Source organism: Rhipicephalus sanguineus, chromosome 1 (genome assembly GCF_013339695.2).
Source record: "Rhipicephalus sanguineus isolate Rsan-2018 chromosome 1, BIME_Rsan_1.4, whole genome shotgun sequence".
NCBI classification, from domain to species: Eukaryota; Metazoa; Arthropoda; class Arachnida; order Ixodida; family Ixodidae; genus Rhipicephalus; species Rhipicephalus sanguineus.
Genome location: NC_051176.1, coordinates 131,657,685 through 131,801,863, shown reverse-complemented (window position 1 = coordinate 131,801,863; position 144,179 = coordinate 131,657,685). Strand labels below are relative to the sequence as shown.

General features: G+C 46.2%; 2 protein-coding genes across 2 annotated transcripts; one reads left to right on the top strand and one right to left on the bottom strand.

The window, feature by feature from the left end:
• Nucleotides 1-24,468: 24,468 nt before the first annotated feature.
• On the top strand, nt 24,469-27,432 carry LOC119379235 (uncharacterized). The gene is made up of 6 exons (XM_049412092.1): nt 24,469-24,659; nt 25,180-25,275; nt 25,457-25,519; nt 25,685-25,735; nt 25,967-26,017; nt 26,417-27,432. The coding sequence occupies exons 1-6, from the start codon at nt 24,599-24,601 to the stop codon at nt 27,430-27,432; spliced, it is 1,338 nt and encodes a 445-aa protein (XP_049268049.1). The 5' UTR covers nt 24,469-24,598.
• A 37,284-nt stretch (nt 27,433-64,716) lies between these two features.
• Nucleotides 64,717-121,533, bottom strand: LOC119386792 (alanine aminotransferase 2). Its single transcript, XM_037654068.1, has 13 exons — nt 121,291-121,533; nt 113,335-113,424; nt 104,451-104,559; nt 101,550-101,677; nt 100,611-100,724; nt 99,550-99,679; nt 98,568-98,647; nt 90,975-91,108; nt 90,174-90,279; nt 89,054-89,119; nt 84,258-84,413; nt 77,222-77,334; nt 64,717-64,871 (listed from the first exon to the last, which is right to left on the bottom strand). The coding sequence occupies exons 1-13, from the start codon at nt 121,411-121,413 to the stop codon at nt 64,781-64,783; spliced, it is 1,440 nt and encodes a 479-aa protein (XP_037509996.1). The 5' UTR covers nt 121,414-121,533; the 3' UTR covers nt 64,717-64,780.
• Between the last annotated feature and the right edge of the window lie 22,646 nt (nt 121,534-144,179).

The window sequence follows — 144,179 nt, the reverse complement described above, 5'->3', positions numbered from 1 at the left end:
AAAGAAATGAAATCGTTTTACTGAGAATGGCTCTTAACTTACTGAAAAACCGTGAAGCACTTCACTTGTAATCTATACATTCTCTGTTCTGGCCTCAACAAAGTCTCTCCGGCTTATGTAATCGGCGATATGTTGGCGAATCGCCGGATGACCTCGGAAAATAGCTGAGCCTACAAGGATGCAATGGGGAACGGGTGTGTATTGACTGCTAAAGCATAGCAGTGTTTACAAGCACGCCACTAGTATGTATAACACTCAATGCTAATTGCGTTATGCGTGTTGCCGTATCCCGTGAAGGTGTGCGAATGAGTCAGCATAATTATCGCTGCACACTGTTAGGAAAAAGAAGCTTGTCATGGTCACTAAACATATTTTACTATATACTGCTTGTCAAATACTTTACAATAGCGTAACTGCAATTAGTAACGGCAGAGTCAGTAAAAATTACTAACTATAGCGGGTAGCAATCGTTACTGATATTGCTCTTTCGCGGGGTCAAAACCTTGTAAGCGTTCCGAAGGTCGCTACATTGTCATTACCAAAGTAAGTATGCATCAGCCTCTGTGGCGCAATTAAGCCGTTTCAATCCGAAAGCATGTGAAGACAAAAACAAAGGGGGTGGGGGTTGGCATGTGTTCATATTTTCATTTTATCTATAACTTATTACACGTAAAGGCTGCACAAACAACATCAAGATGGCTGTAACTGGTTATACGGCAAGCAAATACACACATGAAACAGTGCAGTTCCAATTATACCACGTAATAAACATGCAACTGTGCGACACATCCCTAGAACTCTCAATACCATATTTCATTTTTACCGAGTTTCGGGGACTATATAAAGCTTGTGCTGGAGTGCACTAGCATACCTTAAAAAATTGAAGACGTGGTCGTAAATCTATGTAGTACAAGAAAACAATAATTACTGCGCACATGTTTCGAAGATCATTCTCGCCGAGGTAATCGTAAACGCTTGCGGCGTTACAATAAGCCACACTGTAGTGGGGGACTCCGGATTACTTTGACCATCTGGAGTTCTTTAACGTTCACCTAAATTTAAGCCCGCAGGTGTGTGTGCACTTCGTGTGCATTGAATTGCGGTCGCAGTGGCGCAGAATCGAGCCCCTTCGTCCGCAAGCTTAGTCGCATAACGCCATAGTAGTTATGCTGTACCACGACAGGTATTAAGATTGTTGTTGAGCTAAGTAACGAAGAGTTGCGCTTCGCCGCTCCGGGTGCGTTAACGCGTTTGTTAATTTCTGCATTCCATGTTTCGACTGGTTTCGACTTGTTCTTGAATAAGCAATTGTTAAGTATACCGTATAGCACGTAGCTTCACTGATTCCACAATATACTCAAACGAATGGGCAATGGAGCTCAACTGCATCATTGGATGACTTGTAATAATTGTTCGTTGTCGTAGTATCGCATCGACAGGAAGTGAGGGAAATGTGTCCGGCTTTCTATGAAACCACGCACGATCACTGCGGAATCACATGTGGCAGTTGTTGCCGCAGCGATTGTTTTAGTTTGTTTTGGCACCAGCTGCGGGCACAGCAACTGACACGTCAGGAATGTCGATGATAGAAGAGCGCATATATATTTCTTTACGTGCTCGTACAAAGTATTTTGATGTGACGCATGCAAAAAAAAAGACAATGTCGGACGTACTAGCAGAAAACAAAACCAACAGATATTAATAATCAATGGGGTTTACGCCGGCATGTAGTGGGACCCAGAATTAATGTTTTTCTAGATTACCCTCTTCCTCTAGGCCGGAGCGAACTTCGGGAAGAGGAGGGTTGCCTCGGCGGAGGTGGGATGGCGGAAGCTGTCAGCCCCTCTCGTCGTGTGTGTGTGTGTGCGAGTTTTTCGTCGCGATGACCGCTGCCACCGCTGAGTACAATAAAATGTACCGTACCTCTAACACAAATTCTGTGACACATCAGTGTCGCGTGCTACACAACTTGGCTGGTCGTCCACACCTTCACACAGCGGAACGGCTGAATTTTTGCCTCTTGCATAAACTCAAAATAAAATTTGGCAGATCCCACGCACTGTGGGAATCGATGTAATGCGAAGCAGCCAGCAAAGAGCTGCATACATCGCCTTGTTTGTCTTTGAGCCAAATGAAATCATTCATGCCATGGCATCTAGTCCACCATATATCGCATGTTTGCCATGCACACATGCATGCACAATCTAGTGTACACCATGCCAGTGAAACGCACATTCTGGTATATAAATGCGTGACCTGTCGTTTATGTTCATCACGCACTCGTGTCATGCCATACCAATTTTGATATGTATCACGTTAACAAAACGGCCGGAAGCGCACTATGACAGTGGTATGTAAATCATACCGTACATGACATGCATAACATGATTCGCATGTTAAGACCTCTCATTTATGTTCGTCATACAGTCACATCACGCAATACCAATTTTGGTGTATATCAAAGGAGCGAAATCATGCCATACATGACAAGCATATTATGGTTTTTCATGTTACCACCTGTCACTAATGTTCATCATACAGTCACGTCGCGCAATACGAGTTTTGGTGTATATCAAGCTATCGAAACGGCCGCAAATGCACCATGAGCGTGGCATGTGTGTCGTGACATACATGGCATGCATGTCATAGTTTTCATGTTACCACCTGTTATTCATGTTCTTCATACTGTCACATCGCGCAATACCAATTTTGGTGCATATCAACCTAGCGAAACGGCCACGAGTGCGCCATGAGCATGGTATGTAAATCATGTCTTACATTTCATGCATCTCATGATTATCATGTTACCACCTCTCATTTACGTTCGTCATGCAGTCGCGTCGCGCAATACCAATTTTGGTGTATGTCAAGCAAGCGAAACGGCACGAGTGCGTCATGAGCATGACATGTAAATCATGTCGTGCATGTCATGCATGTCATGATTTTCATGTTACCACGTCTCATTTACGTTCGTAATACAGTCGCTTCGCGCAATACCGATTTTGGTGTACGTCAACCTAGCGAAGCGGCCGCGAATGCATCATGAGCGTGGCAATTAAATCATGACATACATGACATGCATGTCATGGTTTTCATCTTACAAACTGTTATTCATGTTCTTCATATAGTCACATCACGCAATATCAATTTTGCTGTATGTCAATCTACTAAAACGGCCGCTAGCGCATCATGAGCGTGGCATGTAAATCAGGTCATCACTTGCATGTCATGATTTTCATTTACCACGTTTCACTTACGTTCGTCATACAGTCGTGTCGCGCAATACCAATTTTGGTGTGGTGTATATCAATCTAGCGAAACGGCCGCGAGTGCGCCATGAGCGTGGCATGTAAATCATGTCATACATGACATGCATATCATGATTTTCATGTTACCGCGTGTCAGTTATGCTCGTCATACAGAAATGTCACGTTATACCAGTTTTCGTATATACCCCTTCATTTAAACGGCCGCGAGCCCCCCAAGACCATGTCATGTAAATCATGCTGCACATGACATGCGCGTCATTATTTGCATGTTAGGACCTGTCATTATGTTCGTCATGAACTCTTGTCACGCCGTACCAATTTTGGTATATATGAAATTAACGGAGCGGCCGCAAGAGCCCTAAGGCCGTGGAATGTAAATCATGCTGTTTATGACATGGGTGTCATGATTTTCATGATATGACCTGTCGTTTATGTTCGTGATAAGGCCATGTTATGACATACCAATTTTGGTATACGTCCGATTAACGAAACGGCCAGGGAGCCCAAAGGCCGTGGAATGTAAATCATGCTGTTCATGACATGCGTGTCATGATTTTCATGATATGACCTGTTATTTATGTTCGTAATAAGGCTATGTTATGACACACCAATTTTGGTATACACCCGATTAACGAAACGGCCAGGAGAACACAAAGTCGTAGGCGGCTAGATAGATAGATAGATAGATAGATAGATAGATAGATAGATAGATAGATAGATAGATAGATAGATAGATAGATAGATAGATAGATAGATAGATAGATAGATAGATAGATAGATAGATAGATAGATACGCTCAAAGTCGCAGAAGTTCGCTAAGAAATGCTTCGCATTTAAAAAGCACAACGAATATGGCTCTTGATTTATTTACTTATTTATTCATCTACCATTTCAGGCATAATAACAGAAATGTATATGCCAAACTTCTTTGATTTCTTCCTTTGTTAAACATTTTCGGCGCAAAAGGGCTATTTCAAAGCATACGGCGTTGCGCAATTATTGTGCTGTCCTTACGTTTGCAGAAAAATACTTTTGAGGAGCGCTTGTAGAGTTGTAACTATTCAATAGCACAAGACGATCGAGCCCTCCGTAGTATACAGCTTAATGACTAACGTGTAGCGGCGATAAGCTCGAGGAACAGCCACGGCGGTGCGGTTTCGATATGGTCAAAATGAAAACACAGCCGGTACTTCGCTTAGGTGCATGTCAAAGAACCCCAGGTGGGCGAAAATTATCGGGAATGCTGCACTACATGGCATGCCTCATGGTCATATTGTTGTTTTGGCACAATTTTTTTCACAAGTCAATCGAACACATCATGTTATATCAACGAGGTTGTAAGCAAGCTGGGCGGTAAAAGCCTAACTGTAGGCCTAGCAATCGTCTTTGGCATCCCCAATGTGAAAAATTTGTATCTTTCCTCCATAAACTTTGCGGTTGCTGGCGCCTGGCTCTTATCTTCTGCATGGTACTTTCATTTTGAATCGACAACTAGGACAAAGGATGTTTGTCACTGCATGTGTCCCCAGATAGGCATGAAGAGCAACAGGCGGAAAGTAGAGGCAGCGACAGAAATTTGAAGGATTCGGCTAAAGCAAGACTGAGACGGGAGGAAAAAACAGGCGAGTTTGGGGATAAAAGTTAACGGACAAAAATGGGTCAAGCGAGGATCGTTGCCTTGTTGCGGAGGGAAAATTCACGACAGCACTAGATGGAAGTAGGAGGCTAGAGAAACTGCTTAGCGTAGAGAAAGAGTTAAACAAAACGGTTGCGAATTATACAACTTGGGTGACATCGAAACGCCTTCATATTTCCGTAAATATCAAAGCAAGCTACTGTTATATATACCCCAATACTACATTTACGTGAAGCGCTTTTCTTCTACTCAAAGCAAGTTACTGTTATGTATACCCCAGTGCTATTTACGTGAAGTGCTTTTCTTCTACTCAACATTCTGAGATACCGTTATATCGTCTTCAACTATGCACGTATCGTCCAGTGAGTCCCCAAACCATCGGTTTTCAATAGTCTGTTGGTCAGTGCTTGTCCAAGCTCATTTTATTTCTCTGTTGCCTCATGTCCGTGTTTAGTTGCCAGCAAATTTAATGTCGCACGTGTCTCTCGGATCTTGTTACTCTCATTTAACTTTTTCCCTCCAGCTCAGCAGAGGGGCAACGCATAAACCTCGTGGTGGATCTTTTCGCATCTATTGCTATAGGGAATTTCGCTTCTACGCTGCAGAACCGGGAAACATGGAAGTTTGGATTATTTGGTGGGTCGTCCTTTACTGTATTCCTACAGCGCGAATCCTTCATGCGAACGAAGGAAAGGAGACACGTGTAGCGTTCAATTCCAGCTCTGTCTTTTTAATCACCGAAAAACACTCATGTGCTTTTTGCCACAAAGTCGCAAGCATAGGGGCATTGCTGACATAGACGCATCGCTGACAATTGCACAGAAGTTAGTAGACGGGTGTCGTTCGGGTAGTGTAGCTTTTCAATCGTCAGGGATACCGACGACACGTGTATTCACACGTTTTCACGTGCTTCTTTCCATATAAGTGTGCTCAATTACTTAAGTGGTTGTTTGTGAGCCATTTATATCTACAACTAAGGAGTCTCAAGAACTTGATACTTGCGTTACATAGCTAAGTCACCTTCTGTGTCCTGCCTATGCCAATATATAGGGGTTCGATCACACCATCGGTCACGCATTTGTGGTGGACTACACGCACTTCGGATGCATGAAACAGAAAACTTGAGACGCGCGCAAAATACACTATACCGTAAATGCGCATCAAATGGCGAGAACGCCACTTTGATTAAATGAGAGTGTGCGACGTTGCCCTTGGCGCATGTACACGCAGCTGGCGAAACGTCACAGAATGATTACGCAACTGCATACGTGGAAATTTGTGGATGCGATGTACTGGCTTAGGTTTTTTCGCTCGGCAAGTGGACAAATAATAATAATAATAATAATATCTGGAGTTTAACGTCCCAAAACCACGATATGATTATGAGGGACGCAGGTTGACAAATAGGTGTGCGCTGCCTATTTCTCGTCGCGCCTGGAAGCACGATCTTTTCAAAAAAAAAAAAAAAAGACGATTTTTTTTCATATTAGTAAAGTACTCTCTCACGATACCAAAAACACCACGCTTGCTGCGAGAACACGCTTGGTAAGTGAGAAAACCCGCAAAAGAAATATGGGTGGCGACACCACCTTCAAGTTTCCGCACCATTCGCCGTGACGTCACATGTTTTGACGGCGCCTTCTAGGAACTGCGTAGTTACTAGTTCCTAATCGGTAAAAAATGAAGTACATTGTCCTCTGAGGAAGCCATAGACTTAACATACGAAGCTTGGGGTAATTATGTTGAACCAATGGCGCCAAAATACGATAAATACACTTTGAAATCGGTGACGTCACGCGGGAAGATTTCAGCGCAAAATTTATAAGTGATACTTCGAACTTGATTTTCTCCTCTATTAATAAACCCATGATGGCGAAATTAACGGCATTAGAGTTCTCAGAGCCCAATTTATCGATCGAAACCGATTCATGGTTTCTCTTTAGTGTCCCTTTAACGCGCCTTTGCTATGGAGCATAGAAACACTAAACCCTCCAAGGAAGGACGAACGCACACATACGCACACGTCCTAGGAATAGATAGATAGATAGATAGATAGATAGATAGATAGATAGATAGATAGATAGATAGATAGATAGATAGATAGATAGATAGATAGATAGATAGATAGATAGATAGATAGATAGATAGATAGATAGATAGATAGATAGATAGATAGATAGACGGTTTAACCTCCATACTGCGTTCGATCCCTCTTTCATAGCCCTTGCAGTAAAAGAGGGATGCACGCGAAACGCTCCATTAACCATCATTACTGACTAACAAAATGCCTGCAGAAACTATCTAAAGGGCAAATTGGGGCATATGTGCTCCGAATATTGCTTGGGACAGGATGGGACCTCAATGTGAAATACGTCCAGACTGTGACCTGGGCACCGGGGCACGAGGGCGTGACTGGGAACCTGCATACGGACGAGGCGGCTCGCGGCTTTACACGTCACCAAGCCACCCCATACTCTGCAATAGAGGACGCTACCCTCCTAGACCCTTGCTACGCAACGATTCTAAGATACTATAGAGGAAATAGACAGATCTATCCACCCCCACATGGCAAACTCAGCGCTGCGGGGGCGACCGTGCTACGAAGACTACAGACGAACACTTACATAAATCTGCACACTCTCCACCTGATTTGCCCCCCCCCCCCCCCCCCGGCGTATAGAGACATATGTCCGTGGTGTGGAGCGACATCAAGACTTTTTCACATCACGTGGGAGTGTGCGGAGCATGGAGAAGAGCACGACACAAATGGCACATGGGACGAATGGGAGGCGCTGCTGTCTAGCCCGGCCTTGAAAGATCAGCTACAACTGATCCAAAGAGCTGAACAGATGGCTCGTGCCAGTGGGGCCTGGAATAGGTGCACCACCCTGCCGGACAGACGACGCTTTTCCCCCCATATTCCCTGCGGGGCACTGGGGTTCTAGCCTGTCTGGTTTCTGTACAAACTAGCTTTACCACTACTACTACTACTACTACTACTACTACTACTACTACTACTACTACTACTACTACTACTACTACTACTACTACTACTACTACTACTACTACTACTACTGCTACTACTACTACTACTATTTGCCTGCTGGCGTTACGTATCACGTGATCTTTTAACGAGCTGGCAGCTGACTGATAATCCCTGGCATACTACCTGGAGCCATGAAGCCGGCCAGAACGAGAACCTCCCTATCAATGAACGAAAGGAGGGGAATTTAAGGGTTAGAATAACAGAGAGCTGAGCTAGTTGGCGTTTGTGGTGTCCTTACTTCCTTCTTGTGTCCGTGTTTGCACGCCCTGTCTTTTTAGAATGAATTTAAGGGCTCGTTTTTCTTTGTTAGACACAACCTTAATGAGAAGTAACAGATAATCAAGCCAAGGAAAGTATGGGGACGTTTTTGTTGTAATTACAATATAAATGTGAAGAAGTGGACGAAAAGACAACTTCTTCTTTCGTTCCTCTTCTTTCGTTCATTCACAGCGAGGGTCTAGTTTTGACAGTCTTGATGCTTTCAGGTAGTGTGCGAGGGATTATTGGTCAGCTGCCAGTTTGTAACAAGGTCACGTGCCACGTGACGCCAGCAGGCAAAAAGAACAGTGTTCGATTGTCGCCGTCATGGATACGAGCGGCGCTGACTAACACTCCCAGGTTTAAACGCAGAGATATACTCGATAAAGTGTACGGAAGGATGACCGATGCCGTAGCTCAATTGGTGGAGCATCGGACGTATTATTCGGAGGCTACAGGATCGGTCCCTGCCAGCGGCAAGACGTCTTTTCATCCACTATAATTTCTTCATGTTTATGTCACAATTACTACAAATAACGTTCCCTATACTTTCCTTGGCTTGATTATCTATTGGTTCTCATTAAGGTTACGTGCAACAAAGAAAAACGAGCCCTTAAATTCCTCTTCCTTCGTTCCTCCCTACTCCAAAACGCTCGAAGCAACTTTGGTTAATTCGTAAACAAACACAATAAACGCAAAAAATCGGCGCCATACATGTACGCACCCCCAGTCCTACTACGTTTGCAATTTCGGTAAACATCTTTAAAGTGGCATTGTCTCGATACGAGGAAGAAAAAAGGCCACTGCATCCATGGGCAACAACACAACTTCACAGGTAATTCATAGCGTGACAAGCACGCAATTCTTAGTGGGAAAAAAAAGTTGGATGGTTTTAGTGGTGGCCCAGAAGTAAGTTTTTACTTTTACCTGGCGAAGGAACGTGATGGGTTTTAGGCCAAGCCTATGACCATCGCTGATTCCACCTCGGATAAGGTAAGGAAAGTGAAACCTTTCGCCCTGCATATAAAATAATAAATGTCATTCAAGGTAGCTTTGCGAAAGGGACGCCTAATTTGTCTCTAAGGTCAGCAATAAGCTATCATCTCTCAGCGTGGTAGCTAACGATACGCATCCTAATAATGGAGAAAAAATAAGCAGGAATATATTGGCGAGGTACAACGTTTACAATGTGTGCTTTGGGCCTTGATTTGACCCATAACTAATAGCTGGGTCATTCCACGCCAACTGTCCCAGACGGAACGCTCGAAAAAAATCAACTTCTCTGAAAAAATCTGAGAAAATTACGCACATATATACATTACTCCTACAGCATTCTCCCAAAATATTTTGAGCGGCAAAAATTTTTCGGGTACGTGAGCGCCATTTGAACTTCTCGATATGGTGGAAAACCAGGTACAAAACAAAAATTCGCTATAAATGGACCGTTTCAAGCATTCATTGGAAACTTGCTTCTTTGTGTTTTTAGAGCATCGCTCTTTTATTATAGGACAGTTGTTTAGAGTAGCTTTATATTTTTCACTCCTTAAAGGGACACTAAAGGCAAATATTAAGTCGACGTTGATTGTTGAAATAGCGGTCCAGAAACCTCGTAGCGCTGCTTTTGTGCCAAGGAAGTGCTTATTTTGAAATAAAATCACGTTTTTAGTAGTCCGCATCGCGTTAGCGCGCTTCAAATCTCCCGCCTGAAAATACGACTCTCATACGTCACTGCTGCCATGCCCAACGTTGCCCGCTTTTACTGCGCGGCCGCTGACACTAGTAACAGCCGAGCGGAAGTACCGGGACCCACAGCAGCAACAAGGGAAGACTTGCTCGGATGGGCACATTCAAAGCCGTCACCAAGTTGCGGTTGGTCTCGTAATCCTCAGTACGAAAGTGCAGCGAGCACACACGCAGAGGTTTTGACTGTTTAGCACACTGGCGCAATGGCATGACACTAAGCCACTTCGAGCGTAAGGGTTCATTCCGCGGCACCCAGTGAAAAGACACACCGGTTTCCTTGCTGCAGCACTGGCGTTGTGCACCATTCGGGCATCCGGCAATATCACACGCATGCGGCATTTTGTCGAACTTTCTGTCAGAGCGACCTTCACGAGCGCGCAAAACACGCACGGCAGTACGCGATCCCGAAACTACCACTGAGACGGGCGAGGCACAGCTCGGCGAAAACGGAACCTTTGAACCACGCGCGCCGTTCCCCATGGCAACGCCACGGAGGTTTTGTTTTCCATGAATCAAGCGGAAACGAACAAACAGCATTTTATTACGTCTTTTCATGCTCAGAATGTTCTTTTTTTACTGCTGCTAGTTTGATTACTAGTGATTCATTGTAGGCCGACTTCCCTACGTCATCGGGATCACTTCGAAAATGTCCCACTCGTGGCGCTCGTCATGTGATACATTTAGCTTAATTTCTCGGTAAGTAGGGCACTGCTGTTGATAATATTGCCGTTTTAGAAGTTGTCATACATTGGGCTTTCACTCTAACATAAATTGTTATTTGCCTTTAGTGTCCCTTTAACGCGTAGCTAAAATTGAGTAAATTGCAGCGTATTCGGGAATTTTTTTACAAAAGACGATTGTAGACCGAATACATCAATTACTTTTATATAACTCTCCATGAAACGTACTATGTCCTAAAGTTTTTGTTTTGCCTGTGTGCGGCGCAGAGGCTGTAAAATAAAATCCTGAACTTGGAAAAAATGTTACATTGGCCTATGTTCAGACGTCTGTAGCACCCTAAGGTGGTCCAAGAAAAATAAGCAGAAAAGCGCATACGATTGAGAATCATAACATCTTCGTCCAAAGAAAGTTTAATCGAAGTAGTTTTTGTTTTAGTCAAGAAAAAATGTTTTAAACTTTAGTCCCAACATTGCATTATTTTGCTATGGGGGCAATACAAACCTACTGATATTACTGCATAAAAAAAGAGGTAGTGTATTCGCAGCACGTGATTTTCAGCTCCTTTTGTTAGTACTTATAATGTGTAATACATATGAAGGAGATGATAAACAGAGGTAAAATATAACAATAACAGAAGCAATATAAGTATATAATATAACAGAAGCAATTACACAAATAAAACGCAAATTACACAATCAAACACAACTGCCACTAGTCACTTCACAGTGATCTTAAATGATTAAAAAAAACATGAACCGCGTAACGATTTAAGAAAGGGCGAAAATGCAACCTTGAAACACAGATACAGGGAAGGATTAAAAAAACATTTAACTGCACACATACATACATGGGCATCAGACCAACATAGAAGGCGTACTTGAAACACGGAAAGGAATATAGAAAACAAGAACCCGCCGTGGTTTTAGTTATGGTGCTCGACTGGTGACCCAAAGGCTGCGGAATGAAATCCCGGCCGCAGCGGCCCCATTTCGATGGAGGTGGAATGACAGAGGCCGTGTACTTAGATTTAGGTGTACGTTACAGAACAACAGATGGTCAAAATTTCGGGAGCCTTCCACTATATACAACGCCTCTCATAATCATATCGTGGTTTTTGGGACGTAAATTCTCACTAATAATTATTATTAGGAAAAAACAAGGATCTGATCTGCAAACAAACACGCATAATATATTCCATTATACATTTCACATCACAAAAATAGCGAAAGCAAAAATCGAAGACACATACAGGAACAACCAAGCGCAGTAAAGGATGTTTGCGAAGTAAAATGCAGGATTCATGCGCACGTGAACCTGTTCTGTTCTGTTCTAACTGTTTTGCTGTGGAGAGGTTGAGGTCCATATTGCCTCGGCTACTCCATATCACGAAGTTATGCAGCGAAGAAAAAAAAAAGAATAATACTGAACGGTACCTAAACATGAACAATCCGAAAAAAAAATCATACCAATACACAGTTTGCTTGCAGCAGTTCACACTGTCATAAACTGTTCACCCGCACACCTTCCTTTTCTACTAACAGTATATGCACTAACACATTTCATATAAATCAATCCCTGGCTGTTTATACAGGCGCTTATCCAGTCCGGTCTCCACTAAAAAATCTGTCAGGAAGATGTTCGCCTTTTTCTGAAGATGCATCTCGGGCCATGGTCCAAGTAATTTCTTTAATGTGAGGGGCCGTCTGTCCAAAATTGCTAATTTTTTCTGTAATTTTTCTCTTTCATTCGCGTATTTAACGCACTCCAAAAGAATATGACGAACATTTTGTTCTGCTTGACCACAATGGCATTCCGGGGAGTTGGATCGATGTATCTTGTGCAGGAAGCTGTTTGTGCAGGCTACTTCCAATCGAAGTCTGTGGATTAAAGTCTCCAAGTGTCGTGGGAGATCTGTCGCTGTGAAAAATTTTCTGTGTGGATCAACTTCATAAAGTACTGATTCCTTTGATTTAGGGCTATCAAACCACTTCTCCATCGAACAATGGTTAGCTCCTTGCGTTATAAAATGTCGAATATCCGCCCCAGACACAGGGATTGCGCAATCCCGTCCTTCGTTCAATGCTTTCTTCGCGAGGCTGTCAGCCTCTTCATTTCCCTTTATTCCAGTGTGACTGGGTATCCATTGGAATACGATGTTGTGACCCTGCGCTGAGGCATATTCCACCGTTTCTGCAATACATTGTGCTATTTCACCATTTTTGTAAAGTGATCTCGCATTTCTGATTAGCTGAAGGGCAGGTTTGCTATCCGTGCATATCACCCACTTTCGTGGCTCAGAATTCTCGCAGATAAGCTTAACTGCTTCAAAGATAGCCACCAATTCTGCTGTCGTCGATGAAGATTTGTGCGATAATTTGTACATTCTCTTTTCCTGTATTTCGGGTATAAGAACCGCACAGGCTGACGCTTCTTCAGTGCATGATCCATCTGTATATATCTTCGTTTTGTCATTATGCGTTATATGAAAATGATGAAGTACCATCTGTGCGGCTACTAGAGGCGCCATGTCTGCTTTCTTCCGTATGCCATCTATTTCATAGATAACGTTGAGAAGCGGCAGCGTCCAAGGTGGTTTTGAAGGTTTCCATCTTTTAAATCCTGGTACTACTGCTTGAAATGATGATACACTATCCTGTAGTCTCGTTGCCGTCCTTTGTGTTAGTGCACCAGATAAAGGATGACTTTCATGTTGCGTGAAAATTCTAAATAAATTTCGACATGTTTCTTTAGCTCGGAGTACTGCCAAAGGTGGTTGTCGAGCCTCTGCATACACTAAAGCACTGGAAGTTGACCGTGGCAGCCCCAGACACACCCTCAAGCTCCTTGCCAATAACAAGTGGAGTCTCCTTTCGGTGGAGGCTGGAAGTCCGTGCAGCAGCGGCAGTGAATAACTTACGATGGGGCGTATCCACGCAACATGTAGGGCTAATAACGACTCTGTAGTACCTCCCCATTTTGCCCCGCAGAGATGCCGGAGGATTCGAATGGCCTGATTCACTTTTGTTCAAGGGACTGGACATGAGGCGACCATGTTAGTCTCCGGTCTAAAATCACTCCCAAGAATCTATGAGTTTTTACCATTTGAATAGGCTGGTTTTGCAGACTAATCTGGAAATCTCCAGGTCTTTTCAATGTAAACGGTAGTATGGCTGTTTTAGCCAGACTCAGTGCCATACCTCTTTTTCTTAGAAAACGGTCTACATAATCCAATCCTTCTTGTAAAGTTTGTTGGACATCCAAAAACGATGGACCAGACGTCCATATACTTATATCATCAGCATATACTGAACATCTGATGTTAGGTGGAAGATTATAGGGGAGCTGCACCATGACTGCATTGAAGAGAGTAGGGCTTAGCACGCTGCCCTGTAGCACTCCTTGGTTGACGACGTGTTCTGACGTCGGGCCCTCCTGTGTAACTACAAAAATTTGCCGGTGCCTCAGGAAGTCAGCGATCCAACGCAGTATCTTGCCCTTGAATCCCTGCAGGGCCAGGCCTTCCAGAACGTGAACGTGACTCACTGTGTCGCATGCTCGTTGGACATCAAGGAATACAGCGACAGTGATGTTTCCAAGCTTCCGTACGTTGGTTTTCCACATCTGTGACCAAGTCCAAAATGCAGTCCATTGTGCATCTACCTCTTCTGAAGCCGGCTATGCTTTCTGGTAGTAGTTTCTTCATGTCTTGCCACCATAAAATTCGTTCATTGATCATTTTCTCGATCACTTTCGAAATACAACTTGTCAAACTAACCGGCCTAAACGAATCCAACTGCATAGGGCTCTTCCCTGGCTTTAGCAACGGTACTACTTTCGATATCTTCCAACTTTCCGGAACCTTTTCTTCTTGCCAACTTTTCTTGTAAATGTCCAACAGGTGCAATTTTCCTTTCTCGCACAAATTAGCCAGTGCAGCGTATGTGACTCTATCTGGTCCTGGTGAACTTGTTCGTTTTACAGAAGACAGCACATATTGGAGCTCCTCTGGTGTGAAGCTGTCATCCAGATCTGATGAACTGACCGCAGAGAACTTCGTTACAACCGCCGAAGCTGATTCTGCTGAGGATTTATATTCGCTAGTTTGGACGGCCTCTCCAGTTCTCAGTATAAGATCGCAAAATTCTTCGGCAATCACACGTTCGCTAACTCCTCGAGACAGCGCTAGAGCCTGTAGTGGTCTCGAGTGGACTACTGGCTGTCGGAGGGCGCGTACCATGTTCCACAGTTGAGGCGCCGAGGTAAATGGAGAAAGTGAGGCACATAAATCTTGCCACCTTTTGGTTGAAAGCTTCTGCAGTTGGTTCTGCATTGCAGAATGTACTTTCTGTGCAACCTTGAAATCTTCTAAATTTCCCGACCTGCGATATCTTCTTTCAGATCGGCGTCGAATTGCCCGAAACCGCTCATATTCAGCGTCAACACCCGCATATCCATCTGGAATGGGTACTGCACGAGTAGCTTTTGTTAGAAAATGTTTTATCTTCGATGCATACGTTTCTGCGTCATAACAAGGCTCAAGATTTTGTCTCTGTAGCTCTCGAAAGATTGCCCAATTTGTAATTCTTGCTGTGCGGTTATCTCTCGTTTTCTTCAACTTTAGGGTGATAAATGAATACTGGCAGGTGGTCACTTCCTCTTGTATCAGCGTCTGTAGTCCAGTCCGCTCCAGCCCCTAATTCAGAGCAGCACACAGTGATGTCTAGTACGCTGCAGTAGTTATGCCCCCGTAGGAACGTCGGAGAACCATCATTTAGTATAGCGTAACCGTGGTCTTCGCATATCTTTACTATAGCAGAACCCCTTACATCACAACGCTCACTACCCCACAATTCATGGTGCGCGTTAAAGTCACCACATATAATTATGGGATCATGATCAGATCTACACACTGCAGCCAACTCTGCGTATGAAACTTTTGCTTGAGGGTGCACGTATACACTAACTACAGTTACAGTAACGTTACCAAACTTCACCTTGCATCTAACAAATTCCGGCGCATCTGTTTTTGACGTAGCCACAAGTGTCGATGGAATATCGCGTCTCACACACAACATCACTCTGCTTTTTGCCGCAGGACGTTCTGCTTGGTACACCACATAATTAGACAAGCGAAAGTTAGTGGATACTCTTGTTTCAGAAATACACAAAATCGGAAACCCGTGCTGAGCGACGAATTTCCGAAAATCTCCACTCTTATTCTGCAAACCGTTGCAGTTCCACTGGAATATTGCACTTCTTTTGTACCAGTTAGATAGTCCGTTAGCCATGATTACTACAAGATAAGATGCTCAAGATCTAGCAGCAATTTCACTTCTGGTAAAGAACCTGCTTGTGGCAGGGATCGTAGAATCGCTTTAAGAGCCGCAAAGATTATTGGCAAAATGACTTGCTCGTTTCCGGCTGTCTCCGCCGAGATCGCATTTCTTGAAGAATTTTTCCTCAACAGGTTGCTGTGACCCTTCCCTTTGGTTGTCAGTGACTCCTTGGCTGTGTCTGGCCCGGCAGAAGGTGCCGCTTCAGCATGTTCTTGGGCCCGGACTTCTTTGCCAACGCGATGTTTTGGTGCTGAGCGCTTCAATACTTCCGAGTAAAAGTCGTGGCGCCACTGTTTTGCATTTCTTTGTGTCTCAGGAACATCTTCGACTATATCCGCATTGGGCGCTGGACCTCTTTGTATCTTATGGTACCCTTTTACAATTCTCTCTCTTTGTGCAGCCGATGCCAAACGGTTTCGAGAGCAGCCTGAAAACGACGCCGGGTGTGGTCCAGCACAGTTGGCACACTTAGGTTGACGCTTCGAGGTGCATTCTTTGTAATCATGTGCGCCCGCACATACCTTGCATCTCTTGGTTCCCCTGCAAGTCTTAGCCATATGGCCATATCTCTGGCAGTTGTAGCACCTTACAGCCGGCTCAATGTATTCCTCGACAGTGTGAACCGTAAAGCCGACAGCAACTCTTTTTGGCAATGGCATGTCATGCCTAAACTGGAGTATTACATTACGTATAGGCTGCATTGTGGCACTTCCATCTTCATTTCTTGTCCATCTCTTTTGTCGTGTGACTGAGATTACCCCGACATCTTTAAGATACTCCAGTAGGTCATAATCACTGTATTCAAGTGGAACATCTCTTATCTTTGCTAGGGTCTTCATGTAAGACTGGGGTATCATCACATGTACAGGCAAGCCAGCCAGACTCTTGATCAGCAGCAACTTGTTTGCCGAGTACAAAGACCGTACTCCAACACAAAAACTTCCGTCTTTGTTGATTCTTGATGATGTCACTTTCTCATTGATAGCAGAGATTATCTCAGATGCCATGCGATTTGGATTCACCTTCCAGAAGGAGTCCTCGGCGGCGATTGGTCTGAACACCACCGGTATCCCCGTAGCTCGGTTCTTGTGATGGGTGACCACCGTGTAAGCTCCTTCGTCTTCCTTGGGTGCTTCTGTATTCATCTGTGTCATGTCACTGGGAGAGTATGTCGATGTGGCGTCATCGTTGTCAACCTCTTCTCCCTCCTCTGTACGCCTCTTCTTACACTGCGAGGCCTTGCTGTTCTCTGTATGGGACGTCGCTATCGTTGCTGGGCCTGCAGCAACTTGAAGTCGAGCAGGATGGATGAGTGGTGCTCCGCTTGGCCCTAGCGGCATCTCGTTGTCCCCCATACCCGGGCTTTACCAGGTATGTGGCACGGGCCCGCTAAGGGGCAATTTTGAACTCGATGCGTAGTGAAATTCCGACTCACCGATGTTTCGCTGCCACTCTGGAGACAGTCCACCCACCGCACACACCGTAAAAAGATCCCGAACTCAATATAATAACTGAATTAAGAGAGCGAAATGAAGCTACGGGCTTCTTTTATTCACTTCTTCTGATATCAGTGTGTCCATTTATTACTCAAGGTTGACATCGGCAGAAGTTATCCTTGCATGTCCATTCGAAATACCGGCCGGAAACTTACGCTGCAGGTGCATAATGTGTTCTTCGGATGTCGCTTGTCACGTTTGATTTTTACTGTCCAAAGAAACCTCGTATCTTCGGAAACGATACAGCTCCCAGTGTTCCTGGAATGATATCAGTGCACTGCGGCACGCAACACCCGGCCATGGTGACAGTAGCGAGCGCATAAAACGGGAGGAAAACGAGCACCGACCTAACAACAGCACGCACGCCACGCACAAGTGACCGGGCGGGGGATTCATAATGGCAGCCAAGCTGTCGCCAAGGCTGAGGAGGCGGCACCTGCCCTTTAAAAAGCTGACATCACTCTAAGCGGGGGGGGGGGGGCGCATCGAGGCACTTTAGAAGAGCGCGCTTTAAAGGTCGTCGCCCCACGCGGATGAGCGCGCGCCTCTACAGGGTGTGCTAGCTCGCGCGCGGGCTTATCTAGTGATAGCGTTGGTTTGTACGTCTTGTGCTCTCACCGCAAGTTTGCGTCGTGAGCGCGAAGTGTTGAAAGGCGGGCAAGTTGGTATAGGTTCATACTGAAAATTCGCAGCGCAAACAAACGGGACACAGAAGAGGGACACAGAAGATCTGCGCCTGTTTGTGTTCCTCTTCTGTGTCCCGTTTGTTTGCGCTGCCAATTTTCAGTATGAGAGCGCGAAGGTCACTTCGCTCACTGCAGCGGCCGCTTTTGCGAAAGGAGCGCGCTGCTCACACAGAAATAAGTTACAACTTTGACAGTTAGTTCGCGCTCATCCTGTGTACGTTCGTTCCGTGCGCCTTTTCTGCTTGAGCAGCGCGTTGCAAGTTTCGAGCTGCTTGGCGTTCTTCGTGTGACATTACAATTTGTTGCTGTAGCATTCATTCCTTCGCGCTTGGGGAGAAAGAATGTACAACAAGCGCTCAACTACGCCTGTGAAGACAGGTTTCACTTTCGTGTTATACCGATTCCTATGATAGAGGGATCAGCCATGTTTTTTAATGTATTGACCTTAGGGTAGGTGCGCGTAATTTGAGATATTCATCATCAAATTTTAAAGGCTATATCGAAACAGACCATGCCCGGGGTGCTATTCTGGACTTCCGCCATTTTTTGTCGAATTTGACGTACGCGTGACGTGTAGACAATGATGACGCAAACGCATGAACTGCTTGCGAATCGTGACGTGAAGGGGACATAAAATACAAAGACACGTGCAATCAAGTAACATTTTGTTTACTTAATTGTACATGCAACAACAAAAAAGTAAAAGGAAAGTGATGCGTTTAGTTTTCTCGTGAAGCAGACGATACCGTCTGCAATTTAGCGCCATTTTTGGAGCAGAGCGACGAAGCCATAGTAAGTTTTCTAGCCAATAAGCGAGCCAGCCAAGCCAGCGTCGACATTGCTGCCATCGTTATTTCTCTGGCTATTTTGTGTAGGTGTTCTGCGTGGTGTTCTGTGGTTATGTCGGCAGATCGCCGAACAGTGGGCCGCGATTTTGGATTTTAGGGGCGAAGCTCCTCTTAATCTAACCTTGTCACGTCTCCGTTGTCCGGCGTAACCACCTTTGCAAACTGCCCACTACTTCGTCTTTGCAAACATCCCACTATGACCCATCACTGATCCTTTGCAAACTGCCCCCTACTTCGTCTTTGCAAACATCCCACTACGACCCATCACCGATCCATCACCTCACCGACCATAAAGCCGTTATAATGAAGGGGGAACGCAAGCCACGTCTAGCTACCACTTACGATTAATAAAATTTCTTGTATAAATATATACAGTGTTCGTCACGTCTTTGATGATGTACTGGGCTATCGCTTTAATTACTGCTGGGCGAAACCACTGAAGATTTCACGGTGTAACCATGATTGCTTCAGGAGCTTCACCCAAGCTCTTCATCATTCACCCGTGGATACGCTGTGAATGTTTTTTTTTTTACCGATCGTCCCCGTATGGGAGGGGTGGCTTGCGACTTACTGCCGGAGGTACTACGGGAGCTGCGACAGTCGCTGACAGAGCACCTTAACTGCCTGGGACCCAGCAGCAGGCTGCCGCCGGAGTGACGGCGTCTATGGCGAAGTAAGGCGGCGGCAGCGCGAGCCCGAGGCGCGAAATCGCAGCGCAATCAGGTAAGCTTGCGTTTCACTTGGGTGGTCTTGACGTTTCAGCTATGCACATGCAGGAGTACAGGCGGAGGGCCGTTTGATTTGGCGACGCACGTTACGGTGGGCAACGCCCGCATTTTTACAAGTATGCGCGTCGACTCTGTGTAGGGCTTCGGCGGCCCTTCGTTCCCAAGGCCCGCGGCGTCCAGAAGCGCTGCCGATAGTATTGCCACGCCCACTTCTTGTCTTGTTTTGATGTATTCGGGTTTGACCGGCAGAGACGGTTATCAACGCTCGACGCTGTCCGCGAAGTAGTGTTCTAGAAGCGTCGCGATTGTAGTAGATCGGTTTGTTAAGATTGCGCCCAGCACGCGAATGTTCCAGCTTTGTCTAGAGATTACGCCGCCACCAGCGATATTGTTGGAAAGTTCGATAGCGCCTGTATAAAAGCCTACGCGCGTGACCGCTTGTCAGTTGATCGACGGACGACGCCCTGTTCGCCGCTATCATTGTACAGCGTGCATTGCTGTAGTTCTAGTTCTCATTTTCCGGCCACAAGTTCGGCCAAATAAACAGTTTCATCCTACAAACGCCGACTGCTGTCTTCGTCGACGTCACGACCGCGTCACATCTGGTGGAGGTGCTGCTTCATGATCCGGACGCCACCGCGGAGCGCTGATCCAAGCCCAAGCCGCGAAGAAGACGACTCTAAGGACAACCCGGATCCTCGAACCAGCCGCCGGCAGAAAGGACTACCCCCCCAATACGGACTCCTACCGGATAAGCCAAAAGCCACGGCGACAAGAACAACAGGCACGATGACGGCCGCAGCGAACCCTGCCGCGATAGTGATGCAGCCGCCCAGGGAGCCAAAGACATTTCGTGGTTCGCCATGTGAAGACCCCGAAACCTGGCTGGACACGTTCGAAAGGGTCGCAACATTTAACAACTGGAACGCCGACGACAAGCTGCGCCACGTGTACTTCTACCTGGAAGAAGCAGCAAGGACATGGCTCGAGAACCGGGAGTCCACGCTTCGAACCTGGGATCTCTTTCGTAGTGCTTTTTTGGAGACGTTCACGAGCATCGTTCGAAAGGAAAGGGCCGCATCCTTGCTGGAGACACGGGTTCAGCTCCCGAACGAAAACGTGAGCATCTTCGCGGAAGAAATGACCTGGCTGTTCCGCCACGCTGACCCCAACATGCCTGAAGAAAAGAAGGTTCGTTTCCTCATGCGAGGAGTAAAGGAACAGCTCTTCGCTGGCCTTATGGGGAATCCGCCGAATACCGTCCAAGAATTTGTCTCCGAAGCAACAACAATCGAGAAAACGCTTGAGATGCGAACACGGCAATACAACCGCAGCCTCTCGACCACAAGCTACGCCGACGTTCAAGCGCTAGGATCCGCCGACCTGCGTGAGACGATTCGAGCAATCGTGCAAGAGGAGCTGCGAAAACTTCTACCTTCGTCGCAACCTCAAGTAGATTCCATCGCCGACCTCGTGCGCCAGGAGATCCAGCATTCACTCGGTGCTCCTCAGCTAGTAGAGCCGCAGCCGCAAGCTATGAGCTATGCTGCTGCAGCCCGCCGTCATGCTCCTCCTCCACGCCCACGCCAAGACGATACACCGCCGCAGTACCGTCGCCAGACTCCGCCGCCGCCACCGATGCCCTACCGTCCACCTGTCGGCCGTACGCCGCCGCCGCCACCGACGCCCTACCGCCCACCTGTCGGCCAGTGCTACACCCCGCGGAAGACCGATGTCTGGCGCGCCCCTGACAACCGCCCGCTCTGCTACCATTGCGGGGAGGCCGGCCACACGTACCGCCGCTGCCAGTACCGACAGGTGGGACTACGAGGATTCGCCATCAACGCGCCGCGACCGCAGCCAGGCGAACGGCCTCGCGACATCGACGACTACCTAACCGGAACGCAGTGGCAAGAACGACGTCCTTCACGCTCGCCGTCGCCCGGCCGCTACATGTCACCACACCGCCGGCCGTGCACTGGCCCAAACCGGGGCCGGTGGCCTAGCCCGTATCCGGAAAACTAAGGACAGCAACCGATGGAGGTGTGGTTGCTGTACGACGAACTACCGAAGATCCTCCGCCGCCGACGACGACGTCGCGACGAAACCTTCAGAACACAACGCGAACCAGACAGACCCCTGACGACGAGATCTTGCGGACCAAAGAAGACCCGACGACGCAACATGGAAGCAGCGGAACAAACCGACGCAGCCGTGACCCGACGCCGAGACCCAACCGCAACGCAAGACGACGAACTAGCGACCTCGACGTTCTCATCGACGGCCACAACGTCACCGCTCACGTCGATACTGGAGCCGACTATTGCGTCATCAGTGGGCCCTTCGCCACGAAGTTGAAGAAAGTTAAGACCGCTTGGGAAGGCCCCGAAATCCGCACCGCTGGAGGCCATCTGATAATGCCGATTGGTGTCTGCACGGCGAGAGTCACCATCAATAACCGGACTTATCCTGCGAGCTTTGTAATCCTACAAAACTGCTCCAGGGATGCAATACTTGGAATGGACTTCCTAAGTGAACACGGCGCCGTCATCGACCTGAGGTCCGAGTCGATAACACTAACCTCAGATAAAGCGCTCCCGCCCCGCGCGACGCCAGGGAACCATGCATTGAATGTGATAGAAGAGCAGTTGACCATTCCGCCGCGTTCCAGCGTCATTATTTCCGTCGGCACCGAAAAAGCTGAAGACATGGAAGGTGTCATCGAGAGCGATCAGCGTTTTCTGCTAGGCCGTGACATTTGCGTCGCAAGGGGCATTGCTCGGTTGCATGAAGGAAAAGGAAGCGTGATGCTAACGACCTTCATCCACGAATACAGACACCTGAGCAGGGGCACGACGATTGCATACATCGAAGAAATCTTGGCCGTCAGCGATGCGTTTGCCTTTTCAGATTCTGACGAAGCTACGACGACGATCCCTGAGCCACCCTTCGACGTAAACCCAAGTCTTCCCACTCGCCAACAGCAACAGCTCCGACGCCTTCTGCAGGAATACAGGGACTGTTTCTCGTCGTCATCGCGGGTCCGACAAACGCCCCTTGCTAAGCACCGCATCATAACAGAAGAAAATGCTCGACCACTCCGTCAGAGTCCCTACCGGGTTTCGACGCGGGAACGGGAGGCCGTTAAGAAACAAGTCGATGAAATGCTACGCGACGACATCATCCAGCCGTCCAACAGCCCGTGGGCGTCTCCCGTGGTGTTAGTGAAGAAGAAGGATGGGACCCTACGTTTCTGCGTCGATTATCGTCGCCTGAACAAAATCACAAAGAAGGACGTGTACCCTCTCCCACGGAGAGACGACACCCTGGATCGACTCCACAACGCGAATTACTTTTCGTCGATGGACCTCAAGACCGGCTACTGGCAAATTGAAGTCGACGAGAGAGACCGAGAAAAGACCGCCTTCATAACACCGGACGGCCTGTTCGAGTTCAAGGTCATGCCTTTCGGTCTTTGCTCGGCGCCTGCGACTTTCCAACGAGTCATCGATACTGTGTTAGCTGGCTTGAAGTGGCAGACTTGCCTTGTTTACTTGGACGACGTCGTTGTGTATTCCTCGAACTTCGACGAACACCTCCAGCGACTTCAATCCGTACTTCAAGCAATCAAGAACTCCGGGCTCACCCTGAAGCCAGAAAAGTGCCGCTTCGCGTACGAGGAGCTCTTGTTTTTGGATCACGTGATCAGCAAGACTGGAGTGCTCCCAGACCCGCAGAAAACAGCTGCCATCGCCGCTTTCCCGCCACCCACCGACAAGAAGGCCGTGCGCCGATTTCTCGGCTTGTGCGCCTATTACAGACGCTTTGTCAAAGACTTTTCATGGATCGCCGAGCCACTAACGCAGCTCACGAAGACCGACGTCGAATTCAGGTGGCAAACAGCGCAAGTCGAAGCATTTCATGAACTGAAACGACGCCTGCAGACACCTCCGATACTTGCGCATTTCGACGAATACGCCGATACGGAGATTCACACCGATGCAAGCAGCATAGGACTCGGCGCCGTCCTTGTGCAGCGGACGGGCGGACTGGAAAGGGTTATCAGTTATGCTAGCCGGTCGCTGTCTAAAGCAGAGGTCAACTATTCCACAACAGAAAAGGAGTGCCTCGCCATCATCTGGGCTACGTCAAAGTTTCGCCCCTACCTCTACGGCAGGCCCTTCAAAGTTGTGAGCGACCAGCACGCCTTGTGTTGGCTAGCTAACTTGAAGGACCCTTCAGGTCGCCTCGCACGGTGGAGCCTAAGACTTCAAGAATTTGACATTATTGTCGTCTACAAGTCCGGAAGGAAACACTCCGATGCCGACTGCTTGTCTCGTGCCCCCGTCGACCCACCAACGCCCGACGACCAGGATGATGACAGCTTCTTGGGAGCCATAAGTACCGAAGACTTCGCCGAACGACAGCGAGCCGACCCGGAACTGAAGGATCTAGTGGAATACCTGGAGGGCAGGACCGTCGTTGTCCCAAAAGTATTCAGGCGAGGATTGGCATCATTTTCCTTGAAAAACAACGTCCTCGTAAAGAAGAACTTCACTCCGGCCCGAGCCAGCTACCTTATTCGCGGCGAGAACGACCTATAGGTGGCAGCACCGTCACCCCGCTAGTGTGGATACTGGTTTCGTTTGGTGTGTGGAAGTGCACGGGGCTCCTGTTTTCACATCGTGATTTTGTGTTCCGTACCCTCAGAAAACTCTTCGTTATCGATGGTGAGGTTTTGTTCGGTGCCACAATGCCGCACATACTGCACAGAGCCAGGGATAAGCTTCCATTTTTATCCCACCGACGCGGAACGTCGCCGACTGTGGCTCGTTAGGCTTCGTAACGGCAAGACGCCTTCCAAGTACGCGATGGTGTGCAGCAAACACTTCGACGACGGTGCATTCAAGCATTCGCAGACGAGAAAGAATGGTGAGTAGTCAGCGATAACTTCGCTAATGTGTGCATTTATACGCTTGTTGCTGCTGTGCACTACGAGCCTGAAGACGGTCGCAGTAAGCGAACGCTCGGGGAAGCTTCCCTGTGCTTTGATTTTCCTACACTTCCGCAGGAAAATTAAGCTAGAATCAATCGAGAAAGAAGAAAATTAATTCATGGAATTTATTATTTGTCATTCATGTACCGTCGGCGCTGTGAATGCAAAGTTAGTTCGCGCTCGGCTATGAGTCTGTTTAAACGAGAGTCCCCGAGCCCTTTTGAAGTTCGCGCATGTTCCATAGTGTTTACACGGTCGCGAGAACAGTTCTCTGTTCCGCAGGGCAAGTACGTGCACCGAAACGCGGCAAGTGTGCATGCATGATCTGGTGCATAGTAAAGGGTATCGTTTTATGAGCCCCCACTCGCCACGTAAGCGATGAAAATGCGCGAGCGAGTTTATCGCCACTGCTGATCTTGATGAATATATTCTTCTCGCTCGCTCTCTTTTTTTAAGGGTTTTCGCGGAAGAGATTGAGGCCTGACGCACTTCCGACACTGAACTTGCCAAAGCGCAAATTTGACAGACATAAGCTACCTCGCAAGCCACCGGGTAAGTGAGTGTTTTGTATCGATGCGTGTTATCATTCCAGCCTGCGAACGAATTTAGTTACGCCTATGTTGCCCGATAGCTCGAATGTACCTACCTTCGAACATCTTTTTCGGTGAAGGTTACCCGCGTGCTTCCAAACGTTCACGCCCCCGATTATTTCTTTGTTTTTTTTTTCCAACAGCAAAAAGGATCCCTGTTTCCAGGCAATCACAGGGGCCCATAAATATAACAAGCGATGTTGCTGGTGAGTTAGAAATTTCATTATTTCTCATTGTCTCAGACGATTACAAAACTAATTTTGGCTGCGCTTGGTAAATGTTGACTCAGATTCTTCCTAACGGGATGTGCCTAACTGTCGTGACGTGTTGTGCATAACTTTTACTGCAAAAATCAATGATGTATTGTGCAGGTCACGCCTGTATTCAGGAAGATTGTCCTGCTGTGGAGACCACAGATGAAGGTATGTTTGCTTGATATTAGGAAATTGAGTACCGTTTTTGTTAGCTAGCACTCTGGCTTGGTATGACGAGGAAGTGGACTTGGTGTAACCAGTATTCCAGAGGCATAGTTTTCCCATGTGCCTGGAGGGTAGGAGGGGGGAGTGAAGGTAGTATAACTGAGCATTGTGAGGTGAACAAAGTAAATGTGTGCATAACGTTTTTACTGCAAAAGTCAATTATGTATTGTGCAGATCACACCTGTGTTCAAGAAGATTGGCCTGCTGTGGAGACCACAGATGAAGGTATGTTTGCACGATATTAGGAACTTGAGTACCGTTTTTGTTAGCTAGCACTCTGGCTTGGTATGACCAGGAAGTGGACTTGGTGTAACCAGTATTACAGAGGCATAGTTTTCCCATTTGCCTGGAGGGTAGGAGGGGGGAGCGAAGCCAGTATAACGGTGCATTGTGAGGTGCACAAAATAAATGTGTAATTGTTGTGGCAAAAATATGGAAGTTCCCTCGTGCAAGCCTCATTGCAACATTACATTGCTTGTGTAGAAAACAAAATATATCTGCTAATTTATGGGCAGCGCCCACCTTCCCGCACCAATGCCTCTGCAGTACACATTAACCCAAGTTGCACACAGTCAGGTACACTGCTCGAGTTAAGTCACATTAAGTTTTCCATATTCATTACAGTGCCACAAGATGACCTCCTTGAACAGTTCGCCGCAATCGTGTGTACACATGCTGGCACACTACGGGATGCCTGCGTGCAGGCGAATCCTCTCCAAGTCATCGGCCGTCCCAAGCCTCTCCTTTCATGTGCTGCTGTTCAGACAGATCACACTGTGAAAGTGCTTACAGGATTGCCATGTTTGCAGCTGCTGAAGAACATTATTGAAGAGTTCACTGCCTTGCGCATTGAATCCATCCCAAGAGGTTTTGCATTGAGTGATGAAGACACTGTGCTAATGGTTTTTGTGAAGCTTTACCACAATGTAAGCTTGAGCTTTTTATCGGTTCTCTTTTCTGTTCACCGTACAACTGTTTCAAATATTTTGAAAAATGCGATATGTATTCTTGCAAGCATACTTGGAGAGGCAGTGTTTTTCCCAAGCAAAGAATCTGTCCAGGAAAACCTAACCATTTACTTCAAAAACTACAAGGAAACTCGCATTGTGCTAGATTGCACAGAGGTTCCACTTGAAAGGCCACGTGACTTAACATCACGGCTACTTACCTACAGCCAGTACAAACGCCAGTACACAATCAAAGTATTGATTGGCGTCGCTCCAAGTGGCATGATAACTTTAGTAGGAAAATCATTTGGAGGTCGTGCATCAGACACGCAACTAACTGCTCATTCAAATGTCCTTAACATGTGCACGGCCTATGTAGACAGAGTGATGGTAGACAAAGGCTTTCTAATAGAGAATCTCTGTGACGAAGCTAGGGTCAACATGGATAGGCCTCCATTTTTAAAGAAACGGCAACAGCTTGAAGAACACGAAGCACACAAAAATCAGGCTATTGCGCGAGCAAGGGTACATGTAGAAAGAGCCATTCAACGTGTAAAAGCCTTCAAAATTCTGCAGCAAAGGTACCCGATCCAGCTCTTGCCAGTCTTTGACAAAGTTATCGTGTTGCTTGCTGGTATAGTAAATTTGTCGAAGCCAATTTTGGACGAGTACAAATTTCTACCAAATTGCTAAGCCGTAAACAGAGTCTACAGACACAAATGTGGCTTATCTTTGTCATCTTGTAGCCATAATTTTGTAAACGCACATTTCTTTAAAGATTTGTCTGCGTATGCTCCTTGCCTTTTTTTTATGTGTTCACTTACAACTAAGCACTTTCTAATGTTTGATCTTAATGGCGACTTTTTTCATGCTCATATTAGGGGTCTGCGAATGTTCGAGTTTCGAATTCGAATCGAATAATGCCTTGTCGAATATTTCAATTCGGCTTTCGAACAGCTAGTATTTGAAGTTTTGAATAATTTGACAGAACGAATACCTGAAACGTGACAAAGGCCAATCGTGACGTTTTGTTAGGGTGGGGTAGCTAAAACTAACGCTAACATCGTTAAACTTCATCAAACTTGCACTAATATGTTGGTTAAAAAGCAAGCGCATGTTTATTTTTGAAAAATATGTCATTTCCAAACGTCATGGCTCCAGCAAAGAAGGCCAGGGAACAGTCTGGGAGGCTCTAACTGTTAGCGTCAAAAAATAACCAGCACACTGAGCTCAGCCCTTATAGTCAAGAGGTTCAAAAATACTTCAATGAGCCGCTGATCCCAAGAAAGGATGATCCTTTGAAATACTGGAAAGAGCATGGAGCTGTACTTTCTTGAGGTACTGCCATAATTGTTGGCGATACCTTCCCATCCCTGCTACTGAGGTGCCCAGTGAGCGCATGTTGTCAACTGCAGGAAACGCTGTAATATCACGGCACGAGAGCCTGAAGCCAGGTCATGTGGAACGGCTTGTGTTTCTGCATTGTAATTTGTAGTGTTTCAGTAGCTTATGTGCTCTAGGACATAAGTAGATTTCATTTCCTTGTTCTTTCTTTCAACTTTCAATAAAATCTCTTGTATTCGATATTTCTAGCCATTATTCGGCACTATTCGATCCGAGAGGAAATTTCACTATTCACACGCCTCTAGCTATTATTACTATATGCATCATTCTTCATTGTATGGTTGTAGGCTGTCTAACAACTGCTATTTACGTAATATCAGTTTTGAAATATAGTGATTAACTTGCATGTTTGTAGTTCCATGTACGTTTCTTCATTTATAATTACTATGTTTTTTAGTTCATATAATGATAGGTTGTGTGCACCGTGTAACCTTTTTTTGAAGCTCTCTTTACCCAATGTACTTGTTTTGTTTGTGCCTGTAAGTTATTTCAATGAAATAAATATCAGTATGGCAACAACTAAATTCAAAGAAAAGTATAAGAGGTTAAGAGTGGAATGATGAAGCAGGCATAACTGTGAAAACTGCCTTTATTCTTGTTCACATATTCAATGCACAATGCTACTGTGAAAAACATTACTCAAAAATGTATAAGATCATTTGCAACACTATGAAATTTAAAAGTAGAAAACGGAAAGTCAACATACTGTACAGAAAGGGTTGTCAGCCATGTACTGCTGCAAGTGTGCAGACTCGTTATTGATCGAACTAGACAGCATAGAGCCCAGTCAACACTTAGGAAGGAGACAATTTTCAGGCATATATGGAAGACCATACATAAGAATGCTCTTGGTTTCCTTTTTGTTCAGACATCCATGTTGATCAAGACAGGTTCAGTGTTTGTGGAAGATGTTCCCTTCCACAAAATTCGAGCAACATTTTTTGACAAGAAAATGTCTTTCTACATAGCAGCAATAGTAAGATATCAAATTATCCATAGTGTCTAATGACGGATGAATTGGTTATGACATAAACACAGAAGCAGAAAAGCAAACATGATTTAACGGCCTTTAACACCACATGTAATGAACTTTAGGCACAAACTGAAGAGATGTGTTGGCCTGTGTGCTTAGATTTAGGTACACGTTAACGAACACCAGGTGGTTGCAATTTCCTGAGCCCTCCACTACAGCATCCCTCATAATCATATCATGGTTGTAGAATGTTAAACTCTAACAATTATTATTATTGTCTTAAGTTCACTATGTTAAAATGCCCTAAGTGCATTATAGAGGTACTCACTATAAATTAGCCTCACTGAACTGAGGCGCTGTTCAAAGTATTCCTTTTGGAATGCTATGTGCAGCAACTTCCAGACATCTTCACATTCATACACAAAGAAGTCACAGGATCCAATTCCCAGCACACCCATCTGCACCTGAATTTGTGTAAAGTATGCTGGTTTGGGGTTCTCCTTACTGAGAGCATTTGAAACCTTCTGAGGGCACTTTATCTCAAGCATGCTTCTCTTTCCTGCGCAGCAAGCACATTCAAAGTTCACAATGCCATCAGGGGAGCAACCGACAACAGGAAATTCTTTGCTCACTACGAATCCACTCTGCCTCACAACGACAGTGTGTCCATCTGCATTCATTACTGATATATACCTTCTCCTTGCTTCGCTTTCTTTTTCACTTCCCTCCTTCGTGGCCTTTGTTTGGAATTTTGAACTTTTCAAAACTGCCTTCATTAATGCTGACAAGTCGTGGGGCCGTGGCTCTGATTTGAGCTTGTGTGCTTTTGTTTTAAACATGTGACAAATTGTGCTTGTGGCAATGCCTTTCCGATAGCTGTGCCAATCGTCACTAGCAGATTGGGACAAAGTTAGCCTTTCTATTTCGCTAACTGTGCTGTCATTAAATGCTTCACATGCTTCTTCCAAGAAGGAATTGAAATCTGGCTTTTCTGACTTTCTTATAAGCTCAAGCATTGAGCAGGGCTTGGCTCTTTCATCAGGTCTGGTGTCGTTGGTGTGCTTGTTGGGTGTGGAGAGCCCTGTGGATGCAGCAGTACACATTCTTTGTCACGAAAAGTTGAGTCAAACACCATATGTATGGCTTTCAATCAATACGCATGCACCCTAAAAACGCAGAATTATTTGAACATCGATAAATAGCTTAGCGTCAGATCCGTGTGACGGTCGGAATTTTAAAATGAATGAATGAAGTTCTTCTGCCTACTAACTATGTTAATAGAAAACATCTACTATAATTTGCAGGAACTAGAGTTCAAACAAAATACCACGTAAACAAAAGAAAGGAATTTTAAGAGGCAGTAAGGATACTTGCTCCAAAAATAGGGATAAACTATAACACTTCCATATTCTTTTGCTGCATTCTCTGTTCACGTTTCATTTGACTCAGACACTCGTAATGTCATTTGCACGTAAGGCACGATATTCTGACTATATTTTAGTACAGTATAGATGCTGTGCATTTAATGTATATAACAACGTGTGTTACAGAATGTTATCATGAGTGCCTTTTTTTTCTTTATGCATTACTTCATTTAAATTCACAATTCCATTGTCCTTTTCTTCTCATTCAAGAAAAAGACAAATGTAGTGTAATGTAATGTTTGCTTTCTAAACACAACTTGTTCTTCTGATTACATATTTTACTGTTTAGTTTAGGATCCCCACTAGCATCACCATTGTCTGACTGACTGTGTCCACTGCAGGGCAAGCACCTCTCCCACGTTTCGCCAAACAACCTGGTCCTTTGCTTGCTGCGGCCAGGTTATCCCCGTTAACTTTTTAATCTCGTGTGTCCACCCAACTTTGTCTCCCCCTCGTGCACTTGCCCTCTTGGAATTCAGTCTGTTACTTTTAATGACCAATGGTTATCTTGCCTATGCGGTGCATGCCCTGCCCATTTCTTCTTGATTTCGACTAAGATGTCCTTAACACCTGTTCGTCCCCCGACATACTCCTGTTCTGCTCTCTTCTTGTTCCTTAAGATTACACCTATCATTTTCCTTTCCATAGCTCACTGCGACATCCTCAATTTAAGTTGAAGCCTAGTCAAAAGCCTCCATGTTTCTGCTCCATAGGCATATATCATGTAGCGAACAAAATGAAGTTTTAATAAAGAAAGATGTCTGCACCTTGTCTTGGCTTCTTTGTCACATGCAATTCTGCCGAGCAAGCATATGGTAGGCCACGCATCAGCCTTTTTAGAACTCCTTCCTGCGGCCGAGAAAGCACAGGTTCCTGAAACTAGATAATGTACCCAGTAAATTCACATGATTTTAACACTACTGTCTTGGCTTAAAATATTGATTACTTGATTGTAACTTTAGCTTAGCAAAATAAATAGAACAAGTGTGTTAGGTATGTCGGGGCAAAGTATCGAATAAGATTAGGATAACAGATAGCCGAGCTAGTTGGTAGGTATGCATTCTAAGAGACCGGGCATGGCAAACATGGACACAAGAAAGACGACAAGACACCGTAAATGGCGTTTGTGGTGTCTTGTCTTCTTTCTTGTGGCCTTGTTTGCACGCCCGGTCTTTAGAACGTATTGAATAATTTTGATTCATGGCAATTGAAATATTTAAAAGAAAAAACCATGTGGAATCTGGACCATTCATTTCAAAGGTTAAGTTTTTTTGTGGGCAAGGAAGCGTATGCCATTTTTATAAAAATTTTTAAAACAAGCTAAATTATTTTTAAAACAGGCAAATTGTTCATTATTAAATAATAAAAAAAGAGCAATCATTTTACATGTTGGTGTGTTCATGTGCATGGGTGAAACAAGTTAAAACATTTCTTGCTATGCAACATTGTCTTGACTGCATTGTAAAAATGTATGAAAAGTTGCTGCTCTTAATTACAAAAGTGAACTCCTTATTTTGAACTGATTGAGATCAGTTGAGCAGCTGACAATAAGCAATAAAATATGTCAACACATGCCTTTCGTGGCAACCCGCATCCTCTGCTTACATCTATTTGCATTTTGCACCCTGAAGTCACTCAAGCCCTTCTTCCCCCATCACCGTTATTGATTAACTATAGTATAAGAAAAGAGTCTGTTAATAACTTTAGGGATAACGCTATGTATGGGCAGTGAAGTTGATGTACATACCTTGGGGCAGCATGGTAGTTGAGTTATGAGGGCGGGCCCATACTTCTGTTTTACAGTGTATCTTGCGTTCTGTCCCCATGACTGGGGCAAGTCAGTTGCTGATAGAAGCGACAATTGTCTCACTTTGTTTATGTGCAACAGCACAGCAACACAGTGCTTGCACTTGTGAGATGTGCTGAAAGGAAAAGTGTGCAAATTATTATTCAGTCTACTTTTGACATTTACTAGGTGCCACTGATTCTAAAAAACTAACAGGGTTCCTTATGCATTCGACTAGATGAATCATAGGCAAAAGGCATCTTTTTTAAACGTGAAGCATTTCTTGGCGAACTTCTGCAACTTTGGGCGTATGTATCTATATCTAGCCGCCTACGACATTGTGCTCTCGGGGCTGTTTCGTTAATGGGACCTACACCAAAATTGGTATGGCATGACATGTCTGTACAACTAACATTAATCGCAGGTCATAACGTGAAAATCATGACATGCATGTTGTGAACGGCATGATTCACACGGTCTTGGTGCTCTTCCGACTGTTTCTTTCGCTAGATGTATGTGCACCAAAATTTGTATGGCATGACAAGAGAGTGTGACGCACATAACTGACGGGTCCTAACTTGGAAACCATGACATGCATGTCATGTACAGCATGACTTACATGACATAGTCTCGGGGTGCTCGCGGCCGTTCGATGAAGTGAGTATATACCAAAACTGTTATGATGAACATAAATAACAGCTCGTAACATGAAAATCATGACATGCACGTCATGTACGGCGTGACTTACATGCCACACTCATGTTGTGCTCTCGGCTGGTTCTCTAGCTCGATATACACCAAAATTAGTGTGGCGCAACGTGACTGTATGACGAACATAAATGACAGGTGGTAACATGAAAGCAATGACATGCATGTCATGTACGGCGTGATTTACATGATACTGCCTTGGTGCGCTTCCAGCTGTTTTGTTAACTATATATAAACAAAAACTGGTATGCCATGACATGAGTGCGTGACGAACGTGAATGGCAGGTCATGCATTGTATATACCAGAATATAGGTTTCAGTAGCATGGTATATGCCGATAGTACATGCATGCATGCATGACAAACATGCAGTTATGAACTACATGTCATGACATGAATGACTTCATTTGCCTGAAAGACAAACAAGGCGATGTATGGAGCTTCTAGCTGCTGCGCATTACGTTGGTTCCCACAGTGCGTGGGATCTGCCGTGTTCTTTTCTTCAATCAGTGTATTGATCCCCCCCCCCCTCCCTTGAAAGCTATCTGCCCCTAACGTGGTTTTGCACTGCCTCCAGGGTCGGAGGCATTGCAAGTTTTCTGCACCTCGCCTAGTTCAGCATTGCCTCCGTGATGGGCCTGCCGATCTCGGAGGCAGTGCAAAGCGGCGATGTCGTGATGGCGTCATCGTATGACGTCACAAAATTTAGGGCGCTGTGTGACGTCATGTGATTGCAAGCTTTCTGCACCTCGCCTAGTTTAGCACTGCCTCCGTGATCGGCCCACCGATCTCGGAGGCAGTGCAAAGCGGCAATGTCGTGATGGCGTCATCGTATGATATCACGTGACGTCCCGAAATTTGAGGCGCTGTGTGACGTCATGATGACGTCATGTGATTGCAAGTTTTCTGCAGCTCACCTGGTTATGCACTGCCTCCGTGATTGGTCGCCGATCACGGAGGCAGTGCTAGGCGGCGTTGTCATATGATGGCGTCATGATGTGTCGCAGAATTTTGCTATCTGTGACGTCATGTCGTGACGTCATCACGTGATGATGATTTTTTAATCACTGATCTTGACGCTGCCAAAGGTCAATTTTCGAGTTTGATGAGGCATCTAATGCTTTAGCCTCAATAATGTGAAGTAAGGGGTTAGCAGAGCCCGAATCGGAAAGTCAGCATATAATGTAAACAAATCGCGATACATGCCGCGACCAACTACATCCCAACAACTTGACGATTATACGGGCACTTTGCGATCAAGGCCGATACGGATAGGATTTCTCGACATTTATCAACAATGGTCGCTGCTGCGCGGTCCAAACTTATCCGGATCGAGTTTGGCACAGACGTCAGAAAGACCGAGATGCGTAGACCGCTAACGATTGGTCTCCGATTGGGCCTGATCACTGTTAAGAGTGGCCGTTTAGCAGAACCTGATCTGCATCGGCTCTGATCGCGATAAAAAGTGGCCATGTGGCACTGGTACTACTTACCCTGCAGGGCAAGTGCAGTTCAATTCTGCTATCTTCGCATCGCTGGCCAATTTGAGGTCTACTCGATGAGGATCCTTCGTTAGCCCGGAAGATTGCAGCACGAACGCTATTATGTGCAGCGGACCGTCAGAGGAGCACGTGGACGCGACCGCGCTACATTCAATAATATGGCCCGCTGCAACGACCTCGTCGCCTTCAACGAGGCATCTGACACCGTCCCCGATATGGTTCAGAATGGTGCTCAAAGGCAAGGGCACTGGAAACGAAAAGAGAACGCATATTAGCCTCAGAACACGTTAAAAGCGCCTTTTGCGCGGTCGCATCAAGCAAATGTTTTCCGCATCGATGGATTTGCGAACTATACATCGATGAATTTACGAACATGTTACGAATTTCCGTTGCAAAAAGCAAAGAATAAGATGCTGACAGGTTACTCACCGTCGACCAAACCGTCGTCGTCAACTTCCATCATGAGTTTACGAAGTAGAAACACCGCATAGAATGCTGCTGAAGCGGCCACGGCTGACTGGCATCCACACTTCGGTGTTTCGTTCGTTCGCCGCTAGGCGCCGACTCTGTTCGAGATCGAGCTACAAGTGGCAGCACCGTCACCGCGCAAAGGCGGTTCTCGGCGCGTACACAAACGCACACAACAGCGCTTCGTTGTGAGCGATCTGACCCGATTTCCGGCAAACAAAATGCGTTGACTGCAGCTTTCTGGCAATATGTGCGCTCTTCATTCCCGAATTAATGCACGACGCGCGCCGAACGTTACTATTACGTGTGAGAAAAGCGCATTCTGCCAACGTACGGGTTGCTCGCCTTCGCAACAGTGGGCGTTTTCACAGTGGATGACGTTTTCTTGTTGTTTTATTACTACTACGTCATAAATGCCCCGCGAAGGTGGTCTAGTGGTTAAGGCACTCGACTGCTGACCCGAAGGTCGCAGGATCGAATCCCGGCGGCTGCATTTTCGATAGAGGCGAAAAATGTTTGAGGCCCTTGTGCTTAGATTTAGGTGCACGTTAAAGAACCCCAGGTGGTCGAAATTTCCGGAGCCCTCCACTATGGCGTCCCTCATAATCATATCGTGGTTTTGGGACGTTAAACCAAAGATATTATTAAATTATTACTACGGCATAAATCAAAAGTACGCCGTTTAGATTATTTTTGACCACCAGGGCTCTTTAACGCGTACCTTAATCGAAGTACACGGGTGTCTTTGTATACATTTCGCCACAAGTTATAATTGCGCAAGGCAACTCAGTTTTGCGATTTCCGTGTCATTCTATTTTCTGTTCTGTATAGGGGACAATTTAAGTACCTAAGTGTCAGACGTGACTTGACAGAAATATTTCCCTGCAGTGGGACCAGGACCGTACCCAACTAAAGCTCGTCGCGTAACCTATAAACGACAGTCCCGAAGTTATACACCTAACCACAACGCGCCAGTGGATGAGAGCCTTTTTTTTAAAACCACCGAGCCGCTAAGAGGCTATATTCACATGAGATTTAATACTTCTCATCTTTAGGACAACGCCAAGTGCACTTTGCAATGCGCTTGAACCACAGAGCGGCACCTACACTGATATGACTCTCATGAACGGATGGTACGACGACCACACACAGCACTCTCGACAAGTGCACTCACTGATCTTATTACAGTACATATACAGCCGATCAAGGCCAAATGCTTCTTTACATCGTGTTGGGCATACGTACGAGCGGTTAAAGTTGCACCAACGCAACGGAACAAACCGCCTTTGAGGCCCTGCATGACGTACGCGCACATGCAAACACAACGCGGCTAGCAGACGACGCAGGGAGTAATCCACACTAGGCGCGCTTCAGCCAGTAGCCGCCAGGCGGCGACTCCGCTCGATCTCGCGGCCAATCGTTGTACCTTCGGGACTGCGACCAGAAATTTTGCATGCCCTGCACGACGACCCAACGGCTGGACACCTCGGACTTTCCCGAACGCTCGCACGAGTACAAGAAAAGTACTACTGGCCGCGCCTTGCCGCCGACGTCACTCGCTACGTAAGGACGTGCCGAGACTGTCAGCGACGGAAGACACCGCCCACAAGACCAGCAGGCTTCCTTCAGCCGATCGAGCCTCCTCGGCGACCATTCCAGCAGATCGGGATGGACCTCCTGGGGCCGTTCCCAACGTCGACTTGCGGAAATAAATGGATCGTCGTGGCTACCGACTACCTCACCCGCTACGCCGAAACAAAAGCCCTGCCCAAAGGCAGTGCCGCTGAGGTAGCCAAGTTCTTCGTTGAGAACATCGTCCTTCGACACGGCGCCCCAGAGGTTCTCATCACCGACAGAGGTACGGCGTTCACGGCTGACCTGACTCAGGCGATCTTGGAATACAGCCACACAAGCCACCGCCGCACCACCGCGTACCACCCACAGACCAACGGCCTCACCGAGCGTCTAAATAAGACCATCGCCGACATGCTGGCCATGTACGTCGACGTCGAACACAAGACGTGGGACGCCATCCTTCCGTACGTGACCTTCGCGTACAACACGGCCGTACAGGAAACGACGCAGATGACGCCATACAAGTTGGTCTACGGACGGAGCCCGGCAACGACGCTCGACGCCATGCTACCAAACGTGACCGACGAGGAAAACATCGACGTGACCACCTACCTACAGCGCGCCGAAGAAGCACGACAGCTCGCCCGCCTACGGATCAAGAACCAGCAGACGACTGACAGCCGCCGCTACAACCTTCGACGACGCCACATGGAATATCAACCCGGTGACCGTGTATGGGCATGGACGCCAATACGCCGACGAGGACTTAGTGAGAAGCTTCTTCGACGATACTTCGGACCGTACAGGGTACTTCGACGCCTGGGCACACTCGACTATCAGGTTGTCCCAGACGGCATTACGAACTCCCAGCGGCGCCGTGCGCGACCTGAAGTCGTCCATGTCGTGCGCCTTAAGCCGTTTTTCGCGCGTTAGCGAGCCTGGGGACTCTATTTTTTTCCTTTGTTATTGTAATTTATTTGTGTATACACTTGTTTTTTTCTCTTCTATGTTCTTTCACAAGCATCGGGACGATGCTTTTTCAGAGGGGGGCATTGCCACGCCCACTTCTTGTCTTGTTTTGATGTATTCGGGTTTGACCGGCAGAGACGGTTATCAACGCTCGACGCTGTCCGCGAAGTAGTGTTCTAGAAGCGTCGCGATTGTAGTAGATCGGTTTGTTAAGATTGCGCCTCGCACGCGAATGTTCCAGCTTTGTCTAGAGATTACGCCGCCACCAGCGATATTGTTGGAAAGTTCGATAGCGCCTGTATAAAAGCCTACGCGCGTGACCGCTTGTCAGTTGATCGACGGACGACGCCCTGTTCGCCGCTATCATTGTACAGCGTGCATTGCTGTAGTTCTAGTTCTCATTTTCCGGCCACAAGTTCGGCCAAATAAACAGTTTCATCCTACAAACGCCGACTGCTGTCTTCGTCGACGTCACGACCACGTGACAGTATAGAGATAAGGAGCTGCACAGCATTGCAAGTATTAATAACGCCCCTTCTGTTTCTTTTGTCTTGTTTGTTGTGGTGGCGGTGTCTAGTTTATCTGAAGTAATGTACCAACTAGCCCAACAGCCAATTGTGCTATTGATAACGTCTCCGATGCGCGATGTTCCTGAACTGTCGTGATCGTTAAGATGTCAGAATACAAGATGTCAGAATGTTTGTCAGAATACAGTTCCTGCAAGAACACAAATACATGAGACAGGTATAGGATCGAACACACTGCAAGTGGCTACTTTGTCATGAGAAAAAAACAAGAGCTTCTTGTGTTTTATGTTTTTGTGCACATCTTGCAGGAATGTGAACCCCATCACGTCCAGTGGTGCCCAGCTGTGAACCACTGCACAGCGTGATCCCGCCTTTGCCTACCCGCCTGGTACATTCCTACTAGAGCCGGACCGTCGCTATTGTCATTGTAAAGGTCCGCATCATCTCATTCGAGTTCCTTCAGTGTAAGGGACGTCGTCTTGCTCAGACAGCTGCTGCAGAACACCGAGGTTGTGAAGCACCACACAAACTGCGCCGATCTTCGACCTGAAGAGTGGGCCATAGTACAGTGCTCTGTACCTCTGCAGGCACCAAAAGCGGGCCTTGACGACTCCAGTGCTGGTTATACGACACACCGCAGTGATGAGTCGGCAGTGAATCGGGCAGCAGGGGATCCTGCACGATGTGCTCCAGGGATGGCGTTAAGCAGCCAAGGTTGCAGCGGGTATGCACTATCACCTGCGGAAGACAGTGTTCCAATTAGCATAATATGAACGTATACTTGAATATGTACTATTCCTTTCTTACTTCTTTTAACTTATTCGAAGACATCATGTCACTGATATGCACTGCTTTTCTTTTTTCTTACAGCTAGACATATTGACAGAATTGCTTGTCTAGTTAGGTTACCTAATAGACCTTTTTCAAGCACACGAGCGCCACCAACGGGCGCGCAAGCGCTCATGGGAAATGTGTGTACGCCGCAGCAGCCGCCGCGACGAGCGCGTGGGACTCGCGCTGTAGTTTTCCGCTTGCGCCGTGCCAAGACTTCTTAGACACAGTGAATTTGGCAAGGTGCAACATGTTACTGCGCAATTCAATCACGAACTTCAGTGCTTAGCTGCGACGGCCTCTCGACGATTTGCATCTTTCCCACTGTTGGACCAGTTGAGCTAGAGTTACTGTATATGCTACCTTTAAGTTGAGCGGCTCAAAAGCGTCACCTTTTATTTATTTTTTTTGACCCCATTGCGCCTTAGGACATAAATAACAAAAAATACAGGTCGGTTGCCTATGAAGTGCAAAGAGCGGTCTATGATTCGCGGATGCATTTGGAATCAACGTCCACCGACACTGTCGACGACTACAGTGTGAGGTTCTGATATTTAAAGAGTACACTAGAAAGTGTAGTCGGCATTTGGGGAAATGGGATACATCCATTGCGTCGCTCGCACCATATATGTAACGAACGATAAGTGCTTACTAACCTTCGTTGGTGCTATAACTACAGGTTGGAATAATACTTACAGCGAAAAAAAGAAAGAAGCAGTACAAGGAAGGGAATGCACAAACCAGCGCTCACACACAACTGAAAGATTATGGCACGCGTGAAAAAAAGCATTAAAAAATGGGAGTGCGTCGCGCGTGTCATAATGAGGTACGAAAAGTCAAACAACCAAGGCGCGTGCCTACAGTCGATGAATAAAGTAGGGGGGGGGGGGGGGGATCGGAGATATCTGTTCGTTCCGCGTTCGTTCTGGCGGTGTTACGTCACAAAAGTGGGCGGTCCGCAGCTCTCTTCCGCCGAGAGGAAGAAGGCAGCCAATCGTCAAGGGGTGAGCGGCGAGCTTTCCGGAAGTAGACGCGCATCGTTTGTCCTCGGCAAAGGGGCCGAATATTTCAAAACGAAGTGTTTCTCGCCTTCTAATAAATACAGTTGTTATACAAAAAGATATTGTTTTTCTTTTCAAGCTCAAGCAGTTTCTGAAGCAGCAATAGCTTTGAGTGCTGATATTAATTGGTGTTAGTTTTTCTAACGTGCTTGCTATGTTAAGTCGCGCACGCGAAAAAAAAAAAAAAGAGAAAATTAGCGGTTGGCGCAGTTTTTCAAAATGTCGTCCCACCGGTATGTCTGGCTTGGCTCCCGGGTGTCGGATCGTCAAAGGGAGCTTCTGCTGGCTTTTATAAAAGAGCACCCACAGATAGCTACGCCGTAGCGCCCGCTGGGGCCGTCGTTCAGGAGTGAGGACCGGGACGACACGTGGCAAGAGCTGGTAGCGCTTTTGAACTAAGAAGTCCCTGCGCGTAAGACCACAGCCCAGTGGCAGGCCCGTTCATTTCGTTCGCGCTGTTCCTTTCGAGAACCGAAAGCGACGCCACACTCGCTCATGGCTTCAACCGCATCTCGCACCTCCAACCGCAAGAGAAGCACACGTCGCAAGCGCCATTTTCTGAAAATCAGCTGTTGCGGCAGCCGCAACCGCCGCATCATGCCGTGCGAAGCCGTTTGTTCGCTCGAGAGAACGCGTGCGAACGGCCTCGCGATCCGTTCGTTTGTAGCAGACGACATGCTCGTTATGACGCGGTATGACGTCACCAAAAAATAAAAGATCAAGCAAAAAGAAAAATGGCTACGCCCCTCAGAGACGTTGTTTTCTCCGGCTTCGGCTAATCGTGTGCGCAGCCAGAATGGGTGCAGAACGAACGGCGCAGAACAGAGATCTCCGATCACCCTACTCGTTATGACGCGATATGACGTCACCAAAAAAGAAAAGATCAAGCAAAAAAACGAAATGGCGACACCCCCCGACCTTGAGTGGCATCTCCCGCTTCAGCCAATCAGCGCGCTTGTTCTTCCCCAGGAGAACGAACAAGCGGAACGAACAGATCTCCGATCGCCCCCTAGAATTCCTTGTCTTGTAACGACTGAGAAGGTTGACTGACACAGAATGTGGCGTTATTTGTGACATGACATGCCACCGAAATTTCTCGCGTTGTCTGATTAGGTTGATGGTACAAAATTACTGTGCTTTCGAAAATGGGATTACATTTTCATGACTGACATAGAGAGGCGAGATGAGACAGCTTCATTCAATGAATTTTGATGCTCGCTGAGGCGCGTATTAATACATCGACCAGTCTGGCCGATGTGCATGTGGACACAAGAAAGAGAAATTTACGGTTAACTCCTACACAATTTACAAAACAATCGGCATGCCTCTGACCGCATTTTTCTTTGCCAACCGCAGACCCCTGTGACTTTAATGCGACTGAGCTTATTTGGGGCGGCAAACACAACCTTCACCCCCACATCGCTTCCCTACGTTCTTCAGGCCAGGCAACTGAAGAACTTCTTATACATACGTGGAATAACTGCAGTATTTCTAGTTTCTTCATTATTTACGGATGGAGAACGTCCGTGTTAATCTTTATTTGCCATGCGAACAGATTTTCGCGAACCGATACAACGATACGCAGGATATCCCGCCTCTTTGATCACTTTGCAGCTGGAAACTACTGCTCATCTTATGTGCGTAAACTTTTTTCCAATGCCTTGCGTAATCATGTCATCACAATTCCTCGTTTAACAACATTCGAATGCGCCGACGCGAAATTGAACACCGATTTCACTGAACGCGGGCCATAGTGCCCGCGAACATGCTCCGCAGTGAAACTTAAAAGCATGTATCAAGAAACTGCAAATTATCAGAGCAAGGCATCTCGCAAGTGAATTCTAGTCCAATCCCTTTTTCTTTAAACACGTTTAGGATGTGCTTACTTCTTTGTACAGCGCGCGACTTGTCAATTAAAATAATATAATCATCTGTATACCTGAACACTGTAACACTGTAACACCTCTCTACAGTTTGGTTAAACCCTATCACGAGCCACTATGGCATTAAATGCCGTAGTGGCTTGTGAACAAGTAATCATTGAATAAATACGAATTCGGTGTTCCAGCTCACATTGCTCACGATAGCACGTTTTTACTGAATGTATACCGGCACGTGATAACTCGCATGCCGCTTAACTGCTACATCCGGTATACATCCGCTCGGTAATATACCTACACTGACTGCATCATTTCTTTCTCATTTCATGCGTAGAGATACATGCAGGTGCGTTCAGACGTGTAGTATTTAGGACTTAATAATAGTCAACCAGCGGCGACTCGTTTTTTTTCGTTTGGTGCTCCCACGGCGCCAACGAGCAGCGAGCGACGGAACAGCCAGCGGGCTCGCCGTACACACTTTTCCCATAGTGCTTCGCGCGCCCTCGGGGGTTTTTGGGATTGCTTGAAAAAGGTCTATTACGACTTTTGAAAGGCTCCAACGAAAAAAATGGGTTTACTTCCAGACGGTTTGGAATCAACTCAATTCCTTCATCAGGGGGAATGACAAGAAAGATGTTGAACTGCAACCCTTAACTTCTTTCATAGACCAGGTGAGGGGAGTGACATAAGGCGCGTCTTCTTTGGTGGTAAGAGTGTTGTGCTTTCCTTTGGTTGCATGGGACTGATGTGCAAGGGGTGCTTGCGGACGGTCAGTACACTCAGGGCTTGGTTTCCCTTAGTTTTTTTTTGTGCTTGGGCCGTGAATGTAAAGTGACAGCAGGTTTCTTTTGCAATCTTTTGAGTTGTTTTTTAGTTCTTTTTATGAACCATGACTGAAGTACCTTTGAGATGTGAGTTGACTTATTCTATTGCTATATAGCACTTGGCTGTGCTTGCTTATTTGCATTTATTTTTTCATACAAGTTGAACATTCTACGCATAATTGTTTTTATGAATGTACAACATTTATGGCAGTTGCATTTCATGTATTGTTTTTATTAACATAGCATTCTTTATAACATAACATTCTGTATCACCACGTGCTGACTATTATTTCACCACTTTATAATAAAGGATCATACAATGTCTTCATGAAAGTTTCTTTCATGCTTGACCTTTCTATTGCACTAGTAGTCTTTCCCATGAACATAAAAAGGCAACAATTATACAGTGAGAGCAAGTCGGAATATTGTGTGCTGCCTCGGGTCTCTGTATGACTTGTTTTGTCAAATGTGTGCATGAGAGAATTTTCATTCAAGGGAACACCAGCGGCACTAAAGTACATAGTGTTGAACTAAGGTATGCTGCCAGTAATAACATATGGGGCAGAAACTTGGACAAAGACTTGAGTAGTTAAGAACCATGCAGCGTGTAATAAAATTACCATGGATAATGTCTTTGCTACACTAAGACACCACACAAGCACTCTCACGCTTGCATACCAAGCAGCTATTCACCACCCTGGCCACGGAGTCCACTGCCCAAGTCCTGGATGTCTTCCACATGAAGGCATCGTGCACGGGCCCTGAGTGTGAGGGCAATCATCGGCAGGGTTGGTCACATACCTTTAGAGTGTTGTTTGCATTGAAAAGAAGTCGGCAACAGCAATACAACCAGCTACATGCAGAACAACTGTAACTGTGTGGTCCAACGCACTTATTTCTTTCGAGTTGCTTTCGAAGCGCAGCTTCGACAGCTTTATCTTTCACTTCATATGTGGCAGCTACTGCATGTCTGCATATCACTGTTTATGAAATTGAAGCGCAATCAGCACGTTTGATTTCCTTTCATGCATTACTTTTCTTAAAAGCTGCCACGATCAAATATGCAGCTCGATGAACTTTTTATGGTGTCGAGTCACCCCTGCCAAAACTAGTGACAGAAACTCCGTTTACCGCGACTACTGCGTTCTTTTCTATCCACGGCAAATGTCGTTAAAATATTGGAGAGTGGCGAAAAGCTGTCTTTCATGTTCCTCCTTTGCGTTCTACTAACGGCATGCGCGATATTGAATAAGATGAAATTTGTTCTCACCACCATGACGCTGAGGGTGTAAAAGTTCTTGAGGCAAAAGTAAGCAGCCTTGTTGCCGTCGTCCTTTTCATACGGCACACTTATGCACACAAACCTGTCGTCGACCACCTAGACGCAGCCTTCAAATCTTGCATCTATGGGGACAAAGCTTTTCTTTTGGCAGGGAGGGCGATCCAGTCATTGCCGAGGCGCTCGACGATTGCTTCCATGACAGCATGAATCGTGAGACCCACACTGGACTAGCTCGCCGCCACGTCCTCGTTGTTCGAGATCGCGTCGTGGTAACTGCCGGTGGCGAAGAAGCGAAGGGCGCAAAGCACTTGTAGCTCAACAAAAACAACAACGGTCGGGGCTGTTCTCGTGTCCGTGCGCCGCCTCTCCAGGTCCTGGCGAAGCTCCCCGCACAGCCATGCACAATCTCCTTCGTCAGCCGGCACCGCAGTTGAAACAATTTATCGGCCATCACAAAAGCATCGCGGTACTCGCGGAATTCTCTTTCTACCTGCAGCTCCAGCCAACGTTTTGCTCCAGCCACTACACGACAAAGGGCAGCGCCATTTTGCTTCGCTTATCTAGCGGTATCTTGCGGCGAGAACCGCAACCTGCCGCAATTTTGAACAGGCCAAATTAAACAATAACCTTTTATTTTTAGAAGCAAGCTTCAAGTACAACACTTTATAATATTACTAACCGAAAACATGCTTGTAACTCAGGGAATGACATCTACACATACGTATGTGAGGCTGCACATCGAACAAGCAACTCAATTTACAACAATATGGCGGCCAATTGTGGGCATTTCATCGTTCTCACATTTTAAGCTGCAAATTTGGCAGGATGCAACGTCACGCAACGTCATATTGACGCTACAAGAGTGAGGACCTGTGACGCAATGGGCGCCATCAGTGCAATGTCCAATCGTGTTGCAGACATGGCGGCTCTTCGTCAAGCGAGCAGTAGTTTCGATAAACCGCAAGCTGACCGTAGGCACAGCTCGGTACCATATTTCGGTTTAGTTGTTCAACCCAAACTTATTTATGCATGACAGAGCACGGCAAAGCGTTACTTCGGAAAAAATTAACTATTTTTTGTCACGTTACGTCATCGCGGATTCTTGTGTCGTAACGCCATTGCAGCGCCACAATGCGAACGACCTCGTGTGGCCAATCAAATCAGCAACATGGCGGAATTTGACAACATGGCGGAATTTGACAATAGAGAGTTTTAGCAAGTTACGGAGATACGGTACGCAAATACGGTAAGGACGTACGGTAGCGTTCCTCCTTTCCCGCTGGTTGTGCTTTGGCCGCTCAACGACCGGGAAAGGAGGAGCGGTACCGTACTGCCTTACCGTATTTGCGTACCGTATTTCCGTAACTTGCTAAAAGACTCTAATGTCCAGAATAGCACCCCCGGTGCGCAGAAGACGCGACCACTCTGTTACGTCAGACCGGAATATCTCGTGACAAGGAAGTTACAAAACTTGAATCGAGGCGCGTCGCGGCTGTACCTTGTCATGGAAAGCAGAAAGTCATCTCACTTGCACCACGCATCGCCTTACCTTTGCTTGTGATGTCTGGTGCTTATCTGTTCCTTTCGGGCTGTGCACAAGACAACCGCGATATTCACCTTTTATTTCTCTGTACAGCTTAAAACTCGGGGGCAGCCACTGCTGCGCTTCTTCTTGCAGACAGGCGAAAGAGTTGTTTGCGCCTGTTCATTTAAGAAAGAAACAGATGAGCACCACACATCGCCCCCAAAGAATAAGCTGTTTACATGTGTATTTTAGAACGCTTGCGGATTTTCCCGACCATATTTTTCTTCGGCACGCTTTCATTTAAATTTCGTCACTTACTTGTCACGTGAAGATCCGGTCTTACGTAACAGAGAGGCCGCGTTCTTTTCGTGCCGGGCGCGATCAGTTTCAATTTCGCCATCAATATTCGTTGATGAACATCTCTTATTACGTGACTATTGTGAGTTCTAAAAAAAATGGGCATGCCATAGATTCCCACGGACTACGAGTTCCTAATATAAACTACCGTCCTAAAATCAATATATTCAAAAGTTAATTAACGAGTTTATGTTGATTAGTCACTTCAATGTCCCTTTAGCTGCGGCAAAGTATTTCAACCTCGATGTAGAGTTATTTTGCGAAAACGACAGGAGCCTGACTGTCATAGGATTTTTATTAAAAAAGCATGTATGGTCTAAAAAAAAGTACCCTGTAGAGTAGAAGACCTTTTTGTCGGCTAGGGGACGGACGTTGACAACAACGTGAAGGGCGCAAAAGCACGCACGAGCAGCCTAAAGCATATTAAAAAAAAATGGAAGTCAAACAAAGCGCTTCGCCTTGTTTTCGCTTTTCTTTGCGTACGCCATACATGTAACATGGGCAAGTGTTTGAACTCTAACATTGTCATGTGCAGTGGTTCGATTTTCGTCATCTGCATAGACCAGGAGGCTACGGGCGAACCAAGCCACTGGAATTTATCCTTGCTAGAGAACGCATCGTGGCAGACGTATATACTAGACAGATCCGTTTCTCCTTATTTGCGCTGGCCTGTCCGCTTATGCTCATCAAGAGACTCAAGAGTTGCGCCTCAAGTGACTGATATGTAGTCGAGATGAATAAATCATTGAACAGGGAACGTCGCTGGAGCCAACCTCCGAGTCCAAAGACGAGTCCACTTGTCGAAGCATTGGCTCCAGCGGCATTTCCTGTTCAATGATGTTTTCATCTCTTCAAGCCTCCATCTTACCCTGAGGTTCTGTCTTGTCTGAAACCGATATTACGCCACTTGTAATCTCTCCACATGAACCAATAAATTTTAAGCTATTCAGAAGCGTTTTTCTTTAAAGTATGTTGAGCGTATATATTTAGCACTGTAAGCATGGTATCTTTTAAAGTAACCTTCAACTGCTATGACATATCGGTTTGTTTATTTATTTATTTATTTATTTATTTATTTATTTATTTATTTATTTATTTTGCTCTCTGCGTACCGAGTGCTTTTCCGAAGGCAGCGGCAAAGCACAACCATAAAAAACAAGGAACACAACGCACATTTCATACAAATATAGCTAATGCTTGAGGCGCAAAGATTACTGATGCTAACAACTTACAACAACATATTTAAGCAAATGGTGAATTTTACTTTTATTAGGCAGTGAAGGCAACAAGTAAAATAAATCTGTTATTTAACAAAACAGAACATAAAGGGGGCAGTTAGGTAAACATTGTTTTAAGGACACCCGCCATTGTGGTCTAGTGGTTATGGTGCTCGATTGCTGATGCGAAGGTCGCGGGATCGAATCCCAGCCGCGGCGGCTGCATTTTCGATGGAGGCGGAAATGCTAGATGCCCGTGTACTTAGATTTAGGCGCACGTTAAAGAACACCAGATGGTCAAAATTTCCGGAGCACTCCACTATGGCATCCCCCGTTAGCATATCGTGGATTTTAGGCGTTTTCCGACCCCTATATCCCCACCCCTGTGCAGGGTAGCAAACCGGTCGCTCGCACCAGGTTAACCTCCCTGCCCCTTCCTTTTCATATATTTCTCTCTCTTAGGCGTTAGACACCAACAATGAATGAAAATGAATGAATGACTGCTTTAAGGATATTGTTAAATTCTTTGGAGTCAGTGATGCTTGTTAACTGTACAGGCAGAGAATTCCACTCGTTACAAGTTCTTAGGAGATATAATTGGACACAAGTTAACTGTGTTACAATGGGGGTCTGTGGCTTTTTGTTGGTGATTAGGGCGAAGAAAAATAAAGGGTGCTGGTTGGATTAATCGGGAACGAAGTTTGGGATTATGATAAGAAATCTTAGGAAACAGACAAATGGCATGTGCTCTCGGTGGGTAGCTAATGAGATGAGGTTTAGACATGCCTTCAATTGGGTGACACTAGCTGAACGATGGTAGTTAGTCAAAATGGCGCGAGCTGCATGACTCTGAAGGGATTCCAACATGTGTGATGATGTCACCTGACCAGAGTCGAAACAAATGAAGCGTATTCCATTTGAGGACGGACGTACGTTGTATACAGCATAAGAACTGGTTAACCTCCCTGCCTTTCCTTCGCTTCTCTCTCTCTCTTTAGTGAGAGAGCAAGAAATAAATTTCTTCGAAGGTAATCCAGTGTTTTATTATCTTTGAATGTTATATGTGCCATATGTCATTTCCAGGACAGTTCGTTAGTTATATGGAAGCCGAGGTGACGGTAGGATGTTACAGCTTCAAGGGGATGACTATGAAGTAAGTTGGACAAGTTGTATTCGATCGAGTAATCCTCATATACTCACATGTCTTTAATGTGTAGTTACGTTTTCTAAATATGACACCAGTGAGGTATGTTATTGAGATCAGCCTGCAGAGAGCGAATATCATTATCGTGAGTTAAAGGGGTGGTGCCACCAAATTTGTGGCTTGCGCGTTCCTTGCTGTAAGCGTTTCCTATAGCTCCAGGAAGCATGATGCACGCACCAAAATTCATGTATCCTCGCTAAATAATTTAATATCGCCTTTTGATGTGGACAACTTTCGGTTTCGGTTTCTGGGCGCCGAGGTAGGGCAGTGACGTAGAAGTGTAGGAGGCTTGGTCACGTGACCACACAAGGCTGTGACGCACTTAGCCAGGAAGCGATCGAAACACGGCGAGCGATGTAGCAACCGATGCTTTGCCGGTACTATAGTGAATTAGAATATATTCTAGTCCACTACAGCCGGTACGTACGATGCGGAAGTGGCGGAGGTGCGGCGGTCACTCACGTTACTACAGCAGATCTGGTGTGACGTCACTACAACTCTCGTTGCCCATCCTACAGATCTACGTCAGTGTTGGCGCGCTAGCGATGGGTTTCGATCGGGAGAATGGGCATTTACGTACACTTTGGAAGTGAATTAAAATATATTCTAAACGTTTGCTGTGTCCGACCCTTCTTGTGGAATGCCCTTGCATACAGAGAAAACCCACAACAGGCTTCTTATAGCCTCAAAATTTAATTGCACCACTCCTTTAATTTACGGGAAATCGCGCAGTCATGAGCGAATAAACAAACGGTTCATTGTTGCTGAAGCAACGACTTTGTGTATCCTTAATTTCCTTCACAAATAGAGGTTACCCTACTGAAAAAAACCTGTATGGTTTCATACAGGATCCGTATGGTTTTATACAGGACTTACAGGACTAAATATAGGAATTGTATAGGACCGTGTGGGGGTATATAGGATCCAAACACGATCCAAATGGGACCTAAACAGGACCCATATGGCGGTATATAGGATGCAAGTAGGACCTACAAAGACCCATATGGCGGTATATAGGACTCAAATAGGACCTCCAGAGGACCCATATGGCGGTTATAGGATACAAATAGGGCCGGCCAGGACCTATATGGCGGCATATAGGATCAACACAGGAGTTGTTTTCTTTCATCCGTTCTCATTCAAACCTCTCACAATCTCTTCCTGATCAATAGTTCGCCTTTATATCTTCATACGTGGCAGGACAGCACTTAATTCTCAATGTTATCTTTCAAAGTCCCTTTCATCTCAATCTAGCTCTCGAACCAGCTGGCTTTTTTTTTATCTTGACAAGTGGCAGTGCAGCACATAATCATCCGCTTTCATCTACACCTCTTACAATATCTTTTTGCACGCGCACCCCTTACAAAAAGGCACTTTGCGTGTCAATTGACCCCGAACCGAGGCCTTTTTCACTCAATAGCTGGTCAATTAAACGGCAGCTTCTAATGAGTGCCCTCAATAAACATTGAATTGACATTAGGTTTGAAATATTCAGTTCACTCTCACTCATTTTATTTTTAATTGGCATACATTAAGAAAGTTTTAATTGACCCACGGTCACTACACATTTAATTGACCTAGTATTGAGCGCTCTCAATGAGGGATGTTTACACCTACATTAGCTTCTGGGGTAGAATTCACACAACTTATTTTGTGTGTGTGTGTGTGTGTGTGTGTGTGTGTGTGCGTGTGTGTGTGTGTGTGTGTGTGTGTGTGTGTGTGTGTGTGTGCGTGTGTGTGTGTGTGTGCGTGTGTGTGTGTGTGTGTGTGTGTGTGTGTGTGTGTGTGTGTGTGTTTGTGTGTGCGCGCGCGCGCGCGTGTGTGTGTCATATGGCCAGCACCACTATTGGCTGCAGTTTTCTCTTACGCATATTTTTACGTTTTTCTGTAAGACACGTTCGTTAATAAGGGTCCTGAATTAGGCATAAACCAAACTTGAGGATACAGTTACAGCACTCAGTGGAGCAGCATTGTATTACATAAAACTGCATGCAAGCATATGCTTTCAGGCACTGACTGTGCGGCGCACGTGTTTCTGAACTGTGTAGACGGATCGGGTCGCGGTCAAGTGCGACACGTGCATTTGCTTCAATGATGCGCTAAAATGCTGCCTTCAAAAATTAGCAAAAATACCCTTGATTCAATGTTTATCGCAATGTGTATTCAATGCTTTGACAGGCAGTGTCTTTATTATTATTATTTTATTACTATTTATTCATGAGAAGTACGATAAAAATGGGGATAAAACACGTCGTGGTGGCCGGCTTAGGCGAAAAGAATGCGGATTCGACGAACGCGTCTTTCAACGGTCGTGCATTTTTAAGCTGCTCTCCCCCGTTGGGGGAAAAGGCGCGCCCTATTGTTCCGAAACTCGCCTGTCTGGTAAGTCGCGGGCGGTAGTCTTTGCACGTGGCGAGACCATGAGGGGCGAAGAATTCTGAGAACGCACGTCACCGACTTTCGCTGCACAGGTGCAAAGAGGCCCGTCTACTGTTGCGATCAAGAAAATAACGCGAGAAAAGATCAATTTGTATTTTATAGGGTGCTAATATTGCGCCATGAAAACTTGATAGTTCACAAATAAGCTTCGCAGAATTTATTGGCAGTTACACCAGTGTAAATTTCTGACGGTCACTTTAGTTCTTGTTGTGTATCCCTCCGCGCCGCACTTTCTTCTTCAGAATTGCTCACCAGCGTCACGAGTGCGGACGTGTTCGTCACTTGCGATCTCTCTTGCTCTGATTTCGTGGACATCGAGTACCGCGATGTGCACAGGCTATCAGCGAAAGAGTGAAGAACATACTTCGCTCATGTGCTGCAATTGTGGCCGTGCATGGAAGTTTGTTTCGGCGGAACGGTTGTTCACCAGACCCAGCATCGCAACTTTCCTGCGGAAAAATGGACACCTCAGCCTACATGCAAGACTCCATCGCAGCTTCCCTTCTGCAAAGCTGCAGAGACAGATACCGTCACCATGATGTGCCATCAACAATTTCTGTATTTGCTGGATCTCCAAACAACGCGCCTCTGTTGATTATCTTTGAAGGTAAGTTTATCATTTTCACTGCCTTCGTACGTTCTACTCGCAAGTCATGAAAACTGAAAAAAAGTATTGTGCGTTGGATGTTGTATCAGTATGCAACTACGTAACTATTGTGGTTTACATTATTAAACCGTCCTCTTCTAGCTATTTTATTTTTTATGACAAGATTTTATCTTTTTTTTTGTATTTCTTACAGGCAGGCCTTGCCCTGGTTATTCGGAAACAGGCGCTACGCCAACTAAATGATGGCATTCGTCCCTATTGGAGTTTTCGTAAAAATAAATACAGATGTTAACAGATCTGTGTTTTCCATTTTGACTTGAACACTTTACAGAACACCGAAGGTCCGCTGCAGCTTACACAATGAAGAAATCACAGCATCTGCACCACTGTGCATGTGCGTGTATGGTGCCGTTTTATTGCGGAGATGCTTAAAGATTTAAATAAATAATCAGTTACCAAATATTCTTGCCTGATCGTTTTTCTTCAAGTACATATGTAAGTGCAACAGTGAATTCTTACATTCTTATAATTAGACTGCTGCGAGATATCATTACAGCTTGAATTGCTGCATATATTTGCTTTTATTACACGCTTCATAAACTGGCATGTCTTTATCAATATGCTCCTTTGCTGCACGTCATTTGTGACCCAAATCGCTGATTCGGCCCATGTTACCCATATCACCAGTAACACCCATATAATCAACCTACCTGTACCACCTATACGACCTATATCACCTATACAACCTATATCACCTATAAACCTGTATCACCTATAAACATGTATACCTGTATCACCTATACACCTGTATCACCTATAAAGCCGTATCCCCTATACGACCTGTATCCAATAACATCATATGTATGGGTCCTGTATATATAGGGAATTTTCAGTAGGGTATGAGCTGTACAATGCCATTTAAAGGCTATCGATAAGCGAAATGCCATGCAACCTTTAGAATGTAACATAAACCGCTGAAGCTTATCGGTGAGGGGACCTCTACTATGGATTGGAAGTTTATTGACCAGTGTGTCGAGCATTGCTGTAGACCTAGCATTAATTGACATGAGCGATCAAGGCAGAGGCAGTTTTGACGACAGCGAGCTCATAGTTGCACACGGGGGTTTAGAAATGCAATACATACCTAGATACGGGTAGACGTATGTGGATTACGAAAGTATTTATAGGCTGCTTCTGAGAGAACCGAATAGTGGTGAAGGGTTCCAGCAATTTGAAACACGAGCACAAGAAAGGAAACGCACAGGACAACGCTGGAACTTGTGCTCGCGTTTGAAATTGCTGGAACCCTTCACCACTCATCATGTACCAACTGGCCCAGCAAACCACACTCCAAAACCGAATAAGAATATGGTGAAAAACTGTATCTAACGGCGACACAATATCTTCAAGAACCTTGTCTCTCGCCACGACGTCACCACTTGTAGTGGGAAACTTTTGAGGCTAGGCACTACCTGAATATTGTAAAGGTAACGGTAAATATTACATAACACTTAAATAGAGAGCATGATTAGGTACAGTCACTTTGGTTTATTAAGGCGAAAGCCTTATGTGCCTCATCAAACGCGAGAATTGACCGGCGTCCCGCGGCGTCGGCGCCGACGCGAGTGATGCAAGAAATCATCATGAGGTGATGACATCACCATATGACGTCATCATGAAGTCGCGGATCGCCAAAATTTGTGACGTCATGCGAAGACATCATCACAAGCCATCATCGCTTGGTCAAAGGTGGGCCGATCACGGAGGCAGTTCAAAACAAGGTGAAGTGCCTCCGATCCAGGAGGCAGTAAAAACCACGTTAGCTGCGGAAAGCTTTCAGTGGGTGGTTGGAGGATCATTAAGTCTCTAAATACATCGACTGTGAAGAAAAAGAAGATGGCTTACGCCTTCCAGTCGTCTTAGGTGAATGCACAAGGGACCCTATGAAGTTTTATAGACCTACCACCTAAGGACATGATGTTTTCCAAGGAGCACACAGGAATTGGCCCCGAGCCTCCCGTTAAGTTGAGTGTTGGCTTGAATGTTATGAAACCTCGAATAATAAAGAACTAAAACTCGTATAAAAATTAGGTAATTGTTCAACTTCCGAGTTGTATGGGATACATATGATCTCGGAGCCTAAGTTTAGTTAAGATAAGGGCCCATTAACTGTTAGGATAATTAATAAAAATTAGTTGAATGAGTTCTTTGAAAGAGCAGTTTTTTCTTGTGAACAGCTGATATTGTTGCGGCACCTGCCGGAACAGGTTGCAATCACGACCATCTTTTTACGTGGCCGCTCTGCGATCCGCTTCGGCAGCGCGTCGTCGCGCAGCTGGAGTTGATAGCGAAAGCCACACATGAGAGAATCGCAGCTAAACTCCTCGAGTGCGCTTAAATTAATTGAACGAGTACATTGAAAGAGTAGACTTCTCTTGTAGCACATACCAACTACAGAACAGTCTGGTTTCACTCTAAAGTATATCCAAGTGAATCAAAAGTTCACCAAACGCTAGGGGCTAGCATCATCAAAGAACTTAAATGGAAGATTAAGGTCGCCTAAAGTTTTTAACAGCGGAGCTGTTTAAGCCGAGCATTGATCCGCGACGCGCGAACAGCAATGATCGTCATCATGAACCGGCACGCGCTCTCTTCGTCCTCTTCTTCATCTTCTGCTTCGCTCTCAAAATACGTGCGCCGATTTGACCAACTTGGGATGCGATAACTCTGACGGGCGAGAGAACGAGCACAGAGAGAGACAAAGCGAGAGAGGGAGAAAAAAAAAGTAAGATAAAGCAAGAATGAGAAACACAAATTCTTGGCGAGGCGGAATTCGAATCCGCGTGCCCACGATCAGAAGCCGAGCGTCGTAACCACTCGTCTATCCAGGAACACAAGAAGAGCATAGAATAACCTCGGATACTGTAGTATAGCAAGGGGGTGAGAAAGGGAATTGCGGGTGAGGAGGAGGGAAAGGGGAGGGGAGATAGCAAAGCATAGCATAGAAATAATGAGGAAGAAAGAAATAAAGAAAGGCAGAAAGAGAAAGAAACATATATACAGAGAAATGGATAGAAAGGGGAAGCAAGCGAGAAATACAGGGAGAGAGAGAGAGAAAAAAAAAAGAAAGGCAACAAATAGAAAAAAAGAAAAAGAAAGAAAGAAAGAGAAAGAGCAGAGAGAGAGAGGAATAGAAATAAACACACGAAAAAAAAAAGACAGAAACAACTGAGGGAAGAGAGAAAGAGGGGAAGAAAGAAAGAGAAAAATATAGAGCCCCGCACTTCCTTCACGCTTGGTTCCACTAGTGCGGAGCTCCCTTTTTTTGCTTTTTCGAAAAAGACAAATCATCACAAGTGCAATGTTTCACGGTTTCCTAATTATCACGCCAGCTAGGGCAAGCTCACTCTTGAGTTGCGATTTCCTTAGCCTATGTTTTGCACAGATCGCAGACATCACCGCATGAGTATGACGCCTACAAGCATGCACCAAGGAGCCGCTGTAGCTCTGTCAGGCACTCACGTAGTGATACGGCTACAACGCTGATAGAACAGGGAGAGATATTTTATAAGCAAGGAGAAGACCATAACGGAGGAGACATTGTGGGAGGCTGCCATAGAGAGTGCGGGGTTGCGCGCGCTCCGCCGGGGCTAGGGTTAGCCGGTCATCGTTGTGCCAGCGTCTCTTTGTGCGCGTTTCCTGTCCTACTTTCTACACATAAGTGATGTAGTTCAAGCTAAATTGACTAAACCTTGTCTTTTTTCTGGTGCCGTTCTTTTATGCTCCCGTGAACTCGTAGACCAGGTTGCGAAACAAGTAGCTTCAGCTTGCTATACTAGCGTCAAACTGCGCGAAAAACACCAGGAACCAGCAGGGAGCGCAAGACTGCGCCCGCCTCGTGTTACCTTTTTGTAGCGGGTGTTTTTCGCGCAGTTTATCGCTAGCATGGTTTACTAACTCGCCCAGCACTCTGTTCTTAAAAGTCAGCTTCTAACTCGCACTTCGCTCAAGTAACACTCACAGAGTTTTACAAAGGAATTTTCGGCCTGGCGCAGAAATGTCAGCCTTCTATCTTGCTGCTCAAAAAGGCTTGGCGAACTTTACTCCAACGTTCTCGAGCTGCTTTATCACGCCGACATTACCGTAACGTGAAACACATTTGGGTGGTACTGAGCCAAAAATCAGAAATGGTTGAATTAGTAAATATGTCAAATAATGACGAGCAGCTACTATAGCCTATGGCGAAATTCGTTTTTTTTCCGCGTTGTAATGATCTTTTTGAGTAGCTCTTCGATATCACGTATCGCTGCCAACATGTTCCTGAAAGGTGGATAGCCCAAGCGAACTACGACGATGCCAGTATCGACTGTCTGCGACTCGCACTTAGGCATCATGATACAGTTTTTTAGCTTGGATAAAAGAACCCAGTTTCCGGGGAAAGATCTGAACTAGTGACGAACTTTCTGTCCTAACACTGCCTTTTAACTTCGGTATAAAGATGTTCACCAAATATGTCGACATAGCGCACAATAACGTATGTCACGCGTCACTCGAAGTTGCATGGACGCACATCAGGCTTCGGTGTAACAGCTGTCCGTTGTTGAATCTGAGTTCAACATATCTTCAGTCGTTGGACGCGGCCATCCCACCAGTAGCAAGCACTGAGCGACCAGGCAAATAAAGGGACGCTGCTCTTGCATAATGCTCTTGTTGAATTCATAGAGGGAGTCTGAGCCTGTATTCTCAAAAACGTCTTACGCTAAAAAATTTAGCAACAAAATATTTCAGCCAATCATGCTGCGGGACATATCATTAGCGAAGCTGAATGATCAATGGAAAAACGCAGTTACGAAAGAGAAGTTTTGTGAATTCGGCCCCAGGCTTATACGACATCACGCCACTTTCAGCTGTGAATGAATGAGCAAAATCGATAAATGGGAGCCACAATCACTGCGAAAAAGATGTGGAGAAGATAGGTAACTGAAGGTGTATTCATGCTCAACATGCGCAAAAAACAAAACAACAAAGCGTAGACAAATTTCACCTTAATAACAAGCAAGCACGTGCTAGAGCTTGTGAAGACGACTTGAGTACGCACGTCAACTGTAGATATTTAGCTGACCAAGGAAATTAGCCGTATTCGGTTGCGCAGGCCCCTCAAAACTAGCTGAACTCTAAGAAATACGGCACCATGTGAGGGTATTTTGGGAGTAAGCGCTCGGCTCACACGTTTTTGACATAACAGACCATTGGTTTGAGTTTAAGTATTTATTCTCTGTCACGTCGCGTATAAGTGTTAAACTTCTCATGGGATAAACATGTACTGTCACCTTATACTCCCAGGCCCGTTTAAGTCATTCCAGAATTGGTCCTGCAGTTCAGCACATACATATTCTACACTAATTTTGTGCATCCTTACACAGCCTTTCGTCACGAAAGAATGTGGTGATCAAGAGGATATGCTATATTATTTAAGAGGTGGAGCATTGTTTTTCATTATATTGCAAGCGTACTTTTGCCGTTTACAGGGTGGTGCTTTCCTAGGAAAGATGCGCACTTTACCAATAAAGATTTCTGTCACACAGCATGCATCTGCTCGTTAGGTATGTTGATCACGTCTCAGGAGTACCTCTAATTTTGTCTTAAAACACGATATTTGTTCATTGGCTCTGCAGATACCATGTGCCCACATTTTCTATGCAAAACTTCCCAGAGTTCGTCATACTCTTGTGAATAATCATGATGACATTTCCAACTCCGTGAGCTTGGTGGATTAGGAAGAAATAGGGCGAGAAATTCAAGATGAGTGGGGCTTCAACATTTCGCTTCTTGAAGGGGACACATCCCCCCGAGCATCTTTTGTGATATTGGGTCATTCCAAGCCAAACGTCCCAGCCATTTTGGTGGCCATCTCAAATGTGCTCGAAAAAAAACGTGCTGATTTATTGCATTAAAAAGAGTCAATTGCTAGAATATTTCGGAGATAAAAAATTTTTTGGTCACGTGGGTGCCTTCCGAATTTCCCAGGAAGTCGTCTGGGTGTTGTTTGTCAGAAAATTTATTCTGAGGGAATAGTTTCTTTTTCCAAAACCAAGGTTGGTTTACATATTAAGCAAAGGCGTTTGTGTAAGGTGTCTGAAGCTCAATAATATTAGCGAAATTTTTCTGCCATATACGCCTCCAGGAATATTGCGCCTTGTATAAATAAGTGAGTAATAAATACTTACTCAACGAAAGCTAGATTTTCCGTTAAAAATATATTCAGACCCCTTAGCTTCTAAACTTTGCGTGAAAAAATCACGAATTTAAGAAAATCGTCATTTTTGCCCAAATTGAGGCGCAATTTCCATCATGTGGTTTTCTAATTAAAAATCAGCTTTATATATCATTCGAAAGTGACCTTGCAGCGAAACTGACTTTTTTAATTCAATCAACACTGCTTAAACTGACTTTTTTAATTCAATCAACACTGCTTACCATGCAGTCATGCGTGCGCACATACACGCAGACCTGTGCAGTAGAAGCTCGTTAATCCGACCCTCGTTAATTCGAGAAAGTTCGGCACATCCCACGTATTGTGGGAATCGGTTTCATGCGAAGCAGTCAGCGAGTCGCTGTCTATGCTGCATTTTTTTGGATTTGAGACAAAAGTTACAAGGTGAATCGACCTGTTTTTGCAAAAGAAGTAGTGTGCACGTCGTGGGATTACCGGGCACGTCGGCTACACTGGCGTTTAAAGGGTAAGTTATCATCTCACGCAACGTCAGCACTCACGTAGAGCAGAGACGTCAGTTTCATCGAAAGGAAGTGCACGATACGGCGCGATGATGTGACTATAGTTCGTTAGCGTATTCCTCCGGTGCCGAGCAACGCGTGAATATAGCTTGCTGAGTCAAAGGAGCACATACGTAATGTTTATTAGAGTGTTATAAAAGCGGAGCCAACACTGGAACCACAATTGACGTGAACCCGGGATGACGCCTGCAAAAAGGAGTACATATGTAAAGTTTATTACCTTGTTATAAAATTACATAGCCAGCACTGCAACCCCTCTTGACGTTGAACCGACATGACACCTCCATAGGATCTTTTTCCAACGCAGTTTGGATACCTGGCGTGGCTTGACTGCCACGCAGAATGCCTGCGTTCAATTCCTGCTGGGATCCTTATTTTTATTCTTTGCATTCGTCGGGTCCACGCTGCCGATTCCGGATATTCTTAACGCTCTCGCGTTTAAATTACGAATTGTGTTCCCGCCGTTCCTGGGTAGATATAAACTGTGAATCACCTGTGGCGTATACCCGCACACCGCAGCCCGCGGTATACGGGTATGTGCAACACGTGACTGGAGGAAAGGATTTCATGACGTACACAATAGGATTTCCACGTTATTCATGTCATGACCAGACAGTCATATTCACCATACCCTCATGCCCTCCTACGCAAATTTTGGTCTATACCAAGTTAAGAAGGGGATCACGATAGCACCTAGACGTGGGTGGCTAGAGAGATAGATAGGGATAGAAAAGCTCAAAGTGCCTTTGGTTCTCTAAGAAATGCACCGCATTTACAATCGGATAATTCGGTAGTGTTCTCTGGTCCTGGCAAGCACGTTTATTGTTTAATGGCATCTTTATTTTGTTTAATGACATGGTAGCATTGTTTTGACTTTGGGCTAGGCGGGCGCAATGTCACAAAACTCAAACATGGTGGAAGGTGTTGAAGATGAAGACTTTTAGCGGCTCTCCGCAAGATGGCATAATACTCGCTCGCTACATTGTGATGGACGAACGATCAGTTGCCGGCCATTTATGCGGCGAGAAAGTTTATTGTCACGTGCGCTTGGTGGCGTTGGCGGTGGTGGTGCGCAATAATGGATGAGTTGAGAACACGTTTCGGCTTAATACTCGGGGTCTTGGGCCGCGGTCACGTTATGAACGATGTCCTGAATGAAGAGAATTGCGGCTTTTACTCTTATGCATAATAAGTACTAAATTTGCGTGTTTGCAAAGAAAATGAAAATGCATTGATATAATAGTCACTTGTTTATTGTTTTCTTGATACTCCCGATAATTGGCATTCGGTCAATTCGGGCATTTTTTTCAGTTCCGTGAAATCCGAATTAACCAGCTTTTACTGTATGTGTGTGTGTTCAAAAGGACATAAACCTTGTTCTGCAAGTAGCATATTTCTTTCAAAGTCGTTACACTGCAATAAATGACAATGTGTGAACCATAGTGTAATTTTCTAGAAATTATTCGCCGTCTGGATCATACGGATATCATTTTTAAAGCTGATTCCACACAGCACAAGTTAGGAGGCAACGCGAGGGTTTCTTGAGCGCTCTACCAACATAATCAGTGTTGTTATCAGTGTGTCCCATTAAGTTCAGCGTAGTCCTGCAACAGCCTGGTGCATATAAAAAACATGGCTGATCCCTCCGTCATAGGAATCGGTATAACACGAAAGTGAAACGTGTCTTCACAGAAGTAGTGCTTATTGTGTAATGATATATGAGAGCTTGTACAATGTCTATTCGTGTTTGGCAGCTATAGCACCGTTTGACGTGGATGCACCCATGTTGAGAGCATGTCTCTATCGCGACGACTAACGCCCATGATCATGATTAAACCGTTGTGGTAGCTGACGGTGTGAAGATATATTTGGACACAGCAAATCGTGAATCCCGCGTAAGGATGATATCAACAAGCTCATAATCAACACTGGCACCCGGTATGCACTTCTTCAAAGCGTCGTCAATTAAGGAGAGAAACGGCACGGTGTGCGCTTTCTAGTAATGTGTAGCCGACGCCTGTGCTCATGCATACATAACACACACTGCGCTTCAGCAACACGGGAGGTAGAGGTTCGTAGCCTGAGCCGCAAACGCGTGCGTCCCGCTGGCCTCTGTCTCGCAGGCGCTGCTCTCGCTCCACCAAGGCACGACATTCGCCCGTCGAAATCGCGTCCTTTCTGCAACGCATATTGCAGCAGTTTTGTTAGTCGGTGCTCTCGCAATTGAAGCAGTCGGCGGCGGAGAAATCTCGTTGGTGCACATGGAATCTGCACTACTCCGATGAGCCGACGCACGCTAACACGAAGCCAAAGGCAAAGAACGTAACTGCGTCAACGGTGCCTCGGCGACGCCAGCGCGGCCAGTCTACCTCACTGGTATCGAGACGCTTTAACCATGACCTCCGATATCGCGTGCAATCTCGGAGTAAGCGCTAGTAAGTGTCGATCGTGAAGCATTACTTCTTTTCACCTCTCACAGACGGCGGCACCGCCCCGCTCCGCCCGCCGCGAAGGATAATGTCTGAAAGATATAAGGCGTGTTCGCGCCGTGCCTAGCGTCTTTCGTGTTGGCTTAGTCGGAAGGGCGTCGGGCGCTTGCCGTCGCGGCCGCACCGTCGTGGGTTCGATTCCCAGCTGGGTATCTTTTTCTTGGTTTTTTTCTTTCTCACCCGTTGGCGTCCATTTTATCAACGTCATATCCGTGACGGATGTACTTGGTGGACCCCGGCATAAAACACTTTCGTGTTAAAAAATTACAGCATATCCACGGGTGAATGATGAAGAGCTTGTGCGAAGCTCCTGAAGCAATCATGGTCTCGGGATCCGCTTCTCGTTAAGCCCGTTTCGCAGCGGCGTCCTTGGCACGCACCATCACGGGATCCGCCTGGCTGTCGCCAAGCGAGCGCCCGCCGCTGCGCATCGTTCGTGCTCCACCAACGATCCGACACGTACGGCGACGATCCAGGAGAATGAGAGAGGCGCTCGCTTCCCGCGCATCCCCGCGCAGCCCGCGCAGCAGCCAATCGGAGAGCAGCGGCACTTCTAGCGTCATCTAGTGCCGATTCCCACAAGCGTCATATTGCACACAATTAGAATTCTATTGGAACAACGCCATCTAGGAAATGAGACGAGAAATGGTGATGACGACACAGATTGTGTACAGCGCCATCTAGAATATCGTCCCTGAACTGCAGTTTGAATGTACTTGTATAAGACAGCTCCATCTGCCGTTTACGCCGGACAGAGATACTGCCGTTTACGCCGGACAACGGAGACGTGACAAGGTTAGACTAAGAGGAGCTACGCCCCTAAAACCATCCTTATTAGTTTTAGGGAAATCGCAGCGCTCAACCCTGAGAGCAAGGTCGAGAAGTCAAGAAAGTAGCCCTGCCTCACACCAAAAGTGAACAACTTAATCAAAGCTCTACGAGACTACGAATTTTAAATGTTTCATAGGAAAACTTGAAATGTCATTATGCATATATATCGATACATTTTCCAAAACCAGTTTGAATATACAATGACAAGATGTATGCTGTTTTCATTATTTTGGAGCTGTTTACGTGCAGCATTTCCTGTGCTTAAATAAAAATTCGTTTTATTGAAGATGAAAGGAGAATTTACTGAAAGGTGCCTGTTTTTATTGCGTCATTCACTATAGTGCTGGAAACAAAAACTTGGAGGACGCTTGAGCTTCGCCTTCAAGGGTGGAACGCGATATCGTAATCGGGCCCCGTGCGCATCGCCTAGGGGGGGATCGGAGATTTCTGTTCGTCGCGCGTTCGTTCTGGCGGTGTTACGTCAAAAAAAGTGGGCGGTCCGCACCTCTCTTCCGCCGAGAGGAAGAGGACAGCCAATCGTCAAGCGGTGAGCGGCGAGCTTTCCGGAAGTAGACGCGTATCATTTGTCCTCGGCAAAGGGACCGAATATTTCAAAACGAAGTGTTTCTCGCCTTCTAATAAATACAGTTGTTATACGAAAAGATATTCTCTTTCTTTTCAAGCTCAAGCAGTTTCTGAAACAGCAATAGCTTTGAGCGCTGATATTTATTGGTGTTAGTTTTGCTAACGTGCTTGCTGTGTTAAGTTTTGCTAACGTGCTTGCTATGTGCGCCGCCAGAATGGGTGCAGAACGAACGGCACAGAACAGAGATATCCGACCACCCTACTCGTTATGACGCGATATGACGTCACCAAAAAAGAAAAGATCAAGCAAAAAAAGAAATGGCGACACCCCCCGGCCTTGAGTGGCATCTCCCACTTCAGCCAATCAGCGCGCTTGTTCTTCCCCAGGAGAACGAACAAGCGGAACGAACAGATCTCCGATCGCCCCCCTACTCAACTGTTAGTCTGGCTTGGATTCACGGTGCATGCCTCAACTGTGCTGTAAGGAAACGAACGACTGTGCGCGTAACACTGGCCGTTTCAAACTATCCTAGAATGCCTACTGCAAGTACAGTTGTTAAGTGCCTACTACGCCCTAATTCTTCCTTTTGCGAATCAGTGAAGGGCCCACTACGCGGCCGTAAGGCAACACGCAAACCTACGATGATGATTCAATATATCTGAGCACTTTGTAGGGTGGGCCCTTAAAACACCTTCTCGTTGCGTGATTCACATGTTTTCACGCCTGACGCGATTCTACGCTTATTCCACGCAATATTGCGTGCGTCAACTACATGCCTTCCACTACATGACATTCATATAGTGTTTTTTTTTTTCGAAAGAGTTTCAAGCAATATCGCCGCTCTGTGGTAGAACACCTGCTTGCTACACAGAAGGCCTGGGTTCGATTCTTACTCGAACCTAAGATTTTTATTAGTTTTATTTATTTGCATCTGTCTCGATTGTTCGGTCACGGGCAAGATGACGATTTCTCGCTCAAAACCAACGACGCCGTCACCGACCCCGACAACGACACCGACGCTGACACCGGAAGATCTGCGAAACGAGATCTTTAACGCTATCGCCCTAATATCTTCTCGCAGGTGTAGTTCCAAGAAGTTTACCATGTCCGCCGCGGAAGTACAATGCTACGGTGCTCGGCTGCTGACCCGAAAATCGCGGGTTCCATCCCGGCCGTTGCGGTCGCATTAGATATTACAATTAAGAAATCTGTAATGTATTTTGATTATGCAAGCCCCATATATGGGTACTTTTACGATTGCATTTGGCTACGCAAAATTATTCTTGCATGTTGCTTTTACAAGTGACAGAACTACTTTTTAGTGCTGTGGAATGCTTTTGTAGGACAATATATAATAGTGTATTTTTGGACGCGCTTGAAGAACAATGACACAGAGAGGCACACATAAACCACAAACGAAAGCGCTCTATCAACTGAAGTTTATTTGAACATCCCGCCTACATTTATAGATGCGAACTTCAACTAAGTGACGTATGGTATCGCACCACCGAGTTAAGGAACATTTCCTTTTGTGACAAAGCAACCGACGGGGAGCTGCCACACGTGGCCCCTTCTTTGATTATAGGTTGTGCGACTATTATCTCTCTTGTGTTTTTATTTTTATGGTGGCTGATTGTGCGGCAATTTGAAAATACCGGTGAGCAACCACAGTCTTTGCGGTGTATCGATAAGTGCCCATCCCTGTACCGTGCAACGTTTCGTCTACGCCAGTTTGGCTGATGTATTTCAGCTCCCCGTGTCAGCTCCCCGTGGGTTGCCTTGTCACAAAAGGAAATGTTGTTCCTTAACTCGATGGTGCGATACCATACGTCACTTGGTTGAAGTTCGCACGTATAAATGTAGGCGGGATGCTCCAATAAACTTCAGTTGTTAAAGCGCTTTTGTTTCTGCTTTATGTGTGCCTCTATATCTCCTTGTTTTTCAAGCGCGTCCAAAATTATAGTGTGCTGTTCGAACTAGCCCAAGAAAAGCACTCCTGAACATTATATAAGTCTAGCTTTACTCATAAAAAGTTGTGTTCACGAAACAAACGGTATTAATTAAATAACACGAATGCAATAACAGAAAACATAGTCTTTATGACTCGATATCCGAACTTGTATTTATGTGTAACGTTTTTGTAAACGATAATAGACACTGTTAGCGAAATAACAGCAAAATGAGAACAGAAAACAGTTTTTTTTTGTGACTGAAAACTTAAGCATGTTATAAGCATTAAATTTCTGTGCAGCAAAACAGATAACAGTGAAATAACAGAAAAGAGACGAACAGTAAACAAAGACTCTTTCTGTAACGCGAAACTGAGAATTGTGTTTATGCAGAAAATTTCTTTAAAATTAAAGCAAAAGAAATGTGTTAAAACACATAAAACTTCAAAACAGAAAACATAGCTTTACAGAAATTTTGTGACAAGTGAGCTGCCCCAGAATTTGTTTTTTTTTAGAAAGTATTTTGACAGTGTACAAGTTATATAAATCACCAGTGCATTTGGCTGTAGATAAAAGTTCGAGAACGGTGAACTGCAATCGACTGCTCGCCGCTATCGATGACTTTTGAGCTTTGCTTTTTGCCCTGCTGCCCTTTAACCTATAAAATACATAGCTAGATTCGTGACTTACTCTTTAGGCAAAATCTAGTTTATCATCTTCATCACACGATGTAATATGAGCGCACATGTCACGGTTAAATGCAGTTACATGTATTTTATTTAATAAATATTTGTTATTTTTGTTAAAGATAAATGATCGCAACACATGTCTAGGCGTATTTGGCGAGAAAGTCCTCGTGAAACAGTTTCAGACGGTGGAAGAGTTCCAGAAGCTTATCTCTTGGCTGCAGTATTGTGACCCTGCGGACAAAAAGATTGCCGGAATTAAAATGATCAATACCGGGAGAATGTATTGGCATTAGGGGTGTGCGAATATCAAATTTTTCGAATACGAATCGAATACGAATATCCACCTTCGAATATCGAATCGAATATCGAATATCAAAGGAAAAATGCCTCCACAGTAACAATATTTTATTTAACATGTAGCTATTTGAAAAAAAGAAAACATTAACAGTCTGACTGGCAACACAACATACACTGCTACCTTCAGAACACAATGTCCAGGCTAGCACAATGCACATCACAACTCAATCAAACATCACGGCACAATGAAAGTAATGACTAGATGTTAACATGAAGAAATATGAGTTGCTCCACATGATCAGGCAGCAGGCGCTCCCTTCCAACAGAGACAACCCCCCTGCCACTGAAAAGTCACGCTCGCTTGGAACAGAAGTGGCTTGTATAGGGACGTACATGGGGCAAAGCTTTGCCAGACTGGGGTATCTGAAGGTGCCTACAGTCCGCCACCAGTCACATGGGTCACTGTCTTTCTTCAGAAGTGGTCCCGCATAGTGAACGAGTGGTAGTGCGGCACGTTACGGCCGCATAATATTGAAAATGTACGGTTACGTGATCGCCAACAGCGCTGCACGTCGGAGATGCACCAGCAATAAATCATACGTATTTGGGCGCTCGTCGCAGGCAGATATCGTGCCCCCGTGTACTTACGATGCTTATCGCTCCTCTCGGCAACGTTTTTAGCTATACGAACGCAGCAGAAATGTGGAAGACGAGTTATTTTATGCATTATAATCGAATCGCACATTCAAATTATTCGAATTTTCGAAGTTATCGAATATTCGAAACTTTTCGAATACACGATTTTCGAATCGAATACGAATACTTCGAATGTAATATTCGACGAATATTCGAAACTTTCGAATATTCGCACACCCCTAATTAGCATCTATACCAAGCGAAGCGGTATACCAAGTGAAGCGGTTATATAAATCTTGTGCGGCATAGTAAGAAGCGCAAAATCTTTTTTTTTTCATCGCATGCTACATGTAGCTCCATGCAGTGTTTATGCCTGTGCATTACAGTATTCACAAACATGAAATCAGGCAGGCCTACCGCGAGGCGCCAGCACAGCAACGTCACGATGACAAAGGCAACGTACACATTGGTTGTCGAGGGAAGAATGACTATGAGGGGTAGAGGTATAGGCACCATGTACGACACATATCAAATACATGTAAGAATTTGTTGGGATATTCGTTTTATCAGAGGTGAGAAATAGACAGGTTGACAACTTGAGAGCAGAGAGCTGACTGAAGTGTATGGAGAAGCAGAAACAGGTCTCGCAGAGTGCGTCGAGAAAGGCACCTAAATGTTGGGGTCGTCGCCTCGTTACAACGGGAGAGCCAAGAGAGTTTAAATACGAAGGGACCAAAAGCCGGAAAACCGGTCTGTCTAAAAGGGGGACAATTTCTCCTAAAAGAGCGCACACAAGACAGAAGTTCCGGTATAGAGGCTATAGAGTTCAGGGATAGATGGAGCCTTGAAGAGAAGAAAAAACTGACCACCCTCCCTTGCCAGGAACAAGGGGGCCCGCGAAGCTTGGCAAACCCTGTAAAGCCGTGAACGAATCCCCTGTGAAATCCCTGTCAAAGCAAATTCCCAACCACCCCCCCCCCCCCCGACAAATAGGGGGCGCCGGCTCCTCCTTAGCTCTTGAAGGAATCGAACATACAACTCACGACATTCTCACAGTAACACAAGGAGTAACAGAACAGGGTGATTTAACATGTACAAACACAGTGCCATCAGAACATAGATAATGCGTTGCACGTACAATAGGCAATTTCAGTAACACCGTGATAATGTAGAAAGATGTTCGGAAGGCAAATAATAATGTCCACAATAATGTCTCGGCCATCACGGAGATGTATCATCACATGTGGGCAATATAACAGACAACACATCATAATAACCACGAAATACATATGAGAAATGACTTTAAAATAATAGGAACATGAATGTCTCAATAACTGCCATCAATGCCGCTGTCTTCAAGATTTTAAAGGGGTCATGAACCACTTTTCCAAGTAATGATCTAATGACCTCAGTATCGGAGTTTACTGCCTCCCGAATCGAGTGCCGCAAAAATTTCTCGAATCCGTCAAGAATGAGCGGAGTTACGGGGGTTTGGCGCACGCTCTCAGCGCTTTCTCTCTTTTCTCATGCCGACGAGCGCACTGGAAGCTACATAGGGAGGGATGGCACGGGGGAAATAAGTTACGTCAGCGCGCGTCATGAAACGCAATCGCTCTCCCGCTGTGATTCGCGTGCGCGAGTGCGGCTACCATGTACTGAGGAGTGCGGCGCCGGCAATTGGCGGCACCCCGTGGCAAGAAGCGCATCTGATCCGAACGCCGCTCTCGATTTACGTCGGCTATCGGCCAACAAGCGTGCTATGTCTCTTGGGACGTAAACTGGCAGATCCGCGACGTCAACGTGCAGACGCCCCGCCCACCGACGAGAGTGACAACCGGCGTCTGTTTGAAAAGAGGGTGCCTGGAGAAAGGCAACTTCGCGCTCCGCTTGTGGCCTTCACGCGGCGCGCACGACTGTAATATTTGGCAGAGCAGTTCACAGCCGTGTCAGCTTTCCACAGGATGTGTTTTTTCAATAAGCCCAAGGGGTGCTTCATGACCCCTTTAACGCTTTTAAAGCGTGCGTCTGCAAGGCTCCTGTTGGCCACGGGTCCAGAAACTTCTTTAGACTGAGTGGTCTGCGGTCTAATGCCATTAGTTCTGACTTTAGACGCCGCCTCGATGTGTCATGATGTGGACAGTTTTGAAGGAGGTGGCATATATGTAGGTACATGTTCGTCTAGAAATCCACATTCGCATTCTAGAGTTGCCGCGCGGCCAATTCTGTGTATAAAATATTTTGTGTACGCAGTGCCTAGCCTTAACCGGTGAACAAGGGCATCCATTGTCCTACTTAAAGTTAATGTTGTTTAGATTTCAGTTAGAAGATCAATACGGTATAAATTAGATCTGTTTGAACTTTGGTCAAACCACGTATTTATAGACGTTTGGAAATATGTCGCCTTTATAATGCTGCGGAGTTCATTTTCGAAATTCGTGGAGAAACCATAACATCTTTACGATGTGCTTGTCGTACTGCTTCATCGGCTGCAGTGTTACCAGGAATGTTGCAATATCCAGGTATCCACTGGAATTTTATTGCGTGCTTCTCTTGGTTTGCCTTTGTAAGCTTCTTAAGTGTTTCGTATATCATACGATCAGTGATTACCTTCGTTCTTGCGATGCATAGTGAGTTGTGAGTCTGCGTATGTGTTGTCCCCCCTTTTCTGTGTCCTTGTTCCTTTTAGCGCAGTATACCTTTGAAGAATGCATAGTGACTTGATGCCGCCTGTGAATCGCTGAGAACTGCCCATTTGCGCGCATCTCTTGCAGAATTTATCCATTTTATATTTATTCCTGCCCTGTTGAAATTTTCTTCACGATGAACTACGAACTCGCCCAAACACTCGCGTTAATCCATTTTATAGCACGCATAATAGCGAATAGCTCTACTGTTGTGAATGACGTCGCGTGATATAACTTAAATAATTCTTGTATATTGAAGCGTGATATAATAATGCTGAAGATGATGAGGTTCCATTACTGGACCCATCTGTAGAGACACGTATGTAACCTGGATACCACATATATATCTGGTTGAGCAGCAGGAATGAACATGTCTCGTTTTCTGATTATACCATCTACTGACAATGCGATGGTTGGTATTGTAAGCAGCCGCGGAGATATAGTAAGCTTCTGAGTTCCAAAATTCCTTTTTTTTGTAATATATGAAAATTATTCTGAATTACCGTACTTTATGGGCTTTTATATCGTTTTACTCGTAATATCCCCAAAACCAATGGGTGGTCTTTCTGTTGATTGTATAGCAAAAAAATTCGGCAGATCCCACGTACCGTGGGAGTTGATGTTATGCGAAGCATGCGGCGAGTAGGTGACTGTGGCGTAACTTTTTTACTGAGCGACACGTCACAAAATGACGCTAGATTTCTATAAATTTTATACGCACACATATATATGTTGAAGAGCCGCATATGTGTTATATAATCAGTTTACGGTTGGGTAACGCTGCCAATGGCAACGTGTGTATTACCAACACCAAAAGCGGTAAGCTGATATGTAGTGATTATAAGTGTCCCGAGAACGCACGCACGTTTCACGAACCCGTGTGCATGTCTGCAAGAAGTTCTTGACAGTTCTTAAACAAGGGTATCATCACCGTGATCAGTGAGCACCGGCAGCTGGTCATGACTTGTTATAGGATCCGGTCGTGATCGTGGTGACGAGGGGTCCATGTGTAGTGAAGTATGTGGTATAGTAGAGCTGTTGGAATTCGTGTATGCCTCGGTCATTTCATCGAGAAATTGTCTGTCGACAGAGCCGGCGACATGTCGAAACCTAAAGCCACCCTTCGCGTTGGGGAGGTATAGGCCGTCGAGGCTGGTACACCTGGATAGTGCTACGTAGACCAACATCAGTGGATGGTGTTTGTCGTATTCGTAGACAACCTGGGCGTATGTGTCCTACGTAGCATAGTCTACAAAGCGGCATTCAATCATTCTGGCATCATCCTCGGTTAGCATGAGGCCATCGCCCAGCCTCGTAAGAAATGAAGAGGACACTGCCTCGTTCTGGTGGACGAAGTGCACTTTACGGTGCGGTGATGTGAATATCATATGTAACTTTCAATAATATATTCCTCCGGGGTCGAGCAATGCTTCAATATAGATTGCTGAATCATAGGAATACAAACGTAACGTTTATTTGACTGCTATGAAAGCGGAGCCAACACTGGAACTACAGACGTTAATCTGATATGACGCCTGTATCGTAGGAGTACACATAGTAGGAGTATCATGTAGTGTTTATTGCTTTCTTGTAAAATTAGATAGCCAGCACCACGACCACAATTGACGTTGCACCGATATTACGCCTGCATAGGCTGTTTTTCCAAACGAGTTTATAGACCTGGCGTGGCTCTGTGGTTGAATACCTGATTGCCACGCAGAATTCTTGGGTTCGATTCCTGCTGGGATCCTAATTTTCATTCTTCCCATTCGTTGAGTCAACGCTGCCGATGTTGGTGTTCCTTAACGCTCTAGCATTTAAGTTACCAATGTCTGTTCTCGCCGTTCCTGGGTAGATATAAACTGTCAATCACCTGTGGCGCATACCCGTACACCGCGGCCCGTGGTAAACGGGTATGTGCCACACGTGTCTAGTGGAAAGGGTTTGACGATGTACGCGACAGGATTTTAACGTTATTCATGTCATGACCAGGCAATCATATTTGTCAAATCATCTTACCCTCCCATGCAAATTTTGGTCTACACCAAGTTAAGGAGGCGATTATGAGAGCACCCAGACGTAGGCGGCTAGATAGATAGATAGATACGTAGATAGAAACGCTCAAAGTGCCAGAGGTTCGCTAAGAAATGCTTCGCATTTAAAAAAATTGCACTGGCTTAGCTCGGCTATGCCAGGATATACGAAGAGCTAGCAAAGGTTCAGCTGATTATTCTTAGCTTTCCAGACTATCTAGGATTATTAGCCTTCTTCTGTTCATTCTTCGTACGCTGAAGCGCTAATTGCCAGGCAACTACTTCGGGATCCGATGAGATAAGCTTCTGGGCTCTTCTGCGCCGTTGAGCAGCATCTGCGCTCTCCTTCTCCATGGCGTTACCCACCTGCAAACGCCAGTCAGAGGCGCTATCAAGCGGCTCCAGCACAGTGTCAGACGGCGACTGCACAGCGAAGGCGAATAGCTGCGCGCGCGCTGGCACCAATACGTCTGCCAAGGCTACGACGTCACTGTGGAAAGCGCAGACCGGCGGCGGCGAGTCGCGCGCGGCGGTCGCGGAGTCTGCGCGCATGCCGGCGCCAGTTTGTCTGCCGCGGCTACGACGCCACTCTTCCTGAACGCGCAGAGAAGCAGCGGCGAGCCGCAAGCGGCGGTGTCGGAGAGCGCGTGAGATGCCAGCTCCGGTGACCCAGCTGTGTGACATCACTGATCCTCGCGCATGCGCAGCACGGCTCATGATGCTCCAAGCGAAATCGGTTCCGGCTAGGCAAGTGTAGCTAACGCTACAAAAATGTGGGCATGTTTCTGTTGTTCACCGGAAAGGGTGATTGGCGAGTCTGTTATTACAAGGCAGCTGGAAGTCACTAGTGGAGCACCTAAGTATATGCGTAGTCCTCTAGCTAAGAGTGAAGTCGCTCTTCCTGCATGTGGGAAAGGCCGTGTAAGGTGGCCGCATAGTAGGCAATATTTTGTCGTATTAAAGGATTGTGAATGGTGTGCATGGATGATACTGATCCGCCCCATTATGTGCGAGCAAGTCTGCGGAGCATATTCACTAACGTATTTACTTCGCTTTCGAGTTTTGTTATGTGAGATGCCCAGGATAGTTGCTGATCAAGTATTACTCCAAGATATCGATGCTGAGTCAAATCAGCGCCTCCTCTATTTTTCTGTGCCTGGGCGAAGGAGCAGAGCGCAATGGGAACCGACTGTCGGCACTAGTGCGGCTTTTAGCCGCCGGGCGCCGCCACCATAGTAGGCCCGCCGACGCGTCGTCGCTTGCGGAAACAAATGCCGCGGCTGCATTCGAAGCTGCTATATGGTTCAATTTTCGGCTGTATTCGCGTTGTTTAAAGTATAATTAAAACTTGTAAACTGGAATCGTGAAGCACTTGTCGTTCTGGGCAACCAGCCCATTTCGAAGGCATGTGTCTTTCGCGGCTATTTGATCGAGACGCTCGCGCGTCGTCTGCTAGCCCGATACCAAAGAGCGCATGCCAGTGATGCGCGGAAAATTGTTTTGTCACCGTTACGTTAGCTTGACTGAGAATCGGTTTTTGACTGTCTGAAAGTCGATTTTCGAAAGCAGCATTTGCCAAGAGCTAATACTGAAATCTTGGGCTCTTAAAGTTCTCTCGTCAGAGTCTTCTGATGTGTGGGAGTGGGAGGACCGAATGACTACATTCAATGACATTACTAAACACTATAAACTGCAGAGGCTCGTTTACCCACCACCTCACCTTAAACTCAATAGGTCGCAGTCTGTCCAATGGCGACAGTTACAAACCAGGTCATATAAAAGTCCCGCGCTACTACATGTTATATATCCAGATATATACATGACCGATCAGTGCAAAGATTGCGAAGCACGAGCTACCTTAGAACATATCCTGTGGGAATGCCAGGGATTAATACACAGTGATGAGAATGCGGCCTCCACCGACAGTCTCCGCGCGCGTTGGCGGGCCGCGCTGCTCAGCTCAGCTCTAGACGATCAGCTCTGGGCAATCCAGCGGGCCGAGGAAGCCGCTAGGAGGCAAGACCTTCTAGCCGACACCTAGGCGGGAGCCCAGCCCACAAACACGTCGGATACGAAATAAAGTTTTTTCCATTCCATAAAGTTCCCCGATACGTGCTACCTTCTACTGGTGTAGCACACTACGCGCAAGCCTGGAGTTCATGCGCTAAATAGCATGAAATGTCACCAGACTGCTTCCAGGGATATACGTGATCGCCCGTTCCCTTCGTAAAGCTTTTGAGAATTACATTTGTTGCCACCGGGAGGAAGCAACAGCGGGTGCCAGAAAAAGAGGGACTACGCCAAGTGATTCCACCATTTCTGAGCTTAAAAGAGTTAAATCGTGGTGGTACGAAAAACAAACAGAAAGAGCTACATATGCCGCGCGCTTCCTGCAACACTGACCGATGTGTGTGAACAGACGTTGTCGTTCAAGTATAAAATCGTACTGCCGACTCTCAACTTGAGCCAATGTGAAAGGCGTGAAAAATGGCGCGGCCTGTTGTCAGTTGCTTCAGCTCGTCTTTGTATTTGTCGACGGATTGTTGTAGCCTGAGTATCTGGCTCCTCAGGTATCTCGGAGGGAGGCAGGGAATGTTCAGTACATTGACTGAAAGAAAAAAAAGAAGATTGCTTTCGCCTTTCGGTCGTCTTAGATGAATGTATAAGGGACCCTGTGAGATTTTTTTCTTTAACAACAAAGGGAAATAAAAAAACACAATAGTGATTTCTTTCAGTTCCATTTGCAGAGAGGAACAAACCAGTATGACATACTAAGGCATTGGGGCGGTTGCAATAGCCTGAAATAGAAAATAAAACGCGAATACTATCAAACTCGAGTGCAAGTATAGAACCGGCAGCACGGACTGACAGACTGCCTGCGGAATACGTACAGCAGGGACGGAAAGACGCGAACATGCGGCATCTGCGTTCTTTGCTGTTTCGCATTTTTTTTCAAGTGGTTATAGCCTGGATGATTGATGAAAAGACGACGTCATCCATTATACAATAAAAGACCATCTAGCGTCTTTTTATTGCCACCACGGTTAGAGCGTGATGAAAACAGCGCGCCGCTATGTTCGCGTTTCTTTCCATCCCCCTGTACCTGTGAAAGCTTGCAAGAAGCACAAATGCAATTAAACTCGGATGCAAACACGAATTCGTGAGCTTCGTGATACGCGCGGCCGTTCAGCGCCAGCTTCCCGTAATCTACTTGCACAGCGCCACCACGCGGCAGCGGCGAGCGGACGCGGAGCGCGCGCTCGACGGCCCGAGGAGAGCGTTCGCCCAGGCACTGAAAAATAGAGGAAGCGCTGGTCAAATCATTAGTGGTTGTCCTTGGAAAGTAAGTTTGAAAATTTTGTACTTCCTACGAGAGAGACAACACAGCTGTTTTTGCGTGTGTTAGAACGTTCCCTCTCTCTTCGAAAAATGGTTTAATGATATTTATTAAATGCGAAGGATTTCTTAGCGAGCCAAAGGCAGTTTGACCGTTTCTATCTATCTATAGCTGTCTATCTGTCTATCTAGCCGCCTCCGTCTTGCCGCTCCCATGGTCGTCTCCTTTACTTGGTGTATAACAAAATTGGCACAGCAGGACGTAAGTGCATGAACAAAACGATTCATAAGTCATGACATGAATAGCGTGACTGCCCTGTCGCGCAATTCGTGAAATCTTCTCCACCGCTCACGTGCGGCACACAACCGCACACTGGAGCCCGTGGCATGCGCCACAAGGCATTCATGGTCTATATCAACCCCGATTTCAGAAATCATAACGCCACAGCGTGAATGAGATTCTACCACAGAAAATGCGGTGCTAGCGTTGAAGGCATTGTCGATGGGTGAAATATCGCGATGGAAGCAAGGAATAGAAATAACGACTCGAGGAAGGATCGAACCCAGGCATTCTGTATAGCAGTCAAGTATTCTACCACACAATCATGCCAGTACTTCAAACTGCTTCGGAAAAGAACCGTATACAAGTGTCATGTCAGGACAACGTCACTTGTAGTCGCAGTGCTGGCTATCCGCCTTGATGTCAATGTAATAGTCCCATATGTACACCCATCACTACGCAAGCTGTAGTCAAGCGTTGCGCTAATATGCCTGCAATCGCTATACTTATGATATGTACGTACGTATAGTCGCCCATTTTTTTAACCTGAACGCGCGAGCATCGACCGCCAAGTTGATAAGCGCCGTACAACGGAGTGCAGCGGAGAAATGAACGAGAATACGCGCATGCGCGCAATGAGCAATCTTGGACAGCTACCGTTTGCGGAAAAGTCTAGCAGACGGCAGTTGCCTACGACTGTTCATAGAGCGCATGCGCGTATTCTCGTTCATTTCGCCACTGCGCTGCGTTGTACGGCGCTTATCAACTCGGCGGTCGACGCTCGCGCGTTCAGGTTAAAAAAATGGGCGACTGTACATCATCGCACCGTAGTATGCACTTCGGGGCGATAAAAGTAATGTATCTGCGCTAATGTGAGTACCGACGTTACGTCAGACCACGAGTTAACATTTACGCGCCAGTGAACTCGGCGTGCCTGGTCAGCCCACGACATGCGCAGAACTGCTCATTTTGCAGTTCATTATCCCGTTCAACCACTCATTTTACACAAAGACGGCGATCCATCTAGTAACGCTTGGCTCAAATAAAAAAATGCGGCATAGGCTGCTGCTCGCTGACTGCTTCGCATGAAAGTGATTGCGTGGGATGTGCTGGATTTTCCCCTGTTGCATTATCATCTTAATTAATTGAACATTAGTCCCAGACCTCTAAATGCATACATCGTCTGCATATAGAGAAAATCTTAAATTTGAAGGCAGCCTTTTTGCTAAGTCAGCCATTACACAGTTGAAAAGAAAAGGGCTAAATACGCTTTCTGTGGCACTCTCTGCCAGACATCGTGTTCAGCACTCTTTCCCTCGCTCATCTAGATGAGTATTTGCACAAAGACTTGTCGGACATTCTGAGTTCTAACAGACTAAAAAGAACATGAACGTGACTGACGGTGTGATATGCCCTTTTTATGTCTAAGAACACTGCGATCATCAAGCTTCCACAGGCGCGTTCATGTTCCACTTACATTACTATAACCAGTATTGCATCCACTATGCATCTCTGTTTTCTAAAGCATGTTAAGTATTTTGACAATACATGCGTTTGGCTACACCACCACTGAAGTTGCGCGTGAGTCATCTTCTCCATTACCTCGCAGAAACAACTTGTCAAGCTAACTAGCCGTAAAGATTCAAGGCACAAGGACATCTTACCCGGTTTTTGGATTGTAATGGTTCGAGCAACTTTCCACGGCTCAGGTACATTTTTTTCTGTCCGTAGATTATTAGAAATATCTATGAGAGCTATAGTGCGTGCCGACCCGAGGTTTCTTAGCATATTGTATGTAATGGCGTTCTGTCCACAAGCACACTTTTGACATGACACAATTGCACATTGCAGCTCTCTTAAGGGGTCATGAAGCACCCCTTGGGCTTGTTGAAAAAACACATCCTGCGGAAAGCTGACATGGCTATGAACTGCTCTGCCAAATATTACAGTCGTGCGCGCCGTGTGAAGGCCACAAGCGGAACGCGAAGTTGCCGTTTCCTCGGGCGCCCTCTTTTCAAACAGAGGCCGGTTCTCACTCTCGTCGGTGGGCGGGGCGTCTGCACGTTGACGTCGCGGATCTGCCAGTTTACGTCACAAGAGACATAGCATGCTTATTGGCCGATAGCCGACGTAAATCGAGAGCGGCGTTCCGATGAGATGCGCTTCTTGCCGCGGGGTGCCGCCACTTGCCGGCGCCGCACTCCTCAGTACACGGTAGCCGCACTCGCGCAAGCGAATCACAGCGGGAGAGCGATAGCGTTTCATGACGCGCGCTGACGTAACTTCTTTCCCCCGAGCCATCCCTCCCTGTATAGCTTCCAGTGCGCTCGTCGGCACGAGAAAAGAGAGAAAGCGCTGGGAGCGTGCGCCAAACACCCGTAACTCCGATGATTCTTGTCGGATTCGAGAAATTTTTGCGGCAATCGATTCAGGAGGCAGTAAACTCCGATACTGAGGTCATTAGGTCATTACTTGGAAAAGTGGTTCATGACCCCTTTAATGTGAATGCAGGGTTCAGTTCAGAATCTTGTGTTCAATAGCAAGAATTTATTTTCTGGTTGGCTAATGCGACATAATTATCAAATAGGGCACATTGTGATGAAAATAGAGCAAATAGTGCTCAATCAATCAAGCAAATCCGGGTCAGCAGCATTTGCCTAAATTTTCTAGTCGTCCTCTCGTGACATTGCGCATTTTCTGAACATTTTTGTATACTTTCGGACCAGCGTCTCTTGGCTCAGAGGCGTTCGTACTCTCCGTCAACTGCAGCATAATCTTTTGGGATTGGGACTTTCTTTACACGCGTGTTCACATTACCCTACAAACATTCAGTAAATTTTTAAGCAGTTGTATGTTCACTAATTTGATTCGTTAGGCGGCACCAAAAAGCTTTCCAGTTCATTAGTATGCTGCAGCGCCTGCTATCACAGACGGGCGGATTCGATTAGCTTTTTCTTCTTGCTGTAAGATTCATTGCTTACGAAGTAAGGAAATTTTCATACGCGAGCATTACAGCGTGCGAGGATTACAGTGGTGTTAGCTGTGAGAAATATTGCAACAGAAGAAATTCCTTTCAGAAGTGAATGTAAGCCAGTGGCCAAACAGTTAAATGTTGTTTAACGATGACACTCCTGAACCACTTAGAAAATGATCGTATTTGGCACGTGGCCCTTAAGGAGTCTTGCAGTTTTCTAGAATTCCTACAGAAAAAAAACTAACCTTACCTATTTTGTGATTGAGTTAGCATAATCTGAACAAATCTGAAACTGTTTCACGCAGTATGACACAGGACTCGTTTCCAAACTGAACGCTTACCTGATGTAGAATCTCCCTGGCAGCTTTCCGAAAGCAGAGCCAGGAGCTACGCTGACTCCTTTGCTTTTGAGGAGCTCCTCCGCATAAAAAACGTCTGGCTCCTTTCCTTGACGCTGCCGAAGAAAACAGAAAATGCAAAAAAAAAGAGTGCATGGGAGGATAATAAGACTGAGGAGAATAAACTGAACACATTACTTAGTAACAAAAGCGAAACATTTTCCAGGCATCGAATGGGATCATCTAGTTTACTAGAAAAAAACACCCCAAGTTCACATTAGAATTCTCGTCTTCGTGCACAGAAAAGTACTAGGTCAGCGCCTGTCGAATTAAAGTGTGCACGCTGCACAGACTGCGCGCAAGCACTTGGTGCATAGTCGCATAAGTTAGCATTGTCTTTTTGGGCTCTCTTCTCAGCATCTTTCCTGGCGAACGAGGCAAACGAAAGTGGACACAATTGGACACCACCAATATCGAAGAAAACTGGCTATTTGTCTTACTTTGTAAACCAATTTCTCTCTCCCTCATCATTCATAGAAGTTCCAATGTCCTATACAATTAGAATCTGAAATACCAGCGAAAACACAAGGTATATTTGAGAGAAGAATACCGGGCAAGGCTGGAAATAACCAGAATTCCCTCTCACCGGGAACAAAAAGAAAATCATGTGGTAGTTTTCCGGTGCGTGTGCGAAAACCACCGCCATGTTAAAGCAGATAAATATGTACCACAGGGCTGTCTGAGGTGATGCGTTTAGTTCCTACGATAAATGTCCAGTTGTCAGTAGCAACCTCGTCGCGTCATTCCTCATCTTGTATTCGTCGTATTTTTTGCAGGGTTTTCATTTTCAACCATATGCCAACTGGTTCACCTTTCAAACTGTTTTTCCTTTAGTTAGGGTATAGGATATCAGGAGAAAGTATGTTTACTGGCCTTATTTTACAGCATAGCTTTATACCTCTCGTTGGTGGGAAAATTGCGTGGCGTAAACACAAAACGCCAGGCTCCTAAACCACCAACAGACGCTCGCACTCGCGTGCTCCTCTGCTAGCATATGCGCGCGCTCCTTGCGTTTTCACTTCGGGCGCTGAGGAAGGGCATTCGGAGAGGAGGACAGACGAGCCGACGAATGTGTTCCCTGTAGACTCGTGCACAACTCCAACGCCACAACTAAACTGGACCTCTGGGTGGTTTAGGGGCTCTTTAACAATTGAAGAAAAACGAGGGTAGCGATGCGGGCTTGTTGGTCTGTCATGGTACTTGGATGTGGGCGCCTTCGTCCTTGTCTTTTCGCGCCCACATCCAAGTACCATGAAGAAAAACGGCATATCTTTCTTTGCAATTAGGCATACAGCTTGGAGCTCATTATTTTTTTCAATAAGGAACAGCACAAAACATGCATCCAAACCGCATGATGGATGATAAGGCGCCTGTGAATAATGGGAACACCCTCCTATACGTCTGCAAACCCACTCATGAGTCGACTCACTCAGACTCAGATCGGGCCGTGAGTCAGATTCTGAGTGAGTCCAGATGAGTAATATTTTAGTATGAGCCCGAGTGAGTCCGATTGAAAAACATTTTAGTGAGTCTGAGGACGAGTGAATCCGGTTGAAGAAAATATTGGTGAGTCGGAATCCGAGTGAGCCCTAAGCGCAAAATATATTTCTTGAGTGAGTCCGCATGAGTTCCACCTTTACTGTGTGAGCTTCACCTATTTATGGTCCTGTCTTCTCATCTTCAGCATTACTGTCAGCCTCATATCGGCTTACGGTTTACTTAAGTCTATTCGCACATACCTCAACGCACTAGCGTTCATTCGCCACCTCAGTATTTATTGATTAGAGGCGTGATTTAAGAGGGGGTGCCATGACATTCGCCCCAAACTCTCGCGGAAAGTTCTTGATAAAAATATCTCGTGTGAGTTGCGTATTTCATAAAAATGCCCTTCTGAATTGAAACCACTGAAAACTCGTATTTTAAGGTACAAGATCAAAAGGCATATCGTTGAGCACCGATTATGTGAGATATTGGCGTTAAAGAGAATTGACACCATGATTGAAAAAGTCACAGTTTCGCCGCAACGGCGAAGCAATGAATGCGATAGCAATAAATTGGAATGTAACGCGAAGAACGGAAAGCAGCTCGAAATTCCCAGCGCGTCGCTCGAGCCCAAAGGACGCACGAAAAGAACGCACACAGTACGAGCGCGAACTATCATGCGTCACAGCTCGACACTGGAAGCGCACTGCTCAAACATAAAGCAGGACGCACGAAACGAACGAACAGGTACACACAGGACGAGCGCGAACGAACTGTCCCAGTCGCTACTTATTTCCGTTTGAACAGCGCGCTCCTTTCGCATACGCGGCCGCTGCAGCGCCGAAGCGACCTTCGTACGCTCTGTCACTTCAGCGCAGACATCGCGGGGAAAGCACAAGACATACAACCCCCCGCTCCCTCGAATCCCGGCCGCGGCGGCTGCATTTTCGATGGAGGCGAAAATGTCTGAGGCCCGTGTACTTAGATTTAGGTGCACGTTAAAGAACCCCAGGTGGTCAAAATTTCCGGAGACCTCCACTACGGCGTCTCTCATAATCATATCGTGGTTTTGGGACGTTAAACCCCAGATATTATTAACCCCCCGCTCCCCCGCCAGCCGCCCCCTTCTTTCCTCGAGATAAGCCCACGAAGGCGACCACGTGCGCAGGAACGGGACCACGATCTTTAAAGCGCACCACGCGCGGACATCGCGCCATCTACGTGGTAACTCAGAAAGCATACTGATGTAAGTGGTGTATATAAATAGCTCGCCGTTAGCAGGCTGAAAGACGGGACTCTTCGCGGCCTAACCGTCTAACGCCGTGCGGTGGAAAGCGGGAGGTCGCCCGTTCGATTCCGCGCGTCGGAAAGTTTTTCTGAATTGTTTTTCTTTGGGGCTTTGTATATGTATATGTATATAGACATATACATATACGGTGCATGACGGCGGCGACGGCAAAAATCAGCCGAGACTGTCCATATAATTGCTATTGCAATAAAAATTTCACGCAAACAGGCCACGCCGGAGAAACTGGCACACGTGTTCTGGGAGCAAGCACAAGAGGATGTGCGGAGCGCGTGCCGGTTGATGATGATTTCGGTTTCCGACGGACAAATTACTCCGAGTAAAGAGCTTCTCTGTTAAAAGTACATGCGACTCCATGCTGTGCTATTGCTGTCATCGACCACGTCATGCCTTGAGCAACCAGACTGTCGCTCTGCTGTGGCTGTGCACAACTCCCATATCTGGCTCCGGATATCCTCGTCATTCATCTGTCATAGCATTACTTCGCTGCATTATTTTTTTGCCTTGAATAAATTCCTGCCTCGCTAACGCAGAATATGACCGAGATTACGAGTATAGCGCAGTGCTGGGTAGTATCGAAGTTACATATATCGTAGACACTATCTTAGATACTCTTTGGGTATCTTGTGTCTGTATTTCCGATACATTAAATAATGTATCGAGAATCTTAAGATACAAGATACTTCTATCGCAACATCACCATGCCAAACATTAAAAAAACATTAAATGTTGGCTGAACTCCGCTTCTGAAGCTGATACTGCCACCACTAAGACACCTGAATAAAACTAAAGGGTGTGATATTCTTTTACCTTTCCGCCAGAGGCCTCCAACGAGGGCAGATGATGAGGACTGCGCGTCTCTATTGGTGAAGCAGCCACGTGGTGCTGCTCGTGCCGTCTCAATAGAAACAAGCTCGCGTAGTACGTCTGCGCCCAGCCGGGCTTTTTTCTCTATTTTTTCTTTCTTTTTAGTTAGGTCAGTGCCATGACACTCGCTTTTAGCCACTGTCTTGCGCCGCGTGCTCCAATGCCTGCGGCGCCTATCGCGTAAATTCTGATCCGGCTACCGCGTCGTTATCGAAGTTTCTCGTGCGTGGTGTTTCATTACGAAATCGGAAGAATGCAGATATAGGGTTGTTTTGCATCTCGTGGCTTTTACACATCAACGATTTGAAGAATCTGGCGGATGTAACTTTAACATACATGCGGTGAGATTGACTTATACGCAAATAAGATTCTAACTATAGCACCACCGGTACCGATGCTAGATCTAATATAACAAGCATTTACCTAACAGAAGACATCTTGGCGTACTGTATCATTTTCATCCTGCTATCTTTATTGAAAAAGTTTTTAAGGTGATAATTTGATTGTTAGCTCAAGTGATTTCTTAGCTGCCCTTCTTTTGCATCCAATACATTACCTAGGTCTCTCTATTGTGTTTTTGCGGTCAACTTACTGCAATATGTCTTTTGTAACGTGCTGCCAAAATAAGCTCTCTTCTTCATTTTTTTACTTTTAACTGCATCATTTCTACTACTGTTTACACACTTACATTTCTGTTATGTCAAGGTAGTGCTTAGGACAAATATATAATTTTCTCCGTGTGCCTGGAATATGCAGTAACAAAGATTCGGCGTACTACTTCGTAAAATAGCGAAATTGAGTTTGCATTATAATAATGCAAATTATTAGGAGCCATCCGAAATATGTTACGAAGACGATTCGAGAACCATTATTATAACAAATGCTCTGTTTCTCTGATATAAGTGTCCCAACGAGGTGTTTTAGGCTATTTTCCATAGGCACTGAATTTTCTGTTGTGTTACCTTAACAGTAAGTGGACGATACCTCATCCTTAATTGTCATAGCTATTAGGGGCGCCGTCCGCATCATATTCCAATGCTTGTGGAGTTTTTTTTTTCTAAAAGAGCCAAATCCATTAACGGAAACTGGGCTAAATTTCACGGGAACCTAAAGCCCACCTAAGTATCTTTCACTCTTAAAACATTTGTAACCAAACTGAGGTAATCACTGGTTGTAACGTACACTCAAAAAACCAGTTTCGAATTTTAAAAAAATGAGCCAAATCTCCCACCTGTTTAAATCAAACTGAGCCAGATCCGGTAAACCAGCACTGCGTCAACAATGGGGACAAAAAAAAACAACATGGCCGCATCCAATCAAGAGTGCTATTCTGGACAATGTCAAATTCCGTCATCTTGTCAAATTTCGTAATGGCGGCGTGTTCAGCCAATCGAAGATGCCGTAGAAACCCTCCGGGACAATCAGACTTGCTTAAGGACGGAATTCGACAACATGGCGGAATTTGACAATGTCTAGAATAGGGGGGGGGCTGTTTGATTTGTATCCTAGTTGCTTTGCTGTCGTGCTTTCCTTCCACAATTGCTTTTTCTTGGGCTAGTTGGTACACACTGAAGGACATGATGTTGTAAGGCAAAACGAATATAAAGAGCAAGAGGCCGATTTTCCTACTTCTTTCTGCCTTTTAGTGTTTTATTTCGAGTTTTACGCTACAGTATCATGTCCTCCTTTCGATCCAAGACGGTATATTTGAAATGGAAAACAAATAAAGATATTGGGTGCACCGATCTCTTCTCTGATGAAGAAGAAGTGATACGAAACGGCGTGGCATAAAACCAGCTAAGAAGCTAAGAAGAAGAGCTGAAACATTTTTTGAAGGCCTTAGATGTCAAGAACAAGAAAACACTGCCGACAGTCCCGAATAGTGCGCATATTGCCTGGAACGACCACTCGCTCTACAAGTTTAGTAATCGCCATTATGACCATGCAACAACGGACGGCACCGATGAAAGCACAAGGATCATGTTATTTTGTCACAAAATATTGCTATATCATTGATTAGCTGCCATTTAGACAGGTTTTGCGTGTCAATTCAAGCACAAATGAAACGTTCCAATTGATAAGAGCCAAATCCAAATTCTAATCTTCTATAACGAGGATAGTGGGCTGTATAGATTTTCACCGCAATACAGGTTTTAGGGTTTTTGGTGACAGGAGCACACTAGCAAAAAATGTTGGAGCAGGGCCGACCATATTGTCAGTAGCAAAAAAATAAAAGAATTTTTTTCAGTTTGACTTAAAGTGGACTTGGTTCCTTGTTAAAAAAACACCGCACTTATGCACTGTTATTGTTTGATGGAGAACCGCCTTTCTATTTTATTTTACCTTCCTTTTTTATAGGCCTCCCTAAGTTTTTTTACTGTTACTAATCACCAGGTAATCAGAGCTAGAACTGGCAATAGTGTGAATAGCGGCAGTGTCCTGCGACGCTTTGTGCAACTATACAATATGTCGGAGACGTTTCTAGGCTGCACATGTCCTCTCGTAGAAGAAAGATCGTGAAAATATTTCACGTTAGTGAGTATGTAGCTAAGAACGCTTGATTCCAGCAGATAAGTAGAATATGGAGAGCATTGCACTTTTATCTCCTCTATGTATACTCGATGCGTCACAACAAATGTCGCTACCAGCCTTGTTGCTGCTGTACACGTGTCCGGTGATCCGGTATTTCGTAAACGGTAATACGTTTACGGACAAGTAAAACGGCACATCGGTATTTGCGACATCTTGCGGAGGCGTTTTACTGAAGTGCTTGTAATTGGATGGTAACACGCTAGTTGGTCGGCAAGCTGAGGCGCGACTCCCATGAATTACAAAAGTGACAAGCAAAAATCGCTGACAGCGTAGTGTATAAAGAGCTGTCATATTATGCAGCTAGAGAAACCCCAGTAAGTCGTTTCAGAATGAAACTATGATACTTTGAGCTATAAGTATAAAACTTTTTAGATACTAACAGACATTTCGTTCAAAGGAAACAAAGTTGGTCGCAATTAAGAAATTTTCAAGCAAACATTTTTGTACATATATGCGCTTGCTGCTTCATTATACGGATCTAAAATTAAACAAATTTGCGGATGTATTGAAGTATCATAAGATACAATTGGACAGTATCGCATCGGTTACAATAACTGCGCTAGTATCTTATATCTGTATCTGAAATACTTCCGGCCCGAGTATCTTGCATCGTATCGCGATACAATTTCAAAGTACCTTTTCCCAGCCTTGGTATTGCGGCAGTTGGCAGTCGAATAAAGTATGACAGCACAATAACGCCCGACAGGTATGGGGTAGCCATTAAACACTCACCTGAGCTTCCTCGATGGCTCTTTCGGGTATTAGTACACGCGCGTAAGCAGCCATGGATCCTTCTACAGGACTGCAGTGGATTCCCTCAATAGCATTCAGCCTCTCTACGGCCAGCTCGGCGCGCTCGGCAAGGGAGTTGAGGATGAAGGCCTTCTCCTGCAACAGGTTCATTCTTTAAGTGCGGATCACTTTTGGGTCCCGGGCTGTCGTATGCGGTCATCTCATATCGTCGCTTGGCGTCGCGCAGCAAAACCATGTAGTGAAACCTCGGTGATACGATCAGAGCTCATAAGAATTTCGGGGTGATACGAATTTTTCGTTGGTCTCGGCCAAGGCCCATTGTAAGGTGGCTAGAATTCTAGCCACCCCACCCATTGGCCTGCAGTGTAATGGAGTACGGTTACTGCGAACCGATTTTCACCCAGCGACGTTTGATACGAACGCACGCTAGCGCCCGGGTACGAAGAGGTGCTTTCCGAGGTGTCGCGGAAGACGCGCCAAGCACGTGCGAGCGCGGGAACGCAAGCGTGAGCATGCGCACCGCACCGCCAAGTCGTCAGAATCACGGTGTAAGAAAAACACTTTTCTTACGGTCACAATAAACCTTCAGAGACGCGTCACGGCCTCCGAGATTGTGGGCGCGAACCTTTGAGGCTCTTATGTGCCTCTGTGTGCCTTCGCGTTTAGATTACAGAAAACATTAGCGCCATGCTTTTTTCTTTTGACCCGTCGACGCGGGCTACTGTCGTTGTACTGTGTTTACACGTGCATGCCTCGTGCATCAGACATCCTATGAAAGGTGGACGAGGACCGAAAGAAGGCGAGGACGGTCCTGGCGAAGGAGTCAGGCCTCACAACGTCTACGTGCGCGACCGTTGAGGTCGCACTTGTGCGGGCACGTCCGCAAATCTCCCAAAAAACATCCCCAACACCTCCGCGATAACAAAATCATAACACAGGACCGTGGTTCTGTAATTTTGTGGCCTTGATCCATCGCGTCAAAGCGCTTCTTTTGTTACTTTTGCTGCTGTACTCTGGTGTCATGCAAAAAAATTATACTAAAATTTGGAAGGGGCTACTGCTGTCGCGGGTTGCAACGCACCTGGTTCATTAATTAAATACGCCCATACGGGCCATATATTTACGAGTGCTGGTACGTATGATTGCCGACATCTAAAGACTTAACTGACAGTCATTTAGGGTTCTTCATGAGGTTGCTGCGGCCCTGAAAAACAATAAATGAAAATGTACGCCAACTTTCTTTTGTCGCATGCTAATTTTCCATGCTTTCTGGTGATACGAATTTCGGATGATACGAATATTTTTGGTGGTCCCGTGAGATTCGTATCACCGAGGTTTCACTGTATAGCATAACCATGTATAGAATAGCCATATGTATAGCAAGGGGGCGGGAAGGGACAGTGAGAGTGAGGAGAAGTGATGTGAGTATGAGGACGAGCGAAAGGAAGGTGGCAGAGGGTAAAGCATAGCACAGCCATGTATATCAAAGCCATATATAGCGTAGCCATGTGTAGTATAGTGTAACAAGGGGTGGGAAAGGGAAGTGAGTGTGAGGAGGACGGGAGGGTTGAGCATAGTACAGCCGTGTATAGTACAGTAACTCAAGGGGTGGGAAAGGGAAGTGAGCATGAGGAGGAAATGCGTGAGAGTGAGGAGGAGGGAAAGGAGGAGGAGGGCTATGGTAAAGCATAGCCGTGCATATAGTATGGCAGGGGGTGGAAAAGGGAAGTGAAAGTGAGGAAGAGATATGTGAGGGTGAGGAGCTAGGAAAATGAGGAGGGTAGGTTAAAGCACAGCATATCCATATATAGTACAATAAAGCAAAGGGAGGGATAGGGAAGTGAGGGCGAGAAGGAGTGATGTGAGGGTTAGGAGGCTGGAAAGAAGGAGGGGCGGTTAGAACATAGCATAGCCGTGTTTAGTATAGTACAGTAGGGGGATGACAAAGCGAAGTAAGGGTGAGGAGCACAGATGGGAGGGTGATGCGGATGAAAAGAAGGTGTGGGAGGGTAAAGCATCGCATAGTACAGCAAGGAGTTGGAAAAGGGAAGTGATGGTGAGGAGGAGGGAAATGAGGAGGGGATAGTGTGTCACCGCAACACAAATGAGGGTTTCATTTCCCGTTATGGACGCCGAGCCGGCTGCAAGATTGGAACGCCAGCGCGCGGCTCCCCATGAACGCGAGCGTCGCTGAAGGGCAGGCGAATCACTGCTCCGCACTTTCTACAGCTTTCACGTTGAGTGCAACTCCATACATTTTTAACACGAGAGCGTTTTATGCCGGGGTCCGTCAAGACGTTCATGACGCATTTCCGTCACGGAAATACGCCATCAAAATGAACACGATCAGACGGCAAAGAAAAATGTTCCGTAAACAGGAATCGAACTCACGCCCTCACGGTCCGCAACGATAGTTGACGGGCGCTCTACCCACTAAGCAGCGGTCACGCTTGCAGGAGGCTTTACGAACGCGCCTTTTTTCTCTCTCACTTTCCTCTCACAGTGCTCTTGGTTCGCGAGGTTAGAGTGAACTAGTAGCGAGGTGGTGTCGCCATGCGGGAGCGGTAGAGTGAAGTAATGAGTAAAGTGGCCTCTGCGGTTAGCTCTAGCAACACGCCGTTGCACCGTTGCTACGGCCGTCCCATTCGGCACTTTTCCAAAAGAAGTGTAATTTTGTCAACGCCTTAACACACCACGAGGTGGCGGCTTTAGCCGAAGCCTCACTCATAGCATGCATCCATATTCAAAAATGGCTCTGCGACGCTCGCCTGGCTGTCACACCGCGTTCCCTGCTCGAACCGTGGGAAATCACGGCAAGATTATAGAGGGGAGACACGACGCGCGTTGCGTTTCCCTTCGCGTTTCTAGCCCGGCCGTGATGTGATCTTTTTTTTTAACTCTTTAACATTCCGCGGATTGGCGACCTTAGCCCAAGCTCAGCGTCCACTCACCGTGAGAATGGAACGGCCTGAGCAACACTAGCAACGGTGCGTTGCCGGAGCCAATCTCGTAGGCCATGAGTAATGCACCGTGACAACAACGAGCGCCGACTGCGAACATTTCGGTCGTCTCAGCGCAGTGGAGGCTTTCGCTACAACATTGTAGGAAACTATTGACGGTGAAATGCGGCGTCCACGGTGATTTGATTCGGTGACGACGCAGTTACGTGATTCGCCTTTCGCATCCAGGTATATGTTAAGGACTTCAGCTACCACAAGGGTTAAGTCAAGATCACGGGGGTTTGTCATCGGGATAGAGATGTGCCACTAGGCGTCAGCGAGGGTGCATCCAGGTCCAATGGTGCTATAGCTGCCAAACACCGATAGACATTGTGCAAGCTCTCATACATCAATGTAACACAAACAGTCAACCACTCCTGTGAAGGCACGGTTCGCTGTCGTGTTATACCGATTTCTATGACGGAGGGATCAGCCCTGTTTTTTTTTTTCACTTTTCCTTAAAACATGTTCCTGGCCAGCGTCACCACGCTTGGTTCAAGCGTTCCGGAAGCAAGAAAACAAATAAAAGGGAAGAAGACATATTCAGAAGACACTGTGTGAGCTTTGTTATATCCTTCAAAGGTTGAAGTATTGAAGTATCACGCCCAACGTAGAAAGGCAAGACAACTGTCTGTCTGCTGCAAAAAGCGTTCAGATCTGAAGTCTTGCTGTGCAATCAGCAGAGAATTTGTGTTTTTAAATATGATACACACCCTTCACGTTAAAATAAGTTACTACAAAAAGATTTTGCGTGATCTATCCTCAGCGCTGTAGCTTAGCTTTAACGGCTTACCGCTTTAGTCTGCTACTTAGAAAAGAAAATGACATAAAATAAAGAGTTTTCTCGCTTAACAAAATACGTTGCTGGGATAGTTGGTTCATAATCTTCAATATTAGATAGCGCAATATTGGATAAAGCTTAGTTGCGAGTAGTGCCTGTCCTGTCCATCTGTGTTCCTTCGTAGTCCTGGTCGATTTCGCGCTATCCAATATTGAAGTTTTCTCGCTGTAACACTTTCTCCAGAAGAAGACGAGATGGATAGCGCACTTCGATAAACATGCGACGTTTGCAATAAGCGGTGTTTACAGATGGTGACTTACAGAAGACAAGCCCACTCTTCGAAAGATTGGCTCCAGCGACATTGTCTGTGCAATGATTTCTCATCACTTCATAAGGACGTGTGTGGTTTGCAAGCATCTGGACTCAATGCAAAATTATTTGCTCAAAAGCGTTTTCAGTGTCCTATCTTTTCGCCTCATCTTTGTGGGCCTTTCCACAAGTGCTAACCGGATGAAACTATTTCACTTCGATATGCAACGTGTTTGGGTTCTTCACGTTCCTTTTTTTGTCATGGTGCTACACCGTGGATTCCATCATGAGCCTATGCAAAGATTTCCCAGTTTTCTATCTTGCTCAAATGCAAAAACGTGCATACTACCACTTTTAAAAAGCTGAAAATAATGTTTAAAGTACAACCTTTGAGAGCGATAAGCGTGTAGAATATTAATACACCTGGCAAAAACGTTCTTTTTTTTTCGTCGAAATTCGCCATTACATTTCTGCAATAGCTCTATTCGTGCGGTCATTGTTTGTAAAACATTTTTTTTCGTACATCACTTTATCCTGCGCTGTCGCTTTCATACGTAAACAGTCTGTCATCACGACGGGACAGAGTTACTAATTAGCTGTATATGGATGAGGTCGGTGGGTTAATATTCCTTGCAAGAAAGCATGAAACAGATTGCCTGGAACGAACTCCAGGGTAATCCGCATACCTTAGCGTACAATTCATACGATGGCTCGCCTGGGCTGGGTGGCTTCACGAAGCAGTCCAAAGCAACCTGTTCGGTGTGTAAAGAAAGGGAGTAGATTGAGAATATATACTGCACCTGCTTGAGAAAACTAAAACGCGGTACAAAGAACAATAGTATTGAGACTTCACCTAATTTAAAGATATCACCTCATTTTGATTTCTCATCTCTTTCCGGCTACCCTTGTTACACAGACAGCCTAAACCTCGGTTAGTGCAACCGCGGTTACGCGTAACTGCGGTTCGCTTATGTTACACGGTAGGCGAAACCGCGGTTATGCAGCTAACCGCGGTTGTACCAAACCGAGCTTGGCGACCTCGGTTTGGCAGTTAACCGACAAAATGGCGGCCTCCATGGAGGACGTGTGTACGCCGCGAGCGTTCGTGAAAAACGAACGAATTGGCCTACTCGAACAATTTGTGTCATCTACGGAGCACTTCAAGGAATGCGAAAGTGGACGCGGCAACAACAGCCGAGTTGAACGCCGGACTGCCGCCAGACGTGGAGCCATTCATGCCAAAGCAAGTCCACTTTAACCGAGGACGCTTGTGCGCCGTGTAACATCGGCGAACCGTGGTTGGCGCTAACCGTGGTTCAACGCGGTTAACCGTGGTTGGACGTAACTGCGGTTAACTTGCCTGTATAACAAGGTATTAGAGATAGACTGGTGGTATATATCTTATTAGCGGTCTAGTGTGTATAAGTATTTAAATACCTATGTGCATAAAGGACGTATAGTGCGTTTACTGCCGCATAGAAGCACAGAGAAAATAGCATGCTATATTATGTATTTATAAAAAGTATTTTTCTGCAAAAGAAGACGCACAGCCTCTTAAGTATATAGTACGTATTAGACAGATACAAACATCTACACAAATGTGTATCGAAATGCCAGGACTACCTATTTTTCGTTTCAATCGCAGTCAGAGTGGCTTTGATCTGATCAAAGCTGACGGCATATGTCATCGACGTGCTGTCGCTGTATCTGAAATTGTTCACACAACATTAAAACGAGGGCTCACTTTGCCTTCCTTGTAAAGATAACTAAATGCGTAAGGGAAAAAATTGTTGAATCAACCTATACCTGTGACAGCATAGGCGGTAAGATATCCTCCATAAGATGCTCCAAGTTTGCTTCATCAACTTGGTCGAGGTTGACGGCCTCAAAATAGCCAGCTTGCAAGCCTCCTCTGTTCAGAGTAAAATACAGCGCATAATACAACCGCAAGCGTGATAGTTCAACCTGTTTTAAATGTGTTGGCATTATTTATTGCTTAGAAAGCGTCCAATTGCACAGTTAGAGCATCGGATGCGTAATTCGAAGGTTGTGGGTTCGGATCCCACCGACGGAAATGGTGACTTTTGGTCCACTTTAATTCATTCAGTTTACGTCGTAATTACAGCACTACAGTTAAAAGACAACAATTAATGTCTCCTATGCTTTCCTTGACCTAATTGTCTGTTGCATTCACTTACATGCCTAGAATTCTATTGAATTAAATTTGGAAAGACACGGGAAGAATCGGGAGCTATACTTGTTTGATATCCTAGATAGTGGCAAGTGTAATGGGTAAATACGAAAGGAGTATCGAGGAAAAAAAAGGACCCGTAGGATAAAAATATGGACGGGTTAGAAACACTGCGGAATATCATGCTCTAATGCACCAACTCAAACGTAGAAACGTCAGTAATAACAGACTTTTGGCGTGACGATACTACATGCACTATTGCATCAGTCATTAAACGCGGAATCGCATTGGAGCACTGACCATCGTGTTACTTGTGCAAGCATTCATTTATTGTTTTCTACTAAATTCGATTCAACATCTCCGACATTTCAGCTGCCCGAAATTAGAAGCGTATGAATAACAAGTTTTGTCCTTACTCTGCAGCAAATCCCTTTGATATTGAACTAAACGTCACCACAGGTGTCTTCGTGTATGGAGCACCCATCGCATCAACGATTTTCCTCACGCTGTAGAACGGGCGCTTGTTGCTGTATATATTGTGTTCAAATATCTGCAAATCAGAAGCACCAAACAATACTTAGTAACTTTTGTTCACTTACGCAAATTTGCTTTTCATTGGGGCGTAGGTAATCAGATTCTGTTCAAACGTAATCTGGCCGCTATGCTTTCATTGTCATTTTTAACAATACCCAATCATGCAAAATATTTAAAAATTATGCTAAGGCAATTCAAAGTCCGTTACATTTAGGTCACTCGCGAAGTGCAAAAGCACCGTTTTCCTTATTAAGGCGAACGCCTTATATGTCCCATGAGTAAAAAAATATCCCGCGTCCGGCGTTGACAACACGAACAGGACTGAAATCGCGTAACATGACGTCACCATATGACGTCAACATGACGACACAAATCACTGAAGTTTGTGACGTCGTCGTGATTTCGCGCTCATGAGGAGCGCCGATGAGAGCAGAGACGAGAGTGCGCTCGTCAGCTGCACTGGTCACCCACCTTGACAGAGTGGAATGGCTCCAACCTTATATTGCGATTGCAATTATATGGACACTCTCGACGGGTTTTTCACGTCGCCATCATCGTCGCCGTCGACGCCATGTTCCTTATAAAGTCCAAATCGATAACATTGCCCCGCGCATCGTATATTCTGCCCGCGATTACAAAAGGGCGCGAGCGTAGGCGACGAACGCGGCTGATGCAGAGAAAAAAAACCAGCCGGTAATTTCCTTCGCACGGAGGGCGCATGCGATAGCATCACCCCGTGTGCAAGGCCTGCCGTTGATTGCTCCTCAAGCCGAGAGGAAACGCCCCGCCCGTCTTTCCTCGGGCGAAGGAGCATGGACGCCGGGGGAGGTTGGGGGGGGGGGGGGGGGAGGCGGGTTGGCACATTTATTATAAGAACGTGGTGACGATCGCTGCAACGCGCGATGTCTCGACAGACATCACCAAACAGCTCGTATACCCTTCTACGTGCTGTGCTCTCGACGCTTCGCGATGAGACCAGAGACTGCACGAAAACCGCCTCTCTCCCTGAAGCGGTTATATTCCCTTACACTATCATTTTACAGCGGAGCAGTTAAATCCGAGCTCAAACGAACGAAATACCGACCAAGCCCCTCGCCAAGGATGGTGAGCGGAAGAGGAAAGAGTGAAGCACAGCGGCCGCAGCCTAGCGAAGGAGGAAAAAAGTGAAGCATATAGCATAGCCAAGGGGTGGGCAAGGGAAGTTAGGGTGAGGAAGAGGGGAGAGGGCAAAAGTATAGCATAGCCATGCATAGTATAACAAGGGCTGGGGAAGAGAAGTGCGGGTCAGGAGTAGTGATGTGAGGGTGAGGAGTGGAAAGAAGCGGTGGAGAGGGTTAGGCATAGCATAGCCTTATACTATAGTATAACGAGGGGTGGAAAAGAGAAGGAGGAGGGAAATGAGGAGGGAAGGTATAGGATAGTATAGCGGAGGCTAGTGGATGGGGAGGCGAGTTGGAGGTTGGAAACATGCAGGTGCTCAAGCGGAAAGGAGGAGGGGGTGAGCGGAGAGGAGGAGCAGTGGCGCAGGAGGAGCAGGGTGGAGTTGGGAGTGGGAAGCTGCTAGTAGATGCGTGGAGGAGGAAGGGCTGGGAAAGAGAAGTGAAGACGATGAGGAGTTATGTGAGGCCGAGCAGGATGGAAAGGATAAGGGGGAGAGGGTACAGCATAGTATAGCCATTTATAGTAAAGCAAGGGGGTGGGAAAGAGATGTGAATGTGAGGAGGAGTGATGTGAAGGTGAAAAGGAGAGTGAGGAGAATGGGCGCAGGTAAAAGCGCAGCATCGACAGGTATAGTATCGTACTAGAAGGGGTGGGAAAGGTTAAAGTTAAAACTGAAATTTGGGCTAGCTTGTTTTGACTTGAATACATATTATAGCGGAACAAAACAGGGACGGAGAAAGTTGCACACAGGACGACCGCTAGACTTCAGCCGAAAATTTCTCTCCAGAGACATGACACATAAAGCGATAACAACAGCAAACAAAACACTAATATAATAATATCTGGGGTTTAACGTCCCAAAACCACCATATGATTATGAGAGACGCCGTAGTGGAGGACTCCTAAAATTTCGACCACCTGGGTTTCTTTAACGTGCACCTAAATCTAAGTACACGGGCCTCAGACATTTTCGCCCCCATCGAAAATGCAGTCGCCGCGGCCGGGATTCAATCCCGCGACCTTCGGGTCAGCAGTCGAGCGCCATAACCACTAGACCACCGTGGCGGGGCGCAAACAAAACACACCTAAACTGATTGTAGCGTCACCATTATGTCAAGTTACACATTCCAAGCTACGTGTCGCGCATTCACCCTTGAAGAAGCTAATCTCTTTTTTTTTGTGAGGGCAACTGAGGGTACACTTACGCACCTGTCTGCCTCCCTGTTTATGTGGATAGCCTCACAAATCTTTCGCCGTATCTGGTCATGACCCCGTCGCAACACCCGAGTTGCATTAAAGGCTGGGGCGCGCCCACGCCGCTTACAATGGTCGGCCAAGGGCACCCCCGCGGCAAGTGATGATACCGCTGCTTTACGCTTCCTTAGACGGTCATTTAAGCAGCGCCCCTACTGTCCAACGTAATATTTACCACCGGACAGAGCGATGCCGTAAATAACGCCTTCAACACAGGAAACGAACCTGGTAGCCAGAGGCGTAGCCAGGGGGGGTGGGCACACCGGGCCCGTGCCCCCCTCCCCCTAAATTTTTGCACAAAATGACACTCGATCACATCTGCCTGCCCGACCCCCACTTCAGATCAAGAAGGTGCACCTCCTGAAAAAAATTTCTGGCTACACCCCTGCTGGTAGCGTGTTTATTTGAGCACACTTGCCTTCTTTTTTTATTCACAGCTGGGCACAGCCGCATCAGCTTGCCTGGTGCTATGCAAAGCACATCAACACCGCATTTCTTGCCCACTTTTTTCAAGCGATGCGTTAGCTGATGAATGCAGGGTACTCCTTCTTACTCGCCGAGTACCAAGTCGGCTTAGGTCTTTTGTGGAAGAACGAGTACCAATTCTTACTTCTTTAAGAATGGTTTCCGCAACAGGCGCGACCAGTTCACGAGTGAACCCTGCCTCCGTCAAGCAGGACACTTGCGTTTGCAAGCTTTCAGCGACCCTATGCCCGTATGAATTCTGCAGGGAGCCACGCAGACAGTTCATCGCTATACCACGTTTGACCACTTTTGAGTGCGCCGAACTGTAACTTAAAAGCTACTTTTAGATCGGGGTTGATGCGCCCAGCAAATGTGGTCATCGGTAAAACAAATGTGCACATCCAAAAACTGAATACATTCATCCGATGGCAACTCATGGGTGAACTTCAGCCTCTTTGAACAGCTCTTAAAAACGTCTGAAACCCCCTCAACCACTCTGCTTCGATTCTTTAGGTCGTCCACTTCCACAAAAACTAAGAAGTCATCCTCATATCTAACACATTAAACAACACTATGATCAAGGCACGCCGCGATGCGTCTGTCACAGTAGGCTAAAATATCTCGTAAAGCCTGGGGGCGGCACAGGAACCAACACATACTCCTTCTCTCTGCACAAAAGACTGGTTCTTAGACAACGACCCGAAGGTCGCGGGATCGAATCCCGGTCGCGGCGGCCGCATTTTCGATGGAGGCGAACATGTTTGAGGCCCGTGTACTTAGACTTAGGTGCACGTTAAAGAACCCCAGGTGGTCGAAATTTCCGGAACCCTCCACTACGGCGTCTCTCATAATCATATCGTGGTTTTGGGACGTTAAACCCCAGATATTATTATTATTAGTTCTTAGACAAAAGGAACGTAGCGTCAAGGTAAAACAATAAAACATCTAAAAAATTATTTAGCGATGCTCCGCCGCTCGCATTCCAAAATTAAATATCTCCTGCTTCTTCAATCAACATCCTCACAGCGTCAATTAGTTCCTTTTTAGGTATACTATAAAAGAAATCCTCAGCGGTTACTGATAAGGCAAAGTTATCTGCAGTCCTCTCCGAGTCCCCTAAAAAGTCAACCAGCTCGTTCGAATTGCGGATGCGAAACGCATCTTCCACGATTAAATGATCTAAGTTTCTCTGAATAAACTTAGACATATCACCCTGCCATGAGCCCTTTCCAGAAACAATTGCTCTTAAAGGAAGCCCTTCTGCTTGGGCTTTTACGGAAAAAAATACTTTCAGCCCATCGATATTAACCGCTGCAATGTTCTTGCGCAATTGAAGCAAGTTCATTTCTTCACACAAATCTCTGGCTTCCTTTTTTACGACGGTCTTCCGACGTGCAAACGGAACAAAATTTTTGTCAATGGCCTGAAAAGCCTTTTCCTCGTACAGAGGAACGGGCAGGACTAAAAATCCTCTTTCTTTGTCAGCGGTTAACAATGCTTGTTCTTTGTCACGCAGGAAGTCAATAGCTTTTTTGACGCTCAACGGCTTACTTCTATTGCCACCATTTCTAGACAACAGACAATCGACACCTTCCGAAATACATCTGTCTATCTCTTCACTCTGTGCATGCTGAGATACTCTCCCTACCAAGGAGACTAAACCTGCTGGATTTTCATTAGGCTCCACGCACTATTTAGTACCGCAACTCAAAACATCCTTAACCAAGTCAGGTAGTTCAAACTGCGCAAGCGAAGTGACATGCTGGGGCTTAATACACCTGTCAAACAGGGCAACTTAAGTGCACTTTGAGGGAGTGCACTTCGCTGCTATTGTCATTTGCACGCTGTCACACAGGAACGCTTAGTGACACTCGCTGCAAAGTACACTTGCCGGCAAGTGCGTTCGCCAAACTCACTTCGCTGCGACGGAGTGTCTAGCCTCGGTAGCAGTGGCTTGCAAATAAATACGCTAATGCAAAACGCGGCGATCACGGTATTTTTAAACCATCGATCTTGTTATTAGAAATACTGCCATGTATTCAAACAAATCATACCACAACAAAAAACCTCGCTACTCTCGCCTTCGCGCAGTTTGCGGTCACGTCCGCTAGGGGGATGCGGGAGCACTTGCCGTGCAATGGCCGCGTCCGTCGCGTTGTTTGCTTCCTTGCACATGTGTAGGTCAGTCATTCTTTAGTCATTTGCGATGGTGTGTGCCACGGGGGCCACTTCTACGAAGACAACGTGGTCCGACGCAGAGATGCGGACGCTCATACGCCTTTGGGAGGAGCAAATGAGTGCTGTCAAAACACGCTCCAAACGCCCGTCACCACTACACCTCCCTTCTGCACCGGAGTCCGCCATTCTTCTTTTCGGTTCGTCTTTGATATGACACTGTCTTGTCTCGGCTCGCGATGACCAGTGATGTTATGCGGTTGCAATATTTACTTCATTTGCGCGCAAAGTTTATTGTAAATTATGTTCATGCCTATAATACGCTATTAAACAGCGAGCATTGCCAAAAATAAACCACCAATTGCCACTGCCATCATTTGCAAAGCACACTTCTCTTTCACGTGTAGCAGCGCGCCGCCAAAGTGACACTCTGTGAGCGTAAGTGCACTCGCTCAAAATGACACTAAATTTGCCAGTGTGACCGGGGTATAACACTGCTGGTTGTCTTGCTCTTTTTGCAAACGCACAACACAGGCAGACAGTTCCGCTACAAAAATTCAGTCATATTCACAGAGTCCCGCATCCAAGCACGAAGCAAGGCCTTTTTTTGTGTTGTTATCGCTTTATATGTCATGTGTCGGGAGTGAAATTTTCAGTTGATGTCTAGCGATCGTCCTGTGTGCAACTTCCTGTGTCCCTGTTTTGTTCCCCTATACTATGTATGCAATGGTGGGAAAGGGAAATAAAGAGGAGGAGGAGTGATCTGAGAGTTAGGAGAACGGAAAGAGGATAGGGAGAGGGTAAATCATAGCATAGACATATATAGTATAGTTAACAAGGAGTGGGAAAGAGTGGGAAAGTGAAGTGAGCATCAGGAGGAGAGAAAGCAGGGGGGAGAGGGTAAATCATAGCATAGCCATGTATATAATAGTAGCATAACAAGGAGAGAGAAAGAGAATGGAGGGTGAGGAGGAGGGAAAGGAGGAGGGAGTGGTGCATAGCATAACGGAGGCGAATGGAGGAGAGAGGAGATTTGGAGGTTGGAGACATGCACATGGTCAAGCGGAGAGGAGGTTCCTTAAGTGCTAGACCATGCCCATTATCGCATAGCTTTGTGTCGCTTTGCATTTTACCGCTGAGGCGTCCACTGAGCTCCGCTGCACATTGGCATTTACGACGTTAAGTCAGTTAAAGCCACGCATAAATTGTAAGGTTACGCGAGACTGGATCTAAAAGAGTTAGCTGCTAGCCTTACTTCGTATAACATTACAATTTGCTGCTCTCGAATGCATTGCTTCGCCCTTGCGCCGAAACTGTCAGTTTTAAAGCTGTATATTTATGCACGTTAGTGGGGTCTGATAATACTTTGTATTCTCCTGTAGAAGGATTGTTTCTTTTAATATTCGCTAGTCTGTGATCAATTCACTACATAATGTTACCATTCCGCTGCATGATTATCTAAAAGAATATTTTTTCTGTCACGGAGAATTTATTTGTTTTTCAAAAGTTAAGGCGATTACACTGCATCAAAGCCTATATGTAGGGCTCCGTGTTTTCGAATACATCCGAAAAAATTTGATCAACACTCGCCGGTAAAATTTTTTACAATTGGATTTATGCAATAAGCTCCGATTTCAAAGTTGCATTTTCAACGTTCAAAGAGCATTTTCAAAGCTGACGATCATCAATCGAAAGCAGCGCACCTCCATCAGCGGCAGCAACCTCGCAAAGTATGCTTGCGTCTTTTACAACAAGCTTAAGGTTGTAATACGAACAAACGTAGGTGTCTTGTATTCAAGTATTTGTGCTTGTATGCATATGTGTTTGCGCGTTCAAACCTTGCAGACCTCTAAAATACACTTAGTGTGTTCACATGTTTTCGTGTTCAGATATCATTTCTTCTAAGATTTCGGAGTATTGAAAATAATAATAATAGGTCCTTTATTTTTGATCAAAATGATGAGGGAGGCTGGGAGAAAAAGCTGAGAAGCAGCTTGACTAGCTCCTGCTCCACCCAAAAGTACACTTTGGCGAGTTTACAGCAGAGCACATCAACAGCCTTATTAAGCGGGTAAATGAACAGGAAATGAGAAAAAATTCGGGAAAAAAAAAGATGGAGAAAAAAGATTATCAGCTACAATGCAACGCATTTTCATTTACAGTAAAATTAATAAGAAGACATTGCACCAACTTATAACCTAAAATTAAGCACCGAATTTCGGGGAATTGGAGATTTACGAGGAATAAGCTCCGAAAAACGCCGAATTTTCTCGAAAAAAAAATAAACTCCGAAAACACGGAGACCTACCTATATGACATTGATACGAGGAAACACACGATGAGCGTGAATGAATGTAGTGCTTAACTTCATAACACGTTCTTACTTGAGCTCTGCGAAGGTGTGCGTGAAATAAACTTACCTCGTCTGCAAGTATGACAAGTTGATTCTCGTATGCAAATTGGATGATCTCTTCGAGCTGTTTTTTGGATAGCACGGTACCTGGAAATTGTAATGCGCAAATTGATGTGCAAAGACGAACAAAATTGGTCTCACAATGTTTGAAATTCGGCAGCTCTAGAAGGCTCTAGAGCTTCGCTAAAGGCTCCAGTTTGGTAAATTGCGCATAGATTTAAGGAAATCCAGACCGGACGCTGATATTACTTTGTGCTGCATTGTTCCTGGTATTTATCATCACGCACTGAGTAGTATACTGTATAATATTTATCTTAAATAGTGTTTTTTTAGGCAGAGGGATGAGATGAAACTTCGACTGGGTGCTGTTATCTGAATAAGTGGGAACGATAAAAAGTTTTGTATGGCCACGACAGCATCAAAGGTAGCTTCGTCGCTTTAAAAGTGACTGCAGGAAGCACATTTCTTGTTTAGGACGTAAAAAATTCGAGCAGCTATGCAATAGCGGTGCGAAGACCGAAGAAAGAGCGAAGGTGGGGGCGTTCCCCTCCTCCTTTCTCTCCTTCGCAACCTAACTTCCCTTTCCCACGCCTTGCTATACTATAACATATATGGCTATGCTATGTCGGTATCGAGTACCAAAGGTCCTGGATATCGATCCGTATTGATTGGTTATCGATCGGTATGGATTGGCCCGATGAAGTACGAATTGGCCAAGTAATGTTCATCTGGTTTCGTCCAGGTTGTAATCGCCATCGGTTAGCAACAATTTGGAAGTTTGGGGGAGTCGGTGCATGGGAGTCGGTAAATTAATTCAACTTGGTGCAGTGCTTTTCTCATAAGATCATTGATGGTTCTTGCATGTCGCTAATATCGGGTCTGCCTTCGAGTTAAGCCTTCTTCTAAACCGCAGCCTCACAGGTATTGAATACACTCTTTAAATGAGATGCGTTTTTATCCCCTTTATTGACGCTCGAGGTGTGACTAACCTGGTGGGTTCGAGGGGTTTACCAACAGTAGCAGCCTTGGTGTGCAGTGCTTTCTCGAGGAGTCAAGTGTTTCTCGCATCCAGCGAAGGTTATGGGTCCAGTTGCGATCTTCATCCAGGTAATAGTATGCCTGAGTCGCGGCGCCAAGAAAGTCACACAAAGGCACTCTCCGAGTCGAGCGCAGCCGTGCACACACGTCTAACTAGAAATTTGCGTCCGCATACGCAAACATCAAGGCCTAAGTTACCAAAATCTTCTAACAAAAGGCTACGGTACGTGCAAAGCAACACCGCACTATATCATATCTCAGCATGGAGCACACTTACAAATAATTTCCTAGGTGGTCAATTCGTAATGACTTATCAATGGCATTTTATTTAAACAATTTATGAATTACATTAAAAGGCTACTGTTAGGAAAGGCAAACAATATTCAGAAACCTTTTTGATAATGTGCTTCACAAAGTATTGCTCTTCTAAGTCTTACAGTTCGTCGTGTTTCATTTCTGAAAGAAACGTTCCATGGCGAGCACCAATGCTACACCATATTTCGAGTTAACGCGAGAGTGTCTCATTATCAGCCCGACAATTAATTAGAAAGAGAGATTCGATTACGCTTACTAATGGCGAGAACTTAGAGCCACGTTTACTGCCTCCCGATATTGCGAACTACGCTAACTTCCCAAAACTGGTGAGCCTCGGATGACGAAAGCTTCGCACCGGCAAAACATGGTATTCTCGGATTTCTTTCATTGGAATAGGTTCCTTAAAGTTCATACAGAGTGCAGAGCAGAATATTAGGTTTTCATTGTCCAAAAAGTGACGAATGCCACTTGCAATAGAAATGGGTATGCCAAGGTCGCCAATTGAAAAAATTCGCCATGAAATGTCTGAACAATACATTAGGGCTGCATACTGGAATTGTGAAGTTGAAGCTGAGAATTTGGTTGAGCTACCTGCATGGGAGATGTAACCTAAAGTTGCACTGGGGGAGCTTTCTGTGCAAAGAAAGCAACTGAAACGAGAAAACAAATGTTAAAATTTGTGGGCGGGATGCTATACCTCGTAGTATCCTTTGTCGTGCAGCATGTCGAAGTAGCTCATGTACTGTGGGACGCAAGTAAGGGCACCTGGTGGTTTCCCATTTGGTCGCCTCCGCAGCACGTCAAGTATAACCTGTAATGTATTTTAAGAACTCTTCTGTAATTGAAGTAAGGTAGGGAGCCCGAAGGTCTGACAGCTAGTGATTTTTGTTTCAGACGCTTCGGTATCATCTATGGGTGTAATTTAACTCTAGGTACTGTGCCAATATGAAGTATTGTTCTTGAATCGTATTTTTCATAACTTTCATTCTCATTGGCTGGTTCCAATATACAGCTCAATCCGCGTAGTCTACAAAAAAGAACTTTGGATATCAACATTAATGACGAAAATTAGCCAGTTCTTTAAAAAGCCAAATAAAAAAAATTATGTAATCGTTGTTGTGAAAAATTTTCTGTTACATTACATCGTACATGAACGCTATTTGTAGATGATACACATACAAAGGCGGGCATCTCCTGCAACGTAATTCGTATTCACCAAACAGCTAACGGGGATATTCAAGAATTAGGTTAGTAGGTATTTTTCATTTTTCAATATAACCGAAGAAGCCAGAATTCCGGTCTTCTCCTCTCACTTAATTGGAGGAGTGTCAGCTTCTCTGCCGAATCCTTTAATGTCCCGCAGCACAGCCACCGAGTTGTTTAGGAGGTCAAATCTCACTAATCAGTCACACTTTTGTTCTGGCTCGTTTTCATATCTACTTGTCTGTTTTACTTCGGGAAGCGCAATTTCCTTAAGAAGAACTTAAAATACCGTCTTATAGACACGAAAAATGCTTAACCTATTATCCTAGCTCACGTATAATTATTAGCGAAATATACTGCGAAAACTTTGTCCACCCTTTTTATCCTATCAGCTTACTTGGATCTCGCAAAGCACTTGCGTTTTTCTACTCACGGAAACTCCATGAAAAACGCCATTCGTAATCCAGATTTTGGCTGGATTGACATCAATGCCATCCCTGCTGCTGATGTAATCGGCAATGTGCTGTCGGACGATCGGGTGACCGTTGATTATAACAGAGCCTGGGATAGAAGACAATATGAGAACCAGACGCCGTAGATGCCCAAACGACAAAAAGAAATTATGGAAGTGCTCTCTTTTGCATCACCCGTAAGATTTGACCACCCCCTAAGGAATGCTCGAGACAAACAACATCCGAATGTCACCGTGAGAACTGGACATCTTGTCATTTGTAAATCGAGAAAAAAATTATAACTACTTCAAGCGGATGTATAATGAACGAATTAGAGGACATTAATGAACAGGAGTTCGCTGCTGTAGGGGCATGCAAGGTAAGTATTGTCGAACTTAGGCGGTCGGCTTTGTGTAAAGCGGGTACACACAGCTAGCTTAGCAAGTACAGGTTTTCTGTTTTTTTTTTTGTTGTTTTTTACTACGGGTCAGACTGTACACACCCTTGAGCGAAGACAGCATTGTTGGCAAAAGAGTATAATACGCTTTGCAGAATGGTCAATTTGTTGAAGTGAGCTCGAAGTGGGAAAGCGATGTTTCTGTGCGTGTATATATATAATTTTGCGAAGTTCCCGACCTAACCACGCAATTTCCATTCTCCAGCATGTAGCCACAGGGTTCAACGGTGCGACCAACCCGAATTAACGAGTCTAACTTGGCACCAAACCCGATTTAACGAAGTTTTTCCTTAAAGATCACACCATCTCCCGCTGAAGGGGACCATGAGGCGGTGCGAAGCAGTGTTTCGGCATGTAGAGCCCGCGTTTCAGAAGTGGAGTGGTGAGGGGGAAAGCGGAGAGGGGAACTGGAGAGGGGAACTGGAGAGGGGGAGTGGAAAGGGGAAGGGGAGAGGGGAGTAGTGGAGAGGGGAAGTGGAGCGGGGATGGGGAAGGGAAATGAGAGGGGGAGAGGGAAGGTGGAAAGGGAAGGGGAGAGGTGATGTGGAGATGGAAAGGGGAGCGAGGGAGTGGAGAGGGGAAGTGGAGGAGGTTTGCGCATGCGCAGTAAGGGTGGTCACGCCGCACACCACCACCACCACCACCGGATTGAACTCCGCTATAAGATGCTTCACATCTAATAAACGAGTAAACAGATGGTGATTTCCTTCTAATTTGAACACACACATGTTTTTCTCCGAGCATGCGCTCTAACGCTGTCACGTTAAAACATCTAGCTGCCCTGGTCACAACCTTAGTATTGTTTTCACGAGGCTGCACGTTGCGCCCATGCACGGAACAACGGACTCGGCAGTCGGTAGCGCTCTTACGTGTCATATGACGATAGAGGCGGCGGTGGTTTACAGTCCCTGTATATGTTCCCAGAGGAACGCTACGGTGGTGCTCGCTATTTTGATTGAAAAGATGGCACTAATCGTCTCCTCGCCACTTTCTTGATCGGCCTGCTTGCACGATCAGCGCATTCGTTCTCTCTGCCTTGGTATATCGGCAGCTTGTCAAAGCTTCACGTGACTGTCTACATGGCCCGGATAACCCGGACATGGGAGGCTCCACGTCCGGGGCACCCTCGCGGACTTTTCCCGCGCACAAGCGAGGGTTAGCGGCAAATAAAATGTAGCGACAGTTTTTTAGCGTGTCGATACATTACAACTGTAGATTTCGAAAGACAGAGAGATCCCTTTCTCGGTTTTGCGAACTTCCCGATTTCACGAAGTAATTCGAGCGTGGACATCGCATGTCAGAGAGAGACAAAACATATTGCATTATCCGGGAAGGATTTCGCAAATGAAGCAGCAGCAAAATGGGCCTACTAGTGTGCTGACATATGCGTCGTTCCTCTCTTCAACCAAGATATGTAAGAGATCATGAGTAAGCTTTCAATAAACGACTATTTGGCAATCTTACTTGGCAATTCATCGAGAAACTGGGTAATACGCAGTGGACGCTGAAGTGAAGTCCCGAAGTTTTTTTGGAACTTGTCGAGATATGAGAAAACTTTGTTCCACCGACCACAGCCTCCACCAGGCAGTTCCTATATGGAATATGGCTAAGGAAACCGACAGAATTGTAGCCCAAAGAATGTGCATGTTTCTAAACGTATTATTTCGTATTTCGTATTATCTTTTTCGTATTATTTTTCGTATTATTTCGTGAATTTCGTATTATATTTTTTTCTTCTGGTACGCTTGCTGGTTCATACTTTGAGTGAGGTTTAAACTGCGCACAAAAACTAGAATAGGTGGAAGGACGAGCAAGACACCACGGGCGCAGTGGTTTCTTGCTTGTTCTTTTCACCTGTTCTAGTTTTTTCGCATAGTTCTAACCTCACTCCAAGCATTTTTTCCTCCGCGGGCGCTTTGGAGTAATTTTATTCACTCATAGCGCATTATACCCCATGAAATTTTAATGAAGTAGCCCGAAGCGCAACTTTATAATACCTGTAAATGATTTCTTGACTAAATTCACCTTCGTGGCTTAATGATGATGTCCGAGGTAAATGGAATGTTTAAATCTCCTGTTCGCGCGTATATTTATGACCTGCTCTTCGCCAAGAGAATGAAATGCGAACAAAGTTTTCTCGATAATTTTCTTGCAGATGTGAATTCCGTGTTAACGCTTGAGGTGATGTAGTAAGCACTCGCTCTCATTTTGCCAAGGGTTTTCCAAACTATCGTTTCGCTTCATACGATACATGTAAACGCAAGGGAAGGATACAGTAGCATAAACAATCTACCATGTAGACTGTATGACAGCAGCAACACAGCGGTAATGATTTTTTTTGCTTTTTTGTTTTTTTCGTGAATGGAAGCATAATTAGCGTCATAACTGTAAGAGCGCTATAAAAGATGAAACAGCAGAATCTTACCGACAGTATTTCCTGGGCAGTGGTCGAGAATTTCTTTCGTTCTCAACTTAACGTCGATAGGGAGCGGTACGTGATCAGCGATGTCCGGGTAAGCACATGCGCTGATAACCTGTAAGTAAATTGTTACGGGTTTTTTTTTTATGAAGATATAGTCCCCAGATAAGCACGCCATTTCAACCACCGCCCCTTAAGAGTTCATGAACACCGTTTATTATTTGGTTTTGTAGTAAGGTAGTTACTGTAAAGCAATTCAGGCTGAAATGAAGGTGATATCGTCCTGCGACAATCATTGACACAATAATTAATTAATCAACCTATAGTCGAGAACTACGCTCGACTATAGGTTGATGAGTCGTAGATAGTAGATATGGAATGTTTGTTGCATTGACGCACATCGCCGCCCCGTAGCGTGCATTTCACGGCGATGAAGCTGATGTCTCTGCTCTAACGTGAGGTAGAGCAGAGACATCGTTACGTCGGATCATGAGCTACCATTTACACGCCAGTGTACTCGGAGTGCCTAGTAAGCACACGATATGCGCACAACTACTCAATTTACACGAAGACGCCAACTACTTCGTAACGCTTGGCTCAAATCGAAAAATCCGTCATAGGCTGCTACTGCCTGACTGCTTCGCATGAACTTGATTCCCACAATGTGTGGGATCTGTAGGATTATTTTTGAAGAGTACTGAAAGATGCTTTCACCGCGTATAATCAAACCGATTGACATGGCATAAGTTCATCAAAATATCTTGCAGCATATAAGCCAGTATAGTTTAACGTTTCAAAGTAACGTTCATGCTGTAATGGATGGCTCGTGATGACTATTGGGAGATTAGGTTTCCTCAGTTGCGAGCGGAAACCGCTATAAATCTGATCGTACTAGTTTCTCCACTGTGATGCTTCCTGGCGCATAAAAGTGGATTCGAAATTCCAGTTCCTTGCATGTGCTTCGGAAGCTTCTACTTCTTTTTGCAGAAATGCTTCTGCAAAATGATGTTTCTGCCGATTGAGAACAAATAAGTGCAAAGAATTTTTTTTTTGAGCTTGAAGCGTGGGAGTATGAGAAAACGTATTCTGTAACTCACTCACCATCTTTTTTTTTTAAATAAAGTAGCTAAATTGATTTCTTTGGCGCTTTTACCGGCTTTCATGTTCGGAGATTGGCGCTCGGACTCTCTACCAAATGGAAGCATGCGTGCTTTCGTGCAACAGAGCGGCGATACTCTAGTGCCGCCAACAGTAAACGTATCAGTTCAAAAAACCTTTTACGTGAGTATAGTTTTCAGACTTATGAGTTTCAGATACTGCAAAATGAATATGTCGTGAAGCTTCATCGACGCCGACTTCTATTGGTGCCCAATTCCAACTCAGTTCGAAAACAGCGCTAGTTTAATTCTACTCTCTATTTCTGTCTTCTGCATAGGGCTTGTGAAATATTGCGCCCTTCATATCCTGTCGTTCGCTCCCTTGTGGTGGCTGCAGATAGAAGAGGACTCCGGCACAGCTACAGATTTACTTGCTAACGGTTCTCTGTTCTACCGTATTACGTTATGGGGCGGGAAACACTACACAAAGGTATTAGCTGCTGGAAAATATATGCCTTCTGGTGCATTCCCAAAATAAGCAAATATGTCTCGAGATAACGTTCTTATGTTCATACCTTGTGATCATTATGGATGGCTCCTGCACAATAATAAAAAAAAACTTTGTCTTCTTATGCCTTGTCGAAAGACATTTGAAAGCTATATTACTTTTCTTGAACATGCGCATGATATCATGTGACCAGATATCACGTGAAATTTAATTGAGCGCAGGAATGAAGAAAGTTCGCAAATTGAAGACCGACTCCCCTTTCAGCTATATACGAAGCTTAGAATAACAGAGAGCTGAGCTAGTTGGTAAGTATTCATTCTTGAAAGACAGGGCGTGCAAACACGGACACAAGAAAGAAGTCAGGACACCACAAACGCCGACTAACAACTGAAGAGACGCACAACGGCTGAAAAGAACGAAGGCACGAAAACTTATCTGCGCATGCCCATGCAACAGGCGAACCTATCAATCCGGCACGCGTGGCGGTCTACGTGGAAGATAACTGTTGAGGCATTTGATTTCATCGTTATGCAAGTTAATCGACGGTTGGCTCACGCATGCGCTACCACTATTCTCGATATGCCATGCTTCAATCATCAGGCGCGTTTCTTCATTTCTATGGCACATATCATTTCTATGATATGTGCCATATTGACCGCGGAATCATGGCGTCAAGTGAGATTTTACTAGGAATGCCTCAAGGTCCGTTGCTCGACTTCGCGTGACGATCGCCGCCAGAAGCAGATGTACGCCGACTGGATGAGGGTACCTAACCAGCATGCGGAATTCATATGGAGGGTAAAACTTCGAGAACTTCAACCATGTAAGAGGAAGATTATTTCTACTGTTTCACCGCAAAATAACTTGCTAGTCCTTGGAGGAGCTGCCTTAGATGATAGTCACTGCAAAACCCTAGCCTTAGGTCCTAAATATTGTTTTAAGCCGAACCTGAAACCAATAGACGTTTTAAGTTTGTCGCGTACAATCACTAGACTTGTTCCTGAAGAAGAGCGTTCCCACTGCATTTCAGACTGCGTTGCTAGCATCAAGGGTTCTAATATGCATCTCAAGTGTTCTGATCCTATCCGGCCTTTGGTTAATTACTGTGTCGAGAAGAAACTCAGGCCAGTAATTTCAGATAAGGAAGGGTATTTTGTAATTATTTGCGGACAGTTTGTTCTCAGAAAAAGCATTAACAGCCATAGAAAAGAATGTTAGGACGGTAAAACTTAAGCCATCGGTAGTTAGGCAACGTGCTGTCGACCTTTTGTTCAGACATAATCTTGAGAGAATAGCTTGTAATGTCAAGAAGGCTAAATCACTTACTTTAGAATTGTTTTTTTCAGCCAAAACACATAAGAACGAGATCCCATTTCGAGCAATCGTTTCAGAGCAAGGCACCTGGCAAGTCGCTGTATCTAGTTATTTGCAGAACTGCTTAACCTCTTTGAGTTTTTCAGACCCTTTTCGTATGCGTAATTCTCAGGCGCTAGTTCAGTTCCTCTCAGAGGAGAACCCCGGCTGTTGTAAAGCTTTTAGTATGGATATTGTGGGAATCGAGCGCGCCCTTTCCTTTGGCGCCTCGTTCCCCAGCTAGCGCGTGTGCTGGCCCCGCGCGGGCACGCGTCCGGGCATGCCTTGACATGCTCACATGCTCACGCCACCAAGCTAGCTTACGTCACTGCGCAACGCCTGTCCTCATTGGCCGCCAGTGACAACCCCCTTCCCCCTTGAGCTCGCTTCTGTCCGGCGCGGGCTTGCCCGCGGCAGATGCTCTCAGGCTAGCACGAGAGGTTGACGCGCTGTTCTAGCAGGCGGCTTCTCGTTCGTGTGCTCGACCGCTGCCCTTTGTGTGGTAGTCTTAGCGCCGCTGGCAAGCGTAATCGATCGGTCTTGCGGAGTTCCCCTTACGGCCTACAAGCCTGTGAGTGTCGTACTGTGCTGCATCTTGGGTTAATAAACCCGTGTTGTTTGTTGACATCCTGCCTCGAGTGTCTTTTCTGCGCCGTGCCGGAGTCGACGAACCCGGCCGTAGCGTCTTCGCTGCGGCAGTGGAGAACGTCGCGTCCCTTCACGGTCGCCTCGTAGGGTAAGCTTTGTGCTAAACCTATCTCCACCTAACTGGCGCCCAACTTGGTTTCGGCATGGCAGCGGAGCAGTCCCCCTCGAGGCGCTCGTTCCTGCTCGATCCCGTGGCGACGGACTTCTCGTTCGATGCGGACGACGCCGGCAGCACGAGGTAAGCTCGCCTTAGCGGCCCTCGGCCACCGGGAGAGATCCCGTCTTTGGGGCCTCCTTTGGTGATGACCGCTCGAATGTGGACTACAGTCCTAGCCTAGCCAGTTTCGGGTTTTCTCAGCTGGTCGAGACACGCGGAGCACGTGCTTTCGGGCCCCTCCAATGCGTCGTCTCCGCTCGCTGGCCTTCCTTTGTTAGCAGCGCAGCTAAGTGACCAAACCGCCGCACCGGAGCGTCCCTTCCTAGGCCACATGGTGCTGGCATTCACACGCTCGCTGGCCCATCGTTGTCACGAGCGTAAAGGGTTGAGTGTCGTCCGCGAGCCGCTCGCATAGGCGACACCGTCGCCGCGTTTTCCGACGATCATTTTCCTCATGCGCGCCTTGGCGACGCTTTCGGCAAAGGTGAGCCACCGTGTTCCGTTGTCGATTCGTTTGCCTGTCGCATGAGGCATCATGCATCTGTCGGTTGCGTCGGTGCGGAAACCCTACTCTTCTCCGTGCCGTTTATTGGTTGGCCCCTTTAGGTCTAGCGTGCACGGCGGAGAACAGGCGCGCGACCCTCGAACGGCGGCGCCTGCCTCGGAGCCGCTGCACACAATTGCGGCACAGCTCCGGGTAAAACATTGCCTTCCATCTCGCGAGGAGCACCGTTGTTTCGTGCGGTGCTTCGCGGTTGGTTGTGCGCTGGGAGAATCGCGCGCGCCGACAGCGCTTTGTGCATCTCCCTGGTCTTTAGCTGCCCCTGATTCTCGGTCGCGTCTTTCTCGCGCGTATGGGTATCGTGAATGACTTCCCAAGCGGTGGCTACGGGGTCGTCCCTTTCGGCGCCCTACAACCACTTGCAACCCTCGTAGTGGCTACCGCTGCCTTTTAAGTTCGGCACGCCACACGAGATTTCGCTCGCCGGAAGCTTGTCTGCTAAGTCAATGGAGTGTCATTGGTGGAGGAAACGAACCCCATGGCGCTAGTCTGGCTTAAGCGCTTACGCGAGCCCTCGGGCCGCCTCGCGCGCTGGGCGTTGACTTTGCAGCGGTACAACTTCGTTGTGCGCTACCGGAAAGGGAGTTCAAACGTCGTGGCTCACGCCTTGCCGCGTGCCCCCGTTTCGGTGTAACACTAGTGTCCACCACTCCCCAGAGCAATGGCACCGAGTAGATTCTGGGGCCTCTGGCTCCAATGGGTCGAAAGGAGTGAATCCCGACGGCGAATTGACTTTCGAGTCGATCGCCACGGGTGAGCACGTCACGTCAGCCGGTATCCTGTTAAGCAGAGAAGAGCTACCAAAGGCACAGCAGCGCGATCCGTTTTGGGCTCCAAGAGCCGTGCTCCCAAGGAGCGGGCGCGTATTGACAGTCTGGTATTGCTGTCGGCGCCGTGTGCCGTTTACGCAGTCTGGTATTGCTGCGGGCACGTTGGATTCGCATCTGTTTGTCGCCGGCGGAGTTCTCCTGCGCTCCACATCCCACCGGAAGAAGCTCCCAAGGAGTATTTTAAGGTGGGGGTACCCCGCAGTCTAACGAAAGCCACCCTCGGCTATTTCCGCGACTCGCGGTTGGCCGGACATGCGAGTGGCCGTAAGACTTTCCAAAAGTTGTGCCGCTCTGCTACCTGGCCAGGCATTAAACGTGACGCTCTTCACTCCACGTGTGGCAATGCGTGAAGTCTCGTGCGGGCAAGCCCCCGGGCTCATGCAGCCGCCCCCAAACCCTTCCGTTGCCTGCAGCAGTGACTTGGGAGAGGGGGAGGCGGTCACACAACCGCAGGAAAACCGTAAGGCTGGCCCCAAGTCACGCCACCGGTACAACCTGTGGAAACGCACTTAAGCAACCTTTCTCCCACTAGCAGGTAGCAGGACTTTATTCCATACCATGGTAGGGAATGGAGAATAACCGCAAAGGTGCCCAGACACGTCCGGAAGTGGTAGAAGGCCCTCTTGGTCGAAAATACCCTCTGACGTGTTGTCCAAGCCATAACCTGCCAAGCGCCCCCTTCGTTGGGCAGCACCGTCAGGCAGGCACCCTTTGGGCAAGCCGGCTATGCCGGGGGAATTTTTGTCCACTCCTCCATCGCCCTGTCGTCTCCCTGCGCCTGGCTCTACCGAGCCACCAGCCTCTTCCCGACCAGCTGGCCTGCTGTTCCCTGGTCCATCCTGCTGTGGTCTCGTTCCTGCCTTCTGGCCTGCAGACACCACCATCCTGCCTTGCCCACCTGGCAGCTTCGGCAGCCGCCCTCGGCGACTGGTTCGCCCACTCAAGCTTTGGCTCAGGTCCGAGCGTGGTCGCTCCGGCCTCCGTTCCTGGCTGCCTGCTGTCCGGCTTGCTGTTCCTGCGTGGTCCCCGTCCCAGCGACTTTCGGCGGTTGGCTGCTGCACGCAACTGGCAGCCACGCCTTGTACGTTCCCGGCTGCCAACCTCTCCAGTCCGGCGAACTTCAAGCGGGCTGGCTGCCCGCCCTTGTGCAGTCTTCCCCGTTCCTCCTGGGCTGCGGACCTTCTTCCGGCAGTGGGCTCTCCCTTGTGGTGAAACTTTCGGTGGAACTTTTGCGTGGCCATGGCCGACCTATGAACTTGTACCTTCGGGAAGACGACACCCCCCCTGTTGGACTTTGCCCCGTTGGCCAGCCCCCTTGCGGCTGAGCTGACCTTGCCACTTGGCCTCGTACAGCCTCTTTCACAGGCTGGCCTCGGTCTTTAGGAGGGGGGAATGTGGGAATCGAGCGCGCCCTTTCCTTTGGCGCCTCGTTCCCTAGCTAGCGCGTGTGCTGGCCCCGCGCGGGCACGCGTCCGGGCATGCCTTGACATGCTCACATGCTCACGCCACCAAGCTAGCTTACGTCACTGCGCAACGCCTGTCCTCATTGGCCGCCAGTGACAACCCCCTTCCCCCTTGAGCTCGCTGCTGTCCGGCGCGGGCTTGCCCGCGGCAGATGCTCTCAGGCTAGCACGAGAGGTTGACGCGCTGCTCTAGCAGGCGGCTTCTCGTTCGTGTGCTCAACCGCTGCCCTTTGTGTAGTAGTCTTAGCGCCGCTGGCAAGCGTACTCGATCGGTCTTGCGGAGTTCCCCTTACGGCCTGCAAGCCCGTGACTGTCGTACTGTGATGCATCTTGGGTTAATAAACCCGTGTTGTTTGTTGACCTCCTGCCTCGAGTGCCTTTTCTGCGCCGTGCCGGAGAATCGACGAACCCGGCCGTAGCGTCTTTGTTCACTGCGGCAGTGGAGAACGTCGCGTCCCTTGCCGGTCGCCTCGTAGGGTAACCGTCTCGCAAACCTATCTCCACAATATTGAAGACCTGTATTATTCTTTGCCGCATGAGGACTTGTTAAATTGTGTTAATGAATGTATTAACGAACAAGCGCACCAGACGGTTTTCACCGATAAATGTGGTGTTTCTACCGGCGCATTTCTAGGAATCTTTTCGATTAATTTGAAGTCGACGCTTGTACGTTGGAAGGAAGGCGTTTATGTGCAGAAATCAGGGATATATATTGGTTCTAAGGTTGCTCCGGTTCTTAGTGATTTATACCTTAGCAAGATTGACAATCTTTTGGAAGGCGCCTTAGGTAGCTCGGTTATTAAGGTTTTTCGTTATGTGGACGATTACTTGATCTTTTGTAGTGATGAGGACTTTGAAAAGGTGGTAACTTCCGTGAGCGAAAAATTTCAATTAAATGGAGGTGGGCTGAGATTTACTAAAGAGGTGCCTCAGAATAATGCAATACAATTTCTAGACATTTCCTTAACGTTCCAGAAGAACCACGTGTGCTGGCAGTATTCTCCTAGATCTTCGAAACCGCTGCTAAATTTTTCGTCGAAGCACTCGAAGGTAGTAAAAAACGGCATCGCCATGTCTTGCCTTAAATCAGCCCTCACCAAGTCGTGTGAGCACAAAATGAGTGATAGCTTTAACGCACAGGTTACGCGTCTTTTAGACGTAGGGTATCCTCGTGATGCAGTGGCCACGGTCGCTGAACGTTTAAAGAAGTCTATTGTGTTAAGTCCGAGCATGGTTGCAGAAAGCGATAGGAAGAAACGTGTCGTAGGTATACCGTACATTCATTGCGTATTTCACAGGCTAAAGAAAGTAGGAAGTAGATACGGCGTTAATGTTGTTTTCACGGCTGCCAATAAACTAGGTAAGATTTGTGCCGCTGTGCAGAGGAAGAATGAGCGAGTAAAAGACAAGAAGCGGAGCGATATTTGTTTCGTAAAACACACCAACAAATTCACTGATTGCCGTTCGAGTGTGGTGTATAAGGTCCCTTTCAGCTGCGGCCGCTTCTACGTAGGACAAACGGGCCGATGCATTAACCAGAGATTGTTGGAACATAAGAGATCGCTAGCAGGAGGCTCACCGTCTAATCTATCTTTACATTGTCGAGATTGTAAGTGCACGCCAAAATTCGATGAATGCGCAGTGTTGTACCGTCATAGAAATGAAGAAACGCGCCTGATGATTGAAGCATGGCATATCGAGAATAGTGGTAGCGCATGCGTGAGCCAACCGTCGATTAACTTGCATAAAGATGAAATCAAATGCCTCAACAGTTATCTTCCACGCAGACCGCCACGCGTGCCGGATTGATAGGTTCACCTGTTGCATGGGCATGCGCAGATAAGTTTTCGTGCCTTCTTTCTTTTCAGCCGTTGTGCGTCTCTTCAGTTGTTAGTCGGCGTTTGTGGTGTCCTGACTTCTTTCTTGTGTCCGTGTTTGCACGCCCTGTCTTTTAAGAATGTATATACGAAGGCTTCATCGCTAAAAAAAAAATTCGACCGTGGCTGTACCTATAGTATAGTTTTATGCTCAATCTCAAATGACAATTTCTGCAGTTCACAAAGTATACAGGCGTGTTTTAGTGACATGGATCAATGGACTGCGTGGACGAGGAAGCGCAGCATGTTACTTTTCCGGCCTAGCTATTTCTCTCTCGCTGTGTTCCTTCAAAATCTTTCCGGTAATAAAGCAGACGTGCGTCTGGTGGACAGTCACGCTTATTGTTTTTTTCTTGCTTCTATAATCTTTTTGGTATTACTCTGGATGTTTTTACCTGCCGAGGAAATGTGAGAGGTTTTTGACCAAATGCTTGACCGTCACTTATGTCTGCTCTGATGAGGTCAGGAACGCCGATTTTTTCCCCCTGCGTAATACAACAGAAAACACACACACACACACACACACTTTAGGATACGAAAAGCAAGAACAAACCAGAATGAAAAAAATTAACATCACAAAGCTAAAGTGTGGCTCTCTGGCATGCCTTACTGAAAGGCCCCTAATTAATTTTGCCCAGGTCATCAGTGAGCCCAAATAGCGCAGCTTAGGAGCGTCTTTGCATTGTACCTACGTGGCGCCCGTTCGGCAATAGAACACGTGGCCTGACGCTCAGCAGCGCAGCACCAGAAATGCTGAGCGTGCCAGGGTGCTTCTCACAACAGCTTCGGAGCTGCATAAGGACAGTGCTCCGTGGCGTAATTGAATCACTCTGCTGATATATGTGTAACTTTTATCCCCCCCCCCCCCCCCCAATGTGTATTTTTTACAAAAAGATTACAAAGGCTATTTTGAAAGTCAATATTTTCATGCTGCCTTAGATGCGTTTCTTGTTTGAAATTACTCAAAGAAGGCGTGTGATTACAAGAGCCTTTCAGGCGCTTTTTTATTATTTAAACATAATCTGAAAGAAGCAAACCGGGCGGGGAAATGGCCTGCAAGTCACGTGAGGCTAGATCTGCCGGCAACCTACAACATCCTCATATGGCATCATCAATTTATACCAGTGTCACACGGGTAATTTTGATCGCGATCAGGGCCGATGCGCATTCGGCTCGATCCAGATCAGGTGCTGCTACACGGTCACTTTTAATCGCGATCAGGCCCGATCGGGATTCAAACGATCGCTATCTGCGCATCGAGATCTGGCTCCGGCATCGCGATTTCACTGATATCTGCGCCAAACTCGATCCGGATTCGTTTGGACCGTGTATCAAAGATTATTGTTGATCGCGATCAAGAATTTCGACCCGCATCGGTCCGAATAGCGATCAAAAGTGCCCGTGTGACGCCGGTATTAGACGCTGTACCAAAGAGTGGTGTAAACAATGAGTAATGTTGGTAAACTGTGGCGGACTTTTATTTGTGGTGTGCATGTTTCTAAGAGGCATGCTTTATTATCCTCATTCCTGATTATTTATATCATGATTATGTGTAAAGTTATTATATAAAATGATCATTTTAACTTTGCCACCAGTGTCATATAGGAAATAGCAATGCCAGCTGAACCGTAAACTTTTCTTCATCGCGCAGCATCTTTGTATCTGTAATCGTTTGCCAACCATATGTCTGCAGTGCGTGTTATGCTCATCTGAAAAGAAACGTGTAGGCACAGGCGTGTCATCTTATGTACTGGCGCCGTCGTAGTGTTCTGCCCATAGACCTTGTCCCAAGCACCGCCAGTGTAGGGTAACAAACCGGACGAGCGTCTGATTTAGCGCCCTGCCTTTCCTTTCTTTCTTTCTCCTTCTCATCCGGTGTTCATACCTTGCAAGCGCGTGGGCGCACGCGTCGCCATAATGACTGTCAAAGCGCACAGGGCCTATAAACGCGCTCTTATGGGATTAAATTATATGTCTTTGTTTTCATGTAAGATATGGTGCGGCGGCTCACGTCAGACAGTTTTATTCTTCAAATCATCACGCAGCATGTACGTTGCCACAAAAAGTTGGATCCCTCGTTTTGGAATCTAAGACAATGTAACAAAATGCCTCTGGCCTTCAAGGGAATTTTTTTAAAAATTCGTAATTGATATTAGTTAAGTAAACAATTAAGCGTAATATAAGAATACTCTAACGAACGCCAGATGACGGCAAGCCATATGTCGTTCGTTCCATTCTGTTGCGGTTAACCTTTTTTTTTAATCCTTGGTTCTCGTTATACGTGAAACACATTGCATTATAACATTAGGCGGACACTAGGAGCAACATTTATTTTCACTTTTGTGTTTTGCTATATATTTTAAATATTTCTAAGCGCGCCTGTGACACTTTTAGCGCGCTCAGGCTGCTTCTTTGTTGCAGCTGGGACTACAGGCCCCGAATGTACACTTCCGTTTTCTTTGTTTCTTCTAAATCGAGCAACACAACTCTGCTAGAGCTTCTGATAACTATACCGTGTGTTCTTTCTTTTTTAAATCAGCCGGCATGGAAATATTGGGAGAATCAAATCATTTGGCAGTATTGGAAGAAACTATATCGCGATATTGCGAGTCGTGGCTTCATCACCGGTTGAAATCAGAGGTTCTATCACTACGCTCACAAAAAGCGCGTGAACGAAATAATAGTGGCATTCTCTAAGTAGCAGACTAAAAAAAGAAAGAAAGAAAGGAAGAAAGAAAGAAAGAAAGAAAGAAAGAAAGAAAGAAAGAAAGAAAGAAAGAAAGGAAGAAAGAAAGAAAGAAAGAAAGAAAGAAAGAAAGAAAGAAAGAAAGAAAGAAAGGCCGCGAAGCGACGCCCAATTCAATGGCTCCCAAATAGTTATCATTATTTATGGAAATATATAAAAAACACAATCGCGATAAAAAAACACGAGATATGTGCTCGCAGTTGTACTCTAAACGCCCACTCTGTCAATTAGAGAAAAACAAAAGAAGAAAAGTGTGAGATACTGTAACAAAGAAAAAAAAAGCAGACAGGAAGGCACACTAAAACCCATGACATCACATCACACATGGAGTTCATGCATAAAAGGAGAGAGTCAAGTCCAACAATTGCAAAGAATCAAAGCACAGCCTTGTGAGCCTCATACCTAATTGATGCACGATCGTTCGGAAACGATAAATTATTGAGTGCTGTTCCAGGAAGATTAGGTCGCTGGAATATGCTTAGTAGCACATAGCGACAGTTGTTGAAGGTTTGGCAAGCTATCATGAAATTTTCAAGCGCGTCACACGAAGGGCTAGATTACACATATACATTCCGGCGGCTATCTCGGTCCAGATGTCGCGCTTGCACATCGCAGATGTTGCTGATAAAATTTGTGCCTTTTTCCTGTGCCACATGGAGTGTTGTGGTAAAACATTTCTGCTCCAAAAACAATTTTGACGATCATGACGCCCCCTTGAAGTTCGGTTGTATTTGTTAAACTGTGCCTAATAGGAAAATGTGTATAAAATCCATTTTTGTGTGTTGAGCTTCGAAACCACGCTTGCGCTATCGTAGAGGTTCTGTTTAGTTGCCCTATTTATTAATTCCTAAATTCTTGTGTTTCATTGCCAGCTAGGTATCTTCAAAAACTACAAAAATCTTCAAAGTTCGTGATTTTCTCTTGAACTATCTAGAGCTCTCCCTAGCCAATCTTAATAATAGTATGATTTTCAGGAAAGTGTATTTTAGTACAAAAATGTTTAGGGGTAAAATAGACTTCAAATCTTCCCCAAAAAATGCGAAATTAGAGAAAATATGCGATTTGTCGCATATTTGACGGTATTTTCATACTGATGCGCTCCAAGTAAAAATTCTCGTCATGCGGTGTTTGATAGAAGACTTCATTGTTAAGTAATGAAGAAAGTCTAATCAAATCATTTTTCGTTTTAAGAAAGAAAATCATTTTTGAATTTGGCCCTCCGAACGCGCCCTACATTTCATTTTGTTGACACTTCGCCGCAGAGCACGTGGTCGCCCTTGCAGCTGACACTCGTCACAGGCAGCGGCAAGGTGCGAGATGTATGTCAGTGGCTCGTCAGTGGTCGAAAGTCTTGTCGCGTTGATGTCAGGGCGACGAGTAATGGATTCGCGTTACAATGTGAGCTTGCTTGGCGGGCCCAATGGGAAGTATGGACGCCCGCGAGCAGCCTATGGCGTCGCTGGCACAATGTGCTAGAGGGCCGTCTGCGCATTCGGGCTGGTTGATTCATGACTTTAATAGAATCAGCGGAAGACAACCAGACGTTCTTTCCTTTCTTTGCATCCTGTTTTCGTGTTCTGCCTAACACCCCCATACATCAAAACGCACGCAAACATCTGGTTTTACTCTTGAATTTGGGAAGCTAAGCAAATAAATTTTACCATATAGTCAATGCAGTAAAGATATGCTAACTGATTAGAAGTGATAATTAGTGCATAAGGTGAACGAAATGTGAATTAATGCGAAATAAAGAGAATTAATGGTGAGCTAAGGTGAATCAGGGATTATTCACCTAGAAATTACACTCAATGAGGGGAGAAATAGACGTGAATGAAAGCGATAAGGGTATGTACGCGAACCAAATGGCAAAGTGAATGAAGTGTGAACTCAAACTTAATCAAATGTCAAAGGGAATTAATGTGAATGAAATGTCAATCAAATGTGAACTAACACCTCGGCGACCAAGTCTCACCATGTACAATTAGGGGTGAGGCCTGGGCAACGGAAAGAGAACACTTAATAGGAAGTAACAGTGCAATCGGCTGAGAGCGTGAAAGTAATTTAATGATCGTCTCGTAAGAGCATACACTTTTTCATGTGCTTTTCTTAGCGTTGGTTAAAGGGACTGTTAATTTTTTGTAAGTGTGGATATAAATCGGTACGAACGTTGCAACTGATGTATGTGCAAATGTAGGGCAGTTACTGTATTAACGGGAGTGATTGTCTTAGAATCTGAACCAGTGTCAGTAGTAGAATGAGTGCCGATGAATGCGGACGCGAGTATATGCAAACACACGTGTTTTAATGGAAGTTGGTGTCAAGTGCGAGTGTTGAGAGCAAGTTAGTGGCGGTATGTCAGCGCAACGGGTTCTTAGGTGGCCTAGTTGGTTAGTGAACGATATTGCAGAGCAGCGCAAAATACGGGGCAGGGAAACGCACAGGACACGGCGTTGTGTCCTATATGTGTTTCAATGCCCCGTATTTTGCGCTTTTCTGCCATGATGTCAGCGGATGAGAGTGTAGAATGTGGGAGCGACCTGTGACCATGGTTTGTGAAGAGACGAGGAGAGTCAACTTTGGCACTGAAAAATCATAATTCATGGTAGTCGAACAAAGATCATTTGGTCTTCACCAGAAGTGGACAAGAAGCGGACTGAAATTTGTTTTGTGAAACACACCAACAAGTTTACTGATTGCCGTACGTGTGTGGTCTATAAGATTCCGTTTAGCTGCGGCCGCTCCTACGTAGGGCAGACGGGTCGCTGTGTTAATCATAGATTAATGGAACATAAAAGATCGCTGACCGGAAGCTCGCCATTTAATCTATCGTTACATTGTGGAGAGTGTAAGTGCTCGCCGAAATTTGATGAATGAGCGACAGGAATGAAGAAAAGCGTTTAACGGCTAAGGCCTGGCCTATCGATAATAGTGGTAGCGCATCCGTGGTTCAACCATCGATTAACCTGCGTAAAGAAGAAATCAAGTGTCTGACGTAGGCCACCACTCGTGCCGGATTGATAGGTTCGCCTATTGCATGGGCATGCGCAGAGAAGTTTTCGTGCCGTCTTTCTTTTCCGCCGTTGTGCGCTTTTCAGATGTTAGTCGGCGTTTGTGTTATTGTCGACTTCTTTATTGTGTCCATGTTTGCACGTCCTGTCTATTTAACATGAATACTTACCAACTAGCTCAGCGCTCTGTTATTCTAAAGTTTACCGTTAAATTTGCCGTTTATGCGCACTTCAATTAATTATGCATATTGGTTAGTTGAAGTGTCACAAAAATTGAATTGTGTGGTTTTGCGTGCCAAAAGCACGGTCTCCCTATGAGGACCGCCAAAGTGTGGGTCTGTGGATACCTTTGAACGCTCTGAATGGAATGTTTTATGGATTTTGTTGATCGTCAGCAACACTCAGAAGTTCCGAGAAATAATTCAGTCATATCCATAAGACATGGTCTGCGTATCTATGCCACACTTGAAACTCGATTTAACAGTAAAATTATTTATTTCGTTTAACAGTACAATTAACGTCCCCTATACCTTCCTTGGCTCCACTGTCTGCTGGTATTCATTAAGGCTGTGTTAAACAAAGAAGCGAGCCCTCAAAAAAATTCCCTCCCTTCTTTCATTCATAGCGAGGGTCTTGTTCCGGCAGAGTTGATGCCTTCAGGTAGTATGCGAGGGCTTATTGGTCAAATGTCCGCTCGTTTAAGGTTCACGTGCTACGTGACGCCATCTGGCAAAAACAAAGAGTGTTCCACACTCGCCGTCATGGTTAAGAACGGCGCTGACTAACACTCCCAGGGTTTGCATGCACATAAATACCCGATAAGTGGACGGGGGGACGACCGCCGCTGCAGCTTACTTGGTAACAGCATCGGGCGCGTAATCCGAAGGTCGCAGGTTCAATCCCTCCCAGCTGCAAGTTGTCTTTTCGTCCACTTTACTTTCTTCGCATCTATACCACAATTGTTACAGTACACTTAAAACAGTACATTTAGGTTCCCTATGCCTTCCCTGACTTCATGATCATAGTTTTCATTAAGGTTGTGGCAAACGAAGAAGCGAGCCCTTAAAAAAATTTCCATCGTTCATTCGTTGAATGGGGAAATTCGTGAAATCAAGAAAAAGATTTTTCGCTCCTTCGAAATTATAAATTGTAACGTAGCGAGACCCAAAAGCTACCGTGGCATCGAATTTGCCGATGAGCTGTGCTTCCACGTGTGAAAAGTCCGCGAAGGTGGCTTGGACATACAACCTCCCATGCGCGGGCGATGGAGGTGCCGATATGTAACTACGAGCAGAACGAACGCAGTGTTTGCGTCAGCAGGACAAGCAAGGAAGTACCCAGGAAAAGATCAGTGTCATCTGTCGCATAACCCATGAAATAATGAGAGCAATCACCATCTTCCTGTGGGAGCACTCACAGGGAGAATAATATCACCACCGCCTCTAGCGCCATTTTCTGCGCATACGATCGCTATACCGACTGTTTTGTACGTTCGTCTGTGCATAGGTGCGGCGTGAAGACTCGTCAACATGAAACGAGGGTCGTGAATAGGGCGGCTAGATGTTTTAGTGCGACAGCGTTAGAGCGCACGCCCGAAGAGAAACCCGCCTGTGTCAAAATTAGAAAGAAATCACCGCATATTTTACACATTCATTTCCGGAAAAACTTTGTTAGATCGGATTTAGTGCCATGATTGTTTGGGTAACTCGAGTTGATTAAAACGTTCAACCCTATGGGTACTTGTCGGGGAATGAAAATTTCTTCGTTACATCGGGAAATTCGCAAGATTGGGTACATCGAGTGTTAGCTGTATTTCAGTAACATAAAGTCAACTCAACATACTTGGTGTGCGTGTACATATGGAACACACATACACAAAAATTCAGAGTCATTTCACTATGTGAAAGTGGGCGACCAGCGAATCTCATGGGTGCGACACGGCGATACCCCTGCAAGTTTCACACGATTAGATATAGGTAGCATCGCACCGTCGTTGTCCGCCTCGGTAGTACAGTTGTTACGGTGCTCGGCTGCTGACCCGAAGGTCGCGAGTTCGATTCAGGCCGCAGCGGTCGCATTTCGATGGAGGCGAAATGCTAAAGGCCCGCGTGCTGTGCTATGTCAGTGCACGTTAAAGAACGCCAGATAATCGAAACTTCTGGAGCCCTCCACTACGGCGTGCCTCATAATCATATCGTGGTTTTGGCGCGTTAAACCCCATATATTACTATTGTCGAACCCTGCATTTTCGCCTATCGCACCGTCATTTCGCGGGGCAAGGGACGAGGGGCCCGAGCGGCCACTCGTCCCTTCGCACTCTCGACGTTTTTCTACGCACCCTGTAGACGCGGGCAGTTTTCGTCAGAAACTAGCCTATAACAACTTCGCTGTAATATAAAAGGAACAAAACGGTGACGGCAAGCATTCGCCTGGAGTGTCCATTTATTTGCTATTGCCATAGTATGGACCGTACACGCTAAATTCGGCACCCTTGTCTCTGTTTCTTCGGTGTCTTTCCTCCGGAATCACCATCCACCGTCAAGTGCGCGACAATAAAGGTGGAAGGGGCGCAAAACCGACCAGAGCAACAGTGTTACCTTCTTGAGCTGTTCTTCTATCGAACGTATCAGGTCCAAGACTCCCTTGAGTGCTTTAGGGCCCGTCAGTCGCTGCTTGCTTTCACCGTGCTCGACGCTTTCGAATGCGTTGTGCTCCGGCATTATGAAAAGGTTACAACGCAGCTGAGCTATACACGACGCCTTCGAACCGAAGTATCTCGTTCTCTCCTTTTTAAGTAGCTTTTGATATCAGGTGGCAGGTATTTCCTTCACTTGTGAAACTTCGACGCTCATCCGGACTTCTTGTAATGGAGAGGGTAGCTTAGCGGTGCTTACTAGCGTGCATCACCGGATGCGTTCGTAGCGCACCTGGGTCCTGTGCAGCCACCAACCACCTGTTGACGCACAGCTTTGCAAAGCCAGCTGCATTCATTCCGGTTAAGCAAATTATTTCCTTTTAGTGTGTTTTTGCGTGGGAAACGTACGCGTTGTCTGAATCAGCAGCGCCTGTTTACATGTGCTTGTTAATGACTGAGAACGATAAATTTAAATAGGACGCTGCTCTCAATCCACGTGTAGGAGCACTTCCACGTGCTTACAATTTTTGCACGAATTCACTGTAAGCCACGTGCAATAAAGAAAGCATAAGTATAATAGACGTTGCTGGGGCTCGCTGGCTGGTGCATGTCTTTTTTACGTACTCTTAGTGTATTGCTTAATGGAACAGTGCCAGCTGACGAGTGACAACACGCAAAGAATAGGAAAAGAAATGGGACAAGCGCTATTGTTGGTCCACTGGCGAGAAATATAAAGTTCATATACTATATATAGGGAGGTCAACCTTTGCATTTTATACTAGGTAAGGCGACAAGGAACGTACGGAAAAGAATTAGAGAAAAAAATGAGAAACAAACACAAAACGCACGCATACATTAACATATAGACTCGTGTGAAGTGCAACTGCAATAATGTCATTTGGAATCTCAGTTGGGCCCATGTACCCAATGATCGCTGTATGCCTATTAGTGGGGTGTGTATCAGAGTCCATGGACCGTGCCACCACCAATAATGTAACGCAGTTCAAGGCGCGCGCCACCCCACATCTTTGAAAATTTTGCGATTACAAATTTCTTGAGGTTCTAAAGTGGCCACAAATATAAAATAAATTATCTAATTCCTCTTCAACATCATACTACAATTTGACGCCCACTTTATAAGCAAAACAAAAAGAGTCCTTTGACTCTGTTTTTTTCATGTATATAACTCACTTATATAACTCTCTTTAAAGAGACACGTCAAACTCTCCTATGGAGAGTCGCGCGACGCACGACTCTCTAGAGGAGAGTTGACGTGTCTCTTTAAAGAGAGTTATATACTATTTGAGAGTTATATACGTGGCAAAAAAGAATGAAAGGATACTTTTTTTTTCTTTGAGTGCCGTAACGTGAACCCTTTCACGTAAATAGCGTCTATAGTTTAAACGACATGCGAGGGAATGTAGTGCAGACACATTACGTCACGCTTGTCTAGAAAGCGCCCATCGATCCCTTCTGACGAGGAACACGAATGTTGTAATTAGAGTCGTGACCATTGCGCAGTCCTTAATTCCGCTCCGTGTTACACAAAAAAGCTATGTTGTCAGTGTCATTGAGACGGCTTTTACACGCAGGTCAGAAGACGTTGAACACCAGCCCTGGTGGTCGACATCACAAAGAACATCTAAATTCTTGTTGCACTCCGCCATTAAAGAGGAACGGATAGCGGTACCTTCTTTAGATCAGCAGCGAACGTGGTCGCGTGAACACGGGAATCACTCGTTGTCTCCTAATCTACTTCTTTTTTTCTTTAATCCTTCCACTTGTTCTAGCCACGTTTATTTATTTATTTATTTATTTATTTATTTATTTATTTATTTATATTTTTTATGAGCTTCCGGGTGTTGAGACCCGCGGCGGTGGTCATGCGGTTATGGTGCTCGACTGCTCACTTGAACACTCATAGAAGAAAAAGGTCTCCATAATGTCTAACTAAATACTAACCGTTTACTCGTCACAAAAACCACGAACCACTTAGTAAGTGAAGGTTGTAAAATGCAGGTTAGTGAAATTCGCTACCTGGTTAGTAAGCGAATAGTATTAACTCGAATGGTTAATCCGTTAATAAGTTGTTAGTAACCGCACAAGCATATTACTAGCCGTACGAAAGCTAGCGAACTACAACTACCCAACAAGAGGCGCATTGCCATATCAAGTTTATTCTATTACAAAAGCGCATATGAGATGAACTTTAAAAAAACAACGTCATTGTCTTCTTACACTAATGATTAACCACTAATTACCACGGCAAGTACACATCACAACAACGTACCTAAATGCATGAACGGACAACAAACGGGAACAGACACTCACAAACATACCGAATATCAAGGGTACTACGTACCCAATATCTGCCCTAAAAGCCCCTTGAAGGCTATATATGCTCCTACTTTGGGATAGAACACAATGAACGGCTAAGCAGCCATTAAATTTACAAGAATAATCGATGTTTTCTACTCTTTATTTTGTGTCCTATTGTTTTAATATATCTATGCCATTACGCAGCACGAAACTGTTATTCGAACGTCATTAAGAAAATAAAAGTTCGTCTAAATTTTGCATAACACTGTCATAGTTACGGTGTCATATACTACATGATCAACCAAGCATTTGGCAACACAGGTGGCTTAATAGTTACCTAATTAAAAACACTAAGAAAGCCTGTCTGGATAGTAACGGCAAAATTTATCAGCTTTACTGGCTGCTGGCTAGTTAACGGATGCAGCGAAGGTAATAAAATACGCTCGAATCTAGTAGATCATGGCTTTAATTTTACTAAGTGTTAACTAACTTTCATCTGAAGTGAACTTATGGGATCGAATGCTGTGACATTCCGAGTCATGGGAGATGTTGGCGCCCGTATTGCCGTCGGCTATTTCTTCCTTCTACAGCTGCTCACATGATTAAATGCTGAAGCAAGTGAATAACCTAATCACTACAATAGTCAGGACAGAAAGCGAGTTTGTTACGCCGAATAAGCAAACGGGTAAAAGCTACACATCGACCGTCTTATGCGACACACGCATCGCTATACACTCAGTACAGCGGCGTCATTCTTCCCGGCCTTGTCGAAACGAAAGCAAAGTTTATTACCGAAACAACTGCAAACTTTGCTTTCGTTCGGACGCCAGTACACTCTTATTCAAGTCACGTATAACGTCCGGCACATAAACGGCCCATTTTTATTCCACCACAAGGTACTCCATATAAGCGGCCCTTCAGCCGCCATTAAGCGTGACAAATTCTGCGGTGACGGGCTGGGCCCGCTATATGCGGCCGCGAGCGGACGCAACGCTTATATGGGGCCCGGTGTTTATTGACGCGAAAAGGTCTCGAGCGGACGCAACGCTTATACAAGGCCCGTTTCTTTATGCGGGAAATTGAGATCGGCGCCGCGGCGAGAAGCGAGAGAGAAACTTATCAACAGCGCCGAGCGAGCGTGCTCAAGGCTCGAAGTCCACGTTGACGTCGTGTAGTGTTTCCTGTGTTGGCGCCGGATGCGGCCGGTGAACTCGAGATACAGCCAATACAGCCAGCGCCTCCCTGACCTTGGCCGATCGTCTACAAACTCAACGTGCGAAGGAAGTTTTCACCTTTGATCGCGTTCTCTCTCTGCTCACGCTGCTGACTTATTCCCCCTACAGTTCTCTCTCCCATGCGCGTCGAGCGGTGTCTGTCTCTTTTGCGCCCGCTCCTTGCGTGGTCTCTCTGTTTTCGTTGAGAATTCGGTCCCGCGATCGTCTTGGCGTGCTTCAACGTTTCGGCAGTGCCGATCAGGCCCTGCTGCGTGGGATGTACACCTCGACCGACGTCAAAGGCATTCAGAGAGGAGTGTGCAGTTATGATGGCACGTGTGAGTGCGATGTGAGTGTGAGTGCATCAGATTGCTCGCGTACAGCCGCCAGCCAGGGGAACCAGGCGTGCCACATCAAGTTGCCTGGTGCTCCTACTGCGGGCACTGCCCCGTGAACCATGCACGAATGGGTGAGTTTATTTCGATGCTCCAAATCTTGTGTTGTGCTGTTAGAAACAATTAGCACCACTCCTAACGAGTCTCGATAGATCTATGAAAGGCGCATCGGAAGAGCCTGTTGCTCGGACCTTTTCTTCGAAATGCATGAAGGTCGCAAATTGTCAGAAAGCGAAACACTGTTGCTCACTATTATGTGGTTCGCGAATCAAGAACGATATCAAGCAGCATCTGCAATTGTGCACCTGAAGCGGATCTATCTCTCATATATTGCTCAAAAACGGAATCAGTATTGTACGTGCATGACTGTCGTAAAACGTTCGTAAACAATGTAACTATTTATCTGCGTTTAGGTACTGCAACAGATATAACTTAGATATTTGCTTCTGGTGGAGAGTTGATAAATTACAATTAAATTTATAGCTAGCTCATTCCATTGAAGAATTTTCTTTTGCACGACAACTTTGTCACAATTATGCAGCAATTTTCGGCGCAGCATATGAAATTAAAAAAAAAAAGCTGTTCTATGTCTGACCAGACGACAAATACATGTTTGTCCAGACCACGTTGAAAGGAGATATTCAGGGTAATTTTATGCTCAACTATGCTATATACAAACACAAAATACTTTTGAATACAAGAATGTTTTTCTGCAAAAGAGCTTTAATTTCAGTGAAAGAAAGACAATATTCAATAAGCAGGTGGTGGCACCACTCTCAGACGTGTGCATTGACAGCCGAAAGGACCTGGAAAGTTGTAATATTAGTCTATATACAACAGCACCATTCACTGCATGCATCTCTGTACACAAAGTGGGCCCTTTGAGTCTGCTAAAGTACTGTGACATTATCTTTGAATGTAATTTGTATCATTCACTCAACGAAAGATTATATGTCAAATTTAGTATTGGAACATCCATGTAGATTGAAGCTTGTTTCCTTGGTGCTGCAAAGAATATTGATACTAGCCTATGCGTAGCCACCTTACATGCGTAGCCACCTTACATGATGAGTGGGAACAGCTATGTATCCTAGTGTGGGCATGGCCTTTAGTTTTTCAATGTGGACTCTGTCGCTACGTCCACCTTGTTTGTAGCAGAGTTCCTTTTCTGCAATTGAATAGGGCCCAGTCAATTCCTTTGTTTAAAATAGTTTAAGATAGCTCAAGTACATCTGTATGCACAAAGGCGTACACATATAAGCAATCATGTAAGTCAATGTAGGCAATCCATTCGGGCCTTTTTGATTGTCCTGTGGTACTTCCATTTCCCAACAGAAACAGAAACCAGGTATTTCCAGGTTTGCCCTATGAACGTGACACTACTGCACTCAAGTTTAGTGCAATAGGACATGCCCAACACACATGCCATCTGTCACCACCTGATATGTCATCATTGAGAGGTGGCTTCAGGCCTCCATTTCAGCCTACTATTGAAGCAAGCCAAGGTTCTGCTTTCCGTAACTTATGGTCTCAGTACACTCATTTGGCTGCTGTTTTTACCCATTTTCATAGAACAGATATATGATATTGTTGTAATCGGCGACGCAAAGACCCGGCCTGCAAGAGACTCTAATGGGCGCATCTGCCATACGCAGTCCGCGTTCCTCACGAACGCAAGAGATCTTCATGTGCGTTGCAGGGAACGCGCGTCGGCGCTGCTGCAATACGCAGTCAGCGTCCAGCGAAAACGCTTGACGAGAAGCGCGTGCACGGACCGAGATAAAAGGAGCGCATCGGGTGTGCGCTGGGGACTCACTGACTGACTGGCCTTCGCTCGCCCTCTCGTTTCGCTCTGGGCCCTTGGGATGTAAAGGCGTGTTGGTTCTTAAACCTCCTGTAAATATGTAAATAAACAGGTTTTCTTGTACGTGTGAAGCGCCGCAAGAGTCCTTCGTCGCCGGAACCTGGGTGGCAGCCTCAACCCCTCCTCGGTCACATCAACTTCATAGAACAGATATATGATATGAAAATTGCATGCGAAACACAAAGAAACGCTTGCTTATACACTTGTGAGATCTGACATTGTACTTGTGGCTACTTTGAATGCATTAGCAAATTTTCAAGCAGTGGCACCTATAGCTGCATATCGGGGTGGCTGAAACTGATTTATTTACTGTGGCATAAACCACGCCCATAACAATCTCAATTTATGCACGGTTTTGCATCTAAAGCTTGCAATATTTTAGTGCTGGCATTCATCCATCCACTACCTCTGAATTGTTAGCTTTTTGTATGAAGATGTGCTGTGCAGAACATAAAACATATATTAGTTTTTATTACTTTTTTCCAGTATCTTGCAGATGTCCATGGGTTGCCAGGGCCCATGATTGTTTGGAGCTCAGCAACAAAGCTTATTTCTTGTGCTGAGGACGAGCGTGTTACCCTGAAAGATGACTGCACACTTGAAAAGACATTTTTCTTGTGTTTGACCATACATTACATAAAGGATGTTACCTACCCGTCTGCTTTCGCCCAAACATTGGGACTAATTCAAAGTTTGCTGCACAAGGAAGAGAGTTTTCCACGTTGCTAGGCAAGCAGTAAACTGCTGAAGATTCTCGACAAGCTCAAGGACAACGCATAACTTATGTTCTTTTTTGTGCAGTTTTATTTAGTTTGTGTGTTTTTTGTTACATTGTTAGGCTGGGTAGATAAGGCTGCTGGCTAGCTGAATTTTCACAAACCTTAGAGACATTTAAGTTTGTTTTATGTCCATGCACTTTTCAATGCTCTTTCTTTTGAGGATACCTGAGTAGCAGGCACACTAGCATTGGAAGCTGTGGCAGACATCATGTGCAATAATAACAGTGTGTGTGTGTGTGTGTGTGTGTGTGTGTGTGTGTGTGTGTGTGTGTGTGTGTGTGTGTGTGTGTGTGTGTGTGTGTGTGTGTGTGTGCGCGTGTGTGTGTGTTCAGATATACATATTCATTGTTCATTTTGTAGGTTTGCTCGGAGTGTAACATACACAGTCATCGTATTATTTCTGATGCATGTACTATGAAAAGTCCTATTTATTAGGGCATTATATTAGCATAACACTTGTCGTTCATGCACAGCTGATACCCATGTTTTGAAATTTTATTAGCCACTACCTACAGAAAAGCTGCACCCTCAGCTTCAGGCCTACTAATATAGAGGGTATCTAGTTTAGTCATAAATTTGTGAAAATCATAGTACCTACGTGCACTACACAGCTCATGATATTGTCACGTGGTCGTGACGTCGACGAAGACAGCAGTCGGCGTTTGCAGGATGAAACTGTTTATTTGGCCGAACTTGTGGCCGGAAAATGAGAACTAGCACTACAGCAATACACGCTGTACAATGATAGCGGCGAACAGGGCGTCGTCCGTCGATCAACTGACAAGCGGTGAAGCGCGTCGGCATTTAAACATGTGCCGTCGAATATTCCAGCGCTATCGCTGGCTGTCCTGCAAATTCTAGAATAAGCTCGAGTGTGCGCGTCTTGCGCGCAATCTTAACAAAACGATCTACAATGATCGCGAAGGTTCTCGAACAATGAGGCGCGGTTCGCGCTGAGCGTTGCCGACAGTCTTTGTGGCCGAAAACCGAATACAGCAAAAGTGATAAGAAACGCACGTGGCAATGCCCCCCTCTGAAAAAGCATCGTCCCGATGCTTTAAACAGAACAGGCCAATGCATGCAACAATAAATAACAAGAATAAAGCAACGAAGTAATATAAACAATAAGCACAAGAAAGAAAGCACAATAATAAAGCAAAATGACAGTCCTCAGATTCGCTAACGTCCGTAATATGGTTTGAGGCGCACGACATGGACGACTTCAGGTCGTGCACGGCGCCGCTGAGAGTTCGTAATGCCGTCAGGGACAACCTCGTAGTCGAGTGCGCCGAGGCGTCGAAGTACCCTGTACGGTCCGAAGTATCGTCGAAGAAGCTTCTCACTGAGTCCCCGTCGGCGTATTGGCGTCCATACCCATACACGGTCACCGGGTTGGTATTCCATGTGGCGTCGTCGAAGGTTGTAGCGGCGGCTGTCACTCGTCTGCTGGTTCTTGATCCGTAGGCGGGCGAGCAGTCGTGCTTCTTCGGCGCGCTGTAAGTAAGCGGCGGCGTCGAGATTGTCTTCGTCGGTGACGTTGGGTAGCATGGCGTCGAGCGTCGTCGCCGGGCTTCTTCCGTAGACCAACTTGTACGGCGTCATCTGCGTCGTTTCTTGGACGGCCGTGTTGTAAGCGAAGGTCACGTACGGAAGGACGGCGTCCCACGTCTTGTGCTCAACGTCGACGTACATGGCCAGCATGTCGGCGATGGTCTTATTTAGACGCTCTGTGAGGCCATTGGTCTGTGGGTGGTAGGCGGTGGTGCGGCGGTGGCTCGTCTCGCTGTACTTGAAGATCGCCTGAGTTAGGTCCGCAGTAAAGGCGGTACCTCTGTCTGTTATGAGGACCTCTGGGGCGCCATGACGCAAGACGATGTGCTCCACGAAGAACTTGGCTACCTCGGCGGCACTGCCTTTTGGCAAGGCCTTTGTCTCGGCGTAACGGGTGAGGTAGTCAGTTGGTACGACGATCCACTTGTTGCCGGAAGTCGACGTCGGGAACGGCCCCAGTAGGTCCATCCCGATTTGCTGGAACGGCCGGTGAGGTGGTTCGATTGGCTGCAGAAGTCCCGCTGGCCTAGTCGGCGGTGTCTTCCGTCGCTGGCAATCTCGGCAAGTCTTAACGTAGTGGGCGACGTCGGCAGGAAGGCGTGGCCAGTAGTATTTTTCCTGTGTCCTCGCGAGCGTGCGGGAAAAGCCGAGGTGGCCAGCCGTCGGGTCGTCGTGCAGGGCCTGCAGAACCTCTGGTCGCAGTGCCGAAGGAACAACGATGAGGTAGTCGGCCCGGGCCGGAGAGAAGTTCTTCTTTACGAGGACGTCGTTTTTCAAGAGAAATGACGCCAATCCCCGCCTGAATACTTTTGGAACAATGGCGGTCCTGCCCTTGAGGTATTCCACAAGGCCCCTGAGTTCCGGGTCGGCTTGCTGTCGTTCAGCGAAGTCGTCGGCACTTATGGTTCCCAAGAAGCAGTCATCATCGTGGTCGTCCTGCGGCGGTGCGTCGACGGGGGCACGAGACAAGCAGTCGGCGTCGGAGTGTTTTCTTCCGGACTTGTAAACGACGGTAATGTCGAATTCTTGAAGTCGTAGGCTCCACCGCGCGAGGCGACCTGAAGGGTCCTTCAAGTTGGCTAGCCAACACAAGGCGTGGTGGTCGCTCACAACTTTGAAGGGTCGGCCGTAGATGTAGGGGCGAAACTTCGATGTAGCCCAGATGATGGCCAGGCACTCCTTTTCTTTTGTGGAATAGTTGATTTCTGCCTTTGATAGCGACCGGCTAGCATAACTGATGACCCTTTCCAATCCGTCGGTCTTCTGCACAAGGACGGCGCCGAGTCCTACGCTGCTTGCGTCGGTGTGCATTTCCGTATCGGCGTGCTCGTCGAAATGCGCAAGTATCGGAGGCGTCTGCAGGCGTCGTTTCAATTCTTGAAATGCCTGAACTTGCGACGTTTCCCACCTGAATTCGACGTCGGCCTTCGTGAGTTGCGTCAGTGGCTCGGCGATCCGTGAAAATTCCTTGACGAAACGTCTGTAATAGGCGCACAAGCCGAGAAAACGGCGTACGGCCTTCTTGTCGGTGGGCGTCGGGAAGTCAGCGATGGCAGCTGTTTTCCGCGGGTCCGGGTGAACACCATCCTTGCTGATCACATGACCCAAGAACAAGAGCTCCTCGTACGGGAAGCGGCACTTTTCAGGCTTCAAAGTGAGTCCGGAGGTCTTGATTGCTTGAAGTACAGCTTCAAGGCGCCGAAGGTGTTCGTCGAAGTTTGAGGAAAACACAACGACGTCGTCCAAGTACACGAGACATGTCTGCCACTTCAAGCCGGCCAGTACTGTATCCATAACCCGTTGAAACGTCGCAGGTGCCGAGCAAAGACCAAAAGGCATGACCTTGAACTCAAACAGGCCATCTGGCGTTATAAAGGCAGTCTTTTCTCGGTCTCTCTCATCGACTTCTATTTGCCAGTAACCGGTTTTGAGGTCCATCGACGAAAAGTACTTTGCGTTGTGTAATCGATCCAGGGTGTCGTCTATCCGGGGAAGGGGATACACGTCCTTCTTCGTGACTTTGTTCAGGCGACGATAATCGACGCAAAAACGGAGAGTCCCATCCTTCTTCTTCACTAGCACCACGGGGGATGCCCACGGACTCTTCGACGGCTGGATGATGTCGTCGCGTAGCATTTCGTCCACCTGTTTCTTCACGGCCTCCCGTTCCCGTGTCGAAACCCGGTAGGGACTCTGACGGAGTGGTCGAGCATTTTCTTCTGTTATAATGCGGTGCTTAGTAAGGGGCGTTTGTCGGACCCGCGATGATGACGAGAAACAGTCCTTGTTTTTCTGCAGAAGGCATCGAAGCTGTTGCTGTTGGCGAGCGGGAAGACTTGGGTTTACGTCGAAGGGTGGCTCAGGTGTTGGGGTAGTCGTCGTAGCTTCGTCATGATCTGAAAAGGCAAACGCATCGCTGACGGCCAAGATTTCTTCGATGTATGCAATCGTCGTGCCCCTGCTCAGGTGTCTGTATTCTTGGCTGAAGTTCGTTAGCATCACGCTTCCTTTTCCTTCATGCAACCGAGCAATGCCCCTTGCAACGCAAATGTCGCGGTCCAGTAGCAAACGCTTATCGCTCTCGATGACACCTTCGATATCTTCAGCTTTTTCGGTGCTGACGGGAATTATGATGCTGGAGCGAGGCGGGATGGTAACTTGATCCTCGAGCACGTTCAGGGCATGGGGACATGGATTCGTATCCGGCGGTGTCGTTCTGTCCGACGATAGGGTTATCGACTTGGTTCTTAAGTCAATGACGGCGCCATGATGGTTTAAGAAATCCATGCCAAGTATGACGTCCCTGGAGCAGTGTTGCAAGATTACGAAACTCGCAGGATACGTGCGATTATTGATTGTAACTCTTGCTGTGCAGACTCCAGACGGCGTTATTAGATGGCCTCCAGCGGTACGGATTTCGGGGCCTTCCCAAGCAGTCTTAACTTTCTTCAACTTCGTGGCGAAAGGCCCACTGATGACGCAATAGTCGGCTCCAGTGTCGACGAGAGCGGTGACGTTGTGGCCGTCAATGAGAACGTCGAGGTCGCTAGTTCGTCGTCTTGCGTTGCAATTGGGTCGTGGCGTCGGGTCACGGCTGCGTCGGTTTGTTCCGCTGCTTCGACGTGGCGTCGTCAGTTCTTCCTCAGGCCATGAAGTTTCGACGTCAGGGCTTCGTTCGTCCTGCGGCGTGTTCTTTAGATTTCGTTGCGGCGTCGTCGTCGGCGGCGGAGGACCTTCGGTAGTTCGTCGTACAGCAACCGCACCTCCATCGGTTGCTGCCCTTAGTTTTCCGGATACGGGCTAGGTGACCGGCCCCGGTTTGGGCCAGTGTACTGCCGGCGGTGCGCAGACATGTAGCGGCCGGGCGACGGCGAGCGGGAAGGTCGTCGTTCTTGCCAGTGTGTTCCGGTGAGGTAGTCGTCGATGTCCCGAGGCCGTTCGCCTGACTGCGGGCGCGGCGCGTTGACGGCGAATCCTCGAAGCCCCATCTGTCGGTACTGGCAGCGGCGGTATGTGTGGCCGGCTTCCCCGCAATGATAGCAGAGCGGTCGGTTGTCAGGGGCACGCCAAACGTCGGTCTTTCAGGGGCGCATGGTTGTCCTGTCGGCGGGCGGTATGGCGTCGGTGGTGGTGGCGGCGGTGCCTGACGTCGGAACTGCTGCGGCGGCGCGGCGTCTTGACGCGGGCGAGGAGGGGCGGCGTTGCGTCGGGCTGCAGCAGCATAGCTCATGGCTTGCGGCTGAGGCAGTGGCGGTTCAAGGTTGCCCAGGGACTGCTGGATTTCTGATCGAACGACATCTGCGATCAAGTCCACTTGAGGCTGCGCCGAAGGTAAGAGCTTGCGAAGCTCCTCCCGCACGATCGCTCTGATCGTTTCACGCAGGTCGTCGGAGCCGAGGGCATGAACAGCTGGGCTGTCTCGAATCAATCGGCGATTATATTGGCGGTTACGCATTTCCAGCGTCTTCTCAATCGTGGTTGCCTCTGAGACGAATTCTTGGACAGTCGAGGGTGGGTTCCGTATCAGCCCAGCGAAGAGCTCTTGCCTTACCCCTCGCATGAGGAAGCGGACTTTCTTGTCCTCGGGCATGGCAGCGTCAGCGTGGCGAAACAGTCGGGTCATTTCCTCTGCGAAGATGGCCACGCTTTCGTTTGGTAGTTGCACCCGTGTCTCCAGCAAGGCTGCGGCCCTTTCTTTTCTGACGACGCTTGCAAACGTCTGCAGGAAAGCGCTCCGAAAGACGTCCCAAGTTCGAAGAGTGGACTCCCGGTTCTCGAACCAGGTCCTTGCTGCGTCTTCAAGGTAAAAGTAAACGTGCCGCAGCTTGTCCTCGGAGTCCCAGTTGTTAAATTTTGAGACCCTTTCGAAAGTCTCGAGCCAGGTGTCCGGGTCTTCGAATGACGACCCGCGGAAGGTTGGCGGCTCCTTGGGCTGCCGGAGTAGGATCGGCGCAGGCTGCACGGGGTCGGTCATCGTCGCTGCGGTGGGTGTTGGGACCTTGGGCTGCCTGGTTTGTTCGGGAAGGAGCCCGTGCTCTGGCTGCAGTCCCTTCTGCCTGCGGCTTGTTCGACGATCCGGGTTTTCTTTGCTGTCGTCCTCCTCGCGGCTTGGGCTTGGATCAGCGCTTCGCGGGGGCGTCCGGATCATGGAAGAAGCAGCACCTCCACCAGATGTCACGTGGTCGTGACGTCGACGAAGACAGCAGTCGGCGTTTGCAGGATGAAACTGTTTATTTGGCCGAACTTGTGGCCGGAAAATGAGAACTAGCACTACAGCAATACACGCTGTACAATGATAGCGGCGAACAGGGCGTCGTCCGTCGATCAACTGACAAGCGGTGAAGCGCGTCGGCATTTAAACATGTGCCGTCGAATATTCCAGCGTTATCGCTGGCTGTCCTGCAAATTCTAGAATAAGCTCGAGTGTGCGCGTCTTGCGCGCAATCTTAACAAAACGATCTACAATGATCGCGAAGGTTCTCGAACAATGAGGCGCGGTTCGCGCTGAGCGTTGCCGACAGTCTTTGTGGCCGAAAACCGAATACAGCAAAAGTGATAAGAAACGCATGTGGCAATATAGAACAGAATTTTTTTCACTGTGTATTCTACTCATATATTGCAAATTAAGTGTCAGAAACAGGCAGGAAGCACACCTCAAGCCCTTCGTCTGTTTCCAAGGCTACATATATGGCGTCGATCAAGGCCCACTTATTTGCAATACTTCTTTGTTACTCTAGTCAATTCTGTGTTATCTTCTTGTGTTAAAGTAATTATAATTGAAGGCATTTAGGTAGCTCCTGCGATTTATGTGGTGCAATTTTCCATGTATGTATTGACCTGCACTCTGCAAGGAAGAGTTTTTTCTACGTATAGGCGTGCTGAAACTCAAGCTAGGTCATTATCAATTAATTCTCGTCAGATGAGGAGGCCTGCAGGGGTGTAGCCAGGGGAGGGGGGGTTCAACCCCCCCCCAATTTTTTCAATTTTGCTTGCGTATATAGGCGCGCACACTTACAAACGCACGCACGAACATACATAAAGTATGGTTGAACCCCCCCCCCCCCCCCCGAAAAAAATTTCTGGCTACGCCCCTGAAGTCCTGAAACCCCTGAAGCGTAGAAAAACAACAATCGTTCTGTTCAATTATTTGATCACCTCTTTCGCAGTTGTTTTTTTTTTCCTTGTTTCTGTAGAAGTGTAAGATTCACTTATTAGTTTACAAACGCTGTATTGGTGTATACATTGTTGCACAGTTTTGTTTGTAATTGAAAATAAAATATGTCAAGCTACCAAAGTGTGCACTGTGTGTTCAGGCTTACTGACTGTGCAAATAGAGGTAAGTCATGCTGTTTGGAAAAAAAAAACCAGTTAGGTTATGCAAAATATTTATAGCTGTTACTGTTAGAGAAGGACACAGGTGACTTGTGAGATCACAGGGCCAGTGATAAGATGCATGATTAAAGCATTGCAGAATGCATCAATCTATGCATGCAGATGATGGTACCGAGAGTTGCATAGCAATTGTGGTCATTACTGATAGAGAAACTGGTTAGGAATTTCAACTAAAGAGTTTTGAATGCATAAACTATATGTCAGAGTGATACATCCATTATAGTGCTGCATTACTGAACTTGTAAGACTGTTCATAAAGAAAATTTTTACTGATAACCGATAGGCCACTGACTGCTGTTTGGGACACAACTGCAAGGAAAGTGCACACGTTCAATGCCAAATTGCTAAGGTAGCTTGCTAGAAAATAACAAGTGGACTGCCCCCTTATTTGTTTTGAAAAGATACGTTCATGAGATCCAGTTAGCTTAATCTGATCCAATAGCAGCTTTCAAAACCATTTCAGGGAAACTACTGCCGAGATCCTTTAGGTGGCCATTATGTTCACAGGTGCTGAAGTGGAACACGTGGAGGTTGAGAATTGAGCAATAAGGAATATGGCATATATATTAGGCTGATTTCATTTTTACATTCATTATTTTGTTCACATAATGCCTTATTACTCCAACAACAGAGCATATAGGTGAGAAACCCTTACGATGCATATTATTGTATATGTATTGACGTGTGTGCTCTGCAGGTGAGAAAGACAATGGCGACATCAGTGAACATCAATGCCTAGTGGGTCTTTGGAATTTTGCCGAAGACATCATGTTTGTCCTTCACAATGAACCGGCAGTGCAACCACACACGGACATAGGAAAGAAGGCACACAACAGAGTGCTGTGTTTCGTGTACCTTTCCTCTGTCCCTGTGTGGTTGTGCTACTGGTTCATCATGAAGGACAACCAACTAGCCCAAGTTTCAGTCTTGTTAGACATGTTTGCGCCTGCCATTTTTGTGTGAACAAGCTGTCCTACTCTTGTAGAACTTTTCACTGTCTTGTGTTTGCGTTGTACCGTGACAATGTTCTCTATTTTTCTCTCATGGCTCTGCATCTCATTGTTCTGCTCAGTGTGCAGCTGTGCAGCAGCATAACATGTTCCTTCATTCACTTAATGCACTAAATAATGGCATGGGTACTTAAAGAAATGGCACAAAATATAACGACAATTAGCGCTGCCAGATGAAACACCTAAATGCCACAGTTCTACAGTAATGGGTGAAGGGAAGGGGTTGGAGCACACAGTGGAAATAAGGGACCCATGCATACATAAATAAGTGCCAGTCTGGCACAGTGATGGATTTGGACACAATGCCTAACTTACTGCAAAGATATGTCTCAACACTGCAAGGGAGAGGTCATGTTTTGAAATGATGCCAGAAAAAAAAACAAATACATTTCAGGTCTCAGCTTTTAGTGAAGGACAAATCTAGTACTTATGCGAATATCCTTCATGTGGCGCGATGTCTGACAGATGGTGTGCCGTGGTAACTGCCATGGAAGTGGGCTGCTTGTAAAGAATAATATCAAAGAATAGATCGCTGGGCAAGTTGGTAATTCATGACTACAAGGAATTGTGCGAAATAAACTGGCACAAGGAAGACGCTTGTCCGTGCGTCTCTGCTTGTGCCAAGTTATTTCGCACAGTTCTTCGTAAAAAAGAATAATAGCTCCACATTTAGACGTGTGTGTCTGCATGCTTATGTGAGCGCTATATGAGCTGCTAATTCTGAAAAAAAAGCTGCAACACTTGTGCTGGAACTACTACAGAATGTTTTTGTGTATAGCTAGTGTTGAGAAGTTGAAATACCTCCAGCCACAAATTCTTGGAGGAAACCCGACGTTTCGAGACCGGCTTGGTCTCTTCTTCAGGGGTGACTGTGCTGATCAGGGGGGCTTCGTCGCAGCTTGTTTTTGGCTCCGCCTTTCTCTTTCCCTCACATTCCGGAGGCCGTGCACGTAGATCGGAGGCATTGTTCCGAGGGACCGGTTCACATTCGCAGGTGTGTTCTGGATGTGCCACGACTCGAGTAAGAGCCTCCTTCCCAGATTCCTTTCCGTTTCTATGATGGAAGCGCCCTCGAAGTCAATTTTGTGGTCGTGCTTCTCGCAATGCTCTGCAAGGGCACTGCGTTGTATTTCCATCTGCGCCCAATTAAATATTAAAATGTTTCAAGTTAATCTTTGCATTATTCAGTATAATTGCTCACATGATCCTTCTGAATCCTTCAGGCCACTTCTGACTTTTGAAGAAATAGCATAGATTTATCCTTGAAAGCTGGATCATATTGTGGCTTCATTCGATTTCAAGCATTGCTAGCTTCTTTTGATGCGACGCTTGGCAGGAAACATATGTTCTAACGGGTGATGCAAGCGATTTCATGCGTGCTCTTTCCGCGCCAGTCATGCACTACTTTTCATCGTTCGTGGAAGCCAAGGGGAGCATCACTTCCAACTGTCAACAACGAACGAACCACGAGAACGACCAACCTCAGACCCGCCGTCCTCCCCAGCATGACAATTCCACGGTATCGCTCGCCGGCGCCGTCAGCCTCGAGCTCGGGAGACTGCATTCTTTTTCGGCGAAGGCTCGTTGTTCCTTCGACTCAACAACGGCGTTTCTTTATCGTCTATACTATACTCGGGAGAGAAATGAGCGCGCCCGTTCTGAAAGCTGGTCCGTCGCCCCGTACGCACTGCACTACACCAAACCCACCTGTTGCGCGAATAAGCGATTATGTGTTTTAATCCGATTCCCTGAGATGAACCTCTACACAATACTGTCCGTATAAACGCACCGACATCAACGCGATGCTCGCGAAGGACGTGGGAGGCTGTACTTCGCCGAGTGGAGATGAGATCAGCTGACTTCCACCGCCTGTACGGCGTCAAACAACGCAGAAAACTTTTCTTTGGCGGCTGGTTGCACATCAGGGCACGTTCGGCTGCTGTATGATGCCGGCAAATGGAAATGCACTCGGAAACGCGTCGTTCATCGTTCACCTCTGTCTCCGTGCGGGATGCGCAAGCCGTCGGACGAGAAACATAATTCCACACACAAACTGACTATGACTGCCCGCAAGGGTTCGCTTAAAATCGTGCACTCGTATACACACGCATTATACGCGAACGATGCCTCTCATATATGCAAAATTATAGCGTTGTAACCGATCATAAAATCGTCCAAGATAACGTGAAATGCATATATAAAGCCGCGGAAGTCCACCCATATCGTGTGGTGAGGTGGCGTAGTGGTTACAGTGTCTGCTTGTCACGCGGTTGGCCTGGGTTCAAATCCCCGTGGTGGAGTGTGTGTGTGTTTATACATGGTTTGTGACTCTCTGTGCAGTGTTCTTGTGATGTCTAAGTGCATATTCATGAGTTGGAAGGCTGAAAAGAGCAAAAGAAAAAAAAAAAAGAGGAACACTGCAGGATCACCTACAATGTAGAAGAATTTCTTTTTTTTTCTAGAAATTTGCGAAAAGTACCACATATATTTCGACCGCATATTGAGCCGTATATAAGCCGGACAGATTTGACCTGAAATACCGCTTGACCAAATCGGCGGTATGCGTTACTTTAAGCGGTCACTTTTAAACGGCCTTCTGGCAACGAGGTGGCCTCGCATATGGAAGAGCCGCATAAACTTAGGCCGCACAAGAAAGAGCCGCTTAGCCAGGGGCCGCATAAAAGAGCCGTATAAGTAGGCCGCTTAAAGAGCCATTTATAAGCGTCGAAAATTTGACCTACTTTCCGCCTTATATGCGTTGTTTTAAGCGGTCGTTTGTTGAGAGTGTAGCTGTACAACTACATAATGTAGCCGTTTTCGTTCTGTCCCATTGTATATGTAATAAGATTTGGCGTATGAAGTCACGTCAAATAGCCCGTATTCATGACCGAGAATGGTACTCTTCTGAACGCCTTCGATTTTGATGAACGACGAACGCTTGTGTTGTGGTGAATATGGTTGCGGCGTTGGTGGCGCTGGAGAATGAGGAAGAAACAGACGTAAGGACAGGGAGGCTAGCCATATTTTAGATCGGCTGGCTACCCTGCGCGGGGAAAGGGTAACGATAGGGACTAGAATGTAGGCGCTACAAAAAAAAAAGGAAACAAATCAACGGTTTTACTTGAGTAAGGCTCTTCCATGTAAAATATCTCCAACTTGGTGATGCGTTGTATGCTTCAAAATGGTCGCTAAATGATATCAACAAATTTAGCCAATATAAATGAAAATTTACTCGCGTCAACGTTTTCCCACAGCGCGGGTATGATCCTCAAGTTGTATTTTGTAATCTGTTTTGGTTGTGCGTAAAATATTCTGTTAAGAAAGAAAAAAACGAAATCCAATTGCGAGTGAGGGCCAGGATTTCGTCCCTTCTTTCTTTTGCCCGAGTTGTATATACGTACTGTTATAATTTAGAGATGTGTAATCTACACGGTATAAGCTTAACGTATGCTTTGCTTACCTATACATCTTTCATTGTGCTACACACAGATAGAGAACGGAGTAGCAGGAAGTGGATGGATTCCTCACGTGTGCACCGGCTGCGCTAGAGCGCCACTCTATCATATTCAGAGCTGAAATGAGTGGATTGCACTTGATGCCGACGGTAGCGTTAGCGCGACTGTTGGCAAGTTATGAATGAGCGGGACGTCCTTATGAGTACGCATCCATTGTCCTCCTCGAGTTGCTTAAGAAGACCATGTGAAATATCACATTCCATATGGCTTGGCTGAACGCATCTAGCAGGATGACAAAGATTAATTGCGGCATGATTTAGAAAATTTCTATCCAGTGATTGAGCGAATGTGATTCCCAGAAGAATATACGGTTGCACAGAAATTGCGCTGAAACTGCTCGTTTTTTTTTTTTATTTCTGGGGTACGGGAAAATAGCGATATGACTTTCTGATGTATTCTGTGCCATGCAAAACTCATCTACAAGCACATTTTTATTACTAATCTTATCTCATAATCATAGCCACTACGATAGAAAATTTTGAGGGCTGATAAAGCATGACAATATAGGGAACGAGAAAGTCGGCACACATTAGCAATGTCGACAAAGTACCCACTCCGTACAAAAAACAATGCACGTAAAGTGTACTGCACCTCATCGAAAATAAGAGAGAAGACAGATTGCGGAAGTCAGTATACTATAGAAAGTGCTCCGTCGCTTTGACTGGATTTTTTTTCTGACAACGTCGGCTCTCGACCATTTCAGGTAAAAAATAGAAGCGTGAGTCATTTCATCTCACAGCGCTGTGCAACAGCATTTCCGGTACAATCAAGGCCATTTTTCATGAAAGCGGGCTGTTGTAATTGATGTAGCCCACTGTCGTAACTGATGTAGCAGACTGCTGTAGTTGATTACACGGCACCACGAAAAATGAAAAAATAACGAAAAGAAACACAGGCCTTGGACTTACAACAACTTTAGCATTTTTTTGTTTGCTAAAGGGTGCTTTTTCCACTAAAATAAACCTCGTTAAATTTATTTAAATCGTTTGTTAGGGTATACTGTTTATTCTAGCGCTACATCTTTTTTTCTGAAAGGACAATGTTTATTATACGAGTCCCCTTCAGGTTATGCAATAAGAAGAGATAACGGGTTGAAAATGTGTTCGAGCTTACTGGCAACGTAAAATGTATAATTACCACAGATAACTACATTATCCTCAAATTGAAGTACATTTAGAAGCCACCTGAACAAGAATAAAGAGCATTTAAGCCGTTAAAATTGAGATATACAGATGTATATTCTCAGAAAACAGAATAGAGAGTATATGCTGTCCAAGTGTTGCAGTACAGTACAGCAGCACAGGCTAGTATCTGTTTATGGCTTTAATATTACTTTACTGCTTTATTACATTAGTGAAGAATACAAAATTCTCGGGAGTACGAGCTGCTATATAGAACCTTGGTACATAAGCTTGCGACTGAAGGAAGACGAAGTCACGATGGTGACGACATGACGACGATATTCCAACGAAGTTATCGCGACAAAGAAAAGACGGCGGAAGTATGGCGGCATGACAACAATAGAGGAGGAGGAGGAGGAGGAGGAGGAAGGAAATGAATGAAAGGCAGGGAGGTTAAGCAGACGCGCGTCCGGTTTGCTACTCTACACTGGGGGGAAAGGGACGAAGGGATTGGAAGAAAGAAAGAAGAGGGAAGAAGGCACTGTCAGGGTACATATGCGCCTGCCCCATTGAATGCCTACAAGCGGTCGCTTAAACCGGTCGATTTTAAAAACAGTAGCAATTCTCGCGTCGCTTTGCTGGCCTGCGATGCGTAGGGCCACGATCAGAGGATCTTCTCTTCGGAAAACGGTATGTCGTCTAACTTGTTCGGCGCATTGCGCAGGACATTTCGTTCGTTCATAAAACGTTCACAGAAACACAATAGATGTTCTGCCGTTTCGTCGCTATTGCACGAGTCGCATCTGGAGGTGTCTGCCATTCCTATGCGAAAAGAGTACGCCTTCGTGAAAGCTACTCCTAACCACAGGCGGCACAGTAAAGTCGCATCACGGCAGGAGAGGTGTGATGGAACTTGGATCTTCCTCGATGGGTCTAGTTCATGTAGGCGACGGTTCCAGACACTGGGGTCACTCAACCAAGTTTGCGGCATTGTGTCAGCGAACGAGCGAAGACCCCTTGCAGCGTTTGTCCTCGACAAGGGTATTGGGGCAGTCTGGGCATCCTCGTGGGCGGACCGGGCAGCATCATCAGCCAGGTTGTTACCCACAACATCACAATGTCCCGGCAGCCAGTGGAACAGAACGCCATGTCCCTTCAATAAAGTTTGGTGAAGAGCTTCTCTCATTTCGTTTACTAACTGCTCGTGCACCCTTCGTCGTAATGCTGATTGCAGACTCTGAAGGGATGCCTTAGAGTCGCAAAAGACAGCCCACTTTTGAGGCTGGGCTTCCGCAATATAAAGGATAGCAGGACGTAAAGCGGCAAGCTCCGCTGCTGTTGATGTCGTCCTGTGGGACACCCTGAACTTGACAGTCACTTGGCAGGCCGGAATAACAACAGCACCTGTGGAGCTGCCGGCTAAGACCGATCCATAGGTGTAAATGTGCGTCCTTTGGCCATACTCCTCGTTGAGTAATGACAATGTCGCCTGTCATAGGGCCATTGTCGAATGACGGCTCTTCTTCGTTATTCCTGGAATTGTGAGGCGTACCTGTGGTTGTTGTAGGCACCACGGAGGCGACAGTGGTCTTGCTGCTGGAGTAAAGCCCGACGGAAGGCATTCTCTATGAGTCGAAACAATCTTTGAAAAAATGGCTTGTGGTCTGTGAAGTGGCAACGCAGCAATATGGTGACCGGGAACTCGCAGAGATGTCTAATGTGAGCTCTTAAATTGTCACTAGTGACGTATGTTGGAATCGGATGCTCTCTTGCGATCATAATTGTCCCGTGAGTTGAGGTGCAGCATGGCAATCCTAAGCACGTGCGTAGTGCCTGGCCTTGCAAACTTTCGACGGTGCGGATGTTCGTCTTGTATGTATTGGCCAGCATCGGCAAGCTGTAGCGTGAAAATCCCAGAAACAGTGCTCTGTATAGCTGCATCATGGAACGTATCGATGTGCCCCAAGTTTTCCCGCAGAGGAACTGCATTATGTGAACGATGGAAATTAGTCTTCTCTTCAGGTAAGCGCAGTGGGCGCTCCACGAAAGGTCCGTGTCAATAATCACACCTAGGAAGCGATGCTTCTTCTGGTATGACACATTTTGGCCGTTGATAATAACAGGACATGGTGTCACGGCCTTGCGTGTAAACGCGAACAACGCGTATTTCTCGGTAGAGACAGAAAGACCCTGTTTGCGGAGATATGAGCATGATAAGGTGGCAGCCTGCTAGACTCTCGCGCGCACTTGCAGATGGGCCACAGCCGAAGACCAAAGGCAAATGTCGTTAGCATATATTGATATGTGAGCAGTACTTGGCGAAAGCTCACGAATGCCGACCATCACAACATTAAGCAAAGTGGGGCTCAATACTCCGCCCTGTGGGACGCCATGGGAAGTATAGAGGTTGGCAGTGGGACCATCTTCCGTCTGCACAAAGAACGACCTTCTTGCCAAATAATCGCGGATCCACTGAAACAACGAATCATCACATTGACATGAAGGCGATAAATTATAAGGAGGAAGAAATGACTACAATGGCCCTGAGACGACGGTATGAATTGGATGGCTTGGTTACATGTATTCAAATGCGTGTCCGCGCTTTTAACATCCATAGCATGGCACCACCGGTCGCAACGCCACGCATAACGCGGTAGAGTATTTATCGGCCAAAAAAGCTTTGCTTAGGTCTTCTCTCTCTCAATAGGAGCCAATGAGGAGCTCTTCTAATTAACCTGCCTTCCCTTAAGTCATTATTACAGATCCCCCTCTGTCCAGTAAATCCAGTAAAATCCAGTAAAAGTAAATCCAGTCAAAGGGTTCGACGTTGGGCTAGTTGGTGTCGCATAGTTTGAAGTGAACGACAGCGCGTAAAACAGGGACGAAGAGAGGACGAACGACAACGTCAGCGCTGACTATCAACGTTTTCCTTTATTGCACCAAGGCGATATATGGAAGCGAAAAACAACCTGCCCCACATGCGTGACACCCCACAATCAAATCTAAACAAAGATGACGGAACCGACTTTTTGGTCGTGATTAAAATCTTCCTAATCGCAAGCCTTAGAGTGCCTTCTACGTACGTGATTTCTTTTTTTCTTAGTGCTATAGACACCATGCTGACACATTAACTTTTCTCGTGAGTGATGAATGCTTGGAGTAGTTTGACAGCATACTGATTTACGCAATAT

Excerpts from the sequence above, each read along its gene's own strand:
- LOC119386792 (XM_037654068.1), bottom strand. The coding sequence starts at position 121,413 with ATGCCGGAGCACAACGCATTCGAAAGCGTCGAGCACGGTGAAAGCAAG. Across the intron at positions 113,425-121,290 it reads TAGAAGAACAGCTCAAGAAG|GGGGAAAAAATCGGCGTTCC; the intron begins GTAACACTGTTG and ends TGTATTACGCAG. Across the intron at positions 84,414-89,053 it reads CGTATGAATTGTACGCTAAG|GAGAAGGCCTTCATCCTCAA; the intron begins GTATGCGGATTA and ends AACCTGTTGCAG.
- LOC119379235 (XM_049412092.1), top strand. The coding sequence starts at position 24,599 with ATGGTGTGCAGCAAACACTTCGACGACGGTGCATTCAAGCATTCGCAG. Across the intron at positions 24,660-25,179 it reads TTCGCAGACGAGAAAGAATG|GGTTTTCGCGGAAGAGATTG; the intron begins GTGAGTAGTCAG and ends TCTTTTTTTAAG. Across the intron at positions 26,018-26,416 it reads TGTGGAGACCACAGATGAAG|TGCCACAAGATGACCTCCTT; the intron begins GTATGTTTGCAC and ends TATTCATTACAG.